General features: G+C 40.7%; 1 protein-coding gene, 2 pseudogenes and 14 gene segments (V, D, J or C); all 17 read left to right on the forward strand.

The window, feature by feature from the left end:
- The first annotated feature begins 9,082 nt into the window (after positions 1-9,082).
- LOC131983015 (Ig heavy chain V region XIG14-like) lies at positions 9,083-9,549 on the forward strand. The segment is given in 2 exon segments: positions 9,083-9,125; positions 9,227-9,549. Coding segments are annotated over 2 exon segments (366 nt in total).
- Positions 9,550-16,104: 6,555 nt separating this feature from the next.
- Positions 16,105-17,732, forward strand: LOC131982848 (immunoglobulin heavy variable 3-74-like). The segment is given in 2 exon segments: positions 16,105-16,147; positions 17,419-17,732. Coding segments are annotated over 2 exon segments (357 nt in total).
- Positions 17,733-23,831: 6,099 nt separating this feature from the next.
- Positions 23,832-24,275, forward strand: LOC131982839 (immunoglobulin heavy variable 3-53-like). The segment is given in 2 exon segments: positions 23,832-23,881; positions 23,968-24,275. Coding segments are annotated over 2 exon segments (357 nt in total).
- A 2,825-nt stretch (positions 24,276-27,100) lies between these two features.
- Positions 27,101-27,552, forward strand: LOC131982862 (Ig heavy chain V region XIG14-like). The segment is given in 2 exon segments: positions 27,101-27,143; positions 27,245-27,552. Coding segments are annotated over 2 exon segments (351 nt in total).
- Positions 27,553-34,664: 7,112 nt separating this feature from the next.
- Positions 34,665-35,114, forward strand: LOC131982840 (immunoglobulin heavy variable 3-33-like). The segment is given in 2 exon segments: positions 34,665-34,713; positions 34,801-35,114. Coding segments are annotated over 2 exon segments (363 nt in total).
- An 841-nt stretch (positions 35,115-35,955) lies between these two features.
- Positions 35,956-36,390, forward strand: LOC131983018 (immunoglobulin heavy variable 1-24-like). The segment is given in 2 exon segments: positions 35,956-35,998; positions 36,086-36,390. Coding segments are annotated over 2 exon segments (348 nt in total).
- A 3,658-nt stretch (positions 36,391-40,048) lies between these two features.
- Positions 40,049-41,450, forward strand: LOC131983019 (immunoglobulin heavy variable 3-21-like; annotated as a pseudogene).
- A 5,638-nt stretch (positions 41,451-47,088) lies between these two features.
- On the forward strand, positions 47,089-47,535 carry LOC131982844 (immunoglobulin heavy variable 3-66-like). The segment is given in 2 exon segments: positions 47,089-47,137; positions 47,225-47,535. Coding segments are annotated over 2 exon segments (360 nt in total).
- A 4,104-nt stretch (positions 47,536-51,639) lies between these two features.
- On the forward strand, positions 51,640-52,111 carry LOC131983020 (immunoglobulin heavy variable 3-30-3-like). The segment is given in 2 exon segments: positions 51,640-51,693; positions 51,795-52,111. Coding segments are annotated over 2 exon segments (366 nt in total).
- A 15,127-nt stretch (positions 52,112-67,238) lies between these two features.
- On the forward strand, positions 67,239-68,671 carry LOC131983021 (Ig heavy chain V region MC101-like). The segment is given in 2 exon segments: positions 67,239-67,281; positions 68,346-68,671. Coding segments are annotated over 2 exon segments (369 nt in total).
- A 1,996-nt stretch (positions 68,672-70,667) lies between these two features.
- On the forward strand, positions 70,668-71,112 carry LOC131983027 (immunoglobulin heavy variable 3-30-3-like). The segment is given in 2 exon segments: positions 70,668-70,716; positions 70,799-71,112. Coding segments are annotated over 2 exon segments (363 nt in total).
- Positions 71,113-78,953: 7,841 nt separating this feature from the next.
- LOC131982852 (Ig heavy chain V region XIG14-like) lies at positions 78,954-79,403 on the forward strand. The segment is given in 2 exon segments: positions 78,954-78,999; positions 79,099-79,403. Coding segments are annotated over 2 exon segments (351 nt in total).
- A 2,825-nt stretch (positions 79,404-82,228) lies between these two features.
- On the forward strand, positions 82,229-85,369 carry LOC131983028 (Ig heavy chain V region 6.96-like). The segment is given in 2 exon segments: positions 82,229-82,268; positions 85,059-85,369. Coding segments are annotated over 2 exon segments (351 nt in total).
- A 2,657-nt stretch (positions 85,370-88,026) lies between these two features.
- On the forward strand, positions 88,027-88,481 carry LOC131983029 (Ig heavy chain V region XIG14-like). The segment is given in 2 exon segments: positions 88,027-88,072; positions 88,174-88,481. Coding segments are annotated over 2 exon segments (354 nt in total).
- Positions 88,482-90,727: 2,246 nt separating this feature from the next.
- On the forward strand, positions 90,728-91,166 carry LOC131983030 (immunoglobulin heavy variable 1-24-like; annotated as a pseudogene).
- Positions 91,167-102,325: 11,159 nt separating this feature from the next.
- Positions 102,326-102,775, forward strand: LOC131982858 (Ig heavy chain V region XIG14-like). The segment is given in 2 exon segments: positions 102,326-102,368; positions 102,468-102,775. Coding segments are annotated over 2 exon segments (351 nt in total).
- Positions 102,776-128,284: 25,509 nt separating this feature from the next.
- Positions 128,285-140,859, forward strand: LOC131982837 (uncharacterized). Its single transcript, XM_059347468.1, has 10 exons — positions 128,285-128,306; positions 128,403-128,675; positions 128,811-128,904; positions 129,088-129,155; positions 129,288-129,506; positions 129,636-129,665; positions 129,768-130,098; positions 130,275-130,409; positions 130,827-130,894; positions 140,454-140,859. The coding sequence occupies exons 1-7, from the start codon at positions 128,301-128,303 to the stop codon at positions 129,933-129,935; spliced, it is 858 nt and encodes a 285-aa protein (XP_059203451.1). The 5' UTR covers positions 128,285-128,300; the 3' UTR covers positions 129,936-130,098; positions 130,275-130,409; positions 130,827-130,894; positions 140,454-140,859.
- The last annotated feature ends 3,320 nt before the right edge of the window (positions 140,860-144,179 follow it).

A 144,179-nucleotide genomic window follows, 5' to 3' on the forward strand; every position in this document is an offset into this window, starting at 1 on the left:
CTTCACTCTGCTGGTAGAGGAAAAGCATTAAGTAGTTGTAATATTTATACATAACACTTTATTTGATTTTTTTCTTGTTTTTACATATTTCTGTATTTTAAAATAATAATAAAAAAAAACCTGTCCTGCATTAAATACATTCTTCAAAACTGTCTCTTAGAAATATTTTTCATAAATCCCAGAAAAACTCTTTGTTGCAATTAAATTCCTTCTAAAAATGTATATTTCTACAAATAGTGTAATCTATTCAAATTCAAAATGACACAACTCACAGACATTAAAGTCCCACTAATGTACGACCGACTTTAAAGTTACATTTCAGGAGAAAAAAATGATCTCCCTTTGCATCACATACTGCAGCTTCATTAAAATAATTTATGTAAGCAGACAACAGTGATCTATAAAGTGGAGGGACAGTGGAATAATGACACTATTTAACTTTACAAAGTGACTTTGTATGGAAACGTTTTTTCATCTTTAATAAAGTATAAAAAGATAATAATCAAAGAATCATTGTTGTGATTTAACTTCAGTGAAATGTGCCGAGAAGATGTGGAGAAAATATTAACAGCCAACAATCAAGAAAATGAATATAAAAATGAATATAGCAACATCTCTATGGGCAAGAATAAACCCACACATTTTATTTTTTGGTCACAATTTTATAGTTTTATTGTATTTGTCAAAAATATAAATGATAAATAAAGAAACATAAAGAACAAGTTGAACCATGCACATACTCAGCAACCATTGACTCAACCACAAAAACAACTTCTAAATGTGAATATTAACAATATAAACATTCTTTACTCAGTATAGAGACTTAAAATAACTTTTTTCTCCACAATGCAAAATGTACATGACACTTTTTAAAAAAAAATGCATCTGTTGTTTATTTGGAGAAGAGATGAGGAACCTCTTTTCCTGTTTTAATGGGGAGCAATAACATCTGATAACTTCACTATAACCTAAACAGCAGCTCTGTCTCCTCACAAATACATAATGAGAGGTAAATCTCACTCTTGTAATTGGGCCAATGTGGAAAATAAAGCTCTAATCAGCTTCACCGTGAGTTAAAGATTGTCATTGTAGATCGTTGTAGTTTAAATATTTTCCATCAGTTCAGAAATGAGTTTCCAGGACTTTGATATTTGAGTTTCCTCTGCTGTTGTAGAGATACTCTACTTATAGAAATGTGTCACATGTTCCTTTTGAAACCTGCAGAGGGAGGTCTATGCAAACTCTTCCTCTCTTATCAACACACCATCAGAAACTGAGAGCGTTTCTATATTTCTGAAACACTCAGGTCAGAAAGCTCTGAACTACAGTGTTTATCACAGAATGGACAATACAATTATCTGGAGTTTATTATTTGCAGTTTCTATTCATGGTGAGAAAATCAATGGTGCTTTTTAAATGTCCGACCTGTGATTTACAAGTTTGATGGATAATGATCAAAATGTTTCTACTTCCAGGAGTTTGGAGTGAGATCAAACTGGAGCAGTCTCCCTCTGAGGGGAAGAGACCTGGAGAGACAGTGAAGATGTCATGCATCATATCTGGTTATAGCATGATGAGCGGCTATTTTAGCTGACAGAGGTCAGGGAAAGCTCTGGAGTGGATTGGGAGGATGAACTCAGGTTCAAACTCTGCTATCTACTGCAGCTCCTTTCAAAGCCGTTTCATCATGACTGAAGATGTTCCCAGCAGCACTCAGTACCTGGAGGTCAAGAGCCTGACAGCAGAAGATTCTGCTGTTTACTTCTGTGCTCGAGAGACACAGTGACTGAAGACAGTAGAGCAGCTGCACAAAAACCTCCACAGACAACAAACAGCAAAGTGATCTCGCAATGATATCATTTATCGTTTATTTTCAAAGTTTTCTCACCAATGATGATTGGATACAACTTATATTAATAAACAAACTTAACTTTATTTTGTCATTTTATTGTCTGTTTTTAATTCTTATTCTTTTTTCTGTAAAGCACTTTGTGTTAAATTTCTATGTATGAAAAGCGCTATATAAATAAAGTTTGATTTGATTTGATAATATGTTGTTTAAATTGTCTTCATGATATTATTTATGAAGTTATTAATGACTAAAAAAGAACAAGGAAGTCAACAAGGAAATGGTTAAAATATTTTTTAACAATGGAACTGACAAAATGTAAAATTAACACGTGGCTGTTTACAATTATTTGTAACTTAACTTGTTTAATTAAAATATTATACAGACTGACAGAATCTGAACCAGTAGTTAAAAGTCCTGGAGGGACCTGGAGATTGACCTGTACAACCTCTGGACTTGGTGTTAGTGGCTACTGGATGACCTGGATCAGACAGGCTCCTGGAAAAGGACTGGAGTGGGTTGCTGCTATTTTCAATGGTGGTGGTAGCATCTACTGCTCTCAGTCAGTCAGAGGGCGGTTTACCATCTCCAGAGACAACAGCAGACAGCAGCTGTATCTGTATCTGCAGTCTGAAGACTGAAGATTCTGCTGTTTATTATTGTGCTATTATTGTGAAGCCAGAGAGCTGTATATAAACCACTATAGATGTCACTTCGACAGACAAAAAAATTGTTTTCATAATACCCCATTAATTCAGAATAATGTATGCATTCCCCTACACTATGCTTCTATCACAAGTCACAAGTTTAGACGGCATAAATTTAAACATCTCTTGTGAGGCTGAGCTGCACTGTATCTGTTGAACAATAACTTTAATAATTAACTTAGCCTTTCAGAGCCAATTAGGTCCTGTCAAAAAGATTTAAAGAACAACATAACAACATAATATATTGCTTTTGTTAACTGAATGTGTTGGTGTAGAGTTCTGTGAGTCCCTTAAAACACTGATAGTGTAACAGCTCCAAGAATCTCTCAAATACTTTTTAAATATCATGAATATTTCCATAGCTTTGTTAAACTATGATAGCAGATAATGATGTGTTGGGATCGTACCACATGTGAATCTTGGGTTCATTTGTGGACTTTAACATTTGTGGACTAAATGCAACAGCTTTCTGAGTCAACTCACAAAATGGCAGGTCAGGGCCATTTTGTGTCCTCTGAAGAAAATTATCTCCCAGAGTGCCTTGTGTTTACAACCCACAGACCAACTCATTGGTCAAGAGACCTGTGACTCCACATGGGGTCCCCTGATAAAACCGATCAGTGTCCCCCGATCTGCCTCTCTCTCTCTTCTACCCTGCTTGCTGAAGCAGCTCCATCCAGGAAGGGACTCTGGATCCACCAGCCCTTCCCCCTCATCTCCTGCAGAGCCTGCTGAGATGAGACTGTCTTCTGTCTGAGGGATTCTACAGGGGATTCTGAACAACTGCAACTCTGATCTTCCCTGCGCACCAAAGTTGCATCCATAAAAGCAAAGTTCATTGCAACTGCCAGAGAAAGCTTCACCTCAACAACAAGGACAAACCAGCAATATAATTTGCAAGACAGCAAATTATTGAAATTCAGCCCGAGATCCAACTTCCTAATTTCCACACCCGCCACTGAAAAAGGATTTGTGATGAATGTAACTGGGCTTAGATCCGCAATCAGCAAGGACATTAGAATCAAGGATGTCACCTGTAATTAATGTTTTGGTTTATATGTGTGTTTTTAAGTATATTTGTTGTGATAGTCATGTAGCAACCTTGTTCAAAGTTGTCTGTTAACCTCGCTCTATACAGACAGTCAGTCTTATATGCAACTAACTTACTAACCTTTGATTTGCTCACACATTGATTTGCACATAATATACTTTAAATTAACTTCAACCAAACACAGTATTGCAGCTCTGACTAGGCCAAAAGGCAAGGCCTAGTCATCCCTTCACAGCTTGAGTTTATGGTCCTTTGTGTGAGGAGCTATGTTCATAATTAATAATCAGTGTTCCAAATTGATAGTTTAGTAACTTTATGAGACTGATTTAGGTGAATTGGCTATATTTTTCTCTGTTTTACAGAGTGGTGCCCCCAACGAGCTGACTTAGAGCAAATCAAGTCATATAATTTCTTATAATTAATAATTAGTTATGATAATTATTAGTAATTCTTACAGCCATCTAACCACACTTTTGAACTGTGAGATTCACACAAGTGTCGCTCAGGTTCATCATTACATATTTGATATCCTTATGGGAGGGATAGCATTTATGAAAACACCCTCTTATTCACATATTTGACACCCTGTGCAAGGTTATCATTTATTCATAATTCCCAACAGATGCTACATTTTAATCTAACAATATGGTCTGAATAAAGAATGTTAGCAGTTAGCAGTTGTTGTTTTCACCAATATATTAAACATTTTTTTGTTTGTTTACTTGTTTGTTATTATGTTAAAAGAAATTACTTATGTTGTTCTTTATTTAGGTTTTTCCGAATTGAAATATGTAAATATGACATATACTTCTGTGCTCGAAGAGACAGAGTGACTGAAGACAGTAGAGCAGCTGCACAAAAACCTCCACAGACAACAAACAGCAAAGTGATCTCAATGATATCTGAGTTTTCTCACCATAATCCAGTTAACATCATCTGTGGATTGGATACACCTTATATTAATGTGTTGTTTGAATTGTCTTTATGATGTTACATTAGTCAGCCAAAAAAGAAAACATCAACAGTTATTAAGACTAACAAGGTACAAGGAAATCAACGAGGAAATTGTTTAAATATTTAATAAAACTGGAACCGACATCAGGTAAAAATTTACCCGTGGCTGTTTTTCAATTGTACCTAACACAGTTTCATTAAAATATTTTATCCTCCCAGTCTTCGACTTTTCCTAAAAGTGCATTATGTAGCACTCCTGATTTCTTCAAATTATCAAGATGAAGCAGGAATTTTAAAAAATGGCCGGTGAGAATATGGAAGACACAGTCATTTTTACACTGTTGAGTTTTTATTTTTTATTTTTTTAATTAGGTATTACAATTGGCAACAGCTTCTCTCTCTACTAGTGTATGTAACAGCTTCATCATGAATCCTAGGCTAACCTTTGCTGTGGACAAGAGAAACAGATTCATGAATACTTCTCAATGCTTTCAGTGAAGAAGCGTCAGGTGGTGGGGAGGCCTCACAACTGAAAAAATTACTAAATATTATACACATAACAGAATTTTGAGGGTGTACATAAAAACTACTATCACACTTGTCAAGTCTGGGTGTGATGAAGGAGTGGATTGGAGATTTAGCAGCAGAAGGAGAAAGACAATCAGAGACAAACAGAGTTTACAATTGAAGAATAAATTGGTGTTGGAATGAGAAGTCAGTGCCAAAGTTTAGTTCAAGCTTGCACATGTGGAATGTGGGAGAGAGAGTGGAGCAGTTAGAGAAAGTTGACCTGCATTCATGCAACAGGCTTGGAGAGAGTTGCATCGAGGATGGATTTAGTGGATATGTAGAGATAGACATCACTGGTGTAAAAGATGAAGTGGAGACCATAAAGATAAGATTACAGAGTGGTAGCAAAACAGCAGAGGACCAAGCATGGAGCCCTGCGGGATGCCTTTTAAAGCTGTGAGACGTGAGTTAAACCAAGAGAGGCCAGTCCAGGTGATGTTGAGAGATCATTCCATGTCAACTTATTCTCAAGGTCACAGAGGACTGGAACCAATCCGAGGTGACATTGGGCTTCAGGAGGGATACATTCTGGACAGATAGTCATTACAATATACTTAATGAAACATGTTAGATTCACAATCTGAATGATTATCTCAATGGAACAGCTGTTGAAAAATGTATAGTATTCATTGTGGATAAGTTTCTGGTCATATTTAACACCAATTAAATTCTACATTCACCAAACAGAGGGTTGAAAACATATCTATTTCAGTTGTATCCTCCCTATGAGGAGGAGTCAATGCAAAACTCAGATGTCTTCCACCTCTACTTATCTGACTGCAGAGAGGAGGACAGAGGACAGTGGACACACAGTTTAACATGATGGACTATAGGACAGGACTGCTGCTTCTAACTGTCTGCTGGGCAGGTGGAGACTTTCACTGATCTGAAATTGAAGTTTTCTTTTCGGTTGCCAATTGTTGCATGTGATGTATATTATTATTTATTCTTTTTTAATCTTGACAGGTGTTGATGGTCAGACTCTGACAGAATCTGAACCAGCAGTTAAAAGTCCTGGAGGATCTCACAGATTGACCTGTACAACCTCTGGATTCACATTCAGCAGCTACCCTATGAGCTGGATCAGACAGGCTCCTGGAAAAGGACTGGAGTGGATCGCTTATATAAGTACAGCTAGTACACCGATTTATTACTCCCAGTCAGTCCAGGGTAGATTCACCATCTCCAGAGATGACTCCAGCAGTAAACTCTATCTGCAGATGAACAGTCTGAAGACTGAAGATTCTGCTGTTTATTATTGTGCTCGAGACTCACAGTGACTGGAGTTGGTTGAGCAGCTGTACAAAAACCTACAGTCCTCATTCTTACTGGCTGTTTGAGGATAAGCATGTCATATTTATATAGTATTCATATGATATACTGTATTTTATTATTTATATTATATATGTTGCCTTAAATTCTATGTTTTACTTTAAACATTTTTTCAAACTAATAAATGACTGTATAACACAACACTTGATAACACAAGTTCCTAAAAATATTTCCTAAGGAACACTATTAAATTAATAACCATTTCTGTCTTTGTTCCTCCTCACTGGGCTGCTAATACAAAGATCATTGTTGTGTTTTAACAGCAGAAAAATATCTTGAAATCAGAGATTATTGAGAGTTTGATGCAAACTGTTTCTGAATATAAAGAAAAGGTAACTGCATCTATTCATGGACAGGAATAAGTTGGCCATAATAGAAATCAGATCATATTCTACTTGACTTGACTTGCAGGTTTGTCTGCAGATGAACAAACACTCATAACAGAGCTTTATTTAAAATACCTCCTCATTGAAGACAGCAACTGAACAAGAAACAACTCTTGTGTATTTAAATTGACTTTCTTATTGTCCAAAATTTAGTTTACAAACCTTTTTACTGTTTCTAGCTTACAGAGTACTGCAAACACTGTGGATTGGGAGAATAAATGGAGGTTTGAACTGTTTTTCATCTGGAAACTAACTATATTGTTCCAGGTGTCTACTAGCTGTCGTCATTATGACAGGAACAATTGCATGTACATTATTTGAGAGAAAATACAGGAAAAAAAGTTCCTGACCTATTATTTTGCATCTTGTCACAATAGTTGTAGTTCTGAACTAGTTGATCCTCTGAGTGTCTGTTGCTTCAAACGGACACAATTTGAAACTGATTTCAAATCTGAAATCAAATTTGATCCTGAAACCTTAAAAAAAACCTCTTCAACCAGCTGCTGAAATCTCAGGTATTAATTCAAATAATCCTAAAATAAAATAAATACAACTACATAAATCAATAAAATGAGTCCTTTTTCTTCTTCAGAATTTTAGGATTTCTTTATTAAACTGATTTAAAATCAAACAAAACTTAAATAGGAAAAAAACAGAAAAAAAAGTTATTTGAGTCAAATTTTAGATGAACAAATCTGCTGCATCCTTCAAAAAAAAAACATTAAAAAGGAATAACTATATTTTCTAAATTCACGCAAAAAAATGAAAATATAATAAATAACAGTAACAAATAAACAAATATAAACAATATGCTTTAGGAGCCCCTCCCTACCCATGATGTGCTGATGCAAATGTTCAGTGTGTGCAGTGTACTTGTGTCCTGCTGACTGCTCTTGTACTTTGTGTGGAGCATCAGAGGTCACATCTCCAGCCTCAGGATGATCAACACACTCACTCTTCTGCTGGTTGCTCTCTCTCTGCCCTGTGAGTTCTCCTGCTGACTGCTGTTTGATCTTTGATCAGACAACATGGACTGATGGTCGCTCAGTGATACCAGAAAACTTCCCACATGACTGTCTCACTTTCTTCTGTGGTTCCTCTCTCCTTTCATCTCATCAGGTTGTACAGGTCAGAGCATGGAGTCCATTCCTTCCAGTTCAGTGGTGAAAAAGCCCGGGCAGATCTGGCTTCACATTTAGCTGCTGCAGCATGCACTGGATCAGACAACCTGCAGGAAAAGCTCTGGAATGGATCGGGGCTGGCTATTCTGATGCCAGTAGAAACAATTATGCCAGCAGTGTGAGAGGCTGTGTAGAAATCAGTAGAGATGACAGCAACAGCATGACGTATCTGAGACTGTCCAACTTACAGCCAGAGGACTCTGCTGTGTATTACTGTGCCAAACACACAGTGGTTAAAGGAAGCAGAGAGGCTCTACAAAAACCTCAAACTAGTTATTCTCACAAGTACCAACAGGTGGCAGTAGAAGATAAGAAGTCAGATGACATGTAGGAGAGTATGTCTCTAAACACACACACACACACGCACACACACACATACACACACACACACACACACACACACACACACACACACACACACACACACACTGTGAAAGCAACAGTTGATGCTGTGGTTTGTGACTTCCTGTGTTGTCGGGTTAAAAATGCTTAATGATGTTCCCATTGTTGGTTTAATGAATAACAGCAGGTGTTGATAATATATTTGGACATTTATACATGATGTGTCTAGAACAAGGATGAACCACCAAATGCTGCTGAGCAAAATAAATGAAAATGTTAAATTTTACAACAAACTAACATAGCAGTAAAATCATTTGAAAATCATTAATTAAGTCATCATTATTACAATAATAATATGAAAGAAAAATATAAATCATATATGACAATCCTGTCAATTAAGTGGGCAGGTAAGAACAATAAATGTTTTTCTGACAATAAGACAATATGTCTGCATTACAGTAACTAATGAGGTGTTTAAATGTCTGCAGGTACTGAGGGTCAAACACTGACTGAGTCTGAACCAGTGGTTAAAACACCTGGAGAGTCCCACACTACTTATGACAGGACAGTCCATCCTTCCTTTACAGCCTGTCAGTGTCCTTCTCTATGCAAAGTGAACTTCCTCACAGTCTGCTATAAAGACTTGATATCATGCTGTCAGTTGCAGCAGAAGAAGAGAAGCTCCCATCAGATCACCTTCAATACCAACCATGTTCTCTGTAGCTGTGCTGCTGCTGCTGGCTGCTGGATCCTGTGAGTCTCACTGAGGCAGAGACACTGACAGTATGATCACAGCACACTGACTGTTCACTCTTATTACACTCATTCAATATTCAACATGTTTTCCTCCACAGGTGTAAAGTGTGAAACGCTGACTCAGCCAGCCTCTGTGACTGTGCAGCCAGGTCAACGTCTGACCATCACCTGTCAGGTCTCTTATTCTCTTAGTGGCTACAACACAGCTTGGATCAGACAGCCTGCAGGGAAAGGACCGGAGTGGATTGGAATGAAACATACTGGAGGTTCATACTACAAAGATTCTCTAAAGAACAAGTTCAGTATCGACATAGACTCTTCTAGCAAAACAGTGACTCTAAATGGACAGAATGTGCAGCCTGAAGACACTGCTGTGTATTACTGTGCCAGGGAGGGACACAGTGACACAAAGCATCAGTAGAGCTGAACAAAAACCCCTCAGTGCCTGAACACTTGTAACATGAAGCCACCAGAGGAGGAGCCCTCAGACCACTAATGACTTCAACACCAGCTCACTGTTACAGTAAATAGAAAGCCTAAGAACAAAGCTACTTCAACTAATTTTACAGCATTATTTGATTTTATATCCCATTAACAAGCAGAAAAAAATTTGGTTGGATGCACTGCATCTAAGCATAAATGCTTGTCATGTGCAGAGCCAGGGCGTGGATGGACCAACCCCGAGCCCTGGTGAGCTCCATGGACAAACATGAGCTGCAGTCTCATTACAGCTGAACACATACACATCATGTGTGCCTGCATGTGATAACTAGGGGGTTAGGCTATATATGTCAGCTGGCTGATATGTGTTTGTTGAGAAAAATCAAGCTGATATGATCTCATTCAGCACACAAACTTGCTTCAGTTTAACATGCCTTATACAGTTTTATATTGTTTTAGAAAAATACATTTTGATTAACTTTAAACTATTTTGTTGTTTGGTTGTGTGTGTTGATTATTCTTCCATAAGTAACTAGATATTGACAATATTTTGTCACAGTGAGATTCTGTAGTTTCTGCGCTTATTTCTCCTCTGTTGTTAGTAACCATTACAAAGTGTTTTTATAGGTCAAAGTAGCTCTTCACTACACTCAAGTTTCCTCGATTGGACTCCAGGTTTACTCCAATTATCTTGTGTTAGAGTCATTATCCTAAGGGTTCAAACAACCCTCCAGAATATTACCATTAATGCCAGAAGGTTTTAGTTCAACATTAACATTGCGGTGCGGAGAGGACGCTGGCGCGTTTGGCTGCCGCTTCTCCCTCCGAAAAAAGTTTGCCCTGTTTTCGACCCTCGCCCGAGTGTGTCAGAAACCATTACCCTGTGCCACTGGAGGCTACGCCCAGCTCGACCACTGCTTGTCCCGGTGTGGCTGACCATCGCCTGGTACGACAACTAGCCTCCAGCTTTCCGCCGTCGCTGCGACCACCGCCGCTGCCGAAGGCATCCACGGTGCGGTTAGCCCTTAGCCCTTGCTGGCTAGGACCGCTGCCTTCCTGCATCGAGCCTGGCTCCCAACCAGGTCCAGGCTCGTCCTTCCATTAACGATGCTGCGGTTGGTCCTGCTCTACCTGCTGTCTTCTCACCACCTGTCACAGCCATCCACCGGCTCCTTCAACCCGACCATGGCTCAACGCTACACAACCACGCAGCTCCTCCGGCTGAATCATCAATCGCCTCCCGCTACGGAACTCATCGCCGCAATAAAACACTTCGGACTTCTACGACGCCGCCACTACATCCATAGAGGCTCCCGTCGCAAGTTTCTCTACAACTCCACTGCAGCAAACAGTATCCCATCTCTCTGGACCGACTACAGCTCCCGCACTTCCGCATTCCGTCACCACAACAACTCACCACGTCATCAGGAGAACCACCACATACATGCCTTCAACCTGCGCCCGGTAGCAACTTCCTCCATGCAAACTTCAAAACAAAAGCCTCTGAAAATAGCCCTGTTCAACACAAGATCCCTCAACAATAAAAGCCTCATCTTAAATGAATTCATCACTGACAAACAACTGGACTTCCTCTGTCTGACCGAAACCTGGCATAAACCCTTGGAATATTTCACACTCAACCAAACCACACCTACTGGATATTCATACATGGACAACCCACGCTCTAAGGGCCGAGGAGGAGGAATTGCAGCCATACACCGTCAAGACCTCAACCCTCGGCCACTCTCCATCACTGCTGCACCATCTTTTGAACATCTGGCATTTAAACTCCCCGGTCCAAAACCCCTCATCATTGCTATCATCTACCGTCCACCCAAACCCAAACCAAACTTTCTGTCAGATTTCTCAGAATTCTTCACACAACTGTCTTCACTCTCCCCATCCATCCTACTCCTAGGTGACTTTAATATCCACATTGACTCCCCTGACTGTAAAAGTACAACAGACTTTCTGGACATTCTCAACTGCTTCAACCTCACCCAACATGTAAATTTCCCCACCCACCGCCGTGGGCACATTCTGGACCTGGTTTGTTCCACTGGCCTCAATATTGACAACCTCTCACACACTGACCTCACCATCTCCGACCACCTGACCATCATCATGGACATCAACATTCCCAGCCCCCAACCCAAACAAAACCGCACTATAACCTTTCGCAACCTCAAGTCTCTCTGTCCAACCACCCTCTCCACATGCATATCCAACACCATAGCTGACTCTACCCTCCCTGAAAACCCAACTCCAATAGACCTCGTCAACCTGTACAACCACACTCTGTCCACCTGCCTCAACCAGCTTGCTCCCATAAAAACAAAAAATGTCTCATTCACTCACTCTGCCCCCTGGTACACTCCCGAACTTCACCAACTAAAGAAACAGCGCAGAAAACTGGAACGCCTACACAAGAAAACTGGACTCACTGTACACTACCAAGCCTACAAAGACCATATCCACCAATACAAGTCAGCACTAAACGAAGCCCGTTCCACCTTCTACTCCGGCATCATTGACTCTGGCTCCTCCAACCCCCGCACTCTGTTTTCTACAATAAACAAGCTCCTCAAACCCATGGACCACATCTCACACTCCTTCACCCCGGAAAAATGCAATAACTTTCTATCATTCTTTCACTCAAAAGTTGACAATATACACAGCCAGCTTGCCACCTCCTCCTCCGTCAGCCTCAACCCACAACTTTCATCTCCTTCACTAACAGACCATTGTCTTTCTTCCTTCTCACCCATAACAGCATCTGACCTCTCCAATATTTTCTCAAGCATTAAACACCCCACCTGCCCCCTGGACCCCATTCCCTCCATCCTCGTCAAAGCTTGCCTCCCCTGTCTCACCCCACTCATAACCAACATCATAAACTCCTCCCTCACCTCTGGTACGGTTCCCTCCTGTTTCAAGCTTGCTGCCATCACACCCATCCTCAAGAAGCCCGGCCTGGACCCTGATAACCCCGACAATTTCAGACCCATTTCAAACCTCCCATTTCTCTCAAAAATTCTAGAACGTTCTGTTGCCGCTCAACTCCAGCACTACCTCCACTCCAATCAACTCTACGAAATATTCCAATCTGGCTTCCGTACCCACCACAGCACCGAAACCGCTCTACTCAAAGTGACCAACGACCTCCTGCTCGCCTCTGACTCCGGCTCCCTCAACATTCTCCTCCTCCTCGACCTCAGCGCCGCTTTTGACACCATCAACCACACCATCCTCCTCAGCCGTCTGCAATCATGCATTGGTATCACTGGCTCAGCACTCTCCTGGTTTAAATCCTACCTCTCTGATAGATTTCACTACATCTCCATCAATAACTGCAAATCCCATATCATCCCTGTCACACATGGTGTCCCCCAAGGCTCGGTGCATGGTCCCCTCCTATTCATCCTGTACATGCTACCCCTCGGTCACATCATACGCCACCATGGACTACAATTTCATTGCTATGCAGACGATACTCAACTCTACCTCTCCACAAAAACATCACTCCCGCCACTCTGCTCACCATCACAAACTGCCTCACCGACATAAAAACCTGGATGAACAGCAACTTTCTCAAACTCAACTACAACAAATCAGAAATCATCGTCATTGGCCCCAAATCCCGCCTCCCCTCTTCCCAGGACTTCTCACTGAACATTGATGGACACACAGTCACCCCCTCCCCCTATGTCCGAAATCTCGGCGTCACCATGGATCCAACTCTCTCCTTCAAATCACACATCAAGAACATCACCAAAACATCCTTCTTCCACCTCCGCAACATCTCACGTCTTCGCCCAATCCTGTCCTCCTCCGCTGCAGAAACATTAATTCATGCTTTCATAACCTCCAGACTTGACTATTGCAACAGCATTCTCTACGGCCTCCCCTCCACCAACCTTCAAAAACTACAATATGTCCAAAATTCAGCTGCTCGTTTACTCACCCACTCCCGCTCCAGAGACCACATCACGCCCATCCTTCAGCACCTTCACTGGCTCCCTATCCAGCAAAGAATCCACTTTAAGATCCTGCTCATCACCTACAAAGCCCTCAATAACCTTGCTCCCCCATACCTCACAGATCTGCTCCAACGTCACGCCCCCACCCGCAACCTCAGATCTTCAGACGCCAACCTACTCACCCCCATCACCAGGACCAAGCACCGCACCATTGGCGACAGAGCCTTCTCCACTGCTGCCCCAACCCTCTGGAACTCCCTCCCGACTCACATCCGCAATTCCGACTCCCTCCATGCCTTCAAAAACCAACTCAAAACCCACCTTTTCAAAATAGCTTACAATACCTGAACTCATAATCTCTCATCTCTGTTTAGTTGTTTTCTTCTGTATTTTGTGTTTGTGTGTGTCTAATTTCCTGTCATGTAAAGCGACTTTGAGTGCCTTTAAAAGCGCTATAAAAATTTTATGTATTATTATTATTATTAGAATAATGAGAGAAGGATTTTTTTAAGACAATTTTTTATTACTTTCTTCAAAGGAACGAGACGGACTCTGTGTCCCAAAGATGAACGTGCTTTGGTCCAAAATGTGCATATCAACCCAAGAACAAAAGCAAAATACCTTGTGAAGATGCTGGCTGAAGCTGGTAAGAGTGTTTTGGTCGGCCTCAAAGAGGTTTTGGAAAACTGTCTGGCAACTCAGGAAGGGAAGTAGGGCTTGGCCCAAGCTGTGTTCAGCAGGGGGGGAGACCTGCTGACCCGACCTGGGGATGTCGTCAGACGGTGGAAAGAGCACTTTGAGGAACACCTTAATCCAGCCAACATGTCCTCTGCGGAAGAGGCAGAGTCTGAAGACTCAGGGAAAGACTCATCAGTATACCTGGCAGAAGTCGCCAAGGTAGTCAAAATACTGCAAGGCGCCAGGATTGGATGTGATTCGCCCTGAGATGCTGAAGGCTCTGGACACTGTTGGGCTGTCATGGTTGACACGCCTCTTCAGTGTCACGTGGAGGTCTGGGACAGTGCTAGTGGAGTGGCAGACCGGCGTGGTGGTTCCCATTTTTAAAAAGGGGGACCGGAGGGTGTATTCCGTGGAATTACACTGCTCAGCTGCAGCTTTTGTCCTGGCCGTGGAACAACAAACCAGCTCTTTACTATTGTGAGACTTCTGGTGGGGTCATGGGAGTTTGCTCATCCAGTCAACATGTGTGTTGTGGACTTGGAGAAGGCTTACGACTGTATCCCGAAGGCATACTTGTAAGGGGGGACAGCGGAAATATGGGTTGCTACAAGCTATCCAGTCCCTAAATAACCAAAGTAAGAGCTGTGTCCACATAATCAGCACAACGTCAAACAAGGTCCCAGTGGGTGTTGGCCTCCGCCAGGTTTGCCCTTGTCTCTGATTCTGTTTGTGGTTTTCATGGACTTTTTTCATGAAGATGTCAAGGCGCCGCCGGGAGGAGGAAGGGATCCGGTTTGGGAATTTGGGAACCTTGGAATTGCATCTCTGCTTTTTGCAGATGATGTGGTTCTTTTGACTTCATCAGACCGGGACCTTCAGCACTCACTTGGGCGGTTTGCAGCCGAGTGTGAAACAGTACGGATGAGTGTCGGCATCTCCAAGTCTGAGGCCATGATTCTCTGCTGGAAAACGGTGGACTGCCAGCGTGGCTGAAATGAGCTTCCTCCGTAGGGTGGCTGGGCTCAGCCTTAGAGATAGGGTGTGGAGCTCAGACATCCGGAGGGAGCTCGGAGTAGAGCCGCTGCTCCTTCGCATCGAAAGGAGCCAGCAGGCACCTCCTGTTAGAGGTGTTTTGGGCACGTCCAACTGGTAAGAGGCAACGGGGAAGACCCAAACCACAGTGGAGGGACATCTGGAATGCCCTGATTAGCCTGCTGGCCTCGCGACCTGGCCCCGGATAAGTGGAGAAAAATGGATGGATGGATGGACTCAGGAGAGCATGTCTCTAAACACACACAAACACACACATACTCAGACAGACAGACACACACACACACACACACACACACACACACACACACACATACACACCCTGTGAAAGCAACAGTTGATGCTGTGGATTGTGACTTCCTGTGTTGTCTGGATCCATTTTTTAAATAATATTCCCATTGTTGATTTAATGAATAACTGCAGGTATTGATAATATATTTGGACATTTATACATAATGGATGGACCACCAAATGCTGCTGAACGAAATAAATTAATATTTTAAATTTTATAAGAATCAAACATGGCAGTTCAATCATTTTAAAATCATGATTGAAGTCATCACAATGACAATAATAATATGAAAGAAAATTATATATTACATATTGATCATACCACATGATAAGAACAATAAATGCTTTTCTGACAAAGCTTGGAGAGTCCCACACTACTTATGACAGGACAGTCCTTCCTTCCTTTACATCCTGTCAGTGTCCTTCTCTATGCAAAGTGAACTTCCTCACAGTCTGCTATAAAGACTTGATATCATGCTGTCAGTTGCAGCAGAAGAAGAGAAGCTCCCATCAGATCACCTTCAATACCAACCATGTTCTCTGTAGCTGTGCTGCTGCTGCTGGCTGCTGGATCCTGTGAGTCTCACTGAGGCAGAGACACTGACAGTATGATCACAGCACACTGACTGTTCACTCTTATTACACTCATTCAATATTCAACATGTTTTCCTCCACAGGTGTAAAGTGTGAAACGCTGACTCAGCCAGCCTCTGTGACTGTGCAGCCAGGTCAACGTCTGACCATCACCTGTCAGGTCTCTTATTCTCTTAGCAGCTATCGTACACATTGGATCAGACAGCCTGCAGGGAAAGGACTGGAGTGGATTGGAGGTCACCATGTTGGGCACCCTGCATATTACAAAGATTCCCTAAAGAACAAGTTCAGTATCAGCCTCGACTCTTCCAGCAACACAGTGACTCTAAACGGACAGAATGTGCAGCCTGAAGACACTGCTGTGTATTACTGTGCCAGAGAGCCACAGTGACACAAAGCATCAGTAGAGCTGAACAAAAACCCCTCAGTGCCTGAACACTTGTAACATGAAGCCACCAGAGGAGGAGCCCTCAGACCACTAATGACTTCAACACCAGCTCACTGTTTCATCTCTTTAAATGCTTTTAGGCTACAATCACCAACAAACCATTGATAAATATTACACTTTACAAATAATATAATCATTTAACCTATAACGACTTCAAAAGTTGAACTCATTGTTTTGACCTTTAATTGTTTAAAAATTCATTTTTAGTCTAATAATACAAGAAATATTCCAAACAGCAGAAGTTACAAGCCACATGACACAACTGTTGAAACTTTGAAGGAAAATAATTTCAGGAGACATGAGATGTTGTTTACCTATAAGGCGATTTTCATATTAAATTACCTGAAACCAGTATAATCATAATAACATTTATTTAATTTACAAACAGTAGCAAAACTGTGTTGTGTGTATGTTGAATTGGGTAATTATCAACAGATTAAATGACTCTACAGTTAAATAAGCATTATAATATAATGTTATAATAACTTGAGTTTCAAAACATGAATGAGTTAGAAGAAAGACAAAAGATTAAATTAATTTTGAGGAGAGATTGAATGGAAGACATTGTTCAATGAGAAAGGAGGAGTCAATGCAAAACTCAGATGTCTTCCACCTCTACTTATCTGACTGCAGAGAGGAGGACAGAGGACAGTGGACACACAGTTTAACATGATGGACTATAGGACAGGACTGCTGCTTCTAACTGTCTGCTGGACAGGTGGAGACTTTCACTGATATAAATAAAACGTTTATTCTATTTGTGTCAACCGCTTATTTCATTTAATGTTGTTTGTTCTCTTTACAGGTGTTGATGGTCAGACTCTGACAGAATCTGAACCAGCAGTTAAAAGTCCTGGAGGATCTCACAGATTGACCTGTACAACCTCTGGATTCACATTCAGCAGCTATTGGATGCACTGGATCAGACAGGCTCCTGGTAAAGGACTGGAGTGGATCGCCTTGATCTACAGTGATAGCAGCAAACAGGTCTACTCTCAGTCAGTCAGAGGGCGGTTTACCATCTCCAGAGACAACAGCAGACAGCAGCTGTATCTGCAGATGAACAGTCTGAAGACTGAAGATTCTGCTGTTTATTATTGTGCTCGAGACTCACAGTGACTGGAGTTGGTTGAGCAGCTGTACAAAAACCTACGGTCCTCATTCTTACTGGGCTGATATAAATATATTTATTTTAATTTTTGTTTTTACAAACTTTTGTATGAGATCACTAATAAACAACAACAATAACCATTGAACACACAAATTAAATAAAGTATTTCTGTGACGCTCATTTCTGACCTTAAAAAACAGAAAAAACAACCTGTTCAAATCATTGATGTTTTTCTTATTCAAGTCTGAATCAAAAAAAACTGCATCCACACATTTGAACAATGCATATATGTATCTAAATTTGGTGATTATATGAGTACAAATAACTCTGCTGTTCCATCTATAAAAACACAAGATGGCAGTCAGAGTCAAGTTTCTCTCTCCTCTGTCACTATAAGGAGAAACTCTGTTTATCTCAATGATCTTTACTCACTGACACTGAAACTCTGGACTGAACTACAGCTTTATATCGCACCATATGTAAACTCACTTCACCACCACACATATAGAACATTTTAAAAGCCATCTCACCATCTGAAATACATTTCAAGAAAAAAAAGATGGAAGACTGAGTGAGATGCTGTTGTTTCTTTCATTTATGAGACGTTGTGATGGAAGCTGAATAAATCAGTAACACTGAAATAAAACTAAGTTTCACTTTGATCAAAAAGGCACACTGCAAAACAGAAAAACACTGAACATCTTTCATGTTGGTGTCTGTGTCTGTCTCCACTCTGTATCTCCAATATGTCCCAGTGCAGAAATGCAAATCCACACAGTGATGCACAATCCCCGCCCCTTCTTCAAAATATATCCTTCATAAGAGCCTTTACAGATTGACACTCAGTCAAGTTCCCACCATGACAGTTGTACAAAGTGTCGTCCTCTTGGCTCTCATTTCAGGTGAGTGAAGTGGGAGTCCAGCGGAGGAGAAAAGGAGCTCTGTATGTCTGCTGGCTCCTCCTCATCTCAACTCTGTGTCTGTTTCAGCTGCTCAGGGCCAGTCCCTCACCTCCTCAGAGCCAGTGGTCAGCAGAGCTGGAGAACCACTCACTCTGTCCTGTAAAGTGGAAGGACTTGCTCTGGCTTGGCTGCACTGGATTCGTCAGAAACCAGGGAAAGCACTGGAATGGATCGGACGCATTGATGGTGGAACTGGCATCATATTTGCCCAAAGTCTCCAGAACCAGTTTTCTATCACCAAGACCACGTCCACAAATCTTGTGTACTTATAGGTGAAGAGTCTGAAACAAGAAGACTCTGCTGTTTATTATTGTGCACGAGAGGCACAGTGACACACGAGACTACAGAGCTGTACAAAAACTGAACAACACTGATCTCTGTGTGAGAAGCACTGAAGCATGTCAGGCCTGTGAAAACACATTTTATATTGAGTTCCCATCGAGGAAACAAACAGAAAGGATTCCTCTACCTAGTCTGGTCACTTGAGAAGTCATACTGTTTACATATTCAACTACACCTACAACTTATTCAATTAGAATTTAAATATTTTTCAACAACATGTAAAAAAAGGTTACATATAATGAAGTGAAGTGAAGTGTGTGTGTGTGTGTGTGTGTGTGTGTGTGTCAGTGAGAGGACAGAAGAGCTCATATCAGTTCAGCTTCAACATCAACCAGGTCATCCCTTTAGCTGTGGGCGTGTCACTGAAAATCTCCCGGTGTATGTCAGGATTAATGCTTGCTGAGCATTCATTTCTTAGACAGGGAAAATGAGCAGGGTTTCCGCTTGCCATCTGCGTCTCCCATAACGTGAGCTTTAACTTGAATGCGCGTATGCTGTCATGATACTGTGTTACAGGTTTTCCTTTTTTCTCCATGAATTGTGTCTCAAGGAGTCGTTGCTCAGTTTTCTGAGGTAAGAAAGATACATTTTGGTTTTGTTTTTTGCTCCAATGTGATTTTGCTCCAATTAATGCTAACATGAATTAGCAGCGGCTTCTCTCAGTCGGGTTGCCGGTGTAGAGAGGCTGTAGTCAGTGATCAGATCCCTCGCGCTCCTCCACAGTCCAATTATGGTCTGCTCCGCGTATCGGAAACAAGATGACGACGCAAGATGGCGACGAGTATAACGCCGAACTCGAGGCTTCTAACGGGCAGTCCACATACCAATGGGTGACGTCACGGTGACTACGTCCATTATTTATATACAGTCTATGGCCAGGAGAGACACAGTGACACAAAGCATCAGTAGAGCTGAACAAAAACCCCTCAGTGCCTGAACACTTGTAACATGAAGCCACCAGAGGAGGAGCCCTCAGACCACTAATGACTTCAACACCAGCTCATTGTTACAGAGTAGAACAAAACAGTCTTTATATTGTATAAATGGATAAGTTTAAATACTTGGATGTCACCATCACTGATTCATTATTGTATTTTCTCCCAGAGTAAAAAAACAAATTGAAAACCACAACAATTAGCATCCAAATCAGTCAAATTCCAGAATGAAAGTGCAGGTGCAGGGGGTTATGACGTAAGAGCACCCCTGGTCATTGAAAACTTTGTGAGTGGAGTAGAAGGACAGATACAGATGTGATGAAGGCAGAAGAAAAAGAGAGATGAGCAGAGATCAGCAATATGTTTCACTATTGGGAAAAGGCAGTGTTACATCCATGGTGTTTTAATGAGAAGTTGATTGCTCAAAGCTTGTTGATGTATGGAAAAGAGAGTGGAGCAGTTTAAAAAACGTTGACTTGAAATCATTATTTCATTTTGGCGAGGCAGTTGATCAAGGTGGAAAGTGTGCAGTGATGGTAGATTGGGTGGATATTTAGAGTTGGACATCATCAGCATAGAAGTTGGTGATGATCATGATGATGATGATATTAGAGAAGGAGAGCATGTTGAGAATGGACAGGAGAGGCCCAAGCTTGGGTCCCTGGGGGATGCCTTGGGACTGATTAACCACAGTAAAGATGCACTTGTTAAATCAGTACAGGTGATGTTGAGAGAGGATTCAAGCTTCAAGTGAGAAGTGGCTGCCATATAGCACTTCTAATTGAAACATATCAGACAAACCTAAGTTGTGCCATCTTAAATGAATATATCTTTAAAATTCCATTTATCCATTGATAAATGGACCCACTGACAGTGGGTGAGAGGCAGGGTACCTGGAAAGCTTGCAAATCAATTAATTACAAAAACTCAATGTAAAGCAAAATGTCCTCCCTGTGAGGAGGAGTCAATGTAAAACTCAGATATTTTCTAACTCTACTTATCTGACTGCAGAGAGGAGGACAGAGGTTTAACATGATCGATTATAGGACAGGACTGCTGCTTCTAACTGTCTGCTGGGCAGGTGAAAAATATCTACAAAACTCATGGAGATGAACAGTCTGAAGACCGAGGACACAGCAGTGTATTACTGTGCCTGAAGACACAGAATGAGAAACAGTAATAGCAGCGTCATACAAAAACTACTTCCTCTATTTACCACCACCACAAGGATCATTCAGTTTTCACAGTATATCTTGTCCTACATTTGTATTATTCACGAACAAAATCCCACTTAATGGGATCCACTAAAGACAAACTAATTTTAAATGTATTGCTTTCTTTTCTCAACTACGTCTCCGCATGAAGGTACACTCAAATGTACACAGCACTAGAGAGAGAGACAGAAACACTCTGATCGTAAATACAAAAACATCTCAGGCATGGAATGTATCAATCAACACAAAGACACTCCGTTTAATACATTTTTGTCTTGGTAATAAATATTTCATTTTCAGTTAGTTTTCTAACACAGTCCAACAAGTAATCCAATTTGGTTCCTTTATCTTTCTTACTGTTTGTGGCCTAAAGAAGTAGGTGTGACTGATCATATTTGTGTGTCTGAAATTATCATGACAGATGATACACGGTCCCAAATAAAGTTGGAATAATTTTGTTTCCACATACAATCTTCTGTTACTTGTTGATTCATTTTCATTCTGATATGTTTGGAAGAGATTCATTAAAACAACCTCTGGTTTTAACTTTGTTGGCTCTTGGATGGCCTGGATCAGACAGGCTCCTGGAAAAGGACTGGAGTGGGTTGGTGCTATTACTAATGGTGGTGGTAGCATCTACTACTACTACTACTCAGTCAGTCAGAGGCCGGTGACAATACATACAAAAAATGACACTACAACGAGGACTCAACTAGTTATTTTCACACATACCAACAGGTGGCAGTAGAAGACAAGAAGTCAAATAATTAGTATGACAGTGTCTCTAAACACAAACAAACACTGTGAGAGCCACAGCTGATTCTGTGGTTTGTGACTTCCTGTTTTGCCAAGGTGAAAGACGGCTCATGATGTTCCCATTAAATTGTAACAGTCCTGAAAAAGATATTTTGACGTTTATGCATGATATGTTAATGCATAATTGAAATAAAAACATATATTTTATTTGATTATAAATATTTTAAGGTACCTGAATTACTTGGAAAGCATTAATGAAATCAACACAATTACCATAATAGTAATACAAAATTATCTAAGTCAAATGTTTTCTAGAGATGTGGTGTTTGTCTCTGAGGAGGAGTCAATGCAAATCTGTGACGTCTTCCATCTCTACATATGTGTTGCAGAGTGAAGGACAGACACTAAATCACTGACATACACGCTGCAGACAAAAACCTCCACAGACAACAAACAGCAAAGTGATCTCAATGATATCTGAGTTTTCTCACCATAATCCAGTTAATATCATCTGTGGATTGTAAACACCTTATATTAATGTGTTGTTTTTAATTGTCTTTATGATGTTACATTAGTCAGCCACAAAAGAAAACATCAACAGTTAATAAGACTAACAAGGAACAAGGAAATAGTTTAAATATTTAATAACACTAGAACCGACAACAGGTGTTATTGACCTGTGGCTATTTTTCAACTGTACGTTACATTGTTTCATTAAAATATTTTATCCTCCCAGTCTTTGACTTTTCCTAAAAGTGCATTATGTAGCACTCCTGATTGTTGATTTAAAAAAAACCGCCGTCATCGGGTATACTTTTTTAATATTAAAATTGTATATTACGATGGAAACAGCTTGTGTCTGCTACTGTATGTAACAGAGCTTCATCATAAATCATAGGTTAACCTTTGCTGTAGACAAGAGAAACAGATTCATGAATACTTCTCAATGCTTTCAGTGAAGAAGAGTCAGGTGGTGGGGAGGCCTCAAAACTGAAGAAATTACTAAATATAATATATAAGCATATATTGGACATGAATCATGAAGTTGTTCTGCTTTACAGAGATACATAGCGCCATCTCACAGCTTTAATGAAGATGCTTAACTAATCTAACAGCTATTAATTTTACGATTATGAAAATTTGAATGCACTTTTTTTTTTAAAATGTATTCAAATTCAAATTGACTGAAGACAGTGGAGCAGCTGAACAAAAACCTCTACAGACAACAAACAGCAAAGTGATCTCAATGATATCTGAGTTTTATCAACACGTGCAAAATCACTTTAATATATCCACATTAAATTTTACATACTTTACTATGAAGTGAGTTTATTGTTCTCCTCATGATGTTACATCACTCACAGAAAAAGACAGAGTCCCTTTAATTCTCACAACATTATCTAATCCTGAATATATCTGTCATTATTACAAACAATGAATGTTTAAATGCTGTAAAAGGTCAAATAAGAATAAACACACTGTCAGAAATCGAATTAGATTCATTAGATTTAAATAAATGTAAAAGCTCTCATGTGCTGCACTTTATGCTCAAAGTGACTGATGAGACACAGAGTCATGATACTCAGATGTTATAATTCAACACATGAGAATAAACCTTGTATGTTCATGTGTTGGATACAGTCTATGGTCTGAAACAAGATGAACTTTAGTGTATTTGTAGAGCAAATGTTGGAGTGGTCTTAAAATTGTCAGACTATTCTATATATAATGATATTATATATTATATTATTAGACATTATTTTCCCTGTTTCATTAAATATTTCCAGGCCAGTGATTTCCTTCCTGTGAGGAGGAGTCAATGCAAAACTCAGATGTCTTCCAGCTCTACTTATCTGACTGCAGAGAGGAGGACAGAGGACAGTGGACACACAGTTTAACATGATGGACTATTGGACAGGACTGCTGCTTCTAACTGTCTGCTGGGCAGGTGGAGACTTTTCTTAATTTTACACAGGCCATATTTGTGTCCCCAGTTTATTGAATTTAACGTTTTTTTATCCTCTTGACTGACAGGTGTTGATGGTCAGACTCTGACAGAATCTGAACCAGCAGTTAAAAGTCCTGGAGGATCTCACAGATTGACCTGTACAGTCTCTGGATTTGATGTTAGTGGCTACTGGATGGGCTGGATCAGACAGGCTCCTGGAAAAGGACTGGAGTGGCTCGCTTTGAATCATGGTACCACCAACCACTACTCTCAGTCAGTCAGAGGCCGGTTTACCATCTCCAGAGACAACAGCAGACAGCAGCTGTATCTGCAGATGAACAGTCTGAAGACTGAAGATTCTGCTGTTTATTATTGTGCTCGAGAGCCACAGTGACTGGAGTTGGTTGAGCAGCTGTACAAAAACCTACAGTCCTCATTCTTACTGGGCTGATAGAACATGAAGTGTCATTAATTGCTGTGGATATAAATCTTGTATTAATGTTTGTTTAAGTGTCTTGTGTTAAAAAAATTAAATTTTTTCTCATTGTTATGAATTATTTGACACATCATGAAAACACATAGAAACACAAAATAAAGATTCCTCAATCCTCATTCATAAAAGGGTCAAAGACAGAACAGCAATTTAAATGTTAAACCGAAACTCCTAGAAATTCTTTACATTTCTAATTTCGCATCAAGACACAGTCCATACATACAATAATACACAGGACAAGATGATACTATCCGTTGTGCCATAGTCCTAGGGAGTGGACACACCCCTGTCCACACCACCACTGCAAGTACCATGCGGCCCTCACCAACGAATAAGGCTGTGACGAGCCTCACTCACACCGTACAAGCACAAGCTCAGTGTCGTTGGTCCCACATGGCATTCTTAGCTAAATGGGTTCTCACGGCATTCTTAGCTAAAAGTGACAAGTTAGCAAAAACATCAGAAGCCCAGCCCTAACTATAGGCTTTGTCGAAGAGGAAAGTTTCAAGTTTACTCTTGAATAAAGAGAGGGTGTCTGCCTCCCGTACTGAGACTGGGAGATGATTCCACAGGAGAGGAGCTTGATAACTGAAGGCTTTGGCTCCCAATCTACTTTTAAGGACTTTCGGAACCACAAGTAACCTAGAATTTTGGGAGCGTAGTGCTCTGAAGGGTAATATGGCATTATGAGGTCTTTAAGATGTGATGGTGACTGACCATTTAGAGCTTTGTAAGTAAGAAGAAGATTTGAAACTCAATTCTGGATTTTACAGGGAGCCAGTGCAGCGAAGCTAGAACAGGAGAAATATGATCTCTTTTCTTGGTTCTTGTTAGTACACGAGCCGCAGCATTCTGGACTAACTGAAGAGGTTTAAGGGATTTACTGGAGCAGCCTGACAGTAAGGAATTACAGTAATCTAACCTTGAAGTAACAAATGGATGAACTAATTTTCTGTTCTGTTCTGTCATGCCCTCTTCCTCTGCTCCCTAGTTTGTGATTTTTGTAACCCATTTATTTTTCACTCAATTGCCTATATCATGACCCTGGGCGCTACCTTGTCTCTGTCAGCCTGGGGAGAGCCCTGAACTAGACTCATGCTTCCTCCGATACATGAGGAGTTATCACTCCGCTTCTTGTCAGCTGATAGGGGGCGTTTCCCCGGTAGGACGTAGCGCGTCTGATCAAGACTTTTCTTCAAAACTTCCTTCAGAACAAATTAAAGGAAACATTTTCAGAAGATTTCATGCCCTTTGCCTCTGCTACCGTAGTTTGTGTGTGGGCAAGCCTGATTAAAGATGGGAGACTGCTGTGCTGGAGTCGGGGCCTCTCAGCTGCTGCTCATCTGGTCATTAACCCATACTACTTAACATCCAAGGCCACAGTCAGTCAGCGATGGATTACAGACACTGCTACCAGTTAGTGACGTCGCCAGCTCTCAACACGATCTCTTCCAGTATTCTAGTTGTTGTCTTAGCCTTTCAAAACCTGTTCTCTCTTCTGCACACCAGCTACACCCTCTGCCTTCATCTGCTGGTGCCAGTCTCCCTGCCATACCACTCTTCACAATAAACACTCTTGTTACCTGACCTCTGCCTCCTTCCCTGCACCTGAGTCCACCTACTTCACTTCTGTAGATACTCTCTCCTTTCATCTTATCAGGTTGTACAGGTCAGAGCATGGAGTCCATTCCTCCCAGTTCAGTGGTGAAAAAGCCCGGGGAGACTTTCAGTCTCTCCTTCAGGGATCTAGCTCTGGAATGGATCGGCCGTATTTACAACGATGCAAGTAGAAAATTTTACGCCAGCAGTGTGCAAGGACGAATAGAAGTTACTAGAGATAATAGCAGCAGCACGATGTATCTGAGACTGTGCAACTTCCAGCCAGAGGACTCTGCTGTGTATTACTGTGCCAAACACACAGTGGTTAAAGGAAGTAGAGAGACTCTACAAAAACCTCAAACTAGTTATTCTCACAAGTACCAACAGGTGGCAGTAGAAGATAAGAAGTCAGATGACAAGGAGAGGATGTCTCTAAACACACACACACACACACACACACACACACACTGTGAAAGCTACAGTTGATGCTGTAGTTTGTGACTTCCTGTTTTGTCGGGTTAAACATGGTTAATAATGTTCCCATTGTTGATTTAATGAATAACAGCAGGTATTGATAATATATTTGGACATTTATACATGATGTGTCTAGAACATGGATGGACCACCAAACGCTGCTGAGCAAAAAAAATGAACATGTTCAATTTGACAACAAACTAACATAGCAGTTAAACCATTTGAAAATGATTTATTCATGATTTAAGTCATCACAATTACAATAATGATATAACAGAAAGATGTAAATCACATTTCACAATGAGCAGACCTGATTATTTTGCTTGTTTTTCTAACTGGGCAGGTAAGAACAATAAATGCTTTTGTGACAAAGCTCCTGGTACAAAGACAATATGTCTGCATTACAGTAACTAATGAGCTGTTTAAATGTCTGCAGGTACTGAGGGTCAAACACTGACTGAGTCTGAACCAGTGATTAAAACACCTGGAGAGTCCCACACTACTTATGACAGGACAGTCCATCCTTCCTTTACAGTCTGTCAGTGTCCTTCTCTATGCAAAGTTCCTCACAGTCTGCTATAAAGACTTGATATCATGCTGTCAGTTGCAGCATAAGAAGAGAAGCTCCCATCAGATCACCTTCAATGCCAACCATGTTCTCTGTAGCTGTGCTGCTGCTGCTGGCTGCTGGATCCTGTGAGTCTCACTGAGGCAGAGACACTGACAGTATGATCACAGCACACTGACTGTTCACTCTTACTACACTCATTCAATATTCAACATGTTTTCCTCCACAGGTGTAAAGTGTGAAACGCTGACTCAGCCAGCCTCTGTGACTGTGCAGCCAGGTCAACGTCTGACCATCACCTGTCAGGTCTCTTATTCTCTTAGCAGCTACTACACAGCTTGGATCAGACAGCCTGCAGGGAAAGGACTGGAGTGGATTGGACTTCACTGTACTGGATGCACTGCTGTTTACAAAGATTCACTGAAGAACAAGTTCAGTATCAGCCTCGACTCTTCCAGCAACACAGTGACTCTAAACGGACAGAATGTGCAGCCTGAAGACACTGCTGTGTATTACTGTGCCAGAGAGCCACAGTGACACAAAGCATCAGTAGAGCTGAACAAAAACCCCTCAGTGCCTGAACACTTGTAACATGAAGCCACCAGAGGAGGAGCCCTCAGACCACTAATGACTTCAACACCAGCTCACTGTTTCATCTGTTTTCACCTGTTTAAAGATACATTTTTCCTCCAACATTACAAGAAACAATCAAAATAGTAAAAGACACAAGCCACATGATACAAAATGTTTAATTTTTAAAGAAAAATAATTCCAGGTGACATGAGATGTTGTTTGCCTTGAAACCAGTTTAATCATAACAATAGTTATCGCCTTTTAATATACAAGCAGTAGTAAAACTCAAAACATTGTGTATGCATTCAAATGTTACAGTGACTTTCAGTTAAATAAACATTATAATATAATTAGTCGGGGGGGCCAAAGTCTCAAAAGCTAAAGGAAATGGGTTGAACCTGACATCGTCTGTCATACTTTTTATTTGTGTGTTTTCTGTTAACTTTGATCCTGATGACCACCCTTACCCATACCATGTATGCACCCTATCTTTTTTATCAAAAAAATGTGAAAAAAGTTTTTCCCCCTCAACTCCTCAGTGGGTTGGGTAGGCTGTCAATAAATTCCAAATGCACAGAACACATGTGTTGACAAAACAACTATTAAAACAAATTTCTACATGATTTTGCATAAATTTAATGAAAAATTTTTTTAGGCGTTTTCTCACTTTTTTTCCCCAATATTTTCATTTTATTTCATTGGCAATCAATTGTTCCCCCAAGTTATGGCATCAGTCAATATGACATTCTTTTCACCAAACAGTATACTCATTCCACATAAAAAAAATATAAAAATCCAACCAAAATCAATGAATCTGTGATGATTTCACGACTAGCTGGCGATCAACAGGCTTGGCTACTCTCAAAATTCCGAAAGACATGCTGGATATTTATCATAATTGCACACTTACACACACACACACACACACACACACACACAATCTTAGTAATTTGAATTGATGAATCTATAGGGAATTCAACTGTCATCAAACAGAAGGATGGTTCAATGGTGTCGGGACAGACATGACTTGAAAAAACCTACAACCGTGATGCCAAGACAAAACTCTTCACTGGCATCAGTGGCTGCAGCAAGAAGAACAAACAGTGAGAAAGTAGCACAAACTTTCAACCTTTGCAGCAAAGCCAAAGAAATCAATGTCTATGGCATTCAAAGGCAAAAAGGTATATGAGGAGAGTGCAGTTGTGCGGAACCTGTACTTTGTTCAGGACTTAGAGAAAAACAGGAAGGTGGAAGTGTTTGGCCATGAAAGGACAAGTTGCCCAGCCTCCCTGTTTGAGCCAGATTTGTTCCATGACCAAAGTTATGCAATGCGTAAAGGAAACAAGGCAGACTACCTGGCTGCAATCAAGACAGCCCTTGGCAGCTTATGGGGGGAAGTGGACAAACTACCGCCATCTGACAAGCCTGTTGTAATGGTAGTAGATGCCAATGGCGCTCAACCAACATATTGGGAGCAGCACCGTCCATGAACTGAAAGGAAAGTACCTGAGGCAGCTCCTTGGAATCCTTCCAGACAAGTGTGACTGCATCCAGTTTGTTGGTGATCGATATGATGTCTCACCTGCTGAAAGTCTGAAAGGTGAGGAACGAGAGAGGAGGATGAAGACCTGCTGCAGCAAAATGAAGGAGTACAAGCCACATGATACTCTCCCTATAACTGAATGGAAAGGCTTCATTCACAATCCACTGAATAAAGCTAATCTGTTGAACTACATGGGGGAAGCATGGGCAGCTCAGAACAAGTCACTTCCTGCAGGATGCACACTTATTCTTGGTAGAATCTTTTGTGATCCTGTGAGAAACATGAGGAGGCAGATACCAGGATGTTTGCTCACATTGCATACTCAGTACAAATTCTGCACAACAAACGGGCTGTAGTGGTTGTGACAGACACAGATGTGATCATGATGTGCATGTATTACATCACACACGGATGGGCTGCAGGAAATGTGGGTGAAGACGATGGATATCTTCCTACCTGTTCATGCCATAACAGAGGCTCTGGCGGGGAAGTATGATGTTGCAGCTTCAGATCTTACATCCCTTCACCTCAGCACCTACATACTTACCGGATGTGACAGAAGAGGAAAAAGGCGGGCCTACACAACTGCTATTAAACACCTGACAGACATTCTGCTGCTGTGTAGGTACGGTGACTCTGAGGAATGCCTGGATGTTCAGGAATACTTATAAGAGCAGCATGGCGATACATGGTGTCACTCTATGACAGGAGTGACTTTGGTGGTACTCTAGACGCACTGCGAGCCCATCTCTTTGTAAGCATCAAAGGAGACATGGGCTGCCTTCCACCAACTGAAGATGCCTTCCTATTACACCTTCGCCGAGCCCTGCATTAGTTGGCTGTGTGTAAGCGGGCACACATGGTTCAGCCAACCTACCCAGCTGCCACTGATTTTGGGAGAACGCTTGTCAATGGCAAATTGGTGTCAACCATGATGCTGAAAGAGGCAAAACCTTCTGAACTCAAACACAGCAAATACTGCCGCTGCAAGAACTGCATGTGTGCCCGAGGATGCTCCTGTGCAAGAGCCGATGTGAAGTGTGGCATTGCATGTCTCTGCACCGGGGACCCCAACAGATGTTCAAAGATTGAACTTGTGCTTGAAGACAGGGACAAGTAAAGGTGGTGCAGTGTGCCACCCTCCTGATTATCCCACCACAGGGACAGGGACCTGCACCTTATTAATTAAGTTATGTTAAATTATTTTGTTCCATTAAAGTTGTAATAGTTATCATCTGAGGCAATAAAATAATGAAAGTCATTTTGCTGTATTATATTTCTTGTGTGACACATTTCCAATGGGAGAACAGGGTTATGTTGACATTTAATAAAAAGCCTAGGCCATGATGTCTTTCAGAATTTTGGGAGTAGCCTAAAATTCTATTGAGGTTCTGAGCCTGTTGATCGCCTGAAATCATCACAGAACCATTGATTTTGGTTGGATTTTTATAATTTATTCTGTGGACTGAGTATACTGTTTGGTGAAAAGAATGGCATATTGACTGATGTCATAACTTGGGGGAATAATTGATTGCCAATGAAGTAAAGATGAAAATATTGGGAAAAAGTGAGAAAACGCCTACATTTTTTGCATTAAATTGATGCAAAATCATGTAGAAATGTGTTTTAAGAGTTATTTTTTCAGTGGATGTTGTCAGCACATGTGTTCTGTGCATCTGGAATGCATTTATTGACTTGACCTTCTCAACCCACTGAGGAGTTGAGGGAAAAAAAGTTTTTTTCACATTTTTCTGATAAAAAAGATAGGGTGCATACACTAAAATGGCCACATTTTTTTCCGGCGATATTTCCAGTAGAGCAGACCCTCCAATTATTAGTCCTCAGGGTCAAAGTTAACAGAAAAAACACAAATAAAAAGTATGACAGATGATGTCAGGTTCAACCCAAGTTTGAGACTTTGGCTGCCTGACTAAATGTTATAATAACTTTAGTTAAAAAAAAAAACTCAGTTCAAAATCAGTTAAAAAAAAAAGCCAGGTTTGAAGGAAAGATTGAATGGAATACACTGTTTAATCAGAAAGGAGGAGTCAATGCAAAACTCAGATATCTTCCACCTCTACTTATCTGACTGCAGAGAGGAGGACAGAGGACAGTGGACACACAGTTTAACATGATGGACTATAGGACAGGACTGCTGCTTCTAACTGTCTGCTGGGCAGGTGGAGACTTTTCTTAATTTTACACAGACCATATTTGTGTTGCCAATTCATTTAATTAATGTTTTCTTTTATCCTCTTGACTGACAGGTGTTGATGGTCAGACTCTGACAGAATCTGAACCAGCAGTTAAAAGTCCTGGAGGATCTCACAGATTGACCTGTACAGCCTCTGGACTTGATGTTAGTGGCTACTATATGAACTGGATCAGACAGGCTCCTGGGAAAGGACTGGAGTGGATTGCTGCTATTTATGATAGTAGCAACATCTACTACTCTCAGTCAGTCAGAGGGCGGTTTACCATCTCCAGAGACAACAGCAGACAGCAGCTGTATCTGCAGATGAACAGTCTGAAGACTGAAGATTCTGCTGTTTATTATTGTGCTCGACACTCACAGTGACTGGAGTTGGTTGAGCAGCTGTACAAAAACCTACAGTCCTCATTCTTACTGGCTGTTTGAGGATAAACATGTCATATTTATATAGCATGTATATGATATACTGTATTATATTATTTATATTATATATGTTGCCTTAAATTCTACGTTTTACTTTAAACATTTTTTCAAACTAATAAATGACTGTATGACACAACACTTGATAACACAAGTTCCTAAAAATATTTCCTGAGAAATACTATTAAATTAATAACCATTTCTGTCTTTGTTCCTCCTCACTGGGCTGCTAATACAAAGATCGTTGTTGTGTTTAACAGCAGAAAATATCTTGAAATCAGAGATTATTGAGAGTTTGATGCAAACTGTTTCTGAATATAAAGAAAATGTAGCTGCATCTATTCATGGAGAGGAATAAGTTGGCCATAATAGAAATCAGATCATATTCTACTTGACTTGACTTTCAGGTTTATCTGCAGATGAACAAACACTCATAACAGAGCTTTATTTAAAATACCTCCTCATTGGAACACTTGTGTATTTAAATTAACTTTCTAATTCTCCAACATTTAGTTTACAAGCCTTTTTACTGTTTGTAGCTTACAGAGTACTGCAAAGACTGGATTGGGAGAATAAATGGAGGTTTGAACTGTTTTTCATCTGGAAACTAACTGTACTGTTCAACCCTATATAGAGGAACACTTTCATGTACATTAATTGATAGAAGAAAAAAAAAAAAACAAGAAAAATGTTCCTGAACTACACAACTATAATTCTGCATCTTGTCACAATAGTTGTAGTTCTGAACTAGTTGATCTTCTGATTGTCTGTTGCTTCAAACGGACACAATTTGAATCCTAAAATCTTAAAAAAAAAAAAAAACTCTTCAACCAGCTGCTGAAATCTCAAGTATTTATTCAAATAATCCTCACTGGTGTGTGCAGTGAAAATGAACTAAATACGAACACATAAATCAATACAATTATAGTAATTTTTTTCTTCAAAATTTTAAGATTTCTGTGTTAAACTGATTTAAATCCAAACACAATTTAAAAAGGAAAAAAAAAAGGTGAAGCCATCATGAAACTCATTTGAGTTAAATTTTAGATGAACAAATCCATCAAAGAAACGTTAAACTAATAATATGATAACAAATAACTATATTTTCGAAATGCATGCAAAAAGAAAAAAATGATCATTTCAGATTGTGCTGGTGCATGCTCCATGGAAATATAATTATTTTTTATAAACAAATATAAACAATATGCTTCAGGAGCCCCTCCCTCCCCATGATGTGCTGATGCAAATGTTCAGTGTGTGCAGTGTACTTGTGTCCTGCTGACTGCTCTTGTACTTTGTGTGGAGCATCAGAGGTCACATCTCCAGCCTCAGGATGATCAACACACTCACTCTTCTGCTGGTTGCTCTCTCTCTGCCCTGTGAGTTCTCCTGCTGACTGCTGTTTGATCTTTGATCAGACAACATGGACTGATGGTCGCTCAGTGATACCAGAAAACTTCCCACATGACTGTCTCACTTTCTTCTGTGGTTCCTCTCTCCTTTCATCTCATCAGGTTGTACAGGTCAGAACATGGAGTCCATTCCTTCCAGTTCAGTGGTGAAAAAGCCCGGGGAGACTCTCAGTCTCTCCTGCAGGGGATCTGGCTTCACATTTAGCTGCTGCAGCATGCACTGGATCAGACAACCTGCAGGAAAAGCTCTGGAGTGGATCGGCCGTGTTTACAGCGATGCAAGTAGAACAGATTATGCCAGCAGCATGTAAGGACGAATAGAAGTCACCAGAGATAATAGCAACAGCATGACGTATCTGAGACTGTCCAACTTACAGCCTGAGGACTCTGCTGTGTATTACTGTGCCAAACACACAGTGGTTAAAGGAAGCAGAGAGGCTCTACAAAAACCTCAAACTAGTTATTCTCACAAGTACCAACAGGTGGCAGTAGAAGATAAGAAGTCAGATGACAAGAAGGAGAGAATGTCTCTAAACACACACACACACACACACACACACACACACACACACCCGCAGGGAAAGGACTGGAGTGGATTGGATATCACTGTACTGGATGCACTGCTGTTTACAAAGATTCACTGAAGAACAAGTTCAGTATCAGCCTCGACTCTTCCAGCAACACAGTGACTCTAAACAGACAGAATGTGCAGCCTTAAGACACTGCTGTGTATTACTGTGCCAGAGAGCCACAGTGACACAAAGCATCAGTAGAGCTGAACAAAAACCCCTCAGTGCCTGAACACTTGTAACATGAAGCCACCAGAGGAGGAGCCCTCAGACCACTAATGACTTCAACACCAGCTCACTGTTACATCTTTTGAAATGCTTTTAGGCTGCAATCACCAAGAAACCATTGATAAATATTACACTTTACAAATAATATAATCATTTAACCTATAATGTCTTCAAAAGTTGAACTTGTTGTTTTGACATTGAATTGTTTAAAAATACATTTTTGGTCTAATAATACAAGAAATATTCCAAACAGCAGAAGTTACAAGCCACATGACACAACTGTTGAAACTTTGAAGGAAAATAATTTCAGGAGACATGAGATGTTGTTTACCTATAAGGCGATTTTCGTATTAAATGACCTGAAACCAGTATAATCATAATAACATTTATTAAGCTTTAATTTACAAACAGTAGCAAAACTGTGTTGTGTTTATGTTGAATTGGGTAATTATCCACAGATGAAATGACTCTACAGTTAAATAAGCATTATAATGTAATGTTATAATAACTTGAGTTTCAAAACATGAATGAGTTAGAAGAAAGACAAAATATTAAATTAATTTTGAGGAGAGATTGAATGGAAGACACTGTTCAATCAGAAAGGAGGAGTCAATGCAAAACTCAGATGTCTTCCACCTCTACTTATCTGACTGCAGAGAGGAGGACAGAGGACAGTGGACACACAGTTTAACATGATGGACTATAGGACAGGACTGCTGCTTCTAACTGTCTGCTGGACAGGTGGAGACTTTCACTGATATAAATAAAACGTTTATTCTATTTGTGTCACCCTCTTAATTCACTCAATCTTGTTTCTTTTCTTCACAGGTGTTGATGGTCAGACTCTGACAGAATCTGAACCAGCAGTTAAAAGTCCTGGAGGATCTCACAGATTGACCTGTACAACCTCTGGATTCACATTCAGCAGCTATTGGATGCACTGGATCAGACAGGCTCCTGGTAAAGGACTGGAGTGGATCGCCTTGATCTACACTGATAGCAGCAAACAGTTTTACTCTCAGTCAGTCAGAGGGCGGTTTACCATCTCCAGAGACAACAGCAGACAGCAGCTGTATCTGCAGATGAACAGTCTGAAGACTGAAGATTCTGCTGTTTATTATTGTGCTAGAGACTCACAGTGACTGGAGTTGGTTGAGCAGCTGTACAAAAACCTACAGTCCTCATTCTTACTGGGCTGATATAAATATATTTATTTTAATTTTTGTTTTTACAAACTTTTGAATGAGATCACTAATAACTACAATTACCATTGAACACACAAATTAAATAAAGTATTTCTGCGACGCTCATTTCTGACCTTAAAAAACAGAAAAAACAACCTGCTCAAATCATTGATGTTTTTCTCATTCAAGTCTGAATCAAAGAAAAACTGCATCCACACATGTGAACAATGCATATATGTATCTAAATTAGGTGATTATATGAGTACAAATAACTCTGCTGTTCCATTAATAAAACACAAGATGGCAGTCAGAGTCAAGTTTCTCTCTCCTCTGTCACTATAAGGAGAAACTCTGTTTATCTCAATGATCTTTACTCACTGACACTGAAACTCTGGACTGAACTACAGCTTTATATCACACCATTTGTAAACTCACTTCACCACCACACATATAGAACATTTTAAAAGCCATCTCACCATCTGAAATAGATTTCAAGACAAACAGATGGAAGACTGAGTGAGATGCTGTTGTTTCTTTCATTTATGAGACGTTGTGATGGAATAAAATCAGTGACGCTGAAATAAAACTAACTTTCACTTTGATCAAAAAAGCACTCTGCAAAACAGAAAAACACTGAACATCTTTCATGTTGGTGTCTGTGTCTGTCTCCACTCTGTATCTCCGATATGTCCCAGTGCAGAAATGCAAATCCACACAGTGATGCACAATCCCCGCCCCTTCTTCAAAATATATCCTTCATGAGAGCCTTTACAGATTGACTCTCAGTCAAGTTCCCACCATGACAGTTGTACAAAGTGTCGTCCTCTTGGCTCTCATTTCAGGTGAGTGAAGTGGGAGTCCAGCGGAGGAGAAAAGGAGCTCTGTATGTCTGCTGGCTCCTCCTCATCTCAACTCTGTGTCTGTTTCAGCTGCTCAGGGCCAGTCCCTCACCTCCTCAGAGCCAGTGGTCAGCAGAGCTGGAGAACCACTCACTCTGTCCTGTAAAGTGGAAGGACTTGCTCTGGCTTGGCTGCACTGGATTCGTCAGAAACCAGGGAAAGCACTGGAATGGATCGGACGCATTGATAGTGGAACTGGCACCATATTTGCCCAAAGTCTCCAGAACCAGTTTTCTATCACCAAAGACACATCCACAAATCTTGTGTACTTAGTGGTGAAGAGTCTGAAACAAGAAGACTCTGCTGTTTATTATTGTGCACGAGAGGCACAGTGACACACGAGACTACAGAGCTGTACAAAAACTGAACAACACTGATCTCTGTGTGAGAAGCACTGAAGCATGTCAGGCCTGTGAAAACACATTTTACATTGAGTTCCCATCGAGGAAACAAACAGAAAGGATTCCTCTACCTAGTCTGGTCACTTGACAAGTTACACTGTTTACATATTCAACTACACCTACAACTTATTCAATTAGAATTTAAATATTTTTCAACAACATGTAAAAAAAGGTTACATATAATGAAGTGAAGTGAAGTGTGTGTGTGTGTGTGTGTGTGTGTGTGTCAGTGAGAGGACAGAAGAGCTCACATCAGTTCAGCTTCAACATCAACCAGGTCATCCCTTTAGCTGTGGGCGTGTCACTGAAAATCTCCCGGTGTATGTCAGGATTAATGCTTGCTGCGCATACATTTCTTAGCTTGCCGCTTGCCATCTGCGTCTCCCATAAGCTCCCATGAGCTTTAACTTGAATGCGCGTATGCTGTCATGATACTGTGTTCCAGATTTTCCTTTTTTCTCCATGAATTGTGTCTCAAGGAGTCGCTGCTCAGTTTTCTGAGGTAAGAAAGATACATTTTGGTTTTGTTTTTTTGCTAGCCAAAATTAACATCCCAGTTAATGCTCCAATTAATGCTAACATGAATTAGCAGCGGCTTCTCTCAGTCGGGTTGCCGGTGTAGAGAGGCGTGTAGTCAGTGATCCGATCCCTCGCGCTCCTCCACAGTCCAATTATGGTCTGCTCCGTGTATCGGAAACAAGATGGCGACGCAAGATGGCGACGAGTATAACGCCGAACTCGAGGCTTCCAACGGGCAGTCCACAAACCAATGGGTGACGTCACGGTGACTACGTCCATTATTTATATACAGTCTATGGCCAGGAGAGACACAGTGACACAAAGCATCAGTAGAGCTGAACAAAAACCTCTCAGTGCCTGAACACTTGTAACATGAAGCCACCAGAGGAGGAGCCATCAGACCACTAATGACTTCAACACCAGCTCATTGTTACAGAGTAGAACAAAACAGTCTTTATATTGTATAAATGGATAAGTTTAAATACTTGGATGTCACCATCACTGATTCATTATTGTATTTTCTCCCAGAGTAAAAAAACAAATTGAAAACCTCAACAATTAGCATCCAAATCAGTAAAATTCCAGAATGAAAGTGCAGGTGCAGGGGGTTATGACGTAAGAGCACCCCTGGTCATTGAAAACTTTGTGAGTGGAGTAGAAGGACAGATACAGATGTGATGAAGGCAGGAGAAAGAGAGAGATGAGCAGAGATCAGCAATATGTTTTACGATTGGGAAAAGGCAGTGTTACATTCATGGTGTTTTAATGAGAAGTTGATCGCTCAAAGCTTGTTGATGTATGGAAGAGAGAGTGGAGCAGTTTAAAAAACGTTGACTTGAATTCATTATTTCATTTTGGCGAGGCAGTTGATCAAGGTGGAAAGAGTGCAGTGATGGTAGATTGGGTGGATATTTAGAGTTGGACATCATCAGCATAGAAGTTGGTGATGATCATGATAATGATGATGATATTAGAGAAGGAGAGCATGTTGAGAATGAACAGGAGAAGACCAAGCATGGGTCCCTGGAGGATGCCTTGGAACTGATTAACCACAGTAAAGATGCACTTGTTAAATCAGTACAGGTGATGTTGAGAGAGGATTCAAGCTTCAAGTGAGAAGTGGCTGCCATATAGCACTTCTAATTGAAACATATCAGACAAACCTAAGTTGTGCCATCTTAAATGAATATATCTTTAAAATTCCATTTATCCATTGATAAATGGACCCACTGGCAGTGGGTGAGAGGCAGGGTACCTGGAAAGCTTGCAAATCAATGAATTACAAAAACTCAATGTAAAGCAAAATGTCCTCCCTGTGAGGAGGAGTCAATATAAAACTCAGATATTTTCTAACTCTACTTATCTGACTGCAGAGAGGAGGACAGAGGACAGTGAACAGTCAGTTAGTTTTCTAACACAGTCCAACAAGTAATCCAATTTGGTTCTTTTATCTTTCTTACTGTTTGTGGCCTAAAGAAGTAGGTGTGACTGATCATATTTGTGTATCTGAAATTATCATGACAGATGATACACTGTCCCAAATAAAGTTGGAATAATTTTGTTTCCACATACAATCTTCTGTTACTTGTTGATTCATTTTCATTCTGATATGTTTGGAAGAGATTGATTAAAAACATTTTGAGGAAATATACACTTAATCTACCAATAATAAATCACATTGTCACAATCATTTCATGGAAAGAGGTAAAAACTATTTCATTCCAACTTCATGGGTGACGGTGTATAACAGATGGAAGACCATAAAGAAAATGAACAGCAGAGGACCTAGCACGGAGCCCTGGGGGACGCCGTGGTACAAAGTTACTGTAGTATATTTAATGTTACAAGTGGTATATTTTATGTTACTTTTCATGTAATTCTTCTGCTTTACTGAAGGGCCCCAGTCTGACCTTTTGTTCAGAACAGAACTGTAACAGCCATTTTTTTTCACCAGAATAACGTACTGCAGGATCTGGGATTTGTCAGACATTAGAGGCTGTAGAGGCAGAAATATAAACAGTATAAGTTGAATTCCTTTTAAGGTTAAAAAATCAACTTGGCAGCGTGTGCGTTCCCGTAAAACATGCCCTTTACGTGGGGTGTGGGATGTTACCTTGAATTGAATTAAATTATCTGACACAGACAGAAAAAGGCAGAGAGACTTCAGGCTTGATTAGAGAAGGACTTTTTTCAGAAGCCTTTGAGGTTGGACAAAGTTCTCCTCTGCTGTACCTTGGCAGTGTATTCTGATGTCTGATAATAATAAAAAAATAAATAAAAGGAACTTCTACTTGATCTTTGATTCGCTTTCTCACTCAATTTGAGGTAGTAATTTCCACTACATTACCATGATAAAGATAAAATTGGGGGTGGGGTGGGGGGGGGGACTCAAGTACGATTCTGATTCTCTGAAAGAAACAAGGGAGGCATCTTCATATCAGGCTTTTAAAACAAATATGATCAGACCATGTCAGAAAAGTCTTTACTTGAATGTGCAGACTGTAAAGAATGTAAAATTAACATTCAATCGATCAAACTTTCCAATAGCAGTCCTCGTTTATTCTTGAATGTAATACAGGCTGCAGTTAAGTCCAGGTGACACTGGGTGATAAGTGGGTTACATCCTGAACATTTTACAAATACAGGGCTCATCACCAGCAGAGGAAGAAGTATTCAGACCATTAACTCGAGTAAAAGTATACACTTTACTCCATGACAATGAAAAGTCCTGTATTTAAAACTTTATAGTACTTAAGTAAAATTCTAATTATGTTTTTGTGTATGGCGCTTCCTTAAGTATCCTTCAAAAACATTCAAATTCACCATCACCACATCTGGAGAAACAAGGTTTTCACTGGTACAGAAGGGTATGAAGTACTCAAGTAGATGTACTTTGTTACATTTATCACTGCCCGTAATCATATCCTCATTTACCGAACAAAAACTGAATGCTAAGGCTGACCTACTTGCAGCCTCCGTGTGAGGAGGAGTCAATGCAAAACTCTGATGTCTTCCACCTCTACTTATCTGACTGCAGAGAGGAGGACAGAGGACAGTGGACACATAGTTTAACATGATGGACTATAGGACAGGACTGCTGCTTCTAATCTGCTGGGCAGGTGGACATTTTCACTTTTTTATTATTATTTTTTACATAGTTCTTATTTGTGAACCAACTAAACACATATTTTATTTGTGCATCCTTACAGGTGTTGATGGTCAGAGGCTGACAGAATCTGAACCAGCAGTTAAAAGTCCTGGAGGATCTCACAGATTGACCTGTACAACCTCTGGATTTACATTCAGCAGCTACCCTATGAACTGGGTCAGACAGGCTCCTGGTAAAGGACTGGAGTGGATTGCTTTCATCCACACAGGCAGTTCTCATATCTACTACTCCCAGTCAGTCCAGGGTAGATTCACCATCTCTAGAGATGACTCCAGCAGTAAACTCTATCTGCATGAACAGCCTGAAGACTGAGGACACAGCAGTGTATTACTGTGCCAGACACACAGTAAGAGACACTAACAGCAGCGTCAAACAAAAACTACTTCCTCTTTTAACCAACACAAGAAACATTCATTAGTCTCAGTATGAATTGTTCTGAATCATATATTTTAAAAAGATAGTTTTAATTATTTATGACCACGATTCCTCTAAACAGGATCCTTTAAAAATATTACTTTTAAAGATATCAATATATATTCTCCCCTATCACTCTGCTTCAATGATTTCTCAACACAAAACTGGAAAGGCTCAATACTTTCTGATATTAAAACAGGCACCTTTGGGTGGGCCATGGAATTCAATTCAGATAATTTGTTTTCCTGCAGGGATTGTGTTCTTGTACTGCACAAACACGTAGTACGTGCTGGTATAATTTACTCTGATAAGTAGATTTTCTTCATTTGTCCTTTTACAAATGGTGGCCTAATGAACACAGTTATGACTGAATATGTATGACTGAATTCTTATTTAATTTTATATTAAGTTTGTGTGTCACCTACATGATTTTATATAACAAAAAAATATGGTAACAAGATAACGTGACACCATTTATGCCAAATAAAGAACCTAAAGCAAGAAGTGTATCAGATCAAACATTAAAAATGTGTTAGAAGGATGGAGTAGACGTGTGTGGTGAAGCTCCCCAGGACCTTTGTTTTAGAAAAACATTAAAATAGCACTAATTTGAACAAAGTCTTATTTTTTTTACTTATTTACATTTCCAAACAAATCTGCATGAGAAGACATGGCCAGCAAAACGTCGAAAACCCGCAGTGCCGCTTCATCTGTACAGAGGCCTGATCCCTCCCGCTCATCCCCGCCAGCGGGTGATGATCCGACCGCCGTCGACATGCCCTCAACCTTAGCCATGGGGACTTTCAGGCAGGAGCTCTCACGTCGCTACGTGAGGACATCGGCAATATTATCAAGCTGGAGATTAGAGATGTTCTGGAGAGAGATGAAGTGAAGTGAATAAGAGCCTGTCCTCATGCACGGACGACATCGCAACATTACAGCGCGAACAACTCCAGGCTCAGTCAAACAACTCCAGGCTCAGTCAGAATCATTGCAGAATAAATGCGAGGATTTGGAAGCAAGGTCAAGACGGAACAATATCAGGATTGTTGGAGTGCCGGAGAGCCAGAACACCTCCGTCACCGCTGTTTCAGCGCTTCTGCAGAAGCCACTTGACCTAGATAAAGCTCTGGATAAAGCTCTGGATAGATCTCACCGCGCACTGCAGCCTGCGCCAGGACGGGGAGACCAGCCGCGCATTATCGTGGCGCGCCTACACTACTTCCAAGATTGTGCGAACATCCTCCGCCTGGCCAGGGTGAAGCAACAGATCAAGGTGGATGGGATGACTATTTCTATCTACCCAGATTATACCACACAGGTGGCCAGAGCTCGGGCAGGATACAACGCAGTGAGGCAGCAACTCCGTGGGCTGGAAGGAGTTAGGTACGGCATCCTCTATCCTGCTCACCTCAGGATCACCCACAACAATCAGGAGTGGGTTTTCTCCACGCCGGAGGAAGCGCAGGCTTATATTTCAAGGAACATTTCCACACGGGGCTCGTCGCAGTGAGTGACTTATGATCAGAACATTTTGAAGTCGTGGCTATTAAGAGACATTTACTGGTCTATGTCTATCACCGTAAGTATGGTACTGTTCTCAGCCGGGTGATAAGTTAAATTTAGCCTTTTTTTCGTATTTCCAGCAATTTCATTTTGTCTGCTTCTGAATATTATTTCTTAGTTTTGTTTGTTCTGTGCCCCCTTGCTGGTGTGTGTGTGCGTGTGTGTGTGTGTGTGTGTGGTGTTGTATGAGAGTCCGTAGTTTGTGGATTTAATATCCATGCAGGTGTTAGTGGATGTTTGAGTGGGTGTATACACACTTGTGTGGGGGTAAAGAAAAGTTTTTTTATTTTATATACCTATTTCTGCCTGGTTGGTTATTATCAGAGATGTTCTGTTGACTTTGTTATTATTACCAGACACTCAATATAATTGCTTTTATCAGATCACCTGAATACAGCAAATGTTTATTTCAATTTCTTTCTTCTGTTTATTTACGATGACTACAGTTTGTTTACTTGTGTTATTACTTGAGTGTTACAATTGTCAATTAGTTCTGGGGATCTCAATGGATAGTTTAGTGTTAACCCAGTATACTTTAAGTATACTCAGCCTACAGTTAGGAGAGGCTATGGCGACCTGGGTTTTAGAGCAGGTCAGCACAGGGTTTCAAGGCCTTTTTGATATTCTTATTATTTTTAGTTGTATCCTTTTTTCTCATGAGAAACACTCACATTTTTGTATATTTTGTTTAACATTTGTTGACATGTTAGGGACATGTTCCGGGACCTAAAAGCAGTCAGTAACATCCGTGACACCTCTCCTGCTCTCCCCCTGTTGAATGTAATGGCTATAGCAAGTGTTAATTTAGCCAGGGTAGCATAGCTTTCTGGAGTGGGGGAGATTCTTAGCAGTCTCTCTGAAATACTTTGCTTGTTCTCCATGTAAAAGTTCAAGAGCTTCACATCTTGGGTAAATGGCAACACTTGTGGCATATTCCACTTAACCTCCTTAAGAGTGTTTAGTGGGGGGCATTCCAGGTGGCACACCTGGTAGAGCGCATACCACAGAGGCCCAGTCCTCGTGAGCGGGCGGCCCGGGTTCGAATCCGGCTCGGAGCCCTTTCCCGCATGTCTTCCCCTCTGTCTCCCCCTTTCACTCTCAATATCTCTACTGTCAATAAAGCTACAAAAAAAATATATCTTTAAAAAAAAAGTGCTTTAGTGCTTAGTGCTCCAGAGGAGATGAACTCTTCCCATCTGTTACCATGTATAGCCCGATACCTTTCGGCATACTCTGCTGTGACATGATCACCAGACATCATAGCATCACTTCTTAACAATACTGGATATTTTCTTTAGACTGTTGCCAAGCTTGAGGGCTAAAGACGGTGTTTGATATGTGTTGGTTTTGGGATCGTATCCTGCTGCCTTCTTCAATGCAGATATAACATGTGGGAAGTTTTTAGGAATGAAGAACTCCTCCACTTTTTTCAGTGGTGTAACCTTTTGAGCTTCAAGGACCATTCTTCCAACTTCTCTGTCATCTTCTGTCTTATGTTGTCATCATTACTGTTCCCTTTGTTCTTCAGTTTGTTGAACATATATTGTCCCAGTTGCAGGATGCATTTGTCATTCTGAACAACATGTGACACTTCATCATAGTTCATGTGGGTGAGAATCTTCTGTAGGTCCTCATTAACCTCAAGACCGACAGGTGTGGTAAGAGCACACAGGGATCAACTCTTTTTCTTCCAAATTGGGGTGCATCCTCTCTCGTCTTCTCTGGGCAGACTTTGATATGTTTCCACAATGTTTTTTTTTTTTGAGTAAAGACCTTGACAGTGTGCACAGTGAATTCAATTTTTACCATGTCTGATCTCCTGAGTTTGGTAACGCGCAATAAGATGTCCAGCTCCTTTTCTAACCACATCTGTATTGTGGAAAAAGTTTCCTCTGTTCCTTAGAATGGCCAGCCAAACTTGCCATTCTTTGGAATCTTTTGGATAATAGAATGCTTTTGCAACATCTGGCTTGTTGCTATGAACAGTTTGAAGGTGTCGTGCAATCTTTGATGTTGGCTTGGAACAATAAAGGCAATAGTTCCTCTTGTCATACACTCGACATGCTTGAGTATTTGTGGTATGCAGTACTTCAATTGAACTTTTTTCTGTCTCTGGGCTGATTGTCGAGCTACTGTCTTTCTCTGGGCTGACTGTTAAACCACTTTCTTTCTCTAGGCGGAGTGGTGTGCTCCTCTTTTTCTGTGGGGTGACTGTGCATTTCTTCCTTTTTCCTAGGCTGAATGGTAGTCTCCTCTTCTTCTTTACTGCATGGTCTTTTTCTGTGCTACTGTCTTTGTCTGGGCTGACTGTTGAGCTGCTTTCTTCATCTGGGCTGTTCCTCGTCACTGTAATCTTGTAGTGTAACTTCTTTAGTGCATTTTTTTTAGTGGACAAACATATGCTGTCACCAGAGTCATTTCCCTGTGTCAGGTATGTAATCAGCATCACTGTAGTCAGTGTGACTGCTCTCATCTGTTGATTTATCTGAGGTATTTTCTTTGCTAAAAAAAAAAAAAGAGAATCGTGGAATTTATGGATTATTAGCAGCCTTTCATTGTATTGAAGGATACCCTGCTGAAATGCCATGTCCACATGCTATTGCAGGAATATTAGCATATTTCCTAAGGTTTGAATGCAGCCTATCAACTGTTCAATCTATCAACAATAAATGTGCACAGCTAATTCAACCACTGTCCGGCAGTATTTACAAGAATGTCAGTGTTTTAAGTTAACAATCTTTTCCAAACAAAGTAGTTTAGAGAGTAGCAGATTTGAAAATTAGACAAACAATACTTAATTACTATAATAAACAGAGAGAGAGAAGCTCACACAAAAAGTCATAGAGACATTAAGTTAAAAAATGATATAGAAGTTACAAGTCGCATAAGTCAACCTGTAAAGACCTATATTATACTCACATTATCCAGTTGTGCAAGCTGTTGATCAAGAAGCTCACGTTGATGCAAAAGGAGGGAACGATGTCTTTCAATTGCATTGTGTTCTTCCTCTGAGGCCATGTAGCGTTGATAGCATTTCTCATGGTGCTGCTTCAATTTAGCAATCCTGGACTGAAATGACTACAATGAAAAAGAAGTAGTTAGCACCTTACTAGGTTAACCTACATTAATGTTAGACTACCACAGAGCAAAATCAGTTGAACTCTGTTTGTCTTTGTTGTTGCAAAGTCACATACCTTATTTACACTGGGGGACAATGGTTCCAAGGGTTCAACAGGAACCACAGACTGATGGCTGCCATTTAAGTGGTCATCCACTGATGGTGCGGTCGGAGGAAACATGTAAATCTGCACGTCAACAAAGGGACAGAACTGACACACAGTCTGCCCACAAACTAGCATGGATATACAAATGATTGAAGCCCCATCAATCAGTTTTGTAAGGCAGGATGTTGGCTGTCCAGTGTATAAAGGTAGTGTAAGAAGGATGCATACTTTGAAGTCGAAATATCACAGGAAGAATGATGCATTATAAATGTGAACACAGTTTATGGATCAAACTGTAGTGATGGCTGACATGTTCCTATAAAAGGTAAACTTTCTGAGGCACCAGTACATAAGGCTGTCTATACAACTGGGGACATTTAACACACATACACACATTCTACCTCTACCGAAATGGGGACACTCACATGATTGGACCCCCCCCCCCCATCATCTATGCATAAGACTGTCCATGCAACTGGGGACATTTCATATGTATGTATATATAAGCCAATAATAACTATTTTGCTCGCTACAAACACCTACACACATTCTATCTGAGCCAAACTCAGGACTCACCCACGTGGAGGGCTGGAAAATGACCAATCATAAGAGGCCTGGGGTCAGCCCCGCCCCCGATGTGTCAAAAGTCTTCGCTCCGCGCGAGCAGAGCTCCACGGCGAGCGAGCATGGGGGAGAATCTGCTTCACTCGGTTGCTGAATACGTGCGCGAAGATCAAACAAGTGCGCGTGACACGAAATAAATGCGTGTGCGTGTTATCGATCGCGCGACTTTTGACTCAAATATGATGCTATAGTCCACCTCTGCCTGCTCACTGTGGCGGAACTTTCTCCACCAGCAGTTCATTTCAGTTGATTGCTCTGCTCCGATTGGTCAACTCCACCTGGCCGCCTGGTTGCTTAGCTACCAAAGCCTCCCCCCTACCCCCCCCCCCCCCCCCCCCCTCCTCCAAGACAGACATTCTAACTTAACGGACATGGCGTTTTTTCATAAAGCATGAGACCTTATAACTTGACCATACATTGTCCAATCTCAAACTTGTCATGCATGATGATGGTCCATCACTGACCAGTTCTACATAACAATATTTAATAAATTCCCGCCCTTTTTGATTAGCCACGCCCCCTTGCATAACTAATAAACTGTTTGTCCTAGAAACTTGTATAAGGTGTCAGATTACTCGGCATGGAGTTCCTGTTTAATTGGTGGTTGATTACCCCGCCCCTTTTGATTAGCCATGCCCCCTTTTACTATCTAATGAACCGTTTGTCCTAGAGACTTGTATGAGGTGTCTGTGAACTCAGGACAGAGTCCCTGTTTAACTGGTGATTTAATCAACGAGAATCAAGGGCCAGAGGCAAGCACACAATCAAAATTTCTTTAGAAATTTTCTAGTTACCTGTTAATATACAAGCAGTAGTAAAACTCAAAACGTTGTGTATGTTGCATTGGATATTATCTGCATTAAATGACTGCTTTCAAATGTTACAAAGTGACTTTCAGTTAAATAAACATTATAATATAATGTTATAATAACTTAACTAAAAAAAAAACTGAATCAGTTAAAAAAAATCAGAATATTAAATAAGTTTGAAGGAAAGATTGAATGGAATACACTGTTCAATCAGAAAGGAGGAGTCAATGCAAAACTCAGATGTCTTCCACCTCTACTTATCTGACTGCAGAGAGGAGGACAGAGGACAGTGGACACACAGTTTAACATGATGGACTATAGGACAGGACTGCTGCTTCTAACTGTCTGCTGGGCAGGTGAACAGTTTCTCAGATATTAATAATACTTTTCTTCTATTAGTGTCACCCGCTTATTTCACTCAATGTTTTTTGTTCTATTCACAGGTGTTGATGGTCAGACTCTGACAGAATCTGAACCAGCAGTTAAAAGTCCTGGAGGATCTCACAGATTGACCTGTACAGCCTCTGGACTTGATGTTAGTGGCTACTATATGAACTGGATCAGACAGGCTCCTGGGAAAGGACTGGAGTGGATCGCTGCTATTTATGATAGTAGCAACATCTTCTATTCTCAGTCAGTCAGAGGGCGGTTTACCATCTCCAGAGACAACAGCAGACAGCAGCTGTATCTGCAGATGAACAGTCTGAAGACTGAAGATTCTGCTGTTTATTATTGTGCTCGAGAGCCACAGTGACTGGAGTTGGTTGAGCAGCTGTACAAAAAACCTACAGTCCTCATTCTTACTGGGCTGATAGAGGATGAAGTGTTTTTCATCAATTGTTTTTAATTGAATTATTTGTGTAAAATTTAATATAAAAGTGTTTTGTATTAAAAATGAATTCATAATTTTCCCTGCATACACATCGTGAAAACCTAAAAACACAGAATAAAGACAACAACAACAACAACAACAACAACAACAAAGTGATTGCTAAATTGAAACAACTAGAAAGTCTTTACATTTCTACACAAAGACACAATGTGTGTAAATAATGTGAATCTTATGATTCTAATGTTTGTTTTGTGATTGATCACTTTATTTATAGTCCAAAGTATCCACTATTGTTGTCACTAAATATAACAGCTTGGTTGGCATCAAGCTCCTGTATATGTGTTTTTACAGGTTAAAACTCCTTCATGAATCTGACCGAGACTTTTCTTCGGATCTTTCTTCAGAACAAATATAAGAAAATACTTTCAGAAGATGTTGGTGAGGGGGCCCATTGTGCAAATCTTTTCATCTTTTTTATGATTAATAAATCATTTCTATCTAACCATTAAACACACAATTATATGAATGTCTTTCTGGAAATCACTTGGTAACCAAACAGTGAAGTAAAAAGAAAAGCAAGTGAATGTGAATGTGGAACCAGTTTCAGGTCATTTGCTCTCTGCAGTCTCCGCCTCTCTGCTTTCATAGTCAAGAACCACATGTTTACCCCTTTAATATTTCTGATGTATATAAACTATGTTGACCAGTTATACCTTGCAATATAAATATCTGTTCACATTTCTTCTATATTAACCTACACTAACGTCACAAACTTTAAGACAGTAAATCAAATCATCAAATTAACTATAGATACACTGAAATCGATATATGATACATTTTTTCTTACACCCCAACATAATCTGGAAGCTCTGAAGGTAATAAAAAAGAAATGTAAATACATGCAAATAAATGTTTCTTATAAGGAAGTGTGTGTGTGTGTCAGTGAGAGGACAGAAGAGCTCACATCAGTTCAGCTTCAACATCAACCATGTTCTCTGTAGCTCTGATACTGCTGCTGGCAGCTGGATCCTGTGAGCAGCTTTCACTGGATTCACACTAATGAACACATTAGAAACACTGAATATTCACATGAATGATGGAGATCATGTTGATTTGTGTTTCCACAGGTGTGAACAGTATTGATCTCATCCAGCCAGACATCAAAATAATGCTCTGAAGAACAAGTTCAGCTCCAGCAGAGATACGTCTGCTCTAACAGGGACTCTAAAAGACAGAATCTGCAGCCTGAGGACACAGCTGTGTATTACTGTGTCCGTGTAGCTCCACAGTGATACAAACCACCAACAGACCTGCACAAATACTCAGCAACCATGTGACTCAACCACAAAAACAAGTTCTAAATGTGAACATTAATAAAGTAAACACTCTTCACTCAGTATAGAAGAGACTTAAAATAACTTTGTTTTACCCACAATGCAAAATGTACATGACACATTTTTAAAAATAAATGCATCTGTTGTTTATTTGGAGAAGAGATGAGGAACCTCTTTTCCTGTTTTCATGGGGAGAAATAACATCTGATAACTTCACTATAACCTAAACAGCAGCTCTGTCTCCTCACAAATACATAATGAGAGGTAAATGTCACTCTTGTAATTGGGCCAATGTGGAAAATAAAGCTCTAATCAGCTTCACTGTGAGTTAAAGATTGTCATTGTAGATCGTTGTAGTTTAAATATTTTCCATCAGTTCAGAAATGAGTTTCCAGGGCTTTGATATTTGAGTTTCCTCTGCTGTTGTAGAGATACTCTACTTATAGAAATGTGTCACATGTTCCTTTTTAAACCTGCAGAGGGAGGTCTATGCAAACTCTTGCTCTCTTATAAACACACCATCAGAAACTGAGAGCGTTTCTATATTTCTGAAACACTCAGGTCAGAAAGCTCTGAACTACAGTGTTCATCACAGAATGGACAATACAATTATCTGGAGTTTATTTTTTGCAGTTGCTATTCATGGTGAGAAAATCAATCATGCTTTTTAAATGTCCGACCTGTGATTTACAAGTTTGATGGATAATGATCAAAATGTTTCTACTTCCAGGAGTTTGGAGTGAGATTAAACTGGAGCAGTCTCCCTCTGAGGGGAAGAGACCTGGAGAGATTTTTTTTTAATTTTTTTTTACCCTTGTATTTGTCTTTTTATCTCTAACACTGTTTTGGATTGAGTTTTTATTACTATTTTATTCTATTTTATTTTATTGTTTTTACTGTTTTTAGTATTTTATTGTTTTCATTGTTTTTATGTATACCTATTTGTGTATGATTTATTCTATTTTAATAACTGTACAGCACTTTGGTCAACTGAGGTTGTTTTTAAATGTGCTCTATAAATAAACTTTGACTTGACTTGAGAGACAGTGAAGATGTCATGCATCATATCTGGTTATAGCATGATGAGCAACTTTCTCCACTGGATACGACGGAGGTCAGGGAAAGCTCTGGAGTGGATTGGGAGGATGGACACAGTCAGAAACTCTGTTTGCTACGGCAGCTCCTTTCAAAGCCGTTTCATCATGACTGAAGATGTTCCCAGCAGCACTCAGTACCTCGAGGTCAAGAGCCTGACAGCAGAAGATTCTGCTGTTTACTTCTGTGCTCGAAGAGACACAGTGACTGAAGACAGTAGAGCAGCTGCACAAAAACCTCCACAGACAACAAACAGCAAAGTGATCTCAATGATATCTGAGTTTTCTCACCATAATCCAGTTAACATCATCTGTGGATTGTATACACCTTATATTAATGTGTTGTTTGAATTGTCTCGATGGTGTTACATTCGTTATTAATCATTTGGTTCTTACCAACAGACAAAAAAAACAACTTACATTTAGAAGTGTTAGATAATTTATTTTGTTTTAAGAGTTAATTTCTTTATTTCTTTTTTAGTGTTCAACATGCTTTTTCTAGAATTAATCTTAATCCAAGAAATCTTGTCTGGTGAAATTATCTGTCCATGTGGCAAGATAATTTCCCTCAGATTTAGTGTGTTTGTCTTTTTTTTTATCTTGTTTTTAGACACCCCATTTTTGTAGTGCAGTTATTCATGACTAACAAGGAACAAGGAAATGGTTTAAATATTTAATAACACTAGAAACGACAACAGGTGAAATTGACCTGTGACTATTTTTCAACTGTACATTATATTGTTTCATTAAAATATTTTATCCTCCCAGTCTTTGACTTTTCCTAAAAGTGCATTATGTAGCACTCCTGATTGTTAAATTATCAAGATAAAGCAGGATTAAAAAAAAAAAACGGCCATCAGCAGGTAGAATATGGAAAACATAGCAACAAACCAAGTCATTATCACACTGAGTTTTTTTTTCTTTTTATTAAAATTGTATATTATGATGGAAACAGCTTCTGTCTGCTACTGTATGTAACAGAGCTTCATCATAAATCATAGGCTAACCTTTGCTGTGGACAAGAGAAACAGATTCATGAATACTTCTCAATGCTTTCAGTGAAGAAGAGTCAGGTGGTGGGGAGGCCTCACAACTGAAGAAATTACTAAATATAATATAATATATAAGCAAACAGCTATTATTTTTATGATTATGAAAATTTGAATGCACATTTTTTAAAATGTATTCAAATTCAAATTGACTGAAAACAGTGGAGCAGCTGCACAAAAACCTCTACAGACAACAAACAGCAAAGTGATCTCAATGATATCTGATTTTTATCAACACCTGCAAAATCACTTTAATATATCCACATTAAATTTTAAATACTTTACTATGAAGTGAGTTCATTGTTCTCCTCATGATGTTACATCACTCACAGAAAAAGACAGAGTCCCTTTAATTCTCTCAACATTATCTAATCCTGAATTTTATCTGACATTAGTACAAACAATGAATGTTTAAATGCTGTAAAATGTTTACATAAGAATAAACAGTGATTTCCTCCCTGTGAGGAGGAGTCAATGCAAAACTCAGATGTCTTCCACCTCTACTTATCTGACTGCAGAGAGGAGGACAGAGGACAGTGGACACACAGTTTAACATGATGGACTATAGGACAGGACTGCTGCTTTTAACTGTCTGCTGGGCAGGTGGAGACTTTCACTACAGTTTGATCCTTTTGATGCTTATTTTATTAAAAATATGTTGTGTTATGATTATCATGTTCTGATCAGACTGTTTCTCTCTCCAGGTGTCAGCAGTCAGACTCTGACGCAGTCTGAACCAGTGGTGAAGGGCCCCGGAGAATCACACAAACTGACCTGTACATATGCAGGAATATCTGATGATAACGCTGTTATGGCCTGGATCAGACAGCCTGAAGGAAAGGGACTGGAGTGGGTTGCCTACATTTCAGCTCCGAGTGGAAGCACTAAAACTTATTCCACATCAGTCCAGAATCGCTTCACCATCTCCAGAGACAACAATGTGGACCAGGTGTATCTGCAGATGAACAGCCTGACTGCTGCAGACTCTGCTGTTTATTATTGTGCCCGACAGACACAGTGATGCAGGAAGCCACAGAGCTGTACAAAAACCAGGACAGATGTGACAGAGACAGTCACTGACAGAAAGTGTTGGCTGTAAAGGAGGGATGGACTGTCCTGTCACAGGTAGTCAAAGCTTGGAATTATGTTGTGAACATTTATTTTTGAATAAACACACGTGAAGGACAATTTATTGGTTATTACAACAAACTCAAAGATTTACATTGACATTCAGATAAACAGGATATTTACCGTTTCATTGACACCATGTTTCTCTGAGTGTGTTGATGATGTTGAACTGAAGTTAATTTCTGGGAATGTGAAAAGCAGAAAGCAAAGATTTGACTTGTTCTGACATGTTGTGAGTAGAGAGGCTCTACAAAAACCTCAAACTAGTTATTCTCACAAGTACCAACAGGTGGCAGTAGAAGTTAAGAAGTCAGATGACACCAAGGAGAGGATGTCTCTAAACACACACACACACACACACACACACTTTAAGCAACAGTTGATGTTGTTGTTTGTGACTTCCTGTTTGTTAGAGTTATATTTAATTTAGTTAATTACATTTTCCCGTCATTGATTGGGGGACTGAAAATTTGAACATGTGTCCATGATATATCCAGTAGCTAGAAGTATGACTCATTATTAACTGGTGAGCAGAATAAACAACTAGAAAATTTCGAAAGAAATTTTGATTGAGTGCTTGCCTCTGGCCCTTGATTCTCGTTGATTAAATCAGCAGTTAAACAGGGACTCTGTTCACAGACACCTCATACAAGTTTCTAGGACAAACGGTTCATTAGTTAGTAAAATGGGGCGTGGCTAATGAAAAGGGGCGGGGTAATCAACCACCAATTAAACAGGAACTCTATGCCGAGTAATCTGACACCTTATACAAGTTTCTAGGACAGTTTATTAGTTATGAAAGGGGGCGTGGCTAATCAAAAAGGGCGGGAATTTATTAAATATTGTTATGTAGAACTGGTCAGTGATGAACAGGCCTGCACGGAATCTGCGGCCGCGGTGCTCCGACGAAAACTCCGCGGTAATTCCGCAGAATTTTGAACACCTTGAACGCCTCTCGACCCTGCCCCTTTGTCTGTGAATTTACATTTTCCCGCCCCCCGCCGCTGTCAATATTGTGTCAGGTGGAACAACAAAACAACGTAGTTTTAATCTACCAGTAAATGATGTCGAAAATGAGATTTACAGCAGAAGAGCTGAGGCGTCGTCATTTATCGACACGGATCACCGCGGCAGACAGGGCATATGAATTTGCCAATGATTTTTATGCGGACGGGGGCGTATTATTTTGTAAAGTGTGTCAGCACTCGGTGGATTACCTGAGGAAGCAGACCATCCTGGAGCATCTGAAGTCCCAAAGGCACAACAACAGAAAGAGGAGTGGATTGGGTAAGTACTTACTAACTGGTTAACATGTTAAATTCATTTAAATGTGTTGTCACCGTGTTTAGACGACTGCCGGTTGTCACCACAGAGGGCTGTACTTCGAAGCGAGTTTACCCAGACAGCAGCTGACTCTGCGCCGGATCCGCCTCCAAACCGGCAGATCCGCGTAACAGTCACATCCGTTTTACTGCTGGGATACAGACACGGGCCGGACGCGGGTTTCTGGGAGCGGGAATATGGTGAGAGCAGTCGGTCAGCGGAGTCCAGGCGGATGCGGCGCGGAGCTGGTCGAACGAGCACGCAAATTTTCCCCCTCTTACTTAACTGAAGAAGGCAGAAGACGATCAGAAGACAGAAGACGATCACCATCGATTTTATCAGCATTAAAAGGTAAGTCACACAAAATGATGAAACTATTGATGTACTGAAGTATTAATTGATTTATTTTGAGATCATATTTAATACGAAAGCTCTCAAAATGTTTGAACTTAGTTATGTGGGGGGTTTTTTGCCTGTAACTGCAGTTAAGTCAAGTCTTATATCAAGTTAAATAAAAGATTAAATGAAAGGTTAATGAGGTTGACTGCAGTTACAATTGAAATTATGGATTTTTAACGGCATTATTAATTCTTACTGGTAATATTACGTTAAGGTTATCTGTGGCAATATTAATGACTAATGTCAAGCTAGCTAATAACGCAGATTCCCTGCTGTTAGTCTTTGGTTTGACAGTAGTGACATCTCTGGCAGAAAGGCAGTGATCTGGGGAAGATTTAAAGGGATATTCCGGTGTAAATTTAATCCATGGTCTCTAACAAACCGTGACACCGAGTAATACTCCCCCTCAAGAGGTCAAGTTTGCTGACCGCTAGCTTAGCTAGTTTTAGCAACCTCAGAAAAGACTGCATGATAATACACTGCGGCTTATGTCTCCCACTAGAAACCGCCATCAAAAAGCCACTCATAGCCATAATTAATGGTGAGAACAGTCGTGATACGTCACGTTTTGACATGAAAACGTTTTTTCACAAAGAGACTTGTTTATTGTGTCGCTGTCGCCAAAGTATGGCCGTCTTGTTAGTGTCTTTCTGATATTAAACTGTGATTTTGCAATGTATTGTACAATCTTGTTTGCATATTCTTTGTGGACTCATTTAATAAAACTTTTTGGAAAGATAATTTTAAAGACCCTTTTATTTTTAAGTTTTGACAGTAGCATACCAGATATGTTTTAATTGCTGATGCGCCGGATAATTGCCCATTTTGTAGGCTACACAACTGAGGTGATGCAATGCTTAGTAGTGCTTAAGTGTGTTTCTAACTACTCTCCAGTCCTGGTGTTATAAATGCTGGCATAATGAAAGGTATTTATTGACTAAGTTGGACATCACTGAAGGCCTAAGTGTGAAATGCACCGCCCGCAACTGCTTTTTTTTTCAGTATAAAACTCTTACCAGCAGAGAGGAGATTAAGTATTAACGTTACATCAACAGTTAAATGTACAGTAAAATATTACATATTATTTTTTTTAAATCATAAAAATTAAACTGTCTGTTTCCAGTCACTAATTTCACTGCAGGTTCATTATATGGCACCTAAGGTATATTATCACAAAATTACAGGACTTTTCACTGTAGAAATTCATAATAAAATGCACTTCAATACAGTAAATATTCAAATGCATTTTAATATGAATTTCCACAGTGAAAAGTCTTGTGAATGTGTGAGGATATACCTGAAGTCCTGTAGAATGAACCTGCAGTGAAATTAGTGACTGGAAACAGATAGTTTAATTTTTATGAATTTTTAAAAATACAATGAAATATTGTAATGTACAGTAAATATTCAAATGCATTTTATTATGAATTTCTACAGTGAAAAGTGCTGTAATTTTGTGATAATATACCTTAGGTGCCATAGAATGAACCTGCAGTGAAATTATTGACTGTAAACAGACAGTTTAATTTTAATTATTTTTTTTATGTAAAATTTTTAATGTACAGTAAATATTGAAGTGCATTTTATTATGAATTTCTACAGTGGAAATTCCTGTAAATGTGTGAGGATATACCTGCAGTCCTGTAGAATGAACCTGCAGTGAAATTAGTGACTGGAAACAGACAGTTTAATTTTAATACATTTTTAATGTACACTAAATATTGAAGTGCATTTTATTATGAATTTCTACAGTGAAAATTCCTGTAAATGTGTGAGGATATACCTGCAGCTCTGTAGAATGAACCTGCAGTGAAATTAGTGACTGGAATTTTTTTTAAAATACAATGTAATATTGTAATGTACAGTAAATATTCAAATGCATTTTATTATGAATTTCCACAGTGAAAAGTCCTGTAAATTTGTGAGGATATACCTGCAGTCCTTTAGAATGAACCTGCAGTGAAATTAGTGACTGGAAACAGACAGTTTTTTATGTAAAATTTTTAATGTACAGTAAATATTCAAATGCATTTTATTATGAATTTCCACAGTGAAAAGTGCTGTAATTTTGTGATAATATACCCATAGACTGTATAAAATATGGACGTAGTCTCCGTGACGTCACCCATAGGCTTCTGAAGAGCTGAAATGAAGCTTTGTGGGCGTTCCCACAGTCGCCATTTTGGCAAAGTTGACTCCGCCCAACTGCCCCGGATAATCCATAAATGGACATAGAAGTGCAGCTGAGGCGGCCAAAACACGCCCACTTAGCTTGAAGCTACCAAGCTAGCGGAGGCTACCGGAGCTAACAAGCTAGACTACATGCTACACCGGGATGGACAGCAGCCGGCCGGCTCGCTGACTACTGCCGTGATGTTCCCGTCTGTTGGTGTCCCAGCTTACACTGCTTAACTTATGGTAAGTTACTCTAAAACTTTGCCACAGCAACTTCAACTTGTTTTAGATATATAATTAGGGTCATTTGAAATACCGGTTTTGTCGAGACTTGCAGTAATTTTGCCAGTGTTACCTTGAATAAACATAACGTTTACGGATACTTACATGAGGCAAACATGTTAACCTGAATTTTAATTTAATTTTACTTTAGCTAGAAGTTGTTTATTTTGGATGACCCTTGATTAAACTTTATGAGCTGAGTGATATGTAATTAGGTTAGTATTCTTACCGTAGATGTTGGATTGATACTGGCACATAATTATATATGTTTTGCTTATTAATAACTTCTACTCAGGTACGATTAAAACAAACTTATTACATTAGTAAATCTGCGGGTTGTTTCTCAGTGTAGATGTGTCAGGGTTTATCGGTTAACGTGTAAAATGATAATCCTCCACAGCGCTATTAAACAGTATGCATTTACCTTCATGATGTGACACTGACAGACTCTGCGATTATTATCTGGAATATCAATTAAAACAGAAAGGCCATTTTATATTTATATTTACTTAAATCAGTACATTTGTCAATAAATTTAACTTCCAGTCTTGGTAACTTGACTTTAGACGGCTGACATGATCACATCTGTCTTCAAAGGACTACAAAATAAATTAATTTGAATAATGTTTTATATTTTTGAGGTGTGGATCCCTTCTTCCATTTTATCCTTCAAATCCTAGTGTTTTCAACATTATTTAGGCACTCTTCATAGCTGTTTGTTATATATATTGTTTTACCTGAAGCATTTAATACTCTCATTTATTTTCCTCCCATAGTCAGTGTGAATCATTGGTGACAGCTCTGTGTCCAGCGAGCTGCTGGACATCAGTGTCTGCTGGTGGACTGTGGTGGAAAGACCTTCTCCCCTTCTTTGAGGAAGAGCTGCCCAGATGTCTTCTTCTTCCACTGTGACGGCAGCAGCAGCATGGGGGAGGTCAGAGGTCAAGCTGCTCACCATCATGGAGAACTTTTCTAGACTTAAATATTGTCCACCTGGTTTTTTATGCATTTCAATAAATTATATTTACATTTGAGCTAACTTTGTCTTTACTGCTGTGTGAAAATGTTAGATTTAAAATATCTGATATAATACAACACAGATAAAACATTAAGCATTGATGTTCAACTCTTATTCCAGGTGATATATGTCTAATTTTAAAAATGTGAGAATACAATCAGGAAGCTGATAAATGTGTGCTTTTAATAATATGATTTAATGCAAAAACATAAAAACACTACAGCAGCAAAAGATTTACGTCAAATTACACATACATAAAAACATCAATATGTAACCTCAGATATTGATAAGTTGTTGATGTGTTTGAGGCCAGTTGTGTCTTCTCATGTGGAGCATCAGAGGTCCACCTTGTCTGCATCACCTGCAGAGGAAAACTTTACACAGACAAATAGAGATGTAAGTAAAATATGTGTTACAACGGACAGCCTTCATTTTCATTTCAGTTTTAATATACTGATTATTGTTTAGGATAATGAAACACATTCAACAGTATTGACTACTCTCAATATAGCCTGTTAGTAAACGTTATCCTGCTTTACACAGTTCCTCCTGAAATTCAGACTTAACATTACGTGTCAACTAAAGTCAATCACAATCAGTCGGTTTCTGGAGTGTTTTAATATTTAAATGCCTGCTTTGATACTGATATTAAATAAAAAAAGATAATGTCTGGGGTCCTGCGCCGTCAAATTTTACGTTACCGAATATTTCACAGTCTGAGTCTTAATAACAAACTCCGTTATTTCTGAACCATGCTTAAATGTGATGCTTTTTAATTACACAGACATTATTGTAATTACACACAGATGAACCCGTTAAATTGGGCCGAGTGTAGCGTTAACTTGATGCAATGGTAAATTTAGTCATCATTTCATAACATTGCAAAATGTTACCATACTAACATGGTGAAGCTTTATTTTCCAAACACACAGACGCCTTTTGACTCCAAGTATTAAAAAAATAAATTATAACACTTCTGTATTACTTATGACTTCAGTCACCATACCGGTTTAACAATATCTTATACTCCACTCCCGTTAGCATCGAAGGCAGCATTAGCTGGCTAACATACTACTGTAAACGCTAATAAATGATCATTTATAAATAAAATAAAACGAGAATAACACTCACCAACAACTGGAGCCTGGGCTTCTTGTGGAGCAGAGGTACAGCTCACCACACAGCAGGTGGTGTTAATAGTCCGATGTTTGCCTGTAAAACTCTCCAACAGCCGACAGGGAAAGTTTCCAGTGAATTAGCCACGGTGCTAGTAGCTACAGACAGCTAGCGGCTAGTGCCGTCAGCTACGTCACCTGTCACTCAGAGCGGGGACTGCTTGATTATGCAGAATTTTCGAAACTTAAACTAGTGAGATATAAAATAATTCACCCCCCTCAGAGTTGACATGGAAGCGGAAATCAGCTTTTGAGAGTAGAGCCATCGTTTGAACCAGGCTGTAAACATGTTTATTTCTACTGTGAAATCGGACATTTTAACATGAGAGTCAATCTAACTTGCTCCCTTCTGCAGCCTGCCTCAAGCGGCGAGTCGAGGAATTGCCGTTTTTGGTACTTCCGCAGCTGAAAGGCACATTGTGTGCCATTGCTGGAGATAATCTTGGATCCCACAATATTGGTGGTTTTGTAGAAAATTTTAGCAGGAGCACTTACTTTTGCAGGTATTGTGACATAGATCGTGCAACATTCATTTCCATGCCACTGACAAGGTCTTCCACCAGAACAGTGGAGTCCTATAAAAATAATGTTCAGCAGGTGATTGAAAATAATTCACACTCATACTTTGGTATTAAATGTGATTCCAAATTTAATGAACTTGCTCACTTTCATGTTTGTAATCCAGGTTTACCTCCTTGCTTAGGCCATGACCTTTTTGAAGGCATCGTATCATATGACCTGGCACTGTATCTCAGCCATTTTGTCAAACAGAAGGAGTTCACTTACATGCAATTAAATCAGCGCATTAATCACTTCAGATATCTTGGCAATGATGCAAATAACAAACCATGTGATGTTAATCCTGGAAGTGAGAAGTTAAGTGGCCACGCTGTCCAGAATTGGACTCTTCTCAGACTCCTACCAGTCTTGATAGGGGACAGGATTCATAATCCAGAGGAAAATGAAGTGTGGCAACTCATATTGCAACTCAGACAAATCGTTGAGCTAATATGTGCACCTGCCATCACCACAGGCCAGATAGCCTACTTGAAAGTACTGATAGACGAATACACAGTCAGTAGAAAAGACACTTTCCCCAGTCACCCTTTGAAACCAAAGCACCATTATTTGTTGCATTATCCAGACCTCATTATTTGCTTTGGACCACTTATTCGCTTGTGGACCCTACGTTTCTAAAGTAAGCACACATACTTTAAACAGTGTGCACGGAAACTGCACAACTTCAAGAACTTGTGCTCTACTCTAAGTGAAAGGCATCAACTTCTACAAGCTTACTTAAGTGCTGGTGCTGTGTTCCCACCATCTGTAGTTGTTGAAAGAAGCACAGATTTCTATGTGGATGACTACAATGACAAGATAAAACAGTCTGTTGCCCATCTTAGTTTGCTTCCAGGTAACACAGTCTCTGCACATGATGTTCAAGTAAAAGGTACACTTTACAAAAAGAATATGTGGGTTGTGCTGGCTAAAAATGATGAGGGGCTGGTCTTTGGTAAGATAAAGTTAATTGTCATTCACAAAAGCACACTGGTATATTTTGTGACTGAAAAATGCCAGTCTGTCTGTCTACTTGACCAAGGGGTGCATTACTTGACAAACACAGAAAAAACAATGACACAATACTTTTGTGTTGAACAGGGAGAGCTTACAGATTATTACCCTTTGCCAGAATACAGTATGCTTGGCTTGTCTGTAATTGCATTGCACGATTCTGTTCCATCCATAGCATAATGTGTGATGATGCCACTGCATGGATCTGGGAGATCATCCAGGCAACACTCCCGAGTGTCCCAGAAGAAAAAATAAAGTTATTGGTAGAAAAGCTGATACTGCAGGGAGTGGAGAGCAGAGAAGACCTGAAATATGTTCAAGAGGAGGACATGGTGGACTTCATCAGGCCCATCCAGTGTAGGAAGCTCCTCGATTGCTGGAAATCAAAAGGTCATTAACTGTTGTAATTCTCTTGAGGCTGGTCATGTAAATTTTAAAAATGAAGAAGATGGAGTTGGTCACCTCATCTGTTACAAGCCCTTCAAGCTCAAGTCCCATGTCTTCTCCTCAACCATCTCCACGCACAAATATCAAGAAAAACTGGCCGGAAACCTTCCAGGTGAACTGGAACAAAATGCCACTTGGGTTGCTTTCTACAGTTACAAGTGGTAAAAGTCCCTCACCATCCGACAGACGGCAGTTTGTGAGAGTGCTTGTGGATGATATGAGAAAACATGAAGCAAATCCCACAAGGGCACAGTGCCTCACAATTACCAGAAACATTACAAGACAGTATCCACAATCCTTTGCTGATACCTTGGACGATGGAAAGACAATGATAGGTGGAGGCTTTGAATCACTTCTGAGCCAGGTTAAAGTGTGCGTGGAGCATTTGAACAGGAACAACACCCTTGCTCGACATAGAGTTTCAAAGGATGCCACAGGGGCTATACCAGCCCGAGGACCAGCAGACAGCTATGGGTGCACACGATGGCAACCAGAGTTACCACCTGAGGAAACTGAAGAAAGTCTTGAAGGTCTGAGACAAAATATGACTGATATATATAGACATGAAGGCCTGGCAGGTGCAGAAAGGGGAGAAATACAAAACTTGATGGAAACAACTTATTATCTGCAATGCAAAATGATCAACGCCACACCAGCTGTCCCTCTGGAGGACATAAAAAGTCAGTGGCCCTACTTGTTCCTGCCAAGGAGCATGTGTGCTCACTTTGAGCTCCTCACAGACATTCAGATCCTGAGAGTGATGGAGGCATTTACTGAAGACCAGGGCAGAATCATCTTAGAATACTTCAAGGCAAATCCCAGCAATGATGATGTGAAGAAGGTCCTCTCCGTGGAAAAAAGTGCAACATTCCCCTACCTTCTGGATCTAATGATGGCACACTTCAAAGAGAGGAAAGAAGCCCTTATCTTGCATGCAGATGTGAGTATAACTGATCTAGTCAACTTTGCAGATTGAAATGGGATAAATAGAGATGTATGTTTTCAGCATTTCTTTAAAAGTAAGTTAATGTGAACCATTGTTAAAACATTTTGTAATAATTTTAATATAAACTTATTGCAATGTTTCTTTTGTCTGCTATGTAGGTGTCAGTCACAGCAGCAACTGTGAAGGCATCCCTTGCCCTGCCTGACAGCCCTCGCTTGATCATTCTAGGTAAGCACACACAAGTTTTGTGACTATACTTGCACTGTACTAGGATTTTTGAACTATGGACATTTTAAAGTGAAATGCATCAATCTGGTGCACTTTAAGATGAGGCTAGATCTATGAGGAATTTAGGGCTCTTATAAACAATTTTGTGTTAACAAATAAAATGCCCAGCAGATGGCGTTGTCTTGGACAACAATAACTTGACAAACTAAAAAAAGAAAGTAAATATAGACAATCTAAATATCAGTCAAATCCAGTTCCTCATTTATGCCTGGGTGTTTAGCCCTCTGTTTTTGTAAATTCAAAAGGCTTCTTACTGATTGGGTTCCCTGACAACTTTCTGTTTGGTAAATTTTGTTTTTCAGATCCATTGACTTCTGACCAAAGATGGATGGTTAGCATCGAGGGCCAGGTGGTTTGTGAAGGAGCATCATTTGTGATGGGGCTTGCTGTTGTCTTCACATGCTATTACAATTTCAACCTTCAGTATCAGGATGAGGCAGCCTGCATCCTTGAATTCATACAGAGGTAAGTTTGAATCCCATATTTAGTCATTAGTCTCAGATGGTTGTGCTTTAGAGTCATTTTTGCATTGCTTTACATGAAGGTCCCACTCAGATGAATCTCAAACTTAGTAGGTAGCTCATCTCAAAATTCTACAATGAGAAAAATATTAATTTCAACAAGATTAATATTATGCATTTGCTTCAAATGACTGATGATGTAAAGCATAATTTCATATTTTTTTGTGTGTCTTTCTGTTTCACCTTGCCATATCTTGTAGAAGCTGTGTAGGAATCAACCCAGAGCGAGGGACAAAGGCACGACAGGGCAAGGTGACAAGCAAGAGAAGTGGGAAAATGGTCCAGAAGAAAAAGTGACATCCCTGAACCCGCATGTGTGCACGCTCTTGAGGAAGCTTATGGACTTTGAGTGGGACTTTGTGTGAGTTTGATACTAACTCCCTCTGTAGAGTTGACCTGCACACACACACACACACACACACACACACACACTCAATTGCATTCATAACTCTATTATGTGGAAGTTATATATGGAGTTATATTTTTATGTTTTTATATTTGTATATATATATATTTCGTTCTGTTTAATATGCCAACCTAAACCTAAATATTGAAGGTATTTGGGCAGCATACTGTATAGTTGAACCTTTTCTTTTTATTTAGTGAATACCCAAAGTTTAATTGGTGCAGCTTTTTCATGAACGACAGATTAGTCTACAAAAACATTCAGCATGTCACTCAGTGAGATACTCAACACACACAGTGTCTCTCACTCACTCTCTTGCAGTCATAAAAGCACAGTTCATCCTGGTATTGTTTAATTGTTTGGTATCTGGCCAGCATACTGTATTGTTGAATGTTGAACAGTATTGTTCTGTTTAATGAACCCCCATAGTTCAAGGGGTTGAGGTGTTCTCTATTTGAACAGACATCAGAGAAGTTAAGGTATTTGCTGTCTACGAGATTCAAAGTGTTTTCAGCTCCTAGGTCACTCTGTCACTCAGCTACAGACACATTCACTCTGTCACTCAGCTACAGACACATACACTCTGTCACTTAGCTACAGACACATTCACTCTGTCACTCAGCTACAGACACATTCACTCTGTCACTCAGTTACAGACACATTCACTCTGTCACTCAGCTACAGACACATTCACTCAGTCACTCAGCTACAGACACATTCACTCTGTCACTCAGTTACAGACACATTCACTCTGTCACTCAGCTACAGACACATTCACTCTGTCACTCAGCTACAGACACATACACTCTGTCACTCAGCTACAGACACATTCACTCTGTCACTCAGCTACAGACACATTCACTCTGTCACTCAGCTACAGACACATTCACTCATTAACTCAGCTATAGACACATTCACTCTGTCACTCAGCTACAGACACATTCACTCATTAACTCAGCTATAGACACATTCACTCAGTCACCCAAATACACACACTGTTGCATATTCACACACTCACACAGTCACTTGCTTAGAAACACACATCCACACATTTTTTTTGTAAGGCCTTGAGTATTTGATTATAATAAACAATAATAATATGAATATGTACTGCTGTCTTGTTTATTATTCCTTCAGTTACTTCTAGTTTATACAGATGCTTCCTAGATGTTGTTGGAAAGTTAAGCTAAAACAGCTTCCATTAAATTGCTGTATGTTTTTGATTTTTACAGCAAATAACTGTACATTTAATTACAATAAGTTACTGTATTTCTATAATACAGTAGAGCTACTGTAAGTTTTACAGTAACTTACTGGCGAAACTGCTGCCAGTAATTTACTGTGTTTGATATGTTACAGCAAAATACTGTAAATTTAATTACAATAAGTTACTGTATTTCTATAATACAGTAGAGGTACTGTGCGTTTTACAGTAACTTACTGGCGAAACTGCTGCCAGTAATTTACTGTAATTTTGAATTTTTACAGCAAGTTACTGTACATTGTAATTACAACAACCTACTGTATTTCTATAATACAGTAGAGGTACCGTACATTTTACAGTAACTTACAGAAGAAACTGCTGCCAGTAATTTACTGTAATTTTACAGTGAAAAGTTTTACAGTGTGGAGTTGGTTGAGCAGCTGTACAAAAACCTACAGTCCTCATTCTTACTGGGCTGATAGAACATGAAGTGTTTTTCATGAATTGTTTTTGATTATATTATTTGTGTTAAATTTAATTTAAAAGTGTTTTGTATTAAAAATGAATCAATAATTTTCACTGCATACACATCATGAAAACCTAAAATAACAGAATAAAGATCATAAAAGACGACAACAACAACAACAACAACGTGATTGTTAAATTGAAACAATTAGAAATGATTTACATTTCTACACAAAGACACAATAATTTGTGCAAATAATGTGAAATCTTATGATTCTAATGTTTGTTTTGTGATTGATCACTTTATTTATAGTCCAAAGTATCCACTATTGTTGTCAGTAAATATAACAGCTTGGTTGGCATCAAGCTCCTGTATATGTGCTTTTACAGGTAAAAACTCCATCATGAATCTGACCGAGACTTTTCTTAGGATCTTTCTTGAGAACAAATATAAGAAAATACTTTCAGAAGATGTTGGTGAGGAGGCCCATTGTGCAAATCTTTTTTTATCTTTTTTTAAATAAATCATTACTATCTTACCATTAAACACACAATTATACAAATGTCTTTCTGGAAATCACTTGATGTGAATGTGGAACCAGTTTCAGGTCATTTGCTCTCTGCAGTCTCCCCCTCTCTGCTTTCATAGTCAAGAACCACATGTTTACCCCTTTAATATTTCTGATGTATATAATATATGTTGACCAGTTGACTTGCAATATAAAGCTCAGCATCATAAAATGTTCATTTTTTTCTATATTAACCTGCACTAACTTCACAAACTTTATGTCTGTGTCACTGAAACTATTAAAAGTCTTTTATCCAAACCTGCAAACAGCAGCATCAGACTTAAAGTGTTTATAATATTTACATGATCCTGGCTGAAGCCGATATCTCTTTTTGTAGACAATTGTAACGACCTCAGACACAAAACTGGTGGAGCCAAATGCACGACTCTCAGGCAGTTGAAGGTCTAACAAAAAGTCTTTACTGGCAAAAGTTCAGTACAAAACATAAATGCACTTGTAGAGGGTGGGAAAATAGCTTCTGTTAAAAGTTAAAGAAAAACTGACACCCCCCTTATTTTTTTATTTTGTTCTAATAACTACTTGATAAATGAGTCCCTCTCAGATATAAATCAGTTCCTTTCACATTTTGGGGAAACCTTGCTGTTATTTTCTTGATGGCGCCAAGTTGATCGCAAACACATAACGTGTCTCTGTCCTTACTGCTTCACAGACCCTCAGGACTGTGCAGCAAACGTGCTAGTGGCCCAGGTCCCCCTAGACTTGAGGCCGGTAACATATAGCTCAACATGGTTAAACTAGAAATATTGTGGATTACACTGTGTGTGTAACTAAAGGGTGTTACATATATATTAGGTCCTCCTCTTTGAGATCCCATGCAAATCTGGGGTTTTCAAAGGGGTATACATCTGTCCTCCCACTGACTTATTCATTAGTGTGTAGTGGTTCACATCCTCAGTCTCAAGATGATGGACAAACTTTGTGTTCTGCTGACAGTGCTCTGTCTGCCATGTAAGTCACTTCATGCTGTAATACCGATCCAATAATGTATTTTGCCACTTTTTTCTCACTCACCTCTTTTAACTTCTGGTTCTTTGACAGGTTTCAATGGCCAGGCTCTGGAGTCCATTCCATCCACTCCCATGTTGAAACAACCTCAAGAAGCCCTCAGTCTTTCTTGCAAGGGAACTGGATTTGATTTCAGTAATTCTGGAATGCACTGGATCAGACAGCCCGCAGGAAAAGCACTGGAGTGGATGGGGCTTATTTACTATGATGCAAGTAAAACAAACTATGCAAGCAGTGTGCAAGGACGTATAGAAATCACCAGAGATAACAGCAAAAGCATGACATATGTGAGACTGTCCAACTTACAGCCAGAGGACTCTGCTGTGTATTACTGTGGCAAACACACAGTGTGTATTTGATCAGAGGCTTTAAATCACCACCAGCAGCTATGGCAGCAAATAAACGGTGTCATACACACACAAACAGAGACAAAAAACGAATGTGAAAGCACCAGCTGAGGCTGTGGTTTATGACTTCCTCTTTTTTTAAATAGTTTTTAACAGCATGTGCTTTGTACATCAAAGTACTGGTGAATGATATTCCCATCTGTTATTGTGTCAGGCAGGTGTGAAGGATTTTCTGTTATATTTTAACTGTTAAAAGAAGAAACTGTGATTTTGTGAAATTGTAGTGATTGAAAGAACACAAATTAACTAAGCATATAAAATGATTAGACACATATTGAATGACAGAACAACTGTTAGTGACATAACTGACTGTTAAGCATAACAAATTGGCCCTGTCCAGGAGGAAGAAAACTGATCACACTGTAGTATTCAGACTGTTTTGGCCCTAAACTCCCGACACTTAAGGGAGTGTTGCTGTGAGGATAATTTCTGTAAATATATGCAGGTGGATTTATAAATCCATCAATTTCAGACTGCAATCATCACCTGCCTGGTCTCTTATTCACAATAAACTCTAACCCCAAATGAAGCATGTAACTATTTGCATGTATTAGAGTGATCCATAGACACTGTAAAATTATACATTTTCTTTCTGATATGTAAAAAATATATTTTCACACCATAATTCCAAGTGTTGACTACTTATGACAGGACAGTCCATCCTTCCTTTACAGCCTGTCAGTGTCCTTCTCTATGCAAAGTGAACTTCCTCACAGTCTGCTATAAAGACTTGATATCATGCTGTCAGTTGCAGCAGAAGAAGAGAAGCTCCCATCAGATCACCTTCAATACCAACCATGTTCTCTGTAGCTGTGCTGCTGCTGCTGGCTGCTGGATCCTGTGAGTCTCACTGAGGCAGAGACACTGACAGTATGATCACAGCACACTGACTGTTCACTCTTATTACACTCATTCAATATTCAACATGTTTTCCTCCACAGGTGTAAAGTGTGAAACGCTGACTCAGACAGCCTGCAGGGAAAGGACTGGAATGGATTGGATATCAGTGTGTTGGATGCACTGGGAATTACAAAGATTCACTGAAGAACAAGTTCAGTATCGACGTAGACTCTTCCAGCAACACAGTGAATCTGAACGGACAGAATGTGCAGCCTGAAGACACTGCTGTGTATTACTGTGCCAGAGAGACACAGTGACACAAAGCATCAGTAGAGCTGAACAAAAACCCCTCAGTGCCTGAACACTTGTAACATGAAGCCACCAGAGGAGGAGCCCTCAGACCACTAATGACTTCAACACCAGCTCACTTTTACAGTAAACAGGAAGTCTAAGAACAAAGATTCTTCATCTCGTTTTACAGCAACATTTCATATCAAATAAATAATCTAAAATCATTATCACTGAAACATCATTGTCTGTACAAAAACCTTTCTCACTACAGTAGAAATCAACCATTAAAAGTCAGCTTCTCATCCATTATTCCATCATTTTTGGTTCAAGAAAATCAATCATTACTGCTTTCGTGGGTGAATAAAAATTCTTGAGCCAACTTCATTATGATCAAAGTCAAGCTAACAATCTAAACTGTCAGAGATTCAAATTCCACCTTCTCTTTGTTTGAGATGAAGTAAAACACCTGAAAGTTTCATCTTCATTTAGAATTATTTGAATATACATTAGTCAGCTGATTTTGTGTCAACAGTATGTAAATCCGCCTCCTTGTGTTGCCTCATAAATAAGTGAAGTGTGTGTGTGTCAGTGAGAGGACAGAAGAGCTCACATCAGTTCAGCTTCAACATCAACCATGTTCTCTGTAGCTCTGATACTGCTGCTGGCAGCTGGATCCTGTGAGCAGCTTTCACTGGATTCACACTAATAAACACATTAGAAACACTGAATATTCACATGAATGATGGAGATCATGTTGATTTGTATTTCCACAGGTGTGAACAGTATTGATCTCATCCAGCCAGACTCAATGGTTGTGCAGCCTGGACAGTCTTTGACCATCAGCTGTCAGGTCTCTGGTTATTCTCTGACTGATGACAGCTATGCAACAGGTTGGATCAGACAGTGTGAAGGAAAACCCATGGACTGGATCTCCCATCAGTGGGGTGGTGGTAACTTTTATCAAAATAATGCTCTGAAGAACAAGTTCAGCTACAGCAAGGACACGTCTGCTCTAACAGTGACTCTAAAAGGACAGAATCTGCAGCCTGAGGACACAGCTGTGTATTACTGTGCCAGAGTGTCAGAGGAGACACAGTGAGAGATTGTAATAGCAGAGTCAAACAAAAACTACTTCCTCTTTTTACCAATACAAGGAACACTCATTTGTCTCAGTATGATTTGTTCTGAATCATATATTTTAAAAAATATAGTTTTAATTATTTATGACCACAATTCCTATAAACAGGATCCTTTAAAACATTTCTTTTAAAGATATCAATATATATTCTCCCCTATCACTCTGCTTCAGTGATTTCTCAAATACCCAAAAATTGGAAAGGCTCAATACTTTCTGATATTAAAACAGGCACATCTTTGGGCGGGCCATGGAATTAATTAACCTACATGATTTAATATAACTAAAAAATATGGTAACAAGATAATGTGACACCATCCATGCCAAATAAAAAACCTAAAGCAAAAGTGTATCAGATCAAACATTAAAAATGTGTTCGAGGGGGATTTTTGAATAGTTTGTTGAATATAAAAAGTTTGGATCAACTTGTCTTGACTGATGGACAGAGTAGGTCGTTGAGACAACAGCCGGTCTGGTTATAGAGGACGAGTGAGTGAAGAGAAGAGATTTGAATTGTGAGAAAGAGTGAAGTGGATGCAGGAGGACAAAGTGAGTGAGCAGGTGAACAGCAGAGTCTATAACAGACTTTGGAGGGATTACAATAAAGACTACTATCACAGTAGTCAAGTCTGGATGTGATGAAGGATTGGATTGGAGATTTAGCAACAGAAGGAGAAAGATGAGCAGAGACAAACAGTGTTTTACATTTGAAAAAATAATTGGTGTTGGAATGAGAAGTCAGTGTCAAAGTTTAGGTCAAGCTTGCAGATGTATAATGCTGGAATAAGAGTTGAGCAGTTTGGGAAAGTTGACCTGCATCCATGCGACAGGCTTGGAGAGAGTTGCATCAATGATGGATTTAGAGGATATGTAGAGATAGACATCACTGTTGTAGAAGCTGAAGTGGAGACCATGAAGATAAGATTACAGAGGGGTAGCATGTAAACAGCAGAGGACCAAGCACGGAGCCCTGCGGGTTGCCTGTTCGTGCTGATTAAATGTTGTCTGTCTGTGAGACGTGACTTAAATCAAGAGAGGGCAGTACAGGTGATGTTGAAAGAGCATTCAAGTTGCTGCAATTTCGTCCATGGTGTATTCTCAAGGTCACAGAGGACTGGAACCAATCAGAGGTGACATTGGGCTTCAGGAGGGATACATTATGGACAGGTAGTCAGGTAGTTTTGGGTCCCATTAGATTCCCAATCAGAAGTATTATCCCTGTGCAATGGAACAGCTGTTGAGTTTAAAGATACATGGATAGTATTGATTGTTTTTGGGTTTTTTTGGCCATTTTCAAGGCTTTATTGATAGTGAGACAGATAGAAAGGGGGTGACAGAGGGGAGGACATGCGGCAAAGGGAGCTCAGGCCGGATTCGAACCAGGCTCCGCCGCAGCGAGGACTGTAGCCTCTGCACATGGGGCGCCTGTGTAACCCACTACGCTACGGACCACCCCGATAGTATTGATTGTTAATAAGATGTTTATGTTAACATTCTCCTGTACATTCACCAAACAGTGGGTTGAAAAACATATCTATTCCAGAGTTTCACAATATATAAATATATATATATACATATATATATATATATAAAATAAACAATGTTATTAATGAATTTAATTCATCATCGGTAGCAATTTCCCATTACTTCTAGGTTGCATTTGAAAAAAACAACAATATGTAGAATACATTAACATGTTCAAATGTTACAAGATGACTGACAGCAAAACAAGGATAGTGATGACATCAGCTAAAATATTAAAATGACAGAAATGACCAGATCCGGTCAGATGATTATTTTAAAGAATAACTCTAAATATAATCAGTCAGGTGAAAGTCATGACATAAAATATGTTTCCTTCAATCAGAAAGGAGGAGTCAATGCAAAACTCAGATGTCTTCCATCTCTACTTATCTGACTGCAGAGAGGAGGACAGAGGACAGTGGACACACAGTTTAACATGATGGACTATAGGACAGGACTGCTGCTTCTAACTGTCTGCTGGGCAGGTGGAGACTTTCTCAGATATTAATAATACTTATATGTGTGTCAACCGCTTATTTCACTCAATTTTGTTTGTTCTCTTCACAGGTGTTGATGGTCAGACTCTGACAGAATCTGAACCAGCAGTTAAAAGTCCTGGAGGATCTCACAGATTGACCTGTACAACCTCTGGATTCACATTCAGCAGCTACCATATGAACTGGGTCAGACAGGCTCCTGGTAAAGGACTGGAGTGGATCGCCTTGATCTTCACTGATAGCAGCGGCCAGTACTACTCTCAGTCAGTCAGAGGGCGGTTTACCATCTCCAGAGACAACAGCAGACAGCAGCTGTATCTGCAGATGAACAGTCTGAAGACTGACGATTCTGCTGTTTATTATTGTGCTCGAGAGCCACAGTGACTGGAGTTGGTTGAGCAGCTGTACAAAAACATACAGTCCTCATTCTTACTGGCTGTTTGAGTCAAAGCATGTCATATTTTTATTGTATTTATATGATATACTGTATTTTATTATTTGTATATATTTTTTTTAATATGTTGCTTTAAATTACATGTTTTATTTCAAAAATTTTTAAAGACTAATAAATGACTCTCTGCATTACACACATTACTAAGAATATTTCCTGAGCAATACTAATAATCTAATAAACATTTCTGTCTTTGTTCCTCCTCACTGGGCGACTAATCAAAAGATCATTGTTGTGTTTTAACAACAGAGAAATATCTTGAAATGAGAGAATATTGACTGTTAACTGTTTCTGAATATAAAGAAAATGTAGCGCCATCTATTCACAGACAGGAATAAGTTAATGGCCATAATAGAAATCAGATCATATTCTACTTGACTTGACTTGGACAATAAAAACCGTCAGTATAACCCACACTGCCTGATATTTGACATAGACTTGTTTTTATTTGGGACACAGATGAAAGTGAAATATGCTGATTATTATAAAAATAACTTCTACATGTCTGAACTACCATAGTTGTCACTAAGCTAAAGGATTTAGTTTTCTGCAGTTTGTCACTTGTTTCAGTTCCTGATCAGCTGTTTGCTGCTCGATGCTTTTCTCTGTATGTCTGCTGTTTATTCAAACCTGCAAACAGCAGCATCAGACTTAAAGTGTTTATAATATTTACATGATCCTGGCTGAAGCCGATATCTCTCTTTGTAGCCAATTTTAACGACCTCAGACCACCGGCGTAGCCAGAAAAAAAGACATTGGGTGTGCACCAGCAATACTGGGTGTGCCAAATTTATTTTCAACAGAGTATTACACCTCCACAAACATTCAAAAGAATGTGTCTCTGGAATACGACATTATTAACACAACAACAACATATCCACACATTCTCTTCAGTAATAGTCAACAGTTTGTTCACAGCAGGTCTAAACATTCACTTGTGACGTGCTCTCAAATAAATCGATAATGCTACCTATACCAGAAGACTTTGAAAAGATTTGGAAAAGACTCCTGGAAGACTATCAGCTCACACCTGCTCACATCTAAAGACAAGTGTTTAGAGTTTTTAGTCACAGCCTAGTCTCACACTGAGATTCTACAAAGACTGTCAATCTTTCAGGGTCACTATTTTCAAGACTACAACTAGATTCTTTTAGCATTTTTTTCCTACCATGCATTTTTTTCCTCATCATGCTCGAAGTAAAAACTGACTAAATGGAGGAGAAGCAGCTTTTGGCTCCAGCTGCTCTAGTGTGTGCAGTGGTTTGTGTTGAAAAAAACAAAAACAATAAAAAGAAGAATAGATGCCACAAAATGCCCCTCACAAAGCTGAAAAGGGGTTTCTGTTTTTCTGACATGAAAAGTTGACTATTTTACAGTAAACAAAACAGATATAAGGAAGAATAAAGGAAAGGAAAATGTATAAATGAATTCATGATATACATTTATGCCCTATTTAATTATGTGCTTAATTGAATATTTATATTCATCAGCTCTTTCAACTCTCATTTAGTTAATCATACATTAATTATCGATTATTTATTACTTATTTATGTATAGGCCTACATTTATTTATACATTTTTACTGGGTCTCCTTACTGTTCTCTTTACTAAGAAACAGCGCCCCCAAAATCCCGCTTGTGGTCGTAAATATATGACATCACTATATTTTTATTTAGGACTGAGCTTACTATCATTATTGTGATGTTCCTTTTTCCTGTGGAAGTGGTTTTACTGGCCAGTCTGGAACCGGGGACCTTTTCCCCACTCATATATTGGTTGTTGATTTTGTTACATCACTGAGACTTGCGATCATATCAAACACATTTGATATGATCCAAACCCAAGACTAGGAAAAGACTGATATGAAACAGAGCAGATTACTACCTTACACTTAACCATGGAGATGACGGGAGCGCTGTGACTCCAGTAAAACTCCTAGATTTACTAAAGACTTTCAGTTTTTAGTCTGGGACTGGGGAAATCGTTTGGTGTAAGCCCAGCATAACAAAATAATATAAAAAGCACACCGCAAAAACACAACACACACACAGACATTGCATGCCCAATGAGATGAACATAGTGAAATATAACATTCATGCACTTACTCATGCACGGAGCCATCACATATAGACATTACGTGTGATCAAAAACACTATTTAATCTTCTGAACACATTGGGCTTAGCAGCAGAGTAAAGGACACAATGATATTGTGCTCACCTGTGTGCACTGCGCAGCTCTCAATGTACAGGGCAAGACAGCGTGGCTTGGCCTTGAACGCATTTATTATTTCATCGGAGTCTAGTTTCTCCGCGAGCTCTTTTTCAAACATGAGCAACGAAATGCTGTTAAGTCTCTCTGTGAGCATTGTAGCTCTGCTGGTGGATTTAATCCTGTTCACAACCGAAAACAGGCACTCCACAGAGCAACTTGTGACAGGCAGTGACAACAGAATACGCAGTAAACAGTTCATGTTGGGAAAAACATCTTTGTCACATGAATCCAAGACTTCAATAAGGGACGGGAACTGATGTCCCCCGTCAACTTTACGCCTGATGAGTTGCCCAAACACAGTGAGTTCAGAGGCCTCCAAACGAAGTCCATAATGCCTGCACGGTGCACGCAATGCGTCCAGCTGGCAAATTGCGTCAGACGCAGGCAGCAGGGAGGCAGCAGCCTTCATTATTCCATAAGAGTCACTCTGAAAACGGTTGTTCAGTTCGACCAGTTGTCTGTCAAGGATCATAATCCACAAGGAGCGCAAATCAGAATCACTCCTGATGGGTGCACACCTGCCCAGGTGTCGCAACGCATCATCTGACGGCAATTTTTTTGGGTGTGCCAGCTGCCTCTGTGGGTGGCACCGGCACACCCTGGCACACCCGTGGCTACGCTATTGCCTCAGACACAAAACTGGTGGAGCCAAATGCACGATTCTCAGGCAGTTGAAGGTCTAACAAGAAGTCTTTACTGGCAAAAGTTCAGTACAAAACATAAATGCACTTGTAGAGGGTGGGAAAATAGCTTCTGTTAAAAGTTAAAGAAAAACTGACACCCCCCTTATTTTTTTATTTTGTTCTAATAACTAATTGATAAATGAGTCCCTCTCAGATATAAATCAGTTCCTTTCACATTTTGGGGAAACCTTGCTGTTATTTTCTTGTGACAGCAGGTTAGAACAGGCACAGTGGGGGACAGACAACTTGAGCCTGTGTTGTCATGTGACCGGCAGAATAAAACATGGCGGCAAGTTGATCACAAACACATCACGTGTCTCTGTCCTTACTGCTTCACAGGTATGTTAAATGTGGTTAAAACAGCATAAAATGTAAATAATGTGTTGCATACATGTTCTGACAGTGATATGAGTGATATGGGCACTCAGAAAAGGTGTGGGTTAATTGGTTTGTGTGTTCCACTGCCTCGCTTAAATCTGCTATGTTTCATAGTGTTAAAATAATATGTATTAATGTTACTGAATGTATGACCATATATTTGCTAAAAGTAGTCTGTTTTGGATCCATGAGTTAACTGTAAAACTGTGGTAAATTTGTAGTGTTTTGGAGCCCTGTAATTGTTGATAACGTAGCTACCAAATCATTTTGTCTTATGTAAACAGACTGAAACAGTTCTCAAGGAAAAGCCAAATATATGTTAATGTGTTTTTATTGTTATTTAACTGTTTTGTTTAATTATTGTCATGCATTTGACATTGTAATAATATTCTCCTCACATATAAGTCTTTTTCAGCTACAATGCTGGCACTTTCAGTATTTGCTTTTGCTAAGGAGGTCAGTAAATTTGTATTTGTATAAAAGTGTGTATTTAAGGCCAGTTGAATGGTTAATGACATTTTGTGACTGGCAGAATAAAACATGGCGCCAAGTTGATCGCAAACACATAATGGCCCTCATTTATCAAACGAGCGTACGTCAGAAAGTGAGCGTAAAGTGGCCGTTAGATGATTTCTACGCAAGCCTCGGCATTTATCAATTTGGACGTGAGTGGACGGTACGATCAGATCTCACGTCTCCTCTCAGCTCGTGTACGCAAATCTGAGTCAGCGTGTAGTCCACACGTCTGAGTCGGAGAATTGATCTTAGACTACAGTATCGATGCTTGGAGCTGATAAAACTCTGTGGTGTTTTGATTTTTCATGGTGACAAATCAAAACATGTTTAGACTACATAATTTATCATTAAAACATTATCCAAAAATAAATACACCCTGCGATCGTGAAATTCTTTAAACAGAATACTAGCCGAGGATATTAAATGTTGTTGTCTTCTGCTGTTTATTGTTATCCTGCTGGACACCGGAGCGTCAGCGTCTCCTTCACCAGCGGTGCTGCCCGAATAGAAACATTTCCAATCAGCGCTGCCACACGCTCCTCTGACTAGGACATCATTATTAGTAAATGTAAAGAGGTGAATAATATATCTCCATCACAATAATAACAATATTCAGATATTATATAGATAATTAGGCTTTATATATCACGATGTAATTACTCAAACCTCGCCGGGTAGTCTGCTACTCTGCTGACAGCACCACTGATTTCCTTCTTTTTCACTTTTTAAGCTGCCAAACAAAACTAGTTTGTTGTGTTGCAGCTGTTGGACGTCAACGTTTCACTTTCTGCCTCTGAGAAATTCCTCTTCTTTCGGAATTAAAACTTACTTTAAAACATTGTTTATCTCCTTCAACCAAAAAGCTGTGAAAACTTTTAAGTCCGTGCTCCAAATGTAAAATATTCAGTGAACTTGTTTGAGTTTATAACTAGAAGTACTTTTATTTCATAAACCTCTGTCGCTGCGTATTTCTTTAATATGTCTATATTGCCCCTGTTGTCATTTGTAACGGTGCACTTTGCTAATAAAGCTGGCTTTAGGGGGTGAAAAAATCCTCTTTCTGGCCGTATTGCGCCCTTCGGTGTGGTAAACTCTGAAGGCGAGTCATCTGAATCGAGTATATATTAGGGCGTGGTATTTAAATTACGGATGTTTCGAGCCGCCACATTTATCAACAGCCGATCATTTTTACGCGGTGATTGGCGAGATACGATCGTTTGATAAATCACACATGGACCCTGTCATAAGACGAAATATACACTCAGATCTGCGCTCGTTTCTACGCTGGCTTGATAAATGAGGGCCAATGTGTCTCTGTCCTTACTACTTCTCAGTCCCTCAGGACTGTGCAGCAAACTAGCTAGTGGCCCAGGCCCCCCTAGACTTGAGGCCGGTAACATATAACTCAACATGGTTAAACTAGAAATATTGTGTATTACACTGTGTGTGTAACTAAAGGGTGTTACATATATATTAGGTCCTCCTCTTTGAAATCCAATGCAAATCTGCGGTTTTCAGAGGGTATACATCTGTCCTCCCACTGACTTCTTCATTAGTGTGTAGTGGTTCACATCCTCAGTCTCAAGATGATGGACAAACTTTGTGTTCTGCTGACAGTGCTCTTTCTGCGATGTAAGTCACTTCATGCTGTAATACCGATCCAATATAGTATTTTGACACTTTTTTTTCTCACCTCTTTTAACTTCTGGTTCTTTGACAGGTTTCTATGGCCAGGCTCTGGAGTCCATTCCATCCACTCCCGTGTTGAAACAACCTCAAGAAGCCCTCAGTCTTTCTTGCAAGGGAACTGGATTTGATTTCAGTAATTATGGAATGCACTGGATCAGACAGCCTGCAAGAAAAGCACTGGAGTGGATGGGGCTTATTTACTATGATGCAAGTAAAACAAACTATGCAAGCAGTGTGCAAGGACGTATAGAAATCACCAGAGATAACAGCAACAGCATGACATATGTGAGACTGTCCAACTTACAGCCAGAGGACTCTGCTGTGTATTACTGTGCCAAAAACACAGTGGCCCTCATTTATCAAACGAGCGTACGTCAGAAAGTGAGCGTAAAGTGGGCGTAAGATGATTTCTACGCAAGCCTCGGCATTTATCAATTTGGACGTGAGCAGACGGTACGATCAGATCAGATCTCACGTCTGCTCTCAGATTGTGTACGCAAATTTGAGTCAGCGTGAAGTCCACACGTCTGAGTCGGAGATTTGATCTTAGACTATTGTATGGATGCCTGGAGCTGATCAATCTCTGTGGTGTTTTGATTTTTAATAGTGACAAAGCAAAACATGTTTAGACTACATCATTTATCATTAAAACATAATCCAAAAATAAATACACCCTGCGATCGTGAAATTCTTCAAACAGAATACCAGCCGAGGATATTAAATGTTGTTGTCTTCTGCTGTTTACTGTTATTATTATTATTATTATTATTATTATTATTATCCGGCTCCGACACCGGAGCGTCAGCGTCTCTTTTACCAGCGGTGCTGCCCGAATAGAAACATTTCCAATCAGCGCAGCCACACGCTCCTCTGACTAGGACATCATTATTAGTAAATGTAAAGAGGTGAATAATATATCTCCATCATAATAATAGCAATATTCGGATATTATATAGATTATTAGGCTTTATATATCACGATGTAATTACTCAAACCTCGCCGGGAGTTTAATAGTCCGCTACTCTGCTGACAGCACCACTGATTTCCTTCTTTTTCTCTTTTTATGCTGCCAAATAAAACCAGTTTGTTGTGTTGCTGCTGTTGGATGTCAGTGTTTCACTTTCTGACTGAGAAATTCCTCTTCTTTTAGAATTAAAACTTCATTTAAAACATTGTTTACCTCCTTCAACCAAAAAGCTGAACATTTCTCTGAAGGCGAGCCTTCTGAATCGGGTATATATTAGGGCGTGGCATTTAAATTACGCTTGTTTCGAGCCGCCACATTTATCAACAGCCGATCATTCTTACGCTGTGATTGGCGAGATACGATCGTTTGATAAATCACACGTGGACCCTGTCGTAAGACGAAATATACACTCAGATCTGCGCTCGTTTCTACGCTCGCTTGATAAATGAGGGCCAGTGTGTATTTGATCAGAGAGGCTTTACAAAAACCTCAAGCAACTCATTTTTACAATCACCACCAGGTGGCAGCAAAAAAACAAAGCAACGTGAAAGCACCAGCTGAGGCTGTGGTTTATGGCTTCCTCTTTTTTTAAAATAGTTTTAAACAGCATGTGCTTTGTACGTCAAAGTACTGGTAAATGATATTCCCATCTGTTATTGTGTCAGGCAGGTGTGAAGGACTTTCTGTTATATTTTAACTGTTAAAAGAAGAAACTGTGATAGAAATTGTAGTGATTGAAAGAACACAAATTAACTAAGCATATAAAATGATTAGACACATATTGAATGACAGAACAACTGCTAGGGACATAACTGATTGTTAAGCATAACAAATTGGCCCTGTCCAGGAGGAAGAAAACTGATCACACTGTAGTGTTCAGACTGTTTTGGCCCTAAACTCCCTTAACTTTAGGGAGTGGTTGCTGTGAGGATAATTTATGTAAATATATGCAGGTGAATTTATAAATCCATCAAGTTCAGACTGCAATCCTCACCTGCCTGGTCTCTTATTCACAATAAACTCTAAACCCAAGTGAAGCACGTAACTATTTGAATGTATTAAATCCATAGACACTGTAAAATTATTATTATTTTTTTAAATTGTTGATGTTGACTTATGACAGGAAAGTCCATCCTCCCTTTACAGCCTGTCAGTGTCCTTCTCTATGCAAAGTGAACTTCCTCACAGTCTGCTATAAAGACTTGATATCATGCTGTCAGTTGCAGCAGAAGAAGAGAAGCTCCCATCAGATCACCCTCAATACCAACCATGTTCTCTGTAGCTGTGCTGCTGCTGCTGCTGGCTGCTGGATCCTGTGAGTCTCACTGAGGCAGAGACACTGACAGTATGATCACAGCACACTGACTGTTCACTCTTATTACACTCATTCAATATTCAACATGTTTTCCAACAGGTGTAAAGTGTGAAACGCTGACTCAGCCAGCCTCTGTGACTGTGCAGCCAGGTCAACGTCTGACCATCACCTGTCAGGTCTCTTATTCTCTTAGCAGCTACTACACAGCTTGGATCAGACAGCCTGCAGGGAAAGGACTGGAGTGGATTGGAATGAAAGATACTGGTGCTTCATACTACAAAGATTCACTGAAGAACAAGTTCAGTATCAGCCTCGACTCTTCCAGCAAAACTGTGACTCTAAACGGACAGAATGTGCAGCCTGAAGACACTGCTGTGTATTACTGTGCCAGAGAGCCACAGTGACACAAAGCATCAGTAGAGCTGAACAAAAACCCCTCAGTGCCTGAACACTTGTAACATGAAGCCACCAGAGGAGGAGCCCTCAGACCACTAATGACTTCAACACCAGCTCACTCACACAGCGTTGTTTATTTCCCCACAATGATCTATAAAACTTGTAAAATATTAAACTTTTGATGAGATGAAATAAATTCAGCTGAACTTACTTCAGAAGTTGAATTTCTGCTCTATAAACAGAAGCTACAACCCAAAAACAAACAACTGACAACATGTTGGATGTCAAAGTTTCCTCCAAACAAATGCAGATAACTCTGTTCTTATCTGACTATCTCAAGTGGAGGTTCACACTACATGAATAAAGATTCAAGCAATATTATTAATAATTTTGTTTTCATTTTGTATTATTAATAATATAAGCTAAATTGAAAAAAAAAAACATGGAAAAATAAACATGTTTAAAAGTAACAAAATGACTGTCAGTAAAATAAGGATAGTGATGACATCAGCTAAAAAATGTAAATGAAATACAGATTTTTTTTTTTTTTTCGTCCAACCAGAAAGGAGGAGTCAATGCAAAACTCAGATGTCTTCCACCTCTACTTATCTGACTGCAGAGAGGAGGACAGAGGACAGTGGACACACAGTTTAACATGATGGACTATAGGACAGGACTGCTGCTTCTAACTGTCTGCTGGGCAGGTGGAGACTTTCACTGATCTGACATTTCCATTTGGGGCTAGCTGACAGATTTGACATGTTTTCTTGTTGTCTTGACAGGTGTTGATGGTCAGACTCTAACACAGTCTGAACCAGCAGTTAAAAGTCCTGGAGGATCTCACAGATTGACCTGTACAGTCTCTGGATTTTCACTTAGTAGCCACTGGATGCACTGGGTCAGACAGGCTCCTGGTAAAGGACTGGAGTGGATCGCTGCAGAGACCTATAGTGGCAGCAAATACTACTCTCAGTCAGTTCAAGGCCGTTTTACAACCTCTAGAGACAACAGCAGACAGCAGCTGTATCTGCAGATGAACAGTCTGAAGACTGAAGATTCTGCTGTTTATTATTGTGCTCGAGACTCACAGTGACTGGAGTTGGTTGAGCAGCTGTACAAAAACCTACAGTCCTCATTCTTACTGGGTTGGCAGAGCACAAGCATGAAGAGGTGCTCATAGGATTTATGTTATATTTTTTAGTTTATTTATTAATTGTATTAATCTATTAATAATTGTATCTGCATTGTACACATCATGAAAAAACAATAAAGATTCCTCGATCATAAAAGGGTCAAGAGACAAGAATCTGAATCTATAATGTTGTGGTTTCTAGTATAAAATCAATAGAAGGCAGTCAGTGTCAAGTTTCTCTCTCCTCTGTTAGTAAAATGAGACACAAATCAGCTGTTCTCATTGATCTCAACACAAACTCAAACACTGGACTGGACTACAGCTTAATACTTAATACAGAGAGTTTTTATATTTTAGGAATAGTAACATAGCAATCAAATGATCATTATTTCACACACACACACACACACACACACACAAATATATTAATGTACATTGATATAATGTTTTCATATTAGTAATTATAGTGATAACGATCCTAATTGTTGACACTGCAGTTATAATAACAGTGAACAGACTCTTGTATTGACTCCATTCAGACCAACAGAGGGCGGTTTACCATCTCCAGAGACAACAGCAGACAGCAGCTGTATCTGCAGATGAACAGTCTGAAGACTGAAGATTCTGCTGTTTATTATTGTGATTGAGAGCCACAGTGGCTGGAGTTGGTTGAGCAGCTGTACAATAGCCTACAGTCCTCACCTTCACTCTGCTGGTTGAGGAAAAGCATTAAGTGGTTGTAATATTTATATTTGACACTTAAACTGATTTTTTTTTTTTCATGTTGCTTTCCACCATCAGGTTTACTTTATTTTGGAATTTTAAAATAACAATAAAAAACTGCATCATATGCATTATTCACAAGTGTCTCTTAAATGATTAAGTAAATGATTATTTCTCTAAATAGTGTATTCTTGTCTAATCCAAAATGACACAACTCACACACATTAATGTCTCACTAATGTACGGCCGACTTTAAAGTTACATTTCATGATAAAATAATGATCTCACTTTTCCTCACATACTGCACCTTCATTAGAATAATTTATGCAAGCAGACAGCAGTGATCTCTAAAGTGGAGGGACAGTGGAATAATTACACTATTTAACTGTACAAACAAAGTTAATTTAGTTGAATCATATGCATATTCTTAATGTAGGTAAATACTTTGTGTGGAAAGTTTTATTATTCTTAAAAAAGAAAAGAATTGTTGTGTTTTAACTGCAGTGAAATGTGCCGAGAAGATGTGGAGAGAATATTACCAGTCAATAATCAAGATTATGCATATGAAGATAAATATAGCGACATATCTCAATGGGCAAGAGTAAACCAACACGTTCATTTTTTGGTCACAATTTTATAACTATGTTATTTGGCTGTAATATGAATGATTTAATAAATACATAAAAACAACAAGTTGAACCATGTACCTTTATAAAAACTGATTAACCCTAATTTTATTTCTGACATTATCATTTTCATTATTAAAAGTAACTTTGAAATGCACAAATTTACATGATTCTAACTATTGCTTGTATTTCTGTTTGCAGCAGACTCTTGTATTGACTCCATTCAGACCAACATTGATGCTTCATATGTTTGATTGTATGCAAACTCAGTGAGCTTCCTTGTTCCTCAGCTATAAAAACATCCCATCAGGCTGTCAGTGGAGTTCACAGCACGTCACTTTCTACATAAACCATGTTCTCTGTAGCTCTGCTGCTGCTGTTGGCAGCTGGATGTGAGTCTCTCTGCATTTGGTAAAGTCATCACTTCTTCTTTTGCAGTTTAACTTCATCATTTGTTACAAAACATTTTCTTTTTCAAACAGGTGTAAAGTGTGAAACGCTGACTCAGCCAGCGTCTGTGACTGTGCAGCCAGGTCAACGTCTGACCATCACCTGTCAGGTCTCTTATTCTGTTGGCAGCTATCGTACAGCTTGGATCAGACAGCCTGCAGGGAAAGGACTGGAGTGGATTATAATAGGAGGTGTTGGATACAGCACATACATCAAAGATTCTCTAAAGAACAAGTTCAGTATCAGTTTTGATTCTTCCAGCAAAACAGTGACTCTAAACAGACAGAATGTGCAGCCTGAAGACACTGCTGTGTATTACTGTGCCAGAGAGCCACAGTGACTCAAAGCATGAGTAGAGCTGAACAAAAACCCCTCAGTGCCTGAACACTTGTAACATGAAGCCACCAGAGGAGGAGCCCTCAGACCACTAATGACTTCAACACCAGCTCACTGTTACAGTAAACAGGAAGTCTAAGAACAAAGGTTCTACATCTCACTTTACAGCAACATTTTATATCAAATAGATAATCTAAAATTATCATCATTGAAACATCATTGTGTGTACAAAAACCTTTCTCACTACAGTAGAAACGAACCCTTACATCTCTTTAAATGCTTTTAGGTTAGAATCACCAACAAACCATTGCTACATATTACACTTTACAAATAATATAATCAATTAACCTATCATGTCTTCAAACGTTAAACTTATTGTTTTGACATTTAATTGTTTAAATATACATTTTTGGTCTAATAATACAAGAAATATTTCAAACAGCAGAAGTTCCAAGCCACGTGACACAAATCTTTAAACTTTAAAGAAAAATAATTTCAGGAGACATGAGGTGTTTTTTTTTGTTGTTTTTTTTTTTTTTTTACCTATAAGGCGATTTTCATATTAAATGACCTGAAACCAGAATAATCATAATAACATTTAATAAGCTTGAATTTACAAACAGTAGCAAAACTGTGTTGTGTGTATGTTGAATTGGGTAATTATCCACAGATAAAATTAATTTACAGTTAAGTAAGCATTATAATATAATGTTATAATAACTTGAGTTGAAAAAAAAACGAATGAGTTAGAAGAAAGTGAAAGGATCAAATTAGTTTTGTGGAGAGATTGAATGGAAGACACTGTTAAACCAGAAAGGAGGAGTCAATGCAAAACTCAGATGTCTTCCACCTCTACTTATCTGACTGCAGAGAGGAGGACAGAGGACAGTGGACACACAATTTAACATGATGGACTATAGGACAGGACTGCTGCTTCTAACTGTCTGCTGGGCAGGTGGAGACTTTCACTACAGTTTGATCCTTTTGATGCTTATTTTATTGAAAATATGTCGTGTTATGATTACCATGTTCTGATCAGACTGTTTCTCTCTCCAGGTGTCAGCAGTCAGACTCTGACGCAGTCTGAACCAGTGGTGAAGGGCCCCGGAGAATCACACAAACTGACCTGTACATATGCAGGAATATCTGATGATAACGCTTATATGGCCTGGATCAGACAGCCTGAAGGAAAGGGACTGGAGTGGGTTGCCTACATTTCAGCTCCGAGTGGAGGCACTAAAACTTATTCCACATCAGTCCAGAATCGCTTCACCATCTCCAGAGACAACAACGTGGACCAGGTGTATCTGCAGATGAACAGCCTGACTGCTGCAGACTCTGCTGTTTATTATTGTGCCCGACAGCCACAGTGATGCAGGAAGCCACAGAGCTGTACAAAAACCAGGACAGATGTGACAGAAACAGTCACTGACAGAAAGTGTTGGCTGTAAAGGAGGGATGGACTGTCCTGTCACAGGTAGTCAAAGCTTGGAATTATGTTGAGAGCATTTATTTTTGAATAAACACACGTGAAGGACAATTTATTGGTTATTACAACAATCTCAAATATTGACATTGACATTCAGATAAACAGGATATTTACCGTTTCATTGACACCATGTTTCTCTGAGTGTGTTGATGATGTTGAACTGAAGTTAATTTCTGGGAATGTGAAAAGCAGAAAGCAAAGATTTGACTTGTTCTGACATGTTGAGAGCAGAGAGGCTCAACAAAAACCTCAAACTAGTTATTCTCACAAGTACCAACAGGTGGCAGTAGAAGATAAGAAGTCAGATGACACGAAGGAGAGTCTCTAAACACACACACACACACACTATAAGCAACAGTTGATGTTGTTGTTTGTGACTTCCTGTTTCTTAGTGTTATATTTACCAAGAGCTCATTAACATTTTCCCGTCATTGATTGGGGGACTGAAAATTTGAACATGTATCCATGATATATCCAGTAGAAGTATGACTCATTGTTTATTCTGCTCAGCAGTTAATAATTACAGTCTAAGTTTGGTCTTAAGAAAACTGTTGAAAGAGAAGAAAAAATATCTTGATGAAAAAATATGAAAGAATGGTACAAATTCTGTATTTTTTTAAACACATGCATGAGATGTGGTGTTTGTCTCTGAGGAGGAGTCAATGCAAATCTGTGACGTCTTCCATCTCTACATATGTGTTGCAGAGTGAAGGACAGACACTAAATCACTGACATACACACTGCAGACTGGACAGAGACAACTGGCTTTCACAATGATCACACCTGATTATTTGCTTGTTTTTCTCATCCTGTCAATTAACTGGGCAGGTAAGAACAATAACTGTTTTTCTGACAAAAACAATATGTCTGCATTACAGTAACTAATGAGGTGTTTAAATGTCTGCAGGTACTGAGGGTCAAACACTGACTGAGTCTGGACCAGTGGTTAAAACACCTGGAGTGTCCCACAGACTGACCGGCACATATTCTGGCTTCAGTAGTGATTACTGGAATGCTTGGATCAGACAGGCTGCTGGAAAAGGACTGGAGTGGGTTGCTACTATTAGCGACAGCAGCAGCTACATCTACTACTCTCAGTCAGTCAGAGGGCGGTTTACCATCTCCAGAGACAACAGCAGAAAGCAGGTGTATCTGCAGATAAACAGTCTGAAGACTGAAGATTCTGCTGTTTATTATTGTGCTCGAGTCTCACAGTGACTGGAGTTGGTTGAGCAGCTGTACAGAAACCTACAGTCCTCATTCTTACTGGGTTGGCAGAGCACAAGCATTAAGATGTGCTCGGAAGATTTATATTATATTTTTTAGTTTATTTATTAATTGTATTAATCTATTAATAATTTATTTGCATTATACACATCATGATAACACACATCTATAATGTTGTGGTTTCTAATATAAAATCAATAGAGGGCAGTCAGTGTCAAGTTTCTCTCGCCTCTGTTAGTAAAATGAGACACAAATCAGCTGTTCTCATTGATCTCAACACAAACTCAAACACTGGACTGGACTACAGCTTAATACTTGATACAGAGAGTTTTTATATTTTAGGAATAGTAACATAGCAATCAAATGATCATTATTTTATACGCACACACACACACACACACACACACACACACACACACACACACTCACAAACATACACTGTGAAAGCAACAGTTGATGCTGTGGTTTGTGACTTCCTGTGTTGTCGGGTTAAAAAACGATAAAATAATTGCTGAGCAAAATAAATGGGTAACACTTTATAAGTTTTATTCATCATTGATAAGCATATTAGTTATGGATTAGTAAATACTGAATTCATCATTTATAAAGCATGTTTCTGCCGTAAATACTCATTACTATGTGGTTTATAATCACAATTATAAATGTTTTACTCTTCATTAATAAGCTCATCTATAATGTCCTAATGATTGCATTTTCATAATTTGTATATGATGGATTCAGCATTTCTAAATCAAGTATCCAGTTATATAGGATTTGTCAGTGGTTTGTAATATCATTTAGAAAGTGTATGTAAGTGATGAACAAAGTATTTAGATGTACATTTCTGCATGCACTTGCACATCCACTATTCAGACATGTGTTAATGATTAGTGACTGTGTTAGCAGATCCTATAAACAGTTATTAATGCAGGGATTCATGAATTGAGGCTGTTATGAAGCACTAACTACTCGTTAATTAAGTATTTTGTGTGAGCTAATCTAAAGTGAGCACAATCTATGTCTTATAAAGTGTTGGGATTCTACCACAGGTGAATTTTGGGTTCATTTGTGGACTTTAACATTTGTGGACTAAATGAGACATTTCCCTGAGCCCACTCACAAAATGGTGAGTCACCTCCATTTTGTCTGCTCTCAAGAACTTCAGTTCCCAAAATGCACTCCATTTACGACACCTTCCAGGTGTCGTGTCATTGGTCAAGGCACTCTTGACACCACAGGAGGTCCACTGGCCTGCTATAAAGCAGACAGTTCTCCCTTCCTCCTGTCGCTCTCTCTCTCCATCGCTCCTGCCTGGTGAAGCAGCTCCATGGAACCCTGGAGCCACCAGCCCCCCTCCTCCCTCACTCCCTGCTGAGATCCTCTGCAGCTGAGGGGAGGCCTTCTTCCTCAGAGAACCTCCTGTCCACAAGGAATCCTGAACAACTGCAACTCTGACCTTCTCTGCACACCAAAGTTGCATTAATGAACATAAAGTTCATTGCAACTGTCAGAGAAAGCTCTAATTCAACAACAAGGACAACCAGCAACTTAATTTGCAAGACAGCAAATTATTCAACTTCCTTCTTTCCATGCCTGCCTCTGAAAAAGGATTCCCCACCTTTTCAACTGGATTCGTGAGTAATGTAACTGGGCTTAGATAAGCAATCAGCAAGGACTTTCGCAGAAAGGATTTGACCTGTGATTAATGATTTGGTTTATATGTGTGTTTTAAGTATATTTATGTGATATTCGTGTTACAATCAAAGTTGTATGTTAATCTTGCTTTATACAGACAGTCAGTCTTATATGCAACTAACTATACTAACCTTTGACCTGCTCACACACTGATTAAATTAACTGGAGCTAAACACAGCTCACCCTGCCACATGACCAGGGTAAGGCCTAGTCACCTCTTGGAGTTTTACGACTCATTGTTTGAGGAGTGGCAACCCCCCTCACACACACACACACACACACACACACACACTGTGCAAGCAACAGTTGATGCTGTGGTTTGTGATTTCCTGTGTTGTCGGGTTAAAAATGGTTAATATTTTTCCCAATGTTGATTTAATGAATAACAGCAGGTATTGATAATATATTTGGACATTTATACATGATGTGTCTAGAACATGGATGGACATCCAAATGCTGCTGAGCAAAATAAATGAATATGCTAAATTTTACAATTGACAAACATGGCAGTTAAATGATTTGAAAATCATGAATTTGTTCATCATTATTACTAAATAATATGAAAGAGAGATATATATCATATATGACACAATGAGCAGATATATATTTTTTTCACCCTGTCAAGTAACTGGGCAGGTAAGAACAATAAATGTTTTTTTCTGACAAAGCGCCTGGTACAAAGACAATATGTCTGCATTACAGTAACTAATGAGGTGTTTAAATGTCTGCAGGTACTGAGGGTCAAACACTGACTGAGTCTGAACCAGTGGTTAAAACACCTGGAGAGTCCCACACTACTTATGACAGGACAGTCCATCCTTCCTTTACAGCCTGTCAGTGTCCTTCTCTATGCAAAGTGAACTTCCTCACAGTCTGCTATAAAGACTTGATATCATGCTGTCAGTTGCAGCAGAAGAAGAGAAGCTCCCATCAGATCACCTTCAATACCAACCATGTTCTCTGTAGCTGTGCTGCTGCTGCTGCTGGCTGCTGGATCCTGTGAGTCTCACTGAGGCAGAGACACTGACAGTATGATCACAGCACACTGACTGTTCACTCTCATTACACTCATTCAATATTCAACATGTTTTCCTCCACAGGTGTAAAGTGTGAAACGCTGACTCAGCCAGCCTCTGTGACTGTGCAGCCAGGTCAACGTCTGACCATCACCTGTCAGGTCTCTTATTCTGTTAGTGGCTACAACACAGCTTGGATCAGACAGCCTGCAGGAACAGGACTGGAGTGGATTGGACTTCACTGTGCTGGATGCACTGCATATTACAAAGATTTACTGAAGAACAAGTTCAGTATCAGCCTCGACTCTTCCAGCAAAACAGTGACTCTAAACGGACAGAATGTGCAGCCTGAAGTAACTGCTGTGTATCACTGTGCCAGAGAGCCACAGTGACACAAAGCATCAGTAGAGCTGAACAAAAACCCCTCAGTGCCTGAACACTTGTAACATGAAGCCACCAGAGGAGGAGCCCTCAGACCACTAATGACTTCAACACCAGCTCACTGTCACAGTAAAGAGACAAACATTTTGTATTTATTTTATAAATGGTTCTCAGTTTAAGTAATTGGATCTTATAATCATATACATGAATATATATTCATCCCTTTAGAAAAATGAGTCAAATTGTGATACAATTTTAAAGAAGAACTATCATGTAATGAAAACCATTCACTCAACAATATTAAATACTCAGCATTTAACAATGGACAGCCTATAAGTCAGTATCTCTTTCTAAACATCATTAAAAATAGACAACAGCAACACATGATTGTTTTCAGAGTCAGTCAAATGTAGAAAGGAGTGTTGGTGTGGAGGTTGGTGAGATCAGAGGAGGCAAGGTCATGGAGGACTTTGCTCCACTCTCTCTTCTATTCTTCATTCACAGTTTTTGAAATGTGGCATCCATACATGAATTAATATGGTGAGGTCGTTGGTCAGGGTGGAGATAGGTCAGTGATGGTGGATCGGGTGGATATATAGAGGTTGATATAATCACTGTAAAAGTGGAGATCATGATAACAGATCATATTAGAGGAGCTGCATATAGAGCATGAACAGCAGAGGACCAAGCATGGAGCTCTGGGGGATGCCTTGGGACAGAGTAAATATGGTAAAGATGGAGGTGTTCATGCTGATAAAGTGCTGTCTGTCTATGAGATATGAATTAAGTCAGGAGAAGGTTGTGCAGGTGATGTTAAGATAGGATTAAAGTCACTAAAATATTCATAGGAGGAGACCTCAAGCATTATTTATGCTTAACTGAAATACTTAGTTTTAATTGAGGTCAGCCAGACAAGACTAAATTGTGCCAATTTAGAGATTTCATCCATCCATCAGTAAAACTGGCTTATTCTTAAGGATTACAATGGGGCCAAAGTCAATGTTGATTCTGGGCGAGCTTCAGGGTACTTCCTCAGAAGCTCCCCAATCAATCACAGAACTGAAAACAATAATTTATTGCCAAATCTGTCTTGTTGTATCCTCCCTGTGAGGAGGAGTCAATGCAAAACTCAAATGTCTTCCACCTCTACTTATCTGACTGCAGAGAGGAGGACAGAGGACAATGGACACACAGTTTAACATGATGGACTACAGGACAGGACTGCTGCTTCTAACTGTCTGCTGGGCAGGTGGAGACTTTCTCAGATGTTAATAAAACGTTTCTTCTATTTGTGTCACCCGCTTATTTCACTCAATCTTGTTTGTTTTCTTCACAGGTGTTGATGGTCAGACAGAATCTGAACCAGCAGTTAAAAGTCCTGGAGGATCTCACAGATTGACCTGTTCATTCTCTGGACTTCATGTTAGTGGCCACTATATGGCCTGGATCAGGCATGCTCCTGGTAAAGGACTGGAGTGGCTCGCCTTGATTCACAGTGATGGCAGCAGCTACATTGCATACTCTCAGTCAGTCAGAGGGCGGTTTACCATCTCCAGAGACAACAGCAGACAGCAGCTGTATCTGCAGATGAACAGTCTGAAGATTGAAGATTCTGCTGTTTATTATTGTGCTCGAGAGCCACAGTGACTGGAGTTGGTTGAGCAGCTGTACAAAAACCTACAGTCCTCATTCTTACTCGGCTGATATATATATTTTAAATTGCTGTTGTTTTTATAAACTCTTGAATGAGATCACTAATAAACAACAACAATAACCATTGAACACATAAATTAAATAAAGTATTTCTGTGACGATCATTTCTGAACTTAAAAAACAGAGAAAACAACCTGCTCAAATCATTGATGCTTTTCTTATTCAAGTCTGAAGAAAAGAAAACCTGCATCCACACATTTGAACAATATATATATATATTTATATGTTTGTGTGTGTGTGTGTGTGTGTGTGTGTGTGTGTCTAAATTAGGTCATAATATGAGTACAGATAACTTTGCTGTTCCATCTATAAAAACAGGAGATGGCAGTCAGAGTCAAGTTTCTCTCTCCTCTGTCACTATAAGGAGAAACAGAAAAACACTGAACGTCTTTCATGTTGGTGTCTGTCTCCACTCTGTATCTCCAATATGTCCCAGTGCAGAAATGCAAATCCACACAGGGATGCACAATCCCCGCCCCTTCTTCAAAATATATCCTTCATATCCTTCAGCCTTTACAGATTCAGACTCAGTCAAGTTCCCACCATGACAGTTGTACAAAGTGTCGTCCTCTTGGCTCTCATTTCAGGTGAGTGAAGTGGGAGTCCAGTGGAGGAGAAAAGGAGCTCTGTATGTCTGCTGGCTCCTCCTCATCTAAACTCTGTGTCTGTTTCAGCTGCTCAGGGCCAGTCCCTCACCTCCTCAGAGCCAGTGGTCAGCAGAGCTGGAGAACCACTCACTCTGTCCTTTAAAGTGGAAGGACTTGCTCTGGCTTGGCTGCACTGGATTCGTCAGAAACCAGGGAAAGCACTGGAATGGATCGGACGCATTGATAGTGGAACTGGCACCATATTTGCCCAAAGTCTCCAGAACCAGTTTTCTATCACCAAAGACACGTCCGCAAATCTTGTGTTCTTGTTACTTGTGTGTGAGTCTGAAACAAGAAGACTCTGCTGTTTATTATTGTGCACGAGAGGCACAGTGACACACGAGACTACAGAGCTGTACAAAAACTGAACAACACTGATCTCTGTGTGAGAAGCACTGAAACATGTCAGGCCTGTGAAAACACATTTTACATTGAGTTCCCATCGAGGAAACAAACACAAAGGATTCCTCTACCTAGTCTGGTCACTTGAGAAGTCATACTGTTTACATATTCAACTACACCTACAACTTATTCAATTAGAATTTAAATATTTTTCAACAATATGTAAAAAAAGGTTACATGTAATGAAGTGAAGTGAAGTGTGTGTGTGTGTGTGTCAGTGAGAGGACAGAAGAGCTCACATCAGTTCAGCTTCAACATCAACCAGGTCATCCCTTTAGCTGTGGGCGTGTCACTGAAAATCTCCCGGTGTATGTCAGGATTAATGCTTGCTGCGCATACATTTTTTAGACAGGGAAAATGAGCAGGGTTTCCGCTTACCATCTGCGTCTCCAACAACGTGAGCTTTAACTTGAATGCGCGTATGCTGTCATGATACTGTGTTACAGGTTGTGAGTTGTGTCTCAAGGAGTCGCTGCTCAGTTTTCTGAGGTAAGAAAGATACATTTTGGTTTTGTTTTTTTGCTAGCCAAAACTAACATCCCAGTTAATGCTCCAATTAATGCTAACATGAATTAGCAGCGGCTTCTCTCAGTCGGGTTGCCGGTGTAGAGAGGCGTGTAGTCAGTGATCAGATCCCTCGCGCTCCTCCACAGTCCAATTATGGTCTGCTCCGCGTATCTGAAACAAGATAGCGACGCAAGATGGCGACAAGTATAACGCCGAACTCGAGGCTTCTAACGGGCAGTCCACAAACCAATGGGTGACGTCACGGTGACTACGTCCATTATTTATATACAGTCTATGGCCAGGAGAGACACAGTGACACAAAGCATCAGTAGAGCTGAACAAAAACCCCTCAGTGCCTGAACACTTGTAACATGAGGCCACCAGAGGAGGAGCTCTCAGACCACTAATGACTTCAACACCAGCTCATTGTTACAGAGTAGAACAAAACAGTCTTTATATTGTATAAATGGATAAGTTTAAATACTTGGATGTCACCATCACTGATTCATAATTGTATTTTCTCCCAGAGTAAAAAAACAAATTGAAAACCTCAACAATTAGCATCCAAATCAGTCAAATTCCAGAATGAAAGTGCAGGTGCAGGGGGTTATGACGTAAGAGCACCCCTGGTCATTGAAAACTTTGTGAGTGGAGTAGAAGGAAAGATACAGATGTGATGAAGGCAGGAGAAAGAGAGAGATGAGCAGAGATCAGCGATATGTTTTACGACTGGGAAAAGGCAGTGTTACATTCATGGTGTTTTAATGAGAAGTTGATTGCTCAAAGCTTGTTATTGTATGGAAGAGAGAGTGGAGCAGTTTAAAAAACGTTGACTTGAAATCATTATTTCATTTTGGCGAGGCAGTTGATCAAGGTGGAAAGAGTGCAGTGATGGTGGATTGGGTGGATATTTAGAGTTGGACATCATCAGCATAGAAGTTGGTCATGATCATGATGATGATGATATTAGAGAAGGAGAGCATGTTGAGAATGGACAGGAGAGGCCCAAGCTTGGGTCCCTGGAGGATGCCTTGGGACTGATTAACCACAGTAAAGATGTACTTAATCACCTGTACTTAAATCAGTACAGGTGATGTTGAGAGAGGATTCAAGCTTCAAGTGAGAAGTGGCTGCCATATAGCACTTCTAATTGAAACATATCAGACAAACCTAAGTTGTGCCATCTTAAATGAATATATCATTAAAATTCCATTTATCCATTGATGGTTGGAGCCAATGCTGACAGTGGGTGAGAGGCAGGGTACCTGGAAAGCTTGCAAATCAATTAATTACAAAAACTCAATGTAAAGCAAAATGTCCTCCCTGTGAGGAGGAGTCAATGTAAAACTCAGATATTTTCTAACTCTACTTATCTGACTGCAGAGAGGAGGACAGAGGACAGTGGACACACAGTTTAACATGATGGACTATAGGACAGGACTGCTGCTTCTAACTGTCTGCTGGGCAGATGAAACATATCTACAAAACTCATGGAGATGAACAGTCTGAAGACCGAGGACACATCAGTGTATTACTGTGTCTGAAGACACAGAATGAGAAACAGTAATAGCAGCGTCATACAAAAGTACTTCCTCTATTTACCACAGCCACAAGGATCATTCAGTTTTCACAGTATATCTTGTCCTACATATGTATTATTCAAGACCAAAATTCCACTTAATGGGATCCACTAAAGACAAACTAATTTTAAATGTATTGCTTTCTTTTATCAACTACGTCTCTGCATGAAGGTACACTCAAATGTACACAGTACTAGAGAGAGAGAGACACAAACACTCTGATCGTAAATACAAAAACATGTCAGGCATGGAATGTATCAATCAACACAAAGACACTCCGTTTAATACATTTTTGTCTTGGTAATAAATATTTCATTTTCAGTTTGTTTTCTAACACAGTCCAACAAGTAATCCCATTTGGTTCTTTTATCTTTCTTACTGTTTGTGGCCTAAAGAAGTAGGTGTGACTGATCATATTTGTGTGTCTGAAATGATCATGACAGATGATACACGGTCCCAAATAAAGTTGGAATAATTTTGTTTCCACATACAATCTTCTGTTATTTGTTGATTCATTTTCATTCTGATATGTTTGGAAGAGATTAATTAAAAACATTTTGAGGAAATATACACTTAATCTACTAATAATAAGTCACATTGTCACAATCATTTCATGGAAAGAGGTAAAAACTATTTTACTCCAACTTCATGGGTGACAGATGGAAGACCATAAAGAAAATGAACAGCAGAGGACCTAGCACAGAGCCCTGGGGGACGCCTTGGTACAAAGTAACTGTAGTATATTTTATGTTACAAGTGGTATATTTTATGTTACTTTTAATGTAAGTCTTCTGCTTTACTAAAGGGCCCCAGTCTGACCTTTTGTTCAGAACAGAACTGTAACAGCCGTTTTTCACCAGAATAACGTACTGCAGGATCTGGGATTTGCCAGACATTAGAGGCTGTGGAGGCAGAAATATAAACCGTATAAGTTGAATTCCTTTTAAGGTTAAAAAATCGACTTGGCAGCGTGTGCGTTCCCTTAAAACATGCCCTTTCCATGGGGTGTGGGATGTTACCTTGAAATGAATTAAATGATCTGACCCAGACAGAAAAACGCATAGAGACTTCAGGCTTGATTAGAGAAGGACTTTTTTCAGAAGCCTTTGAGGTTGGACAAAGTTCTCCTCTGCTGTACCTAGGCAGTGTATTCTGATGTCTGATAATAAAAAAACTAAAAGGAACTTCGACTTGATCTTTGATTTACTTTCTCACTCAATTTGAGGTAGTAGTTTCCACTACATTACCATGATAAAGATAAAATTGAACTGAGGAGAGGGCAGTACAGGTCATGCTGAGGGGGGGTTCAAGGTGTTGATATTGAGGAAAACTCAAGTATGATTCTGATTCTCTGAAAGAAACAAGAGAGGCATCTTCATATCAGGCTTTTAAAACAAATATGATCAGACCATGTTAGACAAGTCATTACTTGAATGTGCAGACTGTAAAGAATGTAAAATTAACATTCAATCGATCAAACTTTCCAATAGCAGTACTCGTTTATTCTTGAATGTAATACAGGCTGCAGTTAAGTCCAGGTGACACTGGGTGGGAAGTGGGTTACATCCTGAACATTTTACAAATACAGGGCTCATCACCAGCAGAGGAAGAAGTATTCAGACCATTAACTTGAGTAAAGTATACACTTTACTCCATGACAATGAAAAGTCCTGTATTTAAAACTTTATAGGATTTAAGTAAAATTCTTATTATGTTTTTGTGTATGGCGCTTCCTTAAGTATCCTTCAAAAACATTCAAATTCACCATCACCACATCTGGAGAAACAAGGTTTTCACTGGTACAGAAGGGTATGAAGTACTCAAGTAAATGTACTTTGTTACATTTCACCACTGCCCGTAATCAAATCCTCACTTCACCGAACAAAAACTGAATGATAAGGCTGACCTTAAGAGTCAATGCAAAACTCAGATGTCTTCCACCTCTACTTATCTGACTGCAGAGAGGAGGACAGAGGACAGTGGATACACAGTTTAACATGATGGACTATAGGACAGGACTGCTGCTTCCAGGGCCGGAGTGGGGCCACTTTTCAGCCCGGGAATTTCAGGCCCAAGACCTGCCCACTTTTTCCATGGTAGTGGAAATTGGATAAATTAAGCAACAGTTCAGCTCTTACTATCCTGTAGTTTTTTTTATTAATACCATGGTTCAACAGATAATGTAAAGGTTAAATAATAATCCACTTAAGCTGAGAAGTTAACAAAAATATTTCACTATTCCACAAGGATACAGTAGGTTGATAAATTAACAAAAGCATAAAATAAATAAAGCATTTGAAACATATCCCACTCTTCAATAAAGGTGCATATTGAACTACTGTTTACAGTTCAACTCACAGTAGCTACACTATTCAGTTACATTGTGAATAGCACCATCAGCATCTACAGCATCAGTAACCGCCTAAGCAGTGCACTGGTTTCAGCCACTTTATCTACCTGTCCCTGTAGTCATGGCCTCCTCATTGCAAATTTCGGGCTCATCATTTTCAGCAGGAGACTGGCTTATCTGCTGCTCAGAAGCTACAAAGAAAAAATAATTTCACTGCATAGCCTACACAGATCAAGTTTGAGTTTTGTTATCAATATTTTCATAATATTTGCAAAGTCTATGAATCGCCATATATCAGGTGATATAAAAAGGCTTATATTTTAATTCAATTAAATATTTTGCTTGCGAATAGGTTGACAACGCTTCAACGATATTAACCACGTTACAACGTTAGCCGAACAGTTACGTTGCATTAAGCCTATGTCTCTCTTTACCAGTTGCCACTTGTGTTTGTCCTCTCGAAAATAAATCTGTAAGCTTGGCACATTTGGCAGCATCCTCCTCCAATGCCTTTCTTTTCTTCAACCTTGCTTTTTCAGCCCCTCCTGGCCTCTTCCTCCCATCCATCCTCCCCGACGTGTATCGTTGAGATAGGGCTGGCCCAGCTATCGGTAGCCTACCTGAGAAAACTTTTTTGGAAAGACGGGCTATGGACCCAACCAACTTTATTTGGGAGGGGAGAACTCCCTCGCATGGTACAACCCATGCTGAGGCTGCGGTGTCAGAATGCAAAACGTGTTTAGCGTACTTTAAGAGGAGATGGACTAACGGGAAAAATGTCAAATAAATAAATAAATAAATTATCGGCCGGCCCAAAAGTGAAGCGGCCCACCGGGAACTCTCCCGATTCTCCCGATTACCCACCCCTGGCCTGGCTGCTTCTAACTGTCTGCTGGGCAGGTGGAGACTTTCACTGATCTAAATATAGCATTGCTTTTATTTGTTTTAGCAGTGAATTTCAGTTTTTATATTTTTTGATGGTCAGACTCTGACAGAATCTGAAGCAGCAGTTAAAAGTCCTGGAAGATCTCACAGATTGACCTGTACAACCTCTGGTTTTCACTTTGTTGGCTCTTGGATGGCCTGGATCAGACAGGCTGCTGGAAAAGGACTGGAGTGGGTTGGTGCTATTACTAATGGTGGTGGTAGCATCTACTACTCTCAGTCAGTCAGAGGCCGGTGACAATACATACAAAAACTGACACTACGAGGACTCAACTAGTTATTTTCACACATACCAACAGGTGGCAGTAGAAGACAAGAAGTCAAATAATTAATTAATTAATTAATGTGTCTCTAAACACAAACAAACACTGTGAGAGCCACAGCTGATTCTGTGGTTTGTGACTTCCTGTTTTGCCAAGGTGAAAAATGTCTCATGATGTTCCCATTAAATTGTAACAATCCTGAAAAATATATTTTGAACTTTATGCATGATATGTTACATATACAAACATATATTTTATTTGATTATAAATATTTTAAGGTACCTGAATTACTTGGAAAGCATTAATGAAATCATCACAATTCCCATAATAGTAATACAAAATTATCTAAGTCAAATGTTTTCTAGAGATGTGGTGTTTGTCTCTGAGGAGGAGTCAATGCAAATCTGTGACGTCTTCATCTCTACATATGTGTTGCAGAGTGAAGGACAGACACTAAATCACTGACATACACACTGCAGACTGGACAGAGACAACTGGCTTTCACAATGATCACACCTGATTATTTGATTGTTTTTCTCATCCTGTCAATTAACTGGGCAGGTAAGAACAATAACAGTTTTTCTGACAAAAACAATATGACTGCATTACAGTAACTAATGAGGTGTTTAAATGTCTGCAGGTACTGAGGGTCAAACACTGACTGAGTCTGAACCAGTGGTTAAAACACCTGGAGAGTCCCACAGACTGCACATATTCTGGCTTCGGTGGTGATATACACGCTGCTTGGATCAGACAGGCTGCTGGAAAAGGACTGGAGTGGATCTCCTGGATTCACAGTGATGGCAGCAGCGAAATCTACTTCTCTCAGTCAGTCAGAGGGCGGTTTACCATCTCCAGAGACAACAGCAGACAGCAGCTGTATCTGCAGATGAACACTCTGAAGACTGAAGATTCTGCTGTTTATTATTGTGCTAGAGAGCCACAGAGACACAGTGACTGAAGACAGTAGAGCAGCTGCACAAAAACCTCCACAGACAACAAACAGCAAAGTGATCTCAATGATATCTGAGTTTTATCACCATAATCCAGTTAACATCATCTGTCACATTATATTAATGTGTTGTTTGAATTGTCTTTATGATGTTACATTAGTCAGCCACAAAAAAAAACATCAACAGTTATTAAGACTAACAAGGAACAAGGAAATGGTTTAAATATTTAATAACACTAGAACCGACAACAGGTGAAATTGACCTGTGGCTGTTTTTCAACTATACGTTACATTGTTTCATTAAAATATTTTATCCTCCCAGTCTTTGACTTTTCCTAAAAGTGCATTATGTAGCACTCCTGATTGTTGATTTAAAAAAAACGTCATCAGCGGGTATACTTTTTTAATATTAAAATTGTATATTATAATGGAAACAGCTTGTGTCTTCTACTGTATGTAACAGAGCTTCATCATAAATCATAGGCTAACCTTTGCTGTGGACAAGAGAAACAGATTCATGAATACTTCTCAATGCTTTCAGTGAAGAAGAGTCAGGTGGTGGGGAGGCCTCACAACTGAAGAAATTACTAAATATAATATATAAGCATATATTTGACATGAATCATGAAGTTGTTCTGCTTTACAGAGATAAATAGCACCATCTCATGGCTTTAATGAAGATGCTTAACTAATCAAACAGCTATTATTTTTACGATTATGCAAATTTGAATGCACATTTTTTTTAAATGTATTCAAATTCAAATTGACTGAAGACAGTGGAGCAGCTGCACAAAAACCTCTACAGACAACAAACAGCAAAGTGATCTCAATGATATCTGAGTTTTATCAACACGCACAAAATCACTTTAATATATCCACATTAAATTTTACATACTTTACTATGAAGTGAGTTTGTTGTTCTCCTCATGATGTTACATCACTCACAGAAAAAGACAGAGTCCCTTTAATTATCTCAACATTATCTAATCCTGAATATATCTGTCATTAGTGCAAACAATGAATGTTTAAATGCTGTAAAATGGTCACATAAGAATAAACACACTGTGAGAAATATAATTAGATTCATTAGATTTATATAAATGTAAAAGCTCTCATGTGCTGCACTTTATGCTCAAAGTGACTGATGAGACACTGAGTCATGATACTCAGATGTTATAATTCAACACATGAGAATAAACCTTGTATGTTCATGTGTTGGATACAGTCTATTGTCTGAAACAAAATGAACTGTAGGGTATTTTTAGAACAACTGTTGTAGTGGTCTTAAAATTGTCAGACTATTCTATATATAATGATATTATATATTATATTATTAGACATTATTTTCCCCGTTTCATTAAATATTTCCAGGCCAGTGATTTCCTCCCTGTGAGGAGGAGTCAATGCAAAACTCAGATGTCTCCCACCTCTACTTATCTGACTGCAGAGAGGAGGACAGAGGACAGTGGACACACAGTTTAACATGATGGACTATAGGACAGGACTGCTGCTTCTAACTGTCTGCTGGGCAGGTGGAGACTTTTCTTAATTTTACACAGACCATATTTGTGTCCCCAGTTTATTGAATTTAACATTTTTTTTATCCTCTTGACTGACAGGTGTTGATGGTCAGACTCTGACAGAATCTGAACCAGCAGTTAAAAGTCCTGGAGGATCTCACAGATTGACCTGTACAGCCTCTGGATTCACATTCAGCAGCTATTGGATGGGCTGGATCAGACAGGCTCCTGGTAAAGGACTGGAGTGGCTCGCTTCAAATCATGGTACCACCAACCACTACTCTCAGTCAGTCAGAGGGCGGTTTACCGTCTCCAGAGACAACAGCAGACAGCAGCTGTATCTGCAGATGAACAGTCTGAAGACTGAAGATTCTGCTGTTTATTATTGTGCTCGAGACTCACAGTGACTGGAGTTGGTTGAGCAGCTGTACAAAAACCTACAGTCCTCATTCTTACTGGCTGATAGAACATGAAGTGTTTTTCATTCATTGCTGTGGATATAAATCTTGTATTAATGTTTGTTTAAGTGTCTTGTGTTAAAAAAAAAAAAAAAATTCTCATTGTTATGAATTATTTGACACATCATGAAAACACATAGAAACACAAAATAAAGATTCCTCAATCCTCATTCATAAAAGGGTCAAAGACAGAACAGCAATTTAAATGTTAAACTGAAACTACTAGAAATTCTTTACATTTCTAATTTCGCATCAAGACACCATCCAGCATCCATACATACAATAATACACAGGACAAGATGATACTTGTGCCATAGTCCTAGGGAGTGGACACACCCCTGTCCACACCACCACTGCAAGTACCATGCGGCCCTCACCAACGAATAAGGCTGTGACGAGCCTCACTCACGCCGTACAAGCACGTTCAGTGTCGTTGGTCCCGCATGGCATTCTTAGCTAAAACATCAGAACCAAGCAGCCCTCCCCAACGGCTAAGTGTCGTTGGTCCCACATGGCATTCTTAGCTAAAACATCAGAACTAAGTGGCCCTCCCCAACGGCTAAGGCTGTGTCGAGCCTCACTGGCGCCGATAATATGCGCTCAGTGCTGTTGGTTCCGCATGGTTTCGCACAGCATTCTTAGCTAAAAGTGACAAGTTAGCAAAAACATCAGTAGCCCACTATAGGCTTTGTCGAAGAGGAAAGTTTTAAGTTTACTCTTGAATAAAGAGAGGGTGTCTGCCTCCCGTACTGAGACTGGGAGATGATTCCACAGGAGAGGAGCTTGATAACTGAAGGCTTTGGCTCCTTCTGTCATGCCCTCTTCCTCTGCTCCCTAGTTTGTGATTTTTGTAACCCATTTATTTTTCACTCAATTGCCTATATCTTGATCCTGGGCGCTACCTTGTCTCTGTCAGCCTGGGGAGAGCCCTGAACTAGACTCATGCTTCCTCCATGAAATGAGGAGTTAGCACTCTGCTTCTTGTCAGCTGATAGGAGGAGTTTCCCCGGTAGAACGTAGCGCGTCTGATCAAGACTTTCCTTCAAAACTTCCTTCAGAACAAATTAAAGGAAACATTCTCAGAAGATGTCATGCCCTTTGCCCCTGCTCCGTAGTTTGTGTGTGTGCAAGCCTGATTACAGATGGGAGACTGCTGTGATGGAGCCGGGGCCTCTCAGCTGCTGCTCATCTGGTCATTAACCCATACTACTTAACATCCAAGGCCACAGTCAGTCAGCGCTAGATTAAAGACACTGCTACCAGTTAGTGATGTCTCCAGCTCTCAACATGATCTCTGCCAGTATTCTAGTTGATGTCTTAGCCTTTCAAAACCTGTTCTCTCTTCTGCACACCAGCTACACCCTCTGCCTTCATCTGCCGGTGCCAGTCTCCCTGCCATACCACTCTTCACAATAAACACTCTTGTTACCTGACCTCTGCCTCTGCCTCCTTCCCTGCTCCTGCTGAGTCCACCTACCTCACTTTCTTCTGTGGTTCCTCTCTCCTTTCATCTCATCAGGTTGTACAGGTCAGACCATGGAGTCCATTCCTTCCAGTTCAGTGGTGAAAAAGCCCGGGGAGATCCTACAGGGATCCAGCTCTGGAATGGATCGGCCGTATTTACAACGATGCAAGTAGAAAATTTTACGCCAGCAGTGTGCAAGGACGAATAGAAGTCACCAGAGATAATAGCAACAGCACGATGTATCTGAGACTGTCCAACTTACAGCCAGAGGACTCTGCTGTGTATTACTGTGCCAAACACACAGTGGTTAAAGGAAGCAGAGAGCCTCGACAAAAACCTCAAACTAGTTATTCCCACAAGTACCAACAGGTGGCAGTAGAAGATAAGAAGTCAGATGACGAAGGAGAGTATGTCTCTAAACACACACACACACACACACGATGTGAAAGCAACAGTTGTTGCTGCGGTTTGTGGTTCCTGTGTTGTCGGGTTAAAAATGGTTAATAATGTTCCCATTAATATGCATGTGTCTAGAACATGGATGCTGCTGAGCAAAGTAAATGAATATGTTAAATTTTACAGTGAACAAACATGGCAGTTAAATAATTAGAAAATCGTGAATAAGTCATTATTATTACAATAATAATAATATGAAAGAAAGATATAAATCGTATATGACAAAACAAGCAGACATGATTATTTGCTTGTTTTTTTTCATCCTGTCAATTAACTGGGCAGGTAAGAACAATAAATGTTTTTCTGGCAAAGCTCCTGGTACAAAGACAATATGTCTGCATTACAGTAATTAATGAGCTGTTTAAATGTCTGCCGGTACTGAGGGTCAAACACTGACTGAGTCTGAACCAGTGGTTAAAACACCTGGAGAGTCCCACACTACTTATGACAGGACAGTCCATCCTTCCTTTACAGCCTGTCAGTGTCCTTCTCTATGCAAAGTGAACTTCCTCACAGTCTGCTATAAAGACTTGATATCATGCTGTCAGTTGCAGCTGAAGAAGAGAAGCTCCCATCAGATCACCTTCAATACCAACCATGTTCTCTGTAGCTGTGCTGCTGCTGCTGGCTGCTGGATCCTGTGAGTCTCACTGAGGCAGAGACACTGACAGTATGATCACAGCACACTGACTGTTCACTCTTATTACACTCATTCAATATTCAACATGTTTTCCAACAGGTGTAAAGTGTGAAACGCTGACTCAGCCAGCCTCTGTGACTGTGCAGCCAGGTCAACGTCTGACCATCACCTGTCAGGTCTCTTATTCTCTTAGCAGCTATGGTACAAATTGGATCAGACAGCCTGCAGGGAAAGGACTGGAGTGGATTGGATATAACTGTGCTGGATGCACTGCAGGTTACAAAGATTCTCTACAGAACAAGTTCAGTATCAGTCTTGACTCTTCCAGCAAAACAGTGACTCTAAACGGTCAGAATGTGCAGCCTGAAGACACTGCTGTGTATTACTGTGCCAGATACCCACAGTGACACAAAGCATCAGTAGAGCTGAACAAAAACCCCTCAGTGCCTGAACACTTGTAACATGAAGCCACCAGAGGAGGAGCCCTCAGCCCACTCATGACTTCAACACCAGCTCACTGTTACATCTCTTTAAAGATACATTTTTGATCCAACATCACAAGAAATAATCAAAACAGTAGAAGAAACAAGCTACATGATACAAAATACTTACCTTACTTAACTTTAAAGAAAAATAACTCCACGAGACATGAGATGTTGTTTGCCTAGAAGATGATTTTCAGACCACATGACCTGAAACCAGTTTAATCATAACAGTTATGAACCTTTAATATACAAGCTGCGTTCAACTGCATTCAAATGTTATAAAGTGACTTTCAGTTACATAAGCATTGTAATATAATGTTATAAAAAATGTTGGGGTATCTGGTTACAGAGACAAATTGCCTCCAACACGGGGCAATAATAATGTGGGGGTTTTAAGGATGGCTCTTTTATGAATAAATGATACCTTGCACATGGCGTCAAATATGTAAAAAAAAAAAAGGGCGTTATCATAAATGCTATCCTTCCCATATGGATACCAAATTTGTAGGGATGAATCAGAGCAACACTTGTGTGAATCTCACGGTTCAAAAGTGTGGTTAGATGGCTATAAGAATTATTTATAATTATCATAAATAATTATTAATCATAAGAAATGGTATGACTTGGTTTGCTCAAGTCAACAAGTCAGCTTGTTGGGGCACCATCTGTAAAACAGAAAAATATAGCCAATTCACCTAAATCAGTCTCATAAAGCTGCGAAACTATCAATTTGGAACACTGATTATTAATTATCAACATAATTATAATCAAATTACCATGTTAATATTTAGTAGTGGTTAAAGGAGTTGTGAATTCTTGTCACAGCAAAGGCCAGCATATCATTCAGAATATACAATGTTGAATAGACAGCATTTGTAATCAAAATGTATTTATTCTAAAATAGAGAACTACATTAACGTGTGTGTGTGTGCGTATGTCTGTGTGTGTGTGTGTGTGGGGGGGGGGGGGGGGGGGGTGAAGCTCCTCACACAATGAGTCATAAAAATTCCAGCTGTGAAGCCAGGTGACTAGGCCTGGTGGCCGTGTGGCAATGTGAGCTGTTATAAACTGTATCTTGTTACAGCTAACTTAAAATATATTATGTGGAAATCAGTGTGTGAGCAAATCAAAGGGTCAGTATGGTTAGTTGCATATAAGACTGACTGTCTGTACAAAGCAAGATTAACGTACAACTTTGATTGTAACACGAATATCACATAATATACTTAAACCACACATAGAAACCAAATCATTAATTACAGGTCAAATCCTTTATATTAATGTCTTTGCTGATTGCTTAACTAAGCCCAGTTACATTACTCACGGTCCAGTTGAAAAGGGGGGAAATGCTTTTTCAGTGGCGGGCATGGAAAGAAGGAAGATTCAGGTTGAATTTCAATAATTTGCCCTCTTGCAAATTAAGTTGCTGGTTGTCCTTGTTGTTGAGGTGAAGCTTTCTCTGGCACTTGCAATGAAATTTGTGTTCATTAATGCAATTTTGGTGCACAGAGAAGGTCATAGTTGCAGTTGTTTCAGAATTCCTTATGGAAAGAAGAAGGAAGAAGGAGGAGGGGGACTGGTCGATCCAGGCGCTGACCTGTCATTTTGTGAGTTGACTCAGAAAGCTGTTGCATTTAGTCCACAAATGAACCCAAGATTCACCTGTGGTAAGGAGCAACGCTGGACAAAAACTGATGTCTCAAGTCAAAAACCTTTCCTTGTCTGACCTTAACGCGGTGAAGGGGTTTGTGTGCTTCAGTGATCCTGGGAGCTGTGTTGTCAGGAGCAATAGCTCCTGGTAGGGTCTCCCAAGGCAAAGTGGTCCCAGGGGAGGGGCCAGACTAAGAGCGATTCAAAGACCCTTATGAAGCGGGACCATAAAAATCAGTGTACCTCGCAGGTACACTGATACCAGACGCTCACCTGACAAGCAGGTGAGCGTCTGGTGGCCGGGCCTTTGTCCACGGGGCTTGGGCGGGTTCAGCCCAAAGAGACTACGTGGACCCGCTGCCCTGTGGGCCCACCACCCGCAGAGTCAGGCATAAGGGTCCGGTGCGCAGAGAGTCGGGCGGCAGGCAAAGGTGGGGACCTGGGCGTGCTGACCCCCAGCTCCAGCGGCTAGCTCTGGGGACGTGGAACGTCATCTCGCTGGCCGGGAAGGAGCCCGAGCTTGTGGAGCAAGCTGCTTGAGGTGGAGCATTACCAACTAGAAATAGTTGGGCTCACCTCCACACATAGCGTGGGCTCTGGAACCAAACTCCTGGAGAGAGGCTGGACTCCCTTTTCTGGAGTTGCCCAGGGTGAGAGGCGCCAGGCGGGTGTGGGGATACTCACAAGCCCCCGGCTGAGTGTTGCTGTGTTGGAGTTCTCCCCGAGGAATGAGAGGGTTGCCTCCTTGCGGCTGCAAGTCGCAAGGAGAAGGTCTCTGACTGTTGTCTGTGCTTATGTACCAAACAGCAGTTTGGAGTACCCGGCCTTCTTGGAGTCTCTGGGTGGTGTCCTGGATGGGACATAGAGTTGTTCATAAGTGTACTTGGTACCAGAGCACTCTCGGCCAAAGATCGATGATCGATCGTTTTGGACACTCGGGTGAAGAGAGGAGCAGAGCAGTCAACTGATCACCACCTGGTGGTGAGTTGGATCAGGTGGCGGGGGAGGATACTGGACAGACCTGGCAATCCCAAACGTGTAGTGAGGGTGAACTGGGAACATCTAGCGGAGGCCCCTGTCTGCAGGGTCTTCAACTCACACCTCCGGAAGAATTTCTCCAGCATCCCGGGTGAGGTTGGGGACATGGAGTCCGAATTGGCAGACTAGGGTGATGGTTCCCATTTTCAAAAAGGGGGACCGGAGGGTATGTTCCAATTACCGTGGAATCACACTTCTCAAAGTGTCTACTGTCTAGTGTCTGAAAGTCTACTCCAGGGTGCTGGAAAGGAGGCTCCGGCCGATTGTTGAACCTCAGATTCAGGAGGAACAATGCGGCTTTCGTCCTGGCCATGGAACAAAGGACCAGCTCTTTACCCTTTTGAGACTCCTGGAGGGGTCATGGGAGTTTGCTCATCCAGTCTACATGTGTTTTGTGGACTTGGAGAAGGCCTATGACCATCTCCCTCTGGGAGTCTTGTGGGGGGTACTGCGGGAATATGGGGTACCGGGCTCGTTGCTAAGAGCTATCCGGTCCCTATATAACCAAAGTGAGAGCTGTGACGGCATACTCGGCACAACGTCAAACACTTTCCCGGTGGGTGTTGGCCTCCACCAGGGTTGCCCCTTGTATCCGATTCTGTTCGTGGTCAGGACAGGATCTCAAGGCACAGCCAGGGGGAGCAAGGGATCCGGTTTGGTGACCTTAGAATTGCATCTGTTAGGATTTGCTCTGTTTTTGTTGTGTTCCTGCTGCTCTCTGTGTTCAGTGGTGTGTTCCCTCCCTGCTGGTCCCAGGCTGGGCGGGGTTGACCTACTTCTGGTTTCTGCTGCCACCTCTACTCACCTGCAGCTCGTTCAGCAATCAGCACTGCTGCCACCTCCACTCACCTGCAGCTCGTTCAGCAATCAGCACTCCTCAAGAGGTCTGCTCCCACAGCCACTCCTCGCCAGTTCGTCGTTGATTCCCCCCGTGGTAACACCTTGGCTTCTGAAAACTAGTTCGATTTTTGTCACTCCTGTGTGAATTTTTGCCTGCCTCATTTTTGGTCTTTTTGCTTCCAGTTTGCTGTTGCCTCCTGCTTCACCCAGCCTCACCCAGCCTACCAGCCTTGCACCCAAGCTCCACACCTGCCTCTCAGCCTATTTCATTAAAGAACTTAAACTGCTATCTGCCTCCCGTGTCTGCATTGTGGGTCCAGCTTCATGCTCTAGCCTTAACAGCATCTCTGCTTTTTGCAGATGATGTGGTTCTTTTGGCTTCATCAAGCCGGGACCTCCAGCACTCACTGGGGCAGTTTGCAGCCGAGTGCGAATCGGTTGGGATGAGAGTCAGCACCTCCAAGTCTGAGGCCATGGTTCTCTGCCGGAAAATGGTGGATTGCCCCCTCTGGGTGGGGAGAGAGATACCGCCTCAAGCAAGGGAGTTCAAGTATCTCTGGGTCTTGTTCACGAGTGAGGGTAGAATGGAACGTGAGTTGGACAGGCGATTTGGTGCGGCGTCAGCAGTGATGCAGGCGTTGTAATGGACCATCGTGGTGAAGAAGGAGCTGAGCCTGAAGGCAAAGCTCTCGATTTACCGGTCCATCTACATTCCGTGCTTCCTCCGTAGGGTGGCTGGGCTCAGCCTTAGAGATAGGGTGAGGAGCTCAGACATCAGGAGGAAGCTCGGAGTAGAGCCGCTGCTCCTTCGCGTCGAAAGGAGCCAGTTGAGGTGGTTTGGGCATCTGATAAGGATGCCTCCCGGGCGCCTCCCATTAGAGGTGTTCCGGGCACGTCCAACTGGTAGGAGGCCCCGGGGAAGACCCAGAACACGGTGGAGGGATTATATCTCTCGCCTGGCCTGGGAACGCCTCTGGGTACACCAGGAGGAGCTGGATGTTGTGGCTGGGTAGAGGGGCTCCTGGAATGCCCTGCTTAGCCTGCTGCCCCCGCGACCCGGACCCGGATAAGTGGATGAGAATGGATGGATGGATGGATGGATGGATGTCTCATCAAGCCACCAGAGGAGGAGCCCTCAGACCACTATTGATTTCAACACTAGCTCACTCACACATCATCACTGTATATGTTCCAAAGACTGAGACTGAATAACACTTAAATTGTTAAATATAATATATTTTGTGATGTATTTACTAAGAACTTATCAACATTTTCCCATTTTATTTTTTTTTTTTTAAAACATTATGGTAACACTTTATATTAATTAGCTGCTTATTAGCATGCAAATTAGTAACATATTGGCTCTTAATTAGTCACTGTTAAGTACTTATTAATGCCTTATTCTGCATGGCCTTATTATACAACCAGTAAGACATTAAGTAAGAGTTTTCCCTCAATAACCTCTGAATTATTGCGTATTAGTAGTAAGTAAGGAAGTTGTTGTATATGAGTTATGATCTTAATATGCTTTACTTTGTATGGACTTTATAAGGTGGTAGTACCTAAAGAATAGTTATTCTCCCTTAATGATACTCAATGAATATGGTCTGTTCTTACATAAGAAAACACAAAACCACAGGTGTTAATAGATTCCAAATAACTCTAAATTAAATCTTTGTTACTTAGAATTTGTTCACCATACTAAAGTCACATCTTGAGCATTACTAATTCACAAATAGTTGGACACTTATTAGCCAACACATGTTCCCTTATCTAAAGTTGCCTCCTTTTCACACTTAGTTAATATGTTATAGCACATAACTACTGCAATGAACAAGTGATGGGTTACACCTTTGAATAAATGGATCTATCTTTGGTGGTAGAATAACAAAGACAGCACAAGTACAAATACCTCATTTATTACCAAGGCTGACAACAAATAGTACCTGAATAAAACAAAAAAAGAACACAATATAAAATACTGTACATTATTTAGTAAAAAAAATGCACAATCCAAAAATATAAAAGCTGCACAGCTCAATATAAACATTATAGCTCTTTATCAGCAAAACTACATTTGTTGAAGCTTACAACAAATGTACTGAACTGTACAAACATTGTACTCTCACTGCCTTTTCACAGCCTGAACTTGCTCTGTAACATAACAGAATTTTAACTGAAGAAAGAAGCTCACTTGTATTTTAATATTTCATCAACAAGGGGAGGAGTTTGCCTTTGGCCTTCATGTCCTGCAGGACTGCAGGGTCTCAGTTGCAGGATCATACTCCAGGGTCTTGAAGGTTTCCGGATCCGCACTGTTGAGCTCCGCAATTGCAGCAGTCATCTTGATAGTTCACCGGTCCACGTCATTGATTCTGAAAGCGTCAGTCATGGTGTGGACTTTGCTAAAGCTGACTGAAGGGGTCATCAAGGCTGGTTCATCACCCCAAGGCACAGAAGATGCTGTAATCCCACGTCTTCCTTGGGTTGTAAAGAGTGGTTAAAATTAGTGAAACTGAGGAACAATTAGCAGCCCCGCGTGAGCAGCTCAGAGCCCTCCAAGTTGAAAATGGACTTTTAAAACAAGCTGCTAGTAACTCACATGCCTCTAGTGCCTCTGCTTCTGCCCCCAGAATTGACAGGAATGTTTATGTCCCACGTGAAAGGAGGTGCCCAAAGTTTTATGGTGATCAAGACCCACCTGATAGCATTGGCTTGGAGGATTGGGTGGAGGAAGTTGATGCCTGTCTCGAAGGGCACCAATTCTCTAACAGAGAAAAAGCTATTTTCCTCCTTGATCATCTGGGAGGTGAACCATGGAGTGAGATCAAGCACAGACCATTTAGGGAAAGAGAGGACCCTCAAAAGATCATTGACATTTTAAAATTACTGTATGGTGGTAAAAAGCCCTTGGTTGTACTGCAGCAACAGTTCTATGAACGTAAACAGCAGGAGGGGGAGTCACTGAGACAATTTTCTCATGCATTAATGTCATTAATGGATGCTGTTCTTGATAACGATCCAGGTGCAGTTCCGAACTCAGAGGTGGCCCTGAGAGACCAGTTTGTGGAACGCGTCTGGGATGGAACGTTACGGCACCACCTGAGGGAAGTGGTGAGAGGTAAACCCGTAATGTCACTGATCGAAATCCGAGAAGAAGCTATCAGATAGGGTGAGGATTTTGATAAAGGGAGCAATTTCCATTCCTCCCAGTGCAATGTTACACGAGCTGACATAACTGCCACATCAGTGCAAGAGCCAAAACAGTCTCCAGAGGTTCTGGCCATCGCAGAACTAATAAAGAATCAACAGACTCAAATTTTCTCTTTAACACAACAGTTTCAGTCTCTGCAGTCAATGTTTGAGCAGACCACAGCCAAATTGAGAGAGGAACAAAAGTGCCTACCTTGTAATAAACCAGGTCATATTGCTCGATATTGTCGCCAGCCCATGCCCACGACTTTGAGAACGAATCCTAACCAGAGTGTCCAGACAGTGCAAGTGACGGAGCCAACTTTTGTCTCTCACCAGGTAACATATTTAACTGAGCATGACTCTAACCCAGTCTCTCCAGAACTTTTGAAACAGTTGGTGGGTCCATGCACTGTAGTGCAGCTGACCATGAATGGAATCAATGTCCCTTCATTACTGAACACTGGTTCAAATGTTACCACACTGACAAAGAGTTTTTTTCTGTCACATTTTCATTCAGACCAGCCTAAAATTAACACCTGTAAGTGGCTAAACCTCTCTGCCAATGGGCTTGCCATCCCATATTTGGGGTATGTAGAGGTGGACTTCACTGTCTTAGATAGATAGATAGATAGATAGATAGATAGATAGATAGATAGATAGATAGATAGATAGATAGATAGATAGATAGATAGATAGATAGATAGATAGATAGATAGATAGATAGATAGATAGATAGATAGATAGATAGATAGATAGATAGATAGATAGATAGATAGATAGATAGATAGATAGATAGATAGATAGATAGATTACTTTATTCATCCCCGAAGGGAAATTCGGTTGTCACAGCAGTTCGGTATTCAAGTACAATAAAATACAATAGAATAAAATACTTAGGTAGCATAAATAAAAACAACAATAGAAAAAAACATAGAATAGAACAAGGACACTTAAGAAGTTAAAAAAAGAACATCAGTTGGTAGGATGGTTGACAAGATGAAGGTAATTATACTGGTGATATGATTGCAACAATGCTATAGTGACTAGACGGTATATAATAATAATAATAGTAGTACAGTATATATTATATATAATATAATATGTAATAATAGATAATAAACAATATAGAAATAAAATGAAAAATGTAAATAAAGTAATTATAAGTAAAATAATATGATATATAATATATAATAATAATAGTAATAATAATAATAATAGTAGTATTATATTACAGTTTATAGTAATAATAGTAATAATGGCAGCAACAGTATATATAATAATGATAATAGTAATAATATTAATAACATAGCAAAGTGTCGTGCGTAGATTTAGTGCAAAGATTTAGTGCATTTCAGTAATGTTGGTTCTGGCAGAGGTAGATGAATTGTATAGTCTTATTGCAGAAGGAAGGAACGACTTCCTGTATCGTTCCTTGGAGCAGCGAGGTTGAATGAGTCTGTGGCTGAAGCTGCTCTTTAGCTTGTCCAGTGTTTTGTGGAGGGGGTGGGAGGGATTGTCCATGACTGCCAGCAGTTTTGCCAGCATCCTGTCCTCCACCACCTCCTCCAGGGTGACAAGCTTGGAGCCAACAACAGACTCCGCCTTCCTGATCAGTTTGTTCAGTCTGTTGGCATCCTTTGCTTTGATGCCCCCCCCCAGGACACCACAGCAAAGAAGATGGTGCTCGCCACAACAGACTGATAGAACATCTGCAGCATTTTGTTGCAGACATTGAAGGACCTGAGCCTCCTCAGGAAGTAAAGCCGGCTCAGGCCCTTCTTGTAGACGGCCTCAGTGTTGGTGGACCAGTCCAGTTTATTGTCCAGAGTGACCCCCGGGTACTTGTATGCAGGTACCATCTCCACATCTGTCCCACCGATGCTGACAGAAGAGGGCGGGGACTTATTCCTCCTGAAGTCCAAAACCATCTCCTTCGTCTTCCTCACATTCAGCTGCAGGTGGTTCTCCCCACACCACTTCACAAAGCGGTCCACCAGGTCCCTGTACTCAGCCTCCCCTCCGCCCTCAACACACCCCACAATGGCTGTGTCATCAGAGAACTTCTGCAGATGACACGACTCAGTGCAGTACTGAAAGTCAGCTGTGTATGTGGTGAAGAGGAAGGGGGACAGTACAGTCCCCTGGGGGGCGCCGATGTGACTGATCAGACGACCAGACACGCAGTTCTGTAATCTCACAAACTGCGGCCTGCTCGTCAGATAGTCATCGACCCAAGTGATGAGGGGAGCACCCACCTGTGTGCTCTCCAGTTTGGCCTTCAGCAGTCTGGGCTGGATGGTGTTGAAGGCACTGGAGAAGTCGAAGAACATGATTCGGACTGAGGTGTTGGGTCTGTCCAGGGAGGAGTGAGCCCTCTGCAGCAGGTAGATGATTGCATCATCAACCCCAACACGGGGCTGATATGCAAACTGCAGGGGGTCTTGTAGTGGGCACACCAGCTGTCTGAGGCTGCTGGAGGTGGTGGGGGGCTGTGGGGGATGTGTGGATGTCCTGGGGACTGGAGGTGTGAAAAGGTCTGTGGTCAAAGTCATTGGGGGGGTGGGCGGAGGTGACGGGGGTGGTGTGGGGCAGGGGGTGATGGGGGAGGTGGGAGGTTGTTGTTCAGAGAAGCAGTAGAGGGGCTGCCGGGGGTGGGGTGGTTGGAGTTGAACCTATTGAAGAATAGGTTCAGCTCGTTCGCACGTTCCACATTCCCCTCCACTGCTGCTCCCCCACCTCTCCTCTGAAAGCCAGTGATCTCTCTCATCCCACTCCAGACGTCCCTGGTGTTGTTGTCTTCCAGTTTGTGCTCCAGTTTCCTTCTGTATTTGTCCTTACTCTCCCTGATGCTGCGTTTGAGCTCCCTTTGAACACGTTTAAGTTATGAACTGTCCCGTGATCTAAAAGCTCTCTTCTTCTTCTTGTTTAGAAGAGCCTTCAGGTCGCTGGTGTTAAAATAATTGATTATTTTCTATATTGGTAAATGGTTTTATGCTTTATTTCTGCTTCTCTGTGGTCTGTCTCTGTTCTCTGTGAGTGACGCAGGTCACAACAAAGGTCAAACCTTGACTGTAATAAATATCTCTATGCATTTATATTAAGTCAGACAATATGATTTGATACATTGATTGTGTTTGTGTGTTAATATTGATGTAGAAAACTATGATTACTTTAATTACATATATTCCATTTGCTTAAACTGATTAAGATTCTATAAATCACAAAGAATGACATCCAGATATATTGGTGCACAGTTTTTGCTGTGTGTGTATGTGCATTTGTGAGTGTGTATGTGTGTGTATGTGTGTCTGGAGAGGGGAGACCACAGAAGGCCGAATGAAAATCCCGTGTGAGAATCTCTGTAAGTCATAACAAGGAAAAATGTTTGTGCTAACAAGTTTGTTAGTAGGTCAAGGCAAGGCCTGGTTTCGGCAGCAAGCAACCAGGTGGCATGACGTGCCATTGTATGCATTAAAACTGGCGAATGAGCGGATCAAGAAGGCGGGACTTCCTGGAAGAAATCGACCAGCATGTTTTGTAAACAAATGTTAGTATTTTAATGGGTTCCAGGGAGGGAGTCGTGGTTCAGACTTCATGAACTGAAACACGTCTGTTTGTATTCAGGGACATGAGTTAATTTTGAACCCGGAGATCTCTGTAACGTGCACATTTTTTGACGTATTGTAATAAAACTTTTGTTAAACTGAGAAACTTGGACGTTCTCCAGCTCTTCATTTCCCCATCAAAGAATGCGCAGAAAAATGGTGAGGTTTTTTCTGTTGGTGACAGATTTTTTCTGTCGGTGACAGATTATCAATTTTCAAGGTTTCCTCATGCAACAAATTCCCCCGTGATGGGGAATGGAAGCTGGAGGACGTGAGTATTAAAATTATTTTTTTATATATGCTTGATCTGAAATTTAACCTGTAATTAGTGCATAGTGTTGTCATAGAGCAAGATGGCAGCAGGCAAGTCAGGTGTGCTTGTGGTGTTTTTAGCATACGTGTTTATAAAAGTATTTTTAGACACTGGACCCAAAATCAGGTTTGAAAGGCAGTTACAAAATGTTTGTGACAATGCAAACAAACCTTTACTTAATAAACAGTTTGGGTATGGAAAGAAAATCCTCATGGACACATTCCTCTATCCATGCTGGTATCCAGCCAGGCGCAACAATAAGAACAATAAGAACAGCGACAAACGGCAAGTAAACGGCGGAAAATTGATAATTTTCATCTGCCTGTTACTATCTGGGGATATACATCAATGCCCAGGTCCGATGCCAAGAACTACGATCTCAAAAAGGCCCATAGCAGGTGAAATGGTCTGCACGAATCACCCAAACGTCGGGAGCCGGCTTTTCTCCATGGTCGCCGCAGGGAGTGGAGGTGCGCGTGGAGACGCCGAGAGATGCAGCGGAGATCCGTCGAGGAGAGATAGCATCAGGCAACGCGAAACTGAGCAGGCCAGATTGGATCTTCGGGCCCCCGTACTCGTAGGCCAGTCACTCTTGGAGGAGCCGGAGAGCACCGGCAGTGAGGGGCCGAACGTGGATTCTTTCCTGGCTATGCGAGGACTATACCTGCTTCATCTCAACATCAGAAGCCTTCTACCGAAAATCACCGAGATTCGGCACCTAAGTAAAAGCAGAAAGGTTGGAATCTTTTGTTTCACTGAAACATGGCTGGATGACTCTGTTAAGGATGCTGAAATTGAATTAGAGAACTATTTGATTGTTAGGAGAGATCGAAACCGCAGAGGTGGAGGGGTGTGCATTTATGTGAGAGCGGACATTGGTTTTAATCACAGAACGGACTTGCATAGCGATCAGATTGAAGCGGTCTGGCTGGATATTTTGCTACCGAAGAGTAAGCCCATACTAATCGGTGCTTGTTACAGGCCGCCTGATCAAACCCAGTTTTATGAACTTTTAGAGGAACTTTGCACAAAGAGGTTGGACTTGATGAAATCTGAAGTTATTATGATGGGAGATTTTAACACTGATATTCAGAAACACGATGTGTCCGTGTATAAAGCATTGATGAATTTCTGTCGTTGGTTTAGTTTAAAACAGCTGGTTAATGAACCTACACGTGTGTGTTTCAACACCCAAACCACGATTGACCTTATCCTAGTATCGGATAAGTCTAGAATAACACAGAGCGGGGTTATTAATTATGGTTTGAGTGACCATTCTATTGTTTTCTGTACTAGAAAGTCCAAGAAAGCAGTGCTTAATTGTCATTCTTCAATTAGAATACGGTCGATGAAAAAGTATAACAAAGAAACATTCAATGAAATTTTGAAACAAATGGATTGGTTTAATGTATTGCAATGTAAAGATGTGAATCAAGCATGGTACTCATTTAAACGCATATTTTTAGGAGTGGTTGATAATATAGCCCCATATAAAGAAATTAGAATAAAACAGAGGACAGAACCTTGGGTAAATGATGAAATCCTTGAGACAATACGGTCAAGAAATAAGAAATATGATACATTCAGGGCACAGAAGGATAAGCAAAGTTGGGCTGAGTATAAAAAGGCAAGAAATGAAGTCAACAGATTAGTGGTTAATACTAAAAAGGCATACTTTAATGAGAAAATAGCAGAATATAGAAATGACTCAAGAAAGCTATGGAAGTCCCTCAAGCAGCTTGGTTATAGTAAAAGGATGAAAACCAAAAACTCCAACATCACTCTAGATCTTGGCAATACAATTACTTCAGATAAGGGGATAGTTGCGGCTGGCTTTAATGAATATTTTTCATCTGTTGCCAGAGAGTTGGTTGGAAAGCTACCTGGCCAGACTGGGCAATATGGGGAAGGTCATGTGCGGGACTATTACTCCCAGTTAGGGGTTCAGCCCAGGAGCTTCTTTTTCGGAAAAGTGTCTGAGGCACTGGTTCTGGAGAAGCTCCAAAGGCTTGATGGTTCTAAAGCCACAGGATTAGATGCCATTCCATCCAGATTATTAAGGGATGGTGCTGAGATCATTACTCCGTCCATCACTCACATTGTAAATAGGTCCATAGAACAAGGGCAGTTTCCAAATGATCTCAAGATTGCCAGAGTGATCCCTCTATATAAAAAAGGGAGTAAACAGGACCCGGGCAATTATAGGCCGGTCTCTATTCTCAGTAGTCTGTCAAAGATAATTGAAAAAATCATGTTTGAACAAATTGATAATTACCTTTCATCACAAAACATACTTTATGAATTCCAGTCTGGTTTCCGGAAATCTCACTCTACTGATACATGCTTACTCTTCTTAACGGATTTTATTAAAAAAGAGGTAGATAATGGGAAGTTCTGTGGTATGGTGATGTTGGACCTACAGAAGGCATTTGACACAGTTGACCACTGTGTTTTACTGTATAAATTGAAAGCTATGGGTTTTAGTGAATTAGCAGTGAAATGGTTGGGCTCCTATTTGGGGAATAGAATGCAAGTGGTGGACATTGGGGGTAGAATGTCTCAACCTCTTGGCATTGAATGTGGCGTTCCTCAAGGGAGTGTTTTAGGGCCACTTCTCTTTCTTTTATATATTAATGATTTAAAGGCAGTCTGTTCAGCTAATCTTTTTTTATATGCAGATGATTCTGCGCTCGTAGTTTCTCACGAGGATAAAAATATTATTGAACAATTACTTAGCGCAGAACTTCTAAATGTTAGCAGATGGATGACTGACAACAGGTTATCACTCCATGTAGGAAAAACAGAATCCATTCTTTTTGGGTCAAAGATTAGATTGAAAAAAGCCTCCAGTTTTAAAGTCGTAGTTGGAGATCTTGAAATTACAGCCAATGAATCAGTCAGTTACCTTGGATGTGTGTTATACTGCAACTTAAGTGGCATAGGTCAGGCACAGAAGGCAATCACCAAAATAAACCATAGGGTCCGTTTTCTGGCCAGAATTTCAAAATTTCTGAATAGAAAAACAATGGTCATTTTGGCAGGAGCCTTAATTCAGCCGTATTTTGATTATGCATGTGGCTCATGGTATAATGGCGTCACAATGAATTTGAAGCATAGGCTACAGACCTCACAAAACAAGTTAATCAGACTTATTTTGGATGTCCCCATGAGAACCCACCTCGAATCATCTCACTTTGATAAGGTGGGATGGTTGAAGGTGGAGGATCGTGTATCTCAGATGCAGTTATGTATGGTACACAGGTGTGCTTATGGGGATGTACCCAATTATTTTAAAAATTATTTAAATAGAGTAAAAGAAGTTCACCGCTATTCCACTAGGGGAAGCTTAACAGATTTTGTACCACCTAGAGTTAAGACAAACATGGGTAAAAAGTCCTTTCTTTATGTTGGAACTATTCTTTGGAACAGGTTACCTGGCCCACTTAAATCAATCAGAAGCATATGCAGTTTTAAACAAAACTTGAAAAAATGGTTTAAACACCAATCTTAGAATGTTGGCAATCTGTATCTGTTGCGTGTATTTGAAACTGTAATTTATGTTTTTATGTGACTTATGAATGATTGATGCATGTATGTATGTATGTATGTATGTAAGAATGGAACTTGTTTGATTTATGTAAGATATGCTGCTACTTGCCCCTGTCTCCTGCCTTATAGGGACCACAATGGAAATAAGCCTTAGGGCTTTATTGTGTCATCCCTGACTATTTTTTTTTATCTATTTATATTATGTATGACACAGGTTGCTGTTTCATATTTTTTATATCAAAAATGGTCAAATAAAATCAATCAATCAATCAATCAATCAATCAATCAATCAATCAATCAATCAATCAATCAATCAATCAATCAATCAATCAATCAATTCTCTTTGGAAATAGATAACAGCCTGAATTATTGCTGATACCACTGACATCCAGACTTTGTTGACAACAGCAGGGTACCCTTATCAAGGAAGGTGAGCACAAACCTTTTTAATAAAATCTGTGCAAATTGGCCTAATTGCAAAATTGAGTTGTTGTCAATAGAAAACAGATGTCATAGTTAGAAATACAATACGTCAAGAAGATTTATTGACTTATAAAAAAATAAAATAAATAAAAAAATAAATAAAACAAATAAAACATTTTATTTTAATTAAAAAATTAAAATAGAATAAAATAAAAATAGAAGAAAGAGGGGACATACGACTGTCCAGCTCGAAGACAGGGGATAACGGTCCCGCTGTAAGGCCTATTGTTGTAAAGGAAGACCGGCGATGTCTTGCCTAAAACAGGGATCCGCGTTTGGAGTCCGCTGTATAAATTGCAGAAAAGGTGGATTATGTGATTTTAATCCAGCCTGAAGACAGAGAATACGGTTCTCTGTGTTGATTAAAGGGGGATTTTCTTTTTAGAAAATCCGGCCAAAAATCAGGAGGCAAAGTGTCTCGCTGTATTTCTCCAATCAATATTCCAATCAAAATGTTTTAATAAAGACTGTTCTAATCAAGAAGTTTTAATAACATGTGTGTTTATATAATAATCAATCAGAGTGATTAATGAAGGGTTGAAATGTATGGGCTGGGTCTTTTCTCATAGAGTGAATTTAAATATTACACGTCTTGTGTGTCTACTCTGAGAATTGTCTGTTGGTATTGTGGGAGGTTTGTTTTAATAATTGATGACTCTGTCAAGATTGTATTTAAAACTGTGTGCGAACTGAGTTAACTCCAAGTGTCTGAGCGCAACATTTCTTTTAAATGTTGTAGAAGCTTCTCAGTCTGGTTCATAACACGGGGCAATGCGTCCAATACAATTTATCTGAACATATATATCATAGAAAAAGGTTCTGCATCTCATTCAGTGGAGTAAAATTTGGAATGGGATGTCTGAAGAATTAAACACTTCAAAGTCAAATTTAAAGAGCATGTCTTCACTCAATATAGGGATGAAAACAGGTGTGTGAGATGAAAAGTGGGTGCTGCATGGGTGTGAGTGTGCTTGTGTGTGTGTGGGGGATGGTAACAGGTGGTGTAGGGTAATAATGGTGATAATAAGTTTAAATACTACAGTACTATGTGTTATACATACAAAAATATAGGTGGAAGTATCCACATACTGGTCAAGGCCAGTCACTACCCTGCTTGTACTTAAAATTTGGATATTTTTCTTTTAAAAATATAGTAAGTCTTACTTTAAATTCCTTTTGCTGGAGATACATCTTTAATTTACTGTTAGTACAAATTTTAATGCAGTACGTGTAAAAAAAAAATTTTGTTTTTGTTTGTTTGTTTGGTTGTTTTTCCATTTAAATAAGGGTATGAATAATCCTTACACCACTGCTCAAAGTTTAGAGACTGTTTCTGTCTTGACCTTCCCCCAGAAGTTGTTTTGAGCATGTCTGTGTGAGTGAAACGTTTTTGAGCGTGTCTGAGTGTGTGATTTCTGTAATGAATGTTGAAAGAGGGTGATAAGTTTTTTCACTACATATTTAAAAGTACTATTCCAGATCTGTAATAAGTACAAAATAATTGGGACACCTGCACAGTCTAATGAAATATTCATGTCCAGTAAAACAGCTTTGCCAGTTTCTATTTTGGTTAAAATTTTACCTGCTCAGTTTTTATTGTATTTTATTTTTTACAAAGTCAAAGGTGATTAATTGACTTGTTCTGTAGTCACTTTGTTTTCCTTAATATATTTGATGAAATGTATTCAATATAAATGTGTCCTTGATTTTGAGGCAGTTGTTTAAGTAACTTTAAATATAAAAATGTTTGAGAAGTATTCTACTTATTTTGATCATATTAAATATAATCTTTATGTGTATGTAATTCTAAATCAAGAGAATTTTGTCTGTTTCTAATTGACAGGCACTTCCTTTTAAGTTGTTATTAACTCAACTTGTAACATAGTTAGATTTAATTCATAATATTGCGTGCAATCTGTTGCCTCATTTTTATTGAGTAGCTATTGTTTTTTTGTTTTGTTTTTTACAGTGTACAGATATTTAAAGTGTTCTTAAATTTTTGAGTAAAATGATGTTCTTGTTTATGAAAAAACAAATAGACTTTATATAAATTTGGTTAAATAAATATAACTTAAAACTTGGATGGAATTAAGTAAATGTTACTTAATATCTTCAGAACTGTTATGTTTTATGGAATGTAAAATTTACTTGATACTTGCAAGTGAGTGTTACTTGATATTGCAGCATTACATTTTACTGAAATCATTTGTGTGCAAATACTGACAATATATTTTTTAAGTAAATCTTTTGAGTTATTTTCAGTGTGGAGAGAGAAAAGAGAGAAGCAGGCAGAGAGACAGAGGCTCCAAGGTTGCCTGGTGTTGTTCTCTCCTTCAGGCCTGATTGTTTTGTTTATGGAGACATAACATTTTTCTTTTCAAATTAACAGTTACACTCATTTACCTATTCTGACTTTTATCTTTGGTTTATGTTTTTTTTTTTTTTTTTGCCTTTATGAGTTATGTTTTGGGTGGAGGAGTTTTTTTGTTTTTTTTCCTGCTCTGTGTGGAAGCGTAGTAAAATTGTAATTGACTGGTGTGCAGAATGTTACTGTAATGTAAACAAATGTTCCCCTGCAAGGGCGCCGAAAAGGGGGGGTAAAGGAGACGGATTCTAGGGGCCCATGATGGAGGGGGGCCCAGAGAGGCCCCTAATGATGATGAAATTATAATACAGAAAAAATAATGACACTAAGTTCTTAACTAACATATAATCACACATGTTTTATTTTCCATGTCCTGGTAACAATTCCTTTATTTGTTTTGGAAGCATCAACCCCTGCAGGGCCCCCCCTTCCCCCCCTCTATTTACGTAAAATGGTTCAGTCCAACTGGATCAGCTGCAGCCGGTAGCGAACCGGCGATTTGTCACAGACAGCGCACCACAGCGGGAAAAGCGGAGGAGACAGCAGTATGCCTCAAAAATCAGGCAGCCAAAAAAGAAAGGAAAATAAATTAAGAGAGGAGAAGGAGTTCAAGGGTCGACAATATGTCACCCAGTATTTCCAAAAAAAAGGTGGGTTTGTTGTGGTGGAAAGTTATGGATATTAACTTTGTCCCTGTCTGTGGTCTATAAGCTAGCTCACTTTTCTCACCATGTTAGCTCAAGAAAACTCTGGATTTTTACATTTTACTGCTATATTAGTTAAATAATCAATCCAGTCAAACATTTATCAAGCTGTTCTTATTCAATAATAGTTGATCTCCCCTCTGTCAAAATGATGCCTCATTCTGAACAGAGTCAAGTGCACCAGAAGCTGCAGCAGCTGTCTGTCAGCCCCCAACTCCCCCTGCCCCTGAATCAGCCCCAGTGCCCCCACATGAGGAAGGAGGTGAGCAGCTGTGTGTGTTGAAATAATAATAATAATAATAATAATACATAATATAATACAAAATATAATACATTTTACTACAGTCTCAAAACAATACAATACATTGTATTCAGAGTGCTCAGTTCTTCCCCTACTGTACATGTCAACTGTCATGCTGTTCTTCTTTCACAAATATGGTAATGATAGTCAAAAATACCATTAAAATGCATAATTGTATGTAAAATAGCATCAAAAAATTTTGCCGCTGTGTTGGGGGCCCTGTAAAGATTCTTTTCATGGGGCCCAAAATCCCTAGCGGCGCCCCTGTTCCCCTGTGAGGCCAAGTGGCGTTACCCCTTTGGGTTTCGTCTTATTTTGTGTGCTTGCTTGCAAAAGCACACTAACTACTATTCACCGGGACTATTTCTTTTTATTTTGTGTGCTTGCAAAAGCACACTAATTGTTATTCCGTGGGCTTATTTTGTGTGCTTGCAAAAGCACACTAACTACTCTTCACCGGGCTTATTTTGTGTGCTTGCTTGCAAAAGCACACTAACTACTATTCACCGGGACTATTCTTTTTATTAGTGCCACGGCTGAGCAGCGAGGCACTCATCTTCACTGCAAGCAGTGAGGATGAGTGCCTCGTGCGAAGCACGAGGCATCTCTTGTTATTGCTCATGTTTATTATTTTGTGTGCTTGCAAAAGCACACTAATTGTTATTCCGTGGGCTTATTCTTCTTCCGTTTCTTCCGTGTCATTTTTCGGTCGACTACTCCTCCCAGAGTTTTGGCCACACATACACAAAAAAGGTATCAAATCGACCGGCTCACCCATGACAAGGGTGCTATGACTTTTATAAGGGTTTCGACAAACGGTTTTCAAATTATTGGGCAAAAACACGTCAAAAAATCCCCCCAATGTAACCCTATGGAGAGTCCAGAGTGGTGATGTCACCAAACAGAGTGTAGAGGGAGAGAACGAATTGTCCAAAAATAAATTTGAAAACTGCGCTCCAGGCCGCAAATTTCACTCTACAGAAATAATTTATACATAGAAACGTAGGAAAATTTGTCCTCTCACTCACAATCCTCTGGTAAAGCTGTCAGAGTTATAGTTTAGGCGTGAGATGCAGAGATGCACCACCAAAACCCAAAAACAGCCTCATTGGCTCCCATATTAAAAACGCAGGATGATATCTCAAAAAAGGAGATGTAAGAGTTTTTTGAATTCGCTCTAACAAAGCTATTTTTTCATTTTTCTTAAAAAAAAAAATATGTAGACGTTGAGGAAGAACTCAGGACGCTCAAAGTGAAGTCGGATCAATGATAGGTATTATGGTTTTGCCAAAAATGCTTTCTGTTCAAGGCCAGAATTTTCAGTTTGTCCACCTCTGTCTGCGGAACTTTCTCCAACAGCAGTTAATTTCAGTTGATTGCTCTGCTCTTATTGGTCGACTCCACCTGGCCACGTGGTTGCTTAGCTACCAAAGCCCCCCCCCCTCCCCCCTCCCTCCTCCAACACAGACAATCTAACTGATAACTGTCAGTTTACTCTAAGTAAACAGACCTAATAACTTGACCATACATTGTCCAATCTTCCTCAATCTTGCCAAGCATAATGATGGTTCATCACTGACCACTTATACATAACAATGTTTCATAAATTCCCGCCCTTTTTGATTAGCCACGCCCCCTTTCATAACTAATGAACCGTTTATCCTAGAAACTTGTATGAGGTGTCTGTGAACTCAGGACAGAGTCCCTGTTTAACTGCTGATTCAAGCCACGCCCCCTTTGAGTGACCACGCCCCCTTTTACTAACTTGTGAACCGTTTGTCCTACAGACTTGTATGAGGTGTCTGTGAACTCAGGACAGAGTCCCAGTTTGACTGTTGATTTGAGCCACGAGAATGATGGTCCAGAGGCAAGCACACAATCAAAATTTCTTTAGAAATTTTCTAGTTTATTTATATATTATAGATTATTCTTCCGTAAAAACTTTGGCGCGTAACTAGTCCCACAGCTTTGAGAAATCGCGAAAAGTAAAAACGTCAAAAGTTGCGCCCTAATCGGGAATCGTGTGGAATGACTTTTATTAGCGATCGGCGCACACGTTTTCGCACAACGTGCACAAACGTGCACTTTTCGGCCCATCCGGAACGCATTGCGCAAACTTTGGGGCCTCACCATTTGCAAACCGTTGCTCGTAAAATTCCGAACCGATTTAGAAAGTTGTAGGGCCTGAATTTAACTCGAGTCCTGTGAAATTTCAAAGCGATTGCACGTATAGTTTTCGCACGAAGTGCGAAAACATTTCCATTTTTCCAAACTAATGGGAAGGGCGATTTTCCCATGTGTGTGTATTGCGCGGAATGTTCAGAGTCTAGAGTGATGATGTCATCACGCAGAGTGGAGAAGGACAGAAGAAATTGTCAGAAAATAAATTTGAAAACTGTGCTCCAGGCCGCAAATTTCACTCAACAGTAATAATTTATACATAGAAACGTAGGAAAATTTGTCCTCTCACTCACAATCCTCTGGTAAAGCTGTCAGAGTTATAGTTTAGGCGCAGGACCCAGAGAAGTGCCACCAAAACGCACGAACTGCCCCATTGTGTCCCATATTAAAAACACACAAGGATTTTTGAAAAAATCAGATTTAAGAGTTTTTTTAGATCGCTCTAACAAAGCTATTTTTTCATTTTTCTTAAAAAAAAATATATGTAGATGTTCAGGAAGAACTCAGGACGCTCAAAGTGAAGTCGGATCAATGATAGGTAATATGGTTTTGCCGAAAATGCTTTCTGTTCGAGGCCAGAAATTCCAGTCTCTCCACCTCTGGCTGTACTGGCTGACCAGTTCTAAATAACAATACTTAGTAAATTCCCGCCCTTTTTTGATTAGCCACGCCCCCTTTCTTAACTAATGAACCGTTTGTCCTAGAAACTTGTATGAGGTGTCAGATTACTCAGCATGGCGTCCCTGTTTAACTGGTGATTGATTACCCCCCCCCCCCTTTGATTAGCCAAAGCATTGCATTATGTATTTATTTAACCATTCATATGAACATTTTATTGTATAATTATTTAAGCATTTAATCATGAATATTATAATAATGAATAATGAAATTAATATAATGAAGCAATGGGATATGTATGTATTTAAATAACCCTTATACAAGTTATTTTATATTTTATCAGTTTTATTTTTAACTTTTATTCCTCAGTCAATGATTTTACTGCATTGCACCTTGTAACTCAAAAAGACACTTTAAAAATTAAATTCACTTTCTCTCACACACACACGCACACGCACGCACGCACACACACACACACACACACACACACACACACACAAAATCAGAAACAGCCCCACGTGTCTTTGAGTGACAGGCAGATTGATCACGCAATTCTATTGGACCAGACATCACTTGACTTGTCACTATAAAGTTCTTTCGCGGGCTTTCCTCCTTCCCGTGTTTCAGACACACCCACACTGAGCGGACGCACAGTGAGTGAGAGAAATACGGACTTTTGCTTGGCTTTGCTTGGCTTTAACCTGCTTTTGGACAACCATTTGGATTACTTTTGGATTACCTGTTGGACTACCTGCTTGGCGGATCTACGTGGACTTGTTTTCAAAGGTAAGATATATTAAATTTCATACTTTTATGCTCTCTGCGCTGTGTTTCATCAAGAAAAAAATTAAACAGTATGTCTTGTGTGCAGTGTCTCAACCTAGCAGCATAAGCTACCTAGCCTAACACTCGGTAATAATGCTGACCGATAAATTATATTTTAATGAATTAAGAAAGATAATTTTAATAACAGCATTGTGTGTCTACACTGGTGGGCGGGGAATAGCTGGTTAGCAGGCCCGGACCTAAAATAGCAACATTAGCTAGCTAGGCAAACAATAAGGCCCTTGTGCAGTGTCTCAACCAGGCAAAAGGCCTAGCTACCTAGGCAAACATTCGGTAATAATGCTGAACATTAAATGATATTTTAATGAATTAAGAAAGATAATTTTAATCAGAGCATCGTGTTTGTGTACACTGGTGTGTGGGGGTGTAACATCATAGCTGTATTAGCTGTAGGCTAAAGTCCGGCTGTGCTAAAAATAGCTTTGGAGCTGTGTTAGTAATTTAGCCTGCCTCCATTCACAACAAATAAACTACATTTATTAAATGTACCATTATTAGTAAAGGAGGCAGAGAAATAGCTAAACATGACATGTTGAGCATGAGAGGAGACAGAAGCTAGGTTGAGACGCCTCAATTCAACCCCATTGTCAAGTTTCGCGCCACAGGTAGTGATGTCATCTGTCGCTGGGCAGAAACTGACACACTTGTCTGTGAGTGGCTAAATACATGCAGTACATAGAGACAGACAGAGAAAACTGTGTTTGAATGTACGATCATTTTGTGCATATATGATTATAGATGCATATGAATTTACTGAGGACGCACAAAAGCATTTTTATATAAATATACATTATACAATTATTTATTTAATCATTTATTGACCATTTAATTTCATCATTATTTTATTATTATTTAATCATAAATAACATTTGTGATTTGTTGGTACAAAAAATAACTTGAATTACATGTATGCTATTGTGTGTTACTGGATATATATCCTCTATGGTTGTTAAAGCTGATGTTGGTGTAATGCACTGTGTATATGTCACTATTAGTCAGCTATTATCAGATGTGTGAATATGGTTTTCAGTTGACTGAAAAAGCTGTTTATTGTGACATCATCGCCCGCTGTGGCTACTGTGTGTGTGTGTGTGTGTGTGTGTGTGTGTGGGAGTGTGTGTCTGTCTATGTTTGTCATGTGACCTCATGGCCTGCCGTGGCTTTCTGCATGTTGGCTTATGTTAGTGTGTTGCAGTGTGTATTGATCACCTGTAGCTCACTATTACCAGATATGTGAATATGGTTTTCAGTTGACTGATTAGGCTGTTTATTGTGACATCATCGCCCGCCGTGGCTACTGTACTGTGTGTGTGATTCTGTGTGTCTGTCGTGTGTTTCTGTCTGTCTCTGTGTGTTTCTGTTTGTCTCAGTACGTTTCTGTCTGTATGTGTTTCTGTCTGCCTGTCATTCTATCTGAATGTGCAGGGATGCAAACAAGTCGCTTTTCGGCGATTCTCGCTTTTTTCACGGGAGTTTGGGTGACTTGTGCAAATTGTGTAGATCCGTTGAGTTTTATTTTTTGGGGGGGGACGTTTATGAGCAACAGGAGTTTGTTTTTGAAACTTTTGGGGACTGAAAACATGAATTAATCTTAATTTTTGCCTCTCAAAACTTCTTATATCCGGTCAGTTTATAATGTTAAAGTGACATGGATATCTGTGTATAATTAATAATGTCGCTGCAGTATTTATGCCTTTTAGATGTGTGCTTTGTTTTGTGACTGTGCACAACCGCGCGGCACAGGCTGGCAGGGGCGATGTGTGGGGGGATGGGCTACCTGTCTCAACCTGTCTGTACGCCGGTCTCTCTGCGGACAGGTCGGGCTGCAGTCCCCGCTGTGATTTGATCAGCACTGACTAGTTTGATAGTTGTGAATTTCGTTTCAAATGAGTAACATTAATACTGAACTCCATTGGAAAAATCCTTCTAATTAACACAACGATGATTGTGACGGATCACCTGGTAACTGGTCATTTAAGTTACATTGTTACTGAAATGAGTCCACATTTATCTACAAAATATGTGCCAAATTACATTGAAGTGGCTAAATGAATGTTGTATTTTCAATATCATTCATGTTGTTTATCCTAAACTCCTCTAAACAAGGGTTGTTGTAAATAGTGTATTTTTTATAAGGGAGTTCTGCAGGCAGTTCAGTATCTCCAGCACACACCTCCAGCATTTCAGAGCAGATGCTCGGTGGCTCTCTTTTTTTCACCATACCTATTGCATCCCTGTATGTGTTTGGCTGTCTCCGTTTTTTGTCTCTGTGTTTCTGTCTGTCTCTGTTTCTGTCATATGTGTGTTTCTGTGCTTTTGTCTGTATGTTTGTCAGTGTGTTGTGTGTGTGTTTCTGTGTGTCTGTCAAGAATGACTTCACTCTTTCCAGTCTGTATTCTTTTCTCTTTTCTGTAATTTAATATAAACCACAGTCTAAAACTATTTGTTTTCTTTTTTGCAGCTTCCCACTCAGAGGCTTCTGAGAGCAAGACCCCACACACACCACACTTCATTCATTCTTGATCTTATATTGAGAATCACATACTGAGAATCACATAGAAATCAAACACAGCACACAACATAAAATACATAGACCTATACTGACTATAAATCCATTCTCAAACACACACACACACACACACACACACACACACACACACACACACACACGCACACACTCTGTTTGCATTGTTTATTGTTCAAGTGATTGTTGGTATTGTGTTTGTTCAAATTTCACACTTTTACACTGCATTGTGTACGTCTGTGAGATAACCGTGTTTTGGAGTATTTCTTCTTGAGTGTTTACAGCTTGGTGTAGGACAAGATGCCGCGGAAGGGGAAGCGTTGCAGGGCCCAGAAGCAGCGATGGAGCAAGCCGGACCAGGTAGACACTGCAGCTCAGCCCATCCACTGTCACCCAACAAGCAAACTACACAATAGATAGCTTTAGGGCTATATGTTACAACAGACTGCAAAGCATTAAAGTAGACGTGAGGAAAAATTATTATTGCTTCTTCTGTCAAGTGACTGCAATGTGTCACTTATTGACTGCATTTGATTGGTGTTGTGCTTTGAGGTGACCCAGCTGGAGACGCCGCCGCCAGCCCAGCCGTTCTGGACCCAGAAAGATGGACCCAGCCCCTCCCAGTCTCCTGCCCAGAAGGTATAGTGCTCACTCCATGCTTATTATCAATTAGTAATGAAATACACTGGAATTCAAAGTCTTCAGTTTTAGTAACTTGATTTCTGTGTGTCAGATGGCCAAGCTCCACATCCCTCTGCCGACCTCACCCTCCTGCTCCCCTTACCAGCCTGGACAGGTATTTTTATTTCTTTTACAACTCGCACACACACACACACACACACACACACACACACACACAGGGTATTTGCAGTACAGTGTTCCAAAACTACACAAGTCCTCAGTGTACTACAAGTGTGAGTAGTGATGTAATACTTTGTCTCTGTCCCACCATCAGGTGCGTCTACCCCCCTCTGACTTCCGCCCAGGTATGTAGCCCACTGTTTGTTTTTCATGTAAATTGTATATTCTTGTTGTGTAATTGTAAACAGGTTATCCCTGAGCTTTTTACAGGTTTTATAATGTGTTGCCTTTGTTTTAAGCAGCTTTGACAGTTTTTGTGTCTGTGCTTGCTCCTAGGCCGCGGTACGGGTCGTCGCCATCGCATGCTGCTGTGGGAGAAGTCCCCCTTTACTGGCCGATTCCGGAAGTTGGTCGTCCCAGCCGAGTCACCCAACATGAAGGTATAATACTCTTAGATTCCATTGAGTTAAATCTGATTGTTGTAGTAATGGGGGATCTTTGCAAGTTGATAAAAAAAAAAATGTCTTCTTATGCAGTTCGTCCTGCTTGTTGGAGACTCCCACCTTCGGGCCATCGCCGACGGGTTTGTGGGGATGCCGGACCGACTGCTGTCCTTTGGCGTCCTGTCCGTCCCTGGGGCGTCGGCAGTTGAGTTGCGTACTGAGGTGCTGAATGCTGTGCTGCCTCGCGCACCCGAGGCGGTCTGCATTTTAGCACCCAGTAACGACTTGACTGCCAGCAGGACTGTCACTGAGGCAGGGGTCGCATTTGGTAAGCTCCTGCTGACTGCCTGTGCTATCTGGCCCAACGTAAGTATTTTTATATTATTATCTTGATAATATGTTTGATAATATACTTGGTTTTATGAGTGTAACTTTAATTTCTATGACATTTTGAAAGAGACAATGTAATTTCTGAGAAATAACATGTTTCTCTCTCTATAGGTCTGTGTTCTGGACTTCCCTCCCCGTCTGACCATGGAGCTGGCCCTGCAGGACCTTCTGCGCCAGGAGTACCACCGTGTGGCTGCACGTATGGGTATGTAAACAAAAAAAAACGTACAGTAACATGTATAACAGTGTTTCTTGATATTAAAGTTGCAATGCCAAATTTCACTCCTAACTGATTTGGCTCAAAATATGTATGTATCAATACAGTTCAATGAGTCAATAGTTCAATAAGTCATGATGTTGTTTTTTTTTTTTTTGTATTTTACTTTAGGTGTCAGGTACGTCTCTGCCACCGACCGCTTTCCGCTGACACAACCTGACCTGTGGTGTCCTGACGGTGTAAGTACAATATGTTACACTCTAAGACGTGAAAAAATGTGATGTGCATATTTTTGGTAGATGATAGGAAAAGTTCAGGTAGAGGTTTACTGTGAAATTGTCTGCTAAATCACTTTTGATCATATTTGTCAGGTCCACCTCAGTGACGACGGGATGGTGAGGCTTGCAGAGTTGCTGCGGCGGGCCCCTTACCAGCAGCTGCTGGAGTCCGCAGTCCCAAGGGCCCAGACGCCTCCCAGGACGTCGCCTCCTGCCAGACGTGTCTCACCAAAAGTGGTTGTGAAGGGCGTGGTCACCACGCCACGTCCATCCAGCCCTTTTGAGTGGACATGTGTTGGGCAGACCAAGAAGGTAATAGATTGCACCCTGTACCTGTATGGTTGAAACATTGTCAAAAGGGATGTTCTGTAAACATTTTGCATTTGTTTCTGTTAAATAGTATCAATTAAAAAAAATAAACTCTGGCATTTCTCATTACAGATGGACCAGCCAGCGGAGCCTGCACAGCATGTTCGTCCTGTTTATAATTTTCTTCATGTTAAACAATTAACAGATGATTATTGAGGTCTATGATTTGATGGTCAGCGACTCTTTCTTGTTCTGTCTTCACAGGTGGACGTGGGGGTGCATCCGATCCCACTAAATCCTGTGTGGTTTAGTCCGGCGATCTTGGATGTGATGGAGAAGGCCGTTCCAGCCCACCTTCCCAGTGCTGTGGAGTGCGCAGCTCGTCCGGACGGCAGGAAGGTAATGTTGATGCAAATTTCATCTTTTCATTGAGGCGTCTTTAAAAAGTGTCTCCCTCTTCCTGTTTATATTGTCTTTGAGCTAAGCCACAAATATGGTGTGAAAAAAGTCTGTATGATTTTTGTTCCACCAGAAGTTGACCGTGGAGCGCCAGGAGAGACGTGATGCCTCCAAGAGGACACCGCAGAAGCAGCAGGTTTGTCATATTATGTCTGATTATTTGAGTAATACTTGACTTATTTGGATTTGTTTGTTGTGTATTTAGAGTAGACACACTCTAGACAAAAACATTTTTACATATATGTCATATATTAAAATACATGTTATAATTTTGTTAATGCAGTTCACACAGTTATTTATTTCTTGTTGTAGGTGGAGGCACCGGCCGTGGAGGAGTCCTCCAAGCCAGCACCTCGCAGTCCTAGGAGAGCGGTGGTAACTGAGGAGCCTGGTGCGTCTGGCCCTGCCCAGCCACAGGAGTCTACCTTCCAGGAACGTCCAAGCCAGGTAATTTGCATCATTTAACTGCTGCACCTCTGTCTGCACTCACTCTCTCACACACACACTTTCTGACCCAGGGTTGTGAACCACTGGGCTCAGTAGTTTTATTTTTAATACTTAAGTATATTTTGCTGCTAATACTTATGTGCCTTTTTATTTATTCAGTATTTGCCATGCAGGACTTTTACTTGTAATGGAGCATTTTTACATTGTTGTCTTGGTACTTGGATGTTATTACTTTCTCCACACACTGCTGGTTATATATGTTGGAGGCATGTAAGGTATGTTAAAGAATATAAGATTAATGATGATGATAATGAAACGAATTGATTAATGATGAGATTGATAATAATTGAACTGTCACTTATAAAGAAAAATTATACATCATGATAAAAATGACAACATTCCTTAAAATAATTTCAGGATCCTGCCGTCGGTCCGAGCCATCGCACTCAATCGGTGAGGGCGTCGCATTCCCAGAAGGATAAGAGGTATGGAACCTTCTCTCGCAATCACCAATGTACTTGCATGGCTCTCACCTTTCTTGCATACCACCATGAGGGGGTTGATTTTGACAGGGTCTCACTTGATAGAGTGCTTCAACAGGGGAATGCACTCTATGTAGGTATCAAACAGCAGCTTCTGTTGGAGAAAAGGTTCCAAAGCAACCACTTGACCATAGAGGAGATGCCAAAACAGGTTTTTACTGTTTCAAACACCTACGATGTTCTCTTGGACATGTCGGACTTGAGAGTTGGTTTCTTGAATGTCGTCGATGGAAGTCCTCGAAGCAGAAGAGGAATGTGCCTTGCTGAACAACTGGAGAGCCTCTCTCAAGGTGTCAGCTGTGCTTTTCTCATTGTCACTCCTGAGTGCATTGCAGTGTTTCGTGACAGGTTCGGACACTATGGGTTGTTTGATTCCCACTCAAGGTCTGCAAGAGGTTTGCCTCACCATGATGGAAAGGCGATCAAGCTGACTTTCTCTAATTTGAGTGACATGGTTGATCATTTGCTTGTGCTTTTTAAAGATCGTGGTTCTTATGGCAGCTATGAGTTCATGCCAGTTTCCTTTGTAAGTGACCACAGTGTCAGTGAGATGCCTGGGCATTCAGAGGATGTGACCATCAGGCAACCTACAACAGCAGTACCAGAAGTGAAAATGTTTGAGGAAGCCTATAACAGACAGCCAAAAAATCTGGACTTGAATCAGCGAGTCAACACAACAAAGTGCACAACAAAAACGGAGACGGATTTTTCCAGACTGACCAAAGAGAGGCGAAGAAAGGCTATGCGTAGAAAAACTGGGGGCAAAAAGCAAAATGTACCACTAGGAGACAGCGACACAAGCAGCACTAAAAGAGTGCAACATGAAAAGGAGAAATATGCCAGCAGTTTGAAATTTCGGCTGACAAAAGTGCAGGCAATGAAGGATAAGTATGCAAAAGAACGTCATCACCGCAAACTAAAGAAGCAGTACATCAAAATAAGATACAACATGGATCCTGATTTTCAGAGAAAACAAAAACAGTACCTGAAGGAGAGGTGCAGCAGCAATCCTGATTTAAAAAGCAAAAGGAAAATTCAAATGCAAAAGTACTTGAGGGACAGGTACAGCACCGATTCGAATTTCAAATGCAAACAAAAGGACTACATGAAGGACAGGTACCGTGCTGATCTGGATTTCAAATGCAAACAAAAGGACTACATGAAGGACTACATAAAGGACAGGTACCGTGCTGATCTGGATTTCAAATGCAAACAAAAGGACTACATGAAGGACTACATGAAGGACAGGTACCGTGCTGATCTGGATTTCAAATGCAAACAAAAGCACTGCATGAAGGACTACATAAAGGACAGGTACAGCACTGATCTGGATTTTCAGAGTCAACAGAAAAAGTATGTGAGAGAAAAATATCGCAACAACCCAGACTTCAGACTACATCACCTACAACAATCAGGTCGCAACAGAAGGGACAGACTGGCTAAAAATGCTGCACTTCGTATTCGCTACAAGTTGCAGTGTGCACTCAGGATCAAGAGGAAATACATGGACATCGTAAACCACCGCCCGGAAACTCCACACCCTGTGGTCAACCCTGTGATGGAAGAAGCCATATCTTCATTCCGGGAAAGGATTCGACATGGGCCCACACATGTCTGCACAGTGTGTCACAGAGCTCTGTTCCCCAATCAGGTAAGGCATTGCAACAGAGCCAAATATGTCAAAAACATTTGCGTGGTGGCTGCTTGCTTGACAGGTAAGTATGTCCACGTATGTGACACTGAATGCTCAGCCCCATGCACCGTTCCACAAGACAGGATGCGTGAATGGATCTGCCACACCTGTCACAGCCACTTGTCTAGAGGAAGAATGCCGTCCATGGCAGCTGCGAACAACCTGGAGCTTGCACCCATTCCCCCGGAGCTCGAAGACCTGAATGTGCTGGAAAGACAATTGATTGCAAAGATTTTACCGTTTGCGAAGATAGTTGCCTTGCCCAAAGGACGTCAAAGAGCAGTACACGGAGCAGTTGTGTGTGTACCATCAGAGCTGGAAGCCACAGTCAATGCTCTTCCGAGGCCGAGCGCCGAAGCCCAGCTGTTACAAGTAAAGCTGAAGCGCAACATCAAATACAAGGGCTATCAGCACTTCTTCACGGTCAACATGAAGAATGTGCTAGCAGGGCTAAGGATACTGAAAGAGACTCACTCAGAATACACCAACATTGAGATAGATGACTGCGCTGAATTTGAAAGTCTCGAAGACCTGCCAGTTGACGAAGAGGAACCACAGGAAGCCCCAGATGCTGCACAGCCCGAGGAGCAGAAGAGCAGAAGAGGAGAAGAAGACATGGAACCCGTTGCAGGCACATCTCGTGAAAAGCAGCCCAAGGATGTGGACAAGGATAAGGAAAAGGAGGACCTCAGGCCTGGTCTGGCCTTGGACACGTGCATGCAGCCTCCTGACATAGCGCAGGAGGTTCTGTCATATGGGGATGGCATATTTAGCATTGCTCCTGCCCAAGGAAACAAACCTGTCGGTTTCTTTGCCATTCCGAAGCTTGAAGCCATGGCCTTTCCTGTTCAGTTCCCAACTGGAGAGAACACCTTGGATGAGCGCAGAAGAATCCTTCTGTCCCCAAGCGCTTACTTCAACACAAGGCTTCTCTGTGTGGATATCCGGTTTGCGAGGGACCAGAGTTACCTGTTTTTTTCACAATTTGTAACGGAAACCCACATGGCTAGGAACAGCATGTCCATTCAAACGCGCAAGGGGAAAAAATTCACCAAAGATGGGAGGAAAATTTCTAACAAGATGCTTCAGGACAAAGACGAGCTGGAACAACTAATCCAAACAAAGGAGGCGACCCGTTTCATGCAACCCCTCAGAGGCACTCCAGCGTACTGGGAGAAAACGCTACGAGATCTTCACGCCATGGTCAGACAGTTGGGCAAGCCGACGTTTTTCATCACCTTTTCCGCCGCGGAAATGAGATGGCCTGAAGTCATTAACATAATCAAAGCTCAACAAGGAGAGGAAGGGGACTTCTCAGAGCTGGACTGGAATGAGAAATGCGAGATTCTCCACAGCAATCCTGTAACTGTCATGCGCCTGTTTGAGAAGCGAGTGGACGCGCTTATGACAGATCTGCTCCTGTCACCTGCACAACCCATCGGTCCAGTGGAAGATTACTTTTATCGGGTGGAGTTTCAAGCCAGAGGAAGTCCACATATTCATATGCTAGTTTGGATAAAAGATGCCCCCGAGATACAGGATCCTGAGTGCTGCCCAGAAGTCGTCAACTTCATCGACCGTTACATATGCTGCCAGATGCCTGATGAGGAATCGGACCCAGAGCTCCACAAAATAGTGTCTGAGGTTCAAGTTCACAGCCGCAACCACTCCAAAACATGCAGGAAAGGTAATGTATCATGCCGATTTGGTTTTCCAAAACTGCCCATGGAAAAAACGATAATCGCCTGTGCACCCTGGGAGGCTGATGATGATGATGATGATGATGATGAGAAGAAAGATGATGCCCAGAAAAAAGACCAAGACTGTGGAAAAAACAATGTTGACGGACAGAAAAAATGTCGGGAAAAATCCAAGGATTCCAGGAAGAGTCAGAAGAAGTCACAGAAGAAATTCATAGCAAAGCAGCAACGGATCGCCAAGGAAAAGCTGAAACCGGTGAGAGACCTTCTCATGGACCCAAATGCCTCTTTTAAGGACTTGACGGAATTGTTGGAGAAATGTAACATGCTCCATGAAGAATACAGATACAACGGATGCCTCACCACTGGAATGGTGGTCGTCAACAAGCGTGACCCCAAGGACTGCTGGGTCAATGGATACAACCCCGATCTGCTGCGAGCGTGGAACGCCAACATGGACATCCAGTACGTAATTGACGATTTCAGTTGCATCATGTACATGATGTCATATGTCTCCAAGCCGGAGCATGAGATGACAGAGTTCCTCAACTCTGTCGTTCAGGAAGTACGGAAATCGGACGTCAACAAACAGGATGAGATGAACCAGATTATGCAGGCGTACGCAAAACATCGAGAGGTCAGCGCTCAGGAGTCTGTGGCAAGGGTATGCAGCCTACCACTGAAAAAGTGCTCACGTTCGGTTATTTTCATACAGACTGATGAGGACGGTATGAGAATGAGTCACCCGATGAGCAGGCTGCAGAACATGGCTGCAGACGAAGAGGACGTATGGATGTCAGGATTGCCGGAGAAATACGCGCTGAGGCCTGATGCACGCGAGTTTGAGTACATGTGTCTGGCTGAATTTGCGTCGGAGTACAGGGTCCTCTACGGCCGGCAACGTGAATCAGCTAATGCCATTCCCCTCCAGAAGGACCACGGATTTATCCAGAAGAGGACATCGGGAAAACCTGCCATCATCCGATTTACTCGTTTCTCAGAGAAGAAACATCCCGAAAAGTTTTACAGACGGCTCCTAAAACTGTACTGCCCACACAGAGAAGATGCCGATCTGAAGACGGAACGCCACCCGACCTACGAAGCATATTACAAAAGTGGCTGTCTGGGGCAATTGCCAGTGAAAGGGTACGTCGACTTTAACAGGAAGCGCTATGAAGGAGAAGGGAAGAAAATCGACAAAGCCATCGAACGGCTTCAAAAGGAGGGACCCGTCATCAACGCGTGGAACAGTTTTGCACCGGAGGTTGAATTGGATCGTTTGGAGTGTGTCGCCCAGCGAGAAGCCATAAGCCGTGACGAGGAGGAACAAGAGCAGCTTCCAGATTTTCAACTCCAAGGTGGGAGCAGTGGAGCCATGCCAGGAATTCAGGCGCCGGAATTGAGCCCCGACTTCGTGAGGAACATGTTTCGAAGCCTCAACGAGACGCAATCGTCTGCCTTCTACGCCATCCGCGAATGGTGTTGGAAACGCGTCTGGGGTAAGTATCCTGAACCATTTTTTTACTTCATCTCTGGGGGAGCTGGTTGTGGCAAGTCCCATCTGATCAAGTGTGCGTATCAAGAGGCCACCAAGATTCTGCGCCAACTTCCCAGGTTCCGCAATGAAGGCGACATGTCTCAGCCTTCAGTGCTGTTGGCAGCGTTTACTGGCACCGCCGCTTTTAACATCTCTGGCAAAACACTGCACTCACTGTTGAAGCTGCCGAGAAGTCTGAAACCTCCGTATCAAGGACTCGGAAACACACTGGATGACGTGAGGGCAGCACTGTCCAATGCGGAGATCTTGATCATCGACGAAATATCCATGGTATCTAAGGAGCTCTTTTCTTATGTCCACTGGAGATTCCAGCAAATCAAAGGAAACAGGAGACCATTTGGAGGGATGTCTGTCCTAGCAGTTGGAGACTTCTATCAATTGCCGCCCCTTGGTAGAGCCAAACCACTATGCGTCTTGGAGGATGATGTGCTCAACCTCTGGCAAGATTTCAAGTTGGTCAACCTGACGGAGATAATGCGGCAGAAAGACGATCGCACTTTTGCAGAGCTCTTGAACAGGATTAGAACCAGGAATAAGAAGGATCCTCTCAGCGCAGATGATGAAGCTCTGCTCGCACAGGCCGTCGTGGAAGTTGGAGATTGTCCGGCCGACGCCCTTCATATCTTTGCCACCAACAAAGAGGTCGACGAGCACAACGTTGCAACTTTAACCGCCTTAAAGTTACAAGTTGTAAACATTCGAGCACAGGACTACACAAAAGATCTGCGAACCGGAGAAATGGAATTGGCGACTGGTCTCATGAAAGGCAATAAAAGGGATTTACCTGACAACCTGCAAGCAGCACAAGGAGCACGAGTTATGGTAATCAGGAATCTCGATATTGAGGACGGGATGGTAAACGGCACTTTTGGAACAATCGGCAACATTGTCACCACCACCGAACACGGACAGACTGTGGTCAAGGTCATCGGACTCGAATTGGATAATCGCAAGGCAGGCCAGAAATTCCGCAAGAAGATTCAAGGGGCAGAGGATAACTTTGTGTACGTGGAAAGGTTCGAGGAAAGCATGAGCAGAAGAGGGGTGGTTCGACGGCAGTTTCCAATGAAGCTGGCCTTCGGCTGTACAGCTCATAAAGTGCAAGGAATGACTGTGGATTCTGCTGTGGTGTCCTTAAAGCGCATTTTTGAACCCGGAATGGCCTATGTCGCCCTGAGCAGGACGACCTCACTTCAAGGACTAAGGATCATAAACTATGAAGAACAGAAGATCTATGCCGACCCTAAAATCACCACAGCAATGGAGACTATGAGTCACGCCTCGTTCGAGAGTGCAAGACCGCTGTTGCACTATGTCAAGACCGCAGACCACACCGGTCCAACTTTAACAATAGTCCATCACAATTGTCAGGGACTTCCGTCGCACATGGATGACATCAGGACCCACCATGAATTCAGACTTGCCGATGTCCTGTGCATCACTGAATCCCATCTGTCGGGATCATTTGTTTCTCCAGACTTCCAGCTGGAGGGATATGAGATGTTTGCGCGCAACAGAAATGTTTCATATTCAAACAGAGCGGATATGGCCATGAAAGATGGAGGTGGAGTTGCGGTGTATTACAGGAACAGTCTGCAAGCAGAGTCCAGGAGGTACTTTCAAAATGTGCCCGACCTTGAATTCGCCGTCGTCAAGGTTGAGGGCCCTGTCAGAGCATTGATAGCCACTGTGTACAGGCCACCAAATATCCATCTTGACATGTTTCTTCCAAACATGCAAAGCCTCTTGGACTCTTTAGAGATGATGGGTTGCCAGCCTGTAGTGGTTTGTGGAGACTTTAATGAAGACTTGCTTTCCAAAGGGAAGAAAGCCATACAGGAGTTGTTTCTGTCCAGAGGCTATAGCCAGCTTGTTTCCGCTGCAACGACCGAAAAGCAGACACTGATTGATCATATTTACATATCGCAACCAGAATGTTGCCTTCAATCAGGTGTGCTGCAATCGTATCACAGTTATCATGATCCAGTGTACTGCGTTTTGACTTCACCTTAAGCGGTAGGTATGTTGTTGCATTCGGAAAAGTTGGCCAGCCCAGATGAAAAGGTAGGTATATGGTAAGTATTTTCATTGAAATGTCGTCTTTGGTATCTGGATGCCTATGGTGAATATGGCCTGGGGTCCAACTCATTGTGGTTTTGGTTGAGAAAGGTTTCCTCTTGTGGTCTTTATTGTGTAAAAGAGTCCTGGTAGGTATGTTTTTGCATTCGGTAAAAGGTGGCCAGCCAAGATGAAAAGGTAGGTATATGGTAAGTATTTTCATTGAAATGTCGTCCTTGGTATCTGGATGCCTATGGTGAATATGGCCTGGGGTCCAACTCATTGTGGTTTTGGTTGAGAAAAGTTTCCTCTTGTGGTCTTTATTGTGTAAAAGAGTCCTGGTAGGTATGTTGTTGCATTCTGAAAAGGTGACCAGCCCAGATGAACAGGTAGGTATACGGTAGGTATATGGTAAGTATTTTCATTGAAATGTCGTCCTTGGTATCTGGATGCCTATGGTGAATATGGCCTGGGGTCCAACTCATTGTGGTTTTGGTTGAGAAAGGTTTCCTCTTGTGGTCTTTATTGTGTAAAAGAGTCCTGGTAGGTATGTTTTTGCATTCGGTAAAAGGTGGCCAGCCCAGATGAAAAGGTAGGTATATGGTAAGTATTTTCATTGAAATGTCGTCCTTGGTATCTGGATGCCTATGGTAAATATGGCCTGGGGTCCAACTCATTGTGGTTTTGGTTGAGAAAGGTTTCCTCTTGTGGTCTTTATTGTGTAAAAGAGTCCTGGTAGGTATGTTTTTGCACTCGGTAAAAGGTGGCCAGCCCAGATGAAAAGGTAGGTATATGGTAAGTATTTTCATTGAAATGTCGTCCTTGGTATCTGGATGCCTATGGTGAATATGGCCTGGGGTCCAACTCATTGTGGTTTTGGTTGAGAAAGGTTTCCTCTTGTGGTCTTTATTGTGTAAAAGAGTCCTGGTAGGTATGTTTTTGCATTCGGTAAAAGGTGGCCAGCCCAGATGAAAAGGTAGGTATACGGTAAGTATTTTCATCTCCAGAGCACCCACTCTCTGTTATCTGTCTGTGTGTATATCTGTCATCTGTTTTTGTCTGTGTGTGTGAGAGCAAGTCTGTCTGCCTGAGTGTGTGTGTGGGAGAGAGCGAGTGCGTCTGTCTGGGTGTGTGTGTGAGTGAGTGTGTCTGTGATTGTGTGTCTGTGTGAGAGTGTGTGTGTCTGTGTGTGAGTGACTGTTTCTGTCTGTGTGTGAGTGACTGTTTCTGTCTGTGATTGTGTGTCTGAGTGAGAGTGAGTCTGTGTCTGTCTGTCTGAGTGTGTGTGTGTGAGTGAGAGCGAGTGCGTCTGTCTGGGTGTGTGTGTGAGTGTGTCTGTGATTGTGTGTCTGTGTGAGAGTGACTGTTTCTGTCTGTGTGTGAGTGACTGTTTCTGTCTGTGATTGTGTGTCTGAGTGAGAGTGAGTCTGTGTCTGTCTGTCTGAGTGTGTGTGTGTGTGTGAGAGTGAGAGCGAGTGCGAGTGCGTCTGTCTGGGTGTAAGTGTGAGTGTGTCTGTGATTGTGTGTCTGTGTGAGAGTGACTGTTTCTGTCTGTGTGTGAGTGACTGTTTCTGTCTGTGATTGTGTGTCTGAGTGAGAGTGAGTCTGTGTCTGTCTGTGTGTGTGTGTGTGTGTGTGTGTGTGTGTGTGTGTGTGTGTGTGAGTGAGAGCGAGTGCGTCTGTCTGGGTGTGTGAGTGAGTGTGTCTGTGATTGTGTGTCTGTGTGAGAGTGAGTCTGTGTCTGTCTGTGATTGTGTGTCTGTGTGAGAGTGAGTCTGTGTCTGTCTGAGTGTGTGTGTGTGTATGTGATTGTGTGTGTCTGTGAGACTAGTGTGTGTGTGTGTGTGTGTGTGTGTTTGTACACACTGTTGTGTGCTAACACAGGGTATGTGTGAAGCGTCTAGTGCAGTAGTGTAGTGCTTAGAGCTAGTGCATTGTTGCTGCATTGTGCTGCTCTCTGCTTACTGCTTCTGCCGCTGGCTAGCCTTCTGAATGGAGGGTGAAAAGAAGAAGCTGACTTTGTTAGCTTCCTCCTGCCAGTACAAAGCCTCTCCACTACCAAGACTCCTGCAGTGCCTCCCCGGGGCCACACACGGGAACTGGGTACCTCACGGTCCCAGGCTAAACTGCAGGGGATCTCGGAGCCGCAGTGGGCCCCAGAGACACAGCATCAGGTCCACCACTGTCTGGATAAACCCTTGTGCCTGTCATCCACTGTCCCAGCCATGTCATCACCTACTTTAGCTCCAAGCCTTCGAGATTTATCCACTTTCCTCCATACATTAACATCATACTCCCACAGTTTTTACTCGACATGTAGAGGACATGCATAGTCTCTCTCTCTCTCTCTCTCTCTCTCTCTCTCTCTCTCTCTCTCTCTCTCTCTCTCTCTCTCTCTCTCTCTCTCTCTCTCTCATCTCTCTCTCTCTCTCTCACACACACACACACGACTTGTATGTACACTAGACAAGATACAGTAGTTTCCTTCCACAGGGCAGAGACCGGAAGCTGAAGCACCAAGAGGCTAGGACTAGCCTGCGTGCCAACGTAATGGGCGGGCTGAGTCTAAACCATGGTGCTGCCCCAACAGTTTTTGCCCAATCAGAAAGTTGCACATTCATATTATAAAACTCTGTGTAAAAGTAAGTTAGGCATCCTTTTCTGGGAGGTGGTTACAACTAACCTGTGATTTCTGAACAGAGATGGTCGATGTACATCATTTACTCTTTCATTATTGTCTTAAATAAATAGTCAAAAGGATTTTACTCTCCTCTCATCTGTTCTGCAAAAAAACGAACTCTAACAGTGTGCATGAACTCTTCAAGAAAACAAACACACAATCCTCTATCAAGTATGTCATCACAATCATCCGGCAGTAGTCCCGTGGCACTCCAAAATTTCCCTGGAATTTTCGTACAACGTGCACAAACGTGCACTTTTCGGCCCATCCGGAACGCATTGCGCCAACTTTGGGGCCACACCATTCGCAAACCGTTGCTCGTAAAATTCCGAACCGATTTAGAAAGTTGTAGGGCCTGAATTTAACTAACTTAAGAAACTAAAGCGGTGATGTCATCACGCAGAGTGTAGAGGGAGAGAAGGAATCAGAAAATAAATTTGAAAACTGCGCTCCAGGCCGCAAAATCCACCCTACAGAAATAATTTATACATTGAAACGTAGGAAAATTTGTCTTCTCACTCACAATCCTCTGGTAAAGCTGTCAGAGTTTTAGTTTGGGCGCAGGACACAGAGAAGTGCCACCAAAACGCAACAACTGCCCCATTGAGTCCCATATTAAAAACACACGAGGATTTTTGAAATAATCAGATTTTACCATTTTTTTAGATCGCTCTAACAAAGCTATTTTTTCATTTTTCTTAAAAAAAAAATATATGTAGACGTTCAGGAAGAACTCAGGACGCTCAAAGTGAAGTCGGATCAGTGATAGGTATTATGGTTTTGCCGAAAATGCTTTCTGTTCGAGGCCAGAATTTTCAGTTGGTCCACCTCTGGCTGCTCAGTGTGGCAGAACTGTCTCCACCTTCAGTTAATTTCAGTTGATTGCTGTGCTCTGATTGGTCGACTCCACCTGGCCACGTGGTTGCTTAGCTACCAAAGCCTCCCCCAACCTCCTACTCCCCCCCCCCCCCCCCCCCCCCCTCCTCCAACACAGACATTCTCACTGAACAGACATGGCGTTCTTTCATTAAACACGAGACCTTATAACTTGACCATACATTGTCCAATCTGCTTCAAACTTGTCATGCATGATGATGGCTCATCACTGACCAGTTGTACATAACAATATTTCATAAATTCCCGCCCTTTTTGATTAGCCACGCCCCCTTTCTTAACTAATGAACCGTTTGTCCTAGAAACTTGTATGAGGTGTCAGATTACTCAGCATAGCGTCCCTGTCTAACTGTTGATTGATAACCCCGCCCCTTTTGATTAGCCACGCCCCTTTTTACTAACTAGTGAACCGTTTGTCCTACAGCCTTGTATGAGGTGTCTGCTAACTCAGGACAGAGCCCCTGTTTTACTGGTGATTGAAGCCACGCCCCCTTTGAGTAGCCACGCCCCTTTTACTAACTAGTGAACCGTTTGTCCTACAGACTTGTATGAGGTGTCTGTGAACTCAGGACAGAGTCCCTGTTTAACTGCTGATTTAAACCACGAGAATCATCCGGCAGTAGTCCCGTGGCACTCCAAAATTTCCCTGGAATTTTGTTTCTAGTTTTTATTCTTCCGTTTCTTCCGTGTCATTTTTCGGTCGACTACTCCTCCCAGAGTTTTGGTCGCACATACACAAAAAAGGTATCAAATCGACCGGCTCGCCCATGACAAGTGTGCTATGACTTTTCTAAGGGTTTCGACAAACGGTTTTCAAATTATTGGGCAAAAACACGTCAAAAAATCCCCCCAATGTAACCCTATGGAGAGTCTAGAGTGGAGAAGTCATCAAACAGAGTGTAGAGGGAGAGAAAGAATTGTCAAAAAATAAATTTGAAAACTGCGCTCCAGGCCGCAAATTTCACTCTACAGAAATAATTTATACATAGAAACGTAGGAAAATTTGTCCTCTCACTCACAATCCTCTGGTAAAGCTGTCAGAGTTATAGTTTGGGCGCAGGACGCACAGATGCTCAAACAAAATGCACCAACTGCCGCATCGGCTCCCATATTAAAAATGAAGGAAGATTTCTCAAAAAAAAAATTTAACAGTTTTTTAAAAGCGCTCTAACAAAGCTATTTTTTCATTTTTCTTAAAAAAAAACATATGTAGATGTTCAGGAAGAACTCAGGACGCTCAAAGTAAAGTCAGATCAATGATAGGTATTATGGTTTTGCCGAAAATGCTTTCTGTTCGAGGCCAGAATTTCAAGTTTGTCGACCTCTGTCTGCTCACTTTGATGGAACTGTCTCCATCGTCAGTTAATTTCAGTTGATTGCTCTGCTCTGATTGGTCGACTCCACCTGGCCACGTGGTTGCTTAGCTACCAAAGCCCCCCCCCCCCCGTCCCCCCCCGTCCCCCCTCCCTCCTCCAACACAGACATTCTAACTGATAACTGTCAGTTTACTCTAAGTGAACAGACATAGCTTTCTTCATAAAACACAAGACCTTATAACTTGACCATACATTGTCCAATCTGCCTCAAACTTGTCATGCATGATGATGGTTCATCACTTTTCAGTTCTACATAACAATAATTCATAAATTCCCGCCCTTTTTATTAGCCACGCCCCCTTTTACTAACTAATGAACCGTTTGTCCTAGAAACTTGTATAAGATGTCCGATTACTCAGCATAGAGTCCCTGTTTAACTGGTGATTGATAACCCCGCCCCTTTTGATAAGACACGCCCATTTTACTAACTAGTGAACCGTTTGTCCTAGAGACTTGTATGAGGTGTGAGTGTACTCAGCAGAAAGTCCCTGTTTAATCCCTGCCCCTTTTGATAAGCCACGAGAGTCACGGTCCAGAGGCAAGCACACAATCAAAATTTCTTTAGAAATTTTCTAGTTTTGTGTGCTTGCTTGCAAAAGCACACTAACTACTATTCACCGGGCTTATGTCTTATTATTATTCTTCCGTTTCTTCCGTGGTGTTTTTTCGGTCGACTACTCCTCCCAGAGTTTTGGTCGCACATACACAAAAAAGGTATCAAACCGACCGGCTCACCCATGACAAGTGTGCTATGACTTTTATAAGGGTTCCGACAAACGGTTTTCAAATTATTGGGCAAAAACACGTCAAAAAATCCCCCCAATGTAACCCTATGGAGAGTCTAGAGCGGTGATGTCACCAAACAGAGTGTAGAGGGAGAGAAAGAATTGTCAAAAAATAAATTTGAAAACTGCGCTCCAGGCCGCAAATTTCACTCTACAGAAATAATTTATACATAGAAACGTAGGAAAATTTGTCCTCTCACTCACAATCCTCTGGTAAAGCTGTCAGAGTTATAGTTTGGGCGCAGGACGCACAGATGCACAAACAAAACACATCAACTGCCTCATTGGCTCCCATATTAAAAATGCAGGAAGATTTCTCCCCAAAATTTTTTTTACAGTTTTTTAAAATCGCTCTAACAAAGCTATTTTTTCATCTTTCTTTAAAAAAAATATATGTAGACGTTCAGGAAGAACTCAGGACGCTCAAAGTGAAGTCGGATCAATGATAGGTATTATGGTTTTGCCAAAAATGCTTTCTGTTCGA

Source organism: Centropristis striata, chromosome 13 (genome assembly GCF_030273125.1).
Source record: "Centropristis striata isolate RG_2023a ecotype Rhode Island chromosome 13, C.striata_1.0, whole genome shotgun sequence".
NCBI classification, from domain to species: Eukaryota; Metazoa; Chordata; class Actinopteri; order Perciformes; family Serranidae; genus Centropristis; species Centropristis striata.

What these genes read in the sequence shown, in the direction of transcription:
- LOC131982837 (XM_059347468.1), top strand. An exon ending in CCTGTGCTATCTGGCCCAAC is followed by an intron (nt 128,676 to 128,810) that starts GTAAGTATTTTT and finishes CTCTCTCTATAG; the next exon opens with GTCTGTGTTCTGGACTTCCC. An exon ending in CCGTGTGGCTGCACGTATGG is followed by an intron (nt 128,905 to 129,087) that starts GTATGTAAACAA and finishes ATTTTACTTTAG; the next exon opens with GTGTCAGGTACGTCTCTGCC.